Below are 144,179 nucleotides of genomic sequence, written 5' to 3'. Positions count from 1 at the left end.
CATTGCTTACAAACTAATAAGAAAGCAACCTCTCAGATGGCAATAAGAGCTTGAATGATATCCCACAGAAACTGCTTAGGCATTAAATACAAAAATGTTCTACAAAATTCTAAAAATGCAGAACCATTCCTCTAAACCATTAAAGGCATCTGTTCAAATTGTAGCATTTTCCCTTTAATATAAGGTTGATTGGTATGTGTCCATCCTAGTCTATAAGTCAGCAGTATCTTGGAGCTTCAAACAGACATTGAACGATTGGCCAGTTTCCATTCAGGTTGGGTGACCTGAAGTCTGCTGGTGAACCCAGTTAGTATTATCAATAAGAGATGAATCACCTCACTGACATAAAGGTTCTTTCTGTGCTCTGGGCTCTCAGAGTAAAATGAAATGGATGGTTCCATAATGCATAATGCATGCTGCTGTCATCACACCTGGTGTGGTGCAGAAGTAGTAGCTGTGAGTCAGGTTTAATATGGATTGTTTTCTCCTAATTGATGAGTATAAAATGGGAGCATAGCTGCCAAATCTGAATAGAAAACAAATTAAATCACATTCTGAAATATGCATTCATATGCCTAATGCTCCTCACAGGGTATATAAGTTCAGATATTATAAAAAGGTTTATTTGAATGGAATTTTATCTCCATTTATACATTTATATTTGTATTTAATGTAGAAGAAACTGTGAAGTAGTGGTTAGGACTGTTGAATTTTAACTGGCTTAAATACCAGCTGGTACACTGCAGTTGTACCCTTGAGTAAGGTAATTGACTAATTATTTCAGGGAAACTGTTAAGATATGTAACCATAGCATAAGATTTTTTCCCGAAAGTTGTGCACCACGTTTAAATATGTTGATGTATGCCTTGGAAAACATTCAGTTGGCCAATTTAAAGCTTCTGAGCTTTTACTAATAGGTGTTATGGAAGGTTTCTTTATTGTTTATCTAAAGGCACAGGTCATTTCTCAACTTTAATGATTAAATGTTGCAGCTTCTCTGCATCATCCACCTGCTTAGCTAAATTCTTTGATGATAATTGCTAAACGCTCATTATACTGCTAAAGGAAACATCAAATAGTTCATTATTAAAAGCATCTGATGATTAAGAAAATCAAGAGACCTCATCACAGCATTGAAATCTACAGCTAGAATCTATTTTTTTAAATTGCAGATAGAACTGAAATCATTCTTTCACTTACTATTGGAGAAAAGAAGCAGTGACAACAGATACCCAATCAAGTGTTTATTATAAAGTGAGCCTGTGTTCATTAAAGTAAAATCCTTAACACAATACTATTTGTTGCCTACCAAACCTACCAAAGTAGAGTTTTATAATGCACAGATCTTTATGACCTATTCAGAGTTTTGAAACTAAAGTTGACATTGGTGAATTTTATATAGAATTAATGCATACATACCACTTCATGATGTTTTCAATGCCTCAACATAAGTTATGTGAAATGTTTAAAAAAATTAAATCCCCCTCATTGTTCAAGCTGGATAGTATCAGAGTAAATTTTAATGTATATACAGTACAGTATACAGTTTTGTCTTTTGTTACCATACATTATACTTTATTGAAAGTTAGATTTTTTTCCAGATACAACTTACTGAAAGGAATGAAAACTGTGAATTCCAAAAGGTACTCTAATTTGTACTCTCATTTCTCCTTATTCAGCTGTAATATAAGCAAGAGAAAATCTTTGCAATGGACAAGCCATTTATAAAGTCGCCCAACTGGAGTCATGCAAGCAGTACAGACAACAATGATAGGTGTCTAAGGTGTTATATTCTCTCCCCCCTGGGGCAACATGGGCTGTGCCTGAAGATAGATGCTAAACAAGAAGGTCATTGGGTGACTTTGTAGTAATGATATGGTGAATTTAAATTCCAGCAGGAAGATATAATGACTCTCATTTAATCTCAGTCAGACTTTAGGGAACCTTTAATAAATACTTCCTTGAAACATGTGAGATGAAAGCTGTTTAATGAGTTCAAAGTCTTATAAGAAAAAGGACATTTTTTACATGCTCATCTTTATTTTTCTTTTTTTATAGTTTGTTTTTGCTCTTGTTCCTAACTGTGTGCTGATTGTTAATCTTTTGTTCTTGTATTGCTGTATCTGTGTTGATTATTTCTTTTGTATTACCTGTTGCTGATCCACAATGATTCTTGTTGCTGTGCTTGCTGTCTTCACTTCACTATTTTATGTCAGGTTACTGACCCTCGCTCACCTGTGGTAGAAATCGATTCTTACCTGTCCATTAAGCAAAGTTGGGGGGTGGAACTTAGAATACTTAGGAACTTAGGCACTCATTCTGTAGCAGTCAATCTTAATTTAGTTTTGCTTGTAAGGATACCCTATCATTGTCTGTGTACTGTGGTTTCCTAATACTTGTTTTAGAGCTGTTAGTGGTTAGCCTGAAAGTTCTGGGCTACTTTCTTTTGTTTCTCTTCTTTTGTATACAGTATATTTTACATATCGGAGTACTTTATAAATGGACATGTGTTTTGCATATGTTTTCTCTGCAGTTTTAGGACATTTGTTATGACCCTTTGATTTACTGTTTAGTTCTTTCTATAACATTGGAAAACTGACTCAATGTTAGTGAAAGTTTTGATTTGCCTTCACAAATTATCAGATTTGCAAATGACTAAAAATAACAATGTTACTGTACTTAAAGGTCATTCTTCTCAACAAAAAACATATTTTAAAAAAGGAGCATGACATACTATAGTATCAACACATTGTCTACAACAAATAGGATTTTTAATACAAGGATTTCCTCTCACTGACGTTACTGTACTTACAATATTACTGTGTAAAACATTTATTTCGCCAATCTAGAGTGCTGGCCACAAAACATCCATCTTCTCACTTACACAGCTGGTAAAATTAGCAAATTGAAACATGATATATTGATGGTTTATGAATAAGGATGTCTAATTTGGAATATTTAAGTACTATTAAAGACATGATGGAAAGCCCAATGTCAGGATTGCTCATTGAATACAAAAGTTGAAAAATACCTAATTCAAACATTAACACTCAAAAAGTAAATGATAAATTCATTAACATTTTGATTTTACAAGCTAGATACATTTACTACAATGCCAATATGAAATAAGTTTGCATCTCTATGTTTTAGAAGCTCAGTCAATGGCATACTCTTTTCTAAAGCATGAGCTGTAACATTGTAATGCTCCATATGTTTTTGGCATCAAGCCCTGGTATTATCTTGAAACATTCACCACTTGCTCTTAGCTGATTAAAGATTTCCTAATGGCATTATTCCATTCATAAAGGAAGTGTTTGTGGTTCTACTGAATACTGCAAGAGTGGAAATGTTTTCAGTTTGTTCATAATAATAAAAAACAGGTCACTTGAAACTATGCATGCCAGTATCATATACAGTTCACTGATACACATTATTTGTACCAGAACAAAATACCATTGAATTTATATTAATTGCACTACCATAAACAAACAACAAAACATAATTCTTTGTAAAGATGGCTTTTAGCCAATCGGTGGTCATCAAAAAACAAGTTGTTAATATTTGATGTATTAACTTGTGATAAATGACCACTGCAGGGCAAAATGTAAAATGCATAATTTATTACAAATTGATCCTCACAGTGTTCAAGCTGTAACAAGCATGTACAGTAATTATTTTGTGCATATCCTTTAGGTATGACATTTTTCTTTGGCATCAGCTTGTATTACAAATTTATAATCCTTGTTACTGAACAACAACACTTTAAATAATTAGTTTAATTTCCCTGGTGCAGAGGATATACTATTTATTTAGTTGCTACAGTATGTACAGTACATATACCTATTATCTATTTGATTTATTTGTGAACCTCATGCATAGGAAAGAGAACATGATATTCAGTCTTGATTGAATATTCAGTCTTGATTATCCCATTAACTCATTTTATAATAAATATCCCTGAAGCTAACTTTGTATGATTTTATTTAAGGATGTATGTTTTTGAGAAATTGTCTCACTGTAACTTGCTTCAGTGTACGGAATTGCATAAGGATAAGAACCGTTTATGTTGGTGTTCAAATGTTTTGTTTTAATTAAATTCAGAATATAAGGCAATGCAATTCTTGTGGGTTCTCTTTTTCCAATAAAATCATATCCGTCAATTATGGACACCTTTAGTCTAGTTCTTAAAATCCTTTACAGGCAACGTACTATAGCAATAAATGATCTAAACTGTTAAAATAATTTCTTTTGTAAAAAAGACCACTGAATAATGCAAAGGAACATTTTACATATAGCAGGATCTCTATTGATCCATCTCCATTTAAAGGGTTTCAGTAATTTTAAAATCCATTTCCCTGTCATCCATGTGCTCTCAAATGCATATCACTTTCTCTGTTAAAGTTTGGCAGGCATCAACACAAAAAAGCATTCTACCTGCTATAATGTCTATCTGCTTGGCTGATAATGTCAATCAATGGAGAAATTCATTTCCGTGCTACTATTTGTAAACAAGATGCCTGTTCTAGTTTCTAATAGAACTGCATTGTATATCATGCAACATTAAAAGTGTTTTAGTGCTGTTGAAAGGATGAATATTTTATCATGAATACATCATAATTTTCAATTAAATTTAACCATTTAGGTAAAGACATTTGAAGCGTGTCAGTTATAAAGCCTTCCCTGAGCTTTATATTTTTTTCAGCTTTCCTGGAACTCATTCCCTCAGTCGTTGCTGACGGTAATTGTTCAGCACTTCAAACTGAAGTAAATGCATAGGGCATCTGAACTGCAAAAGTGAATTACAGTCTGATTACAAACCTGACATGTCAAAATTAATGAAACCACAACAGGGCATAAAGGTTACAATATAGGGTTGTTCTTTTTGCCTCATATTTTAAAATAAACACATTAACACTGCAGCCATAAAAAATGAAATGACTGAGTTCCTGTGTTATAACATAAAAGAGATTAGAAGGCAAAACCTAATTTTAGAAAACTATTTCAAGTTTATCTGGTTTTGAAGAAAGCAGAGGAATATGTTAAGAAAATTATTTTAAAAAAATGGCTCTGAATGTGTACTGTAAAACTGAGCAAAATTTGTTAGTGGTGTGCAATTAACTATTAAGACATATCCCATAGTGACACTGCCTGTAGGAAATTAGGTTTACCATTTGTTTGAAATTATGCATAGAGGTTCATGTGGAGGTGTTTTATACATGTAAAAGTAAAAAATCCTGACACCCAATTAAAATACAAAATAAAATGCCACCTCTAATCAGGAAAGATCCCTTTCTCCTTACGGCCATACTATATAGTTTCTTTGTTTTTGCAGGGATTAATAAACTGTATTAATAACCTGAATAAAAACTGGAGAGAAACTTTCATTTGTGAAATATAAATTAATGTTTATTTATAAATGCACAATTATCTGTAGTAGTTTTACAAATAGTATGAATTTAAAGAGAGACAAGACAATATTAAAATAAAATAAATCTACCCTCAAATGTAAGAACACAACCTTTGGGTGTTCAAAAGTACCTGTTTTCTTTCATACTCTCCTGCTTTGTCTTGCTGCTTCTTTTTTTTTCTATCCCAGTACTAGTGATATTTTATGTCATCTCAGGTTCTAGTTATGCCTTCCTTATTTGATTTTGATTGGTGGGTAGTTGTACTGAGCTAAACTACACTACACTACCCCTGACATAACCAGTGGACTCTCTAACCTGCATAGCTCTCTATACTGTATGTACAGTACTGGAGCCCTCTGTGGCTTGGAGATGTTAATGTCTGACCTTCTCATTGTTTGTCCCTGGTTAGTAGCCTGTACTGGCTAAAAAGTGCAGAATGTTCAATGGCAATGGTGCACTCTAGATTGGTACTGTATATCTAGTATATTCCCCAGCTCCCATCAATAGGATTATATAAGATATAGTGTATACATGTACTACATATACTGTACTGTAGTAAATGTAAACTTTTTTCAGTCTCCTGGGGTTTTATGTTTTGTTACAAAATATCTTTACACTGCATGTCTTAAACATTTGTATGCAAAAACATTTACCCCATCTATACACAAATGCACACACATTTATTCACAGTGAAAATGAAGCTTAATATGAAATATTAAAAATGTTTTGTATAGAAACTGGAGCACCAAAGCACCAAAGCCTTTTTCTGTTTCATTCTGAGTGATCACAACTTATCTCAGCTAACAGGTTATAAACACAGATAATGGAGAAATGCCAGCTGAATTCCACTAATTATTTTAATTTGCATTGTATTGCCCATTGGACATTTTGTCAATCCAAGAAGTGTCTCTAAAGCAACCTTTTGAAGGGTCCGTTGGTGGGTTTCATAATGCTATATATTCCAATGCAATTAATGTCAAAATTGCACTTTCCAATGTTTTAATTGAATTGATAGTATCTATATAATAAATAAGTAGCTTTTCACAAGAACACTGACAGCAGTGGATAATCTTTGCCTGTCTTCTGTGAAGTACTGTAAAGCTGCAAGACATTGGGGGTTCACCACTTTAAAAAAACAATACTTTTTATGTCAGCAGGCTCAGGTGTTATTTCCTGCCTAAAGATGAGTGGCCTGTTGGAAAGCAATGGAAATGAGGTTAGAAATGGCTGCCTTTTTAAATCATTGGGTGTTAAAAGTTCTGTCAAATCATATAATCTTCAGCTGGCATAGTGGCACGTTGCCAAACTGAAGGCTGACACAAAGGGGAGTTGGCAGACTTTTTCCCTGAGGGATGACACACTTGCATTTGAGATAATTGGGAGGTTTTCCAAAAGATGGCAATATGGAATTTCACAGTCTCCTGTTGCTATTTGCATGTCATGTGAATGGATGAAAGACATTCTCTCTTTCTCTGTGATGATGAAATATTACACATACAGTATATATAGAATGAAAGGAAGAAAAGAAAGAAATGTGAAAAGGGATATAATTCATAAGACACATAAGCACTCCTGATATCCATGTTATTGTAACCAAATGATTCATATGCATAAGCATAGACAAACCCCAGAAAAAGACTTATTACTGTATCAAGTAAATAATTTTAAATGTGAGGTATTGTGAATGGCTTGTATCTAAGGCAACAAGAATATGGTCATTTTGCATTTTCTTTGCTGAGTGTCTATACAAAAGCTTTAGAGTATGGTTTGCTTTAAAAAATCATTGCTATTGTGCTTTATCCCACAGTTTTGTTGTACAGTCTATTCAATCAAAGAATACATTTATTTAGACCATACATTCCATATTAAGCCAATGTGGGCATTGCTATTACAAGCAAATTTGTCAAGAGTGAATTAAATCAGTGAGTCTAAAAATGATTTTTTATATATATATAGTACTGTATATAGTATGTTAAGGGCACTAGAAATGTATGAGAATGTTGTATTTTAAGTAACTACTAACTACCAACTGAGCCAAATAGCCGCCTCTCTCTTATCACCTCTTATGTACACAAAAATTTAGAATAAAAGATACTGATGAACCACTGCAACATGAGAATATAGAACAGCGTTCTCCTTCCATCTATTCCATTATTCATTTCACAAGACTGAAATTAATTTTGCCAAAGTTGATAACACTGACAAATCATCTAGTTTCTTACAAAATTATTCAGACCTTGTTTTCACATTATGGTGCTTTAAACCTTGCAATCATGGCTTTGAAGTAGCAATTAATATTTTTTACATACACAACTTACTCCTTCACATTCAAAGCAAAAAAATAAAAAGATAGATGTAAATAGGTAATTAACAGAAAAGAAAAAATGGGAAAGTCAAGATTGCATAAGAATTCCAAGCCTTTTGCTTGTCAAAACTAATTTAATTCAGGTGCCCAAAAATACTGATTAGTTTAGTAGCTTCTGTCTGTGTGTAACAATATTGGTTTACAACCAATTTCAGAATAAATGCACCCATCTCCGTAAGGTCCCTCAGTCAGGCAGTGAATTTCATTGAAAGTTGGAAACACAGCTTTTGTTTTTGTATTTCATCTGCTAATGAAGCTTGCTTTATGTTTAAACGTACGGTAATTAAAAACCATTAATACTTTTGTTGAAGTTTAAATAAAGCTGATGTTTTGTCTTTTGGCTAGACTTGACTATTTAGCCATGAGTATATACAATAGATTGTCATTAAACAACCTTATGTTTATTAATCTTCCTTGTTATGCACAGTGAGAATGATAATGTAATGAGAATTAATTTAATCACAGAGTGCTCATAAATTGTGCTAGGGAGAAAACAAACAAGTGTTCTGAAAGGTCACATATAAACAGGTTTTCGATGGACAGAATGATAGATTAACATACAGTACTGCAGAGGAAAACAGTATAGGCGTCGTTGATATGAGGACTTTTGAAACCAAATTTCCAAAATTGAATATGTTCTTTTCTATATTGGTATAGTAGGACTAATAGGTTCTAGTAAAAACTTACAGTATTCAGAATTGGTATTGGTTAGAAATCCCATTTTATGATAAGGGACACTGGTCGTTATCCTAAACGGAAAGCAACTCAGTATATTTCGCTTTGCTTGGTAAAATTTGCATGGTCACTTGTTCTCAATATTTACAGATATCCATCAATACCACATCAATCAACGCTATTATCAGGCCAGGGAAAGGTATTCTGCTTGCAATATGCATGAAGGTGTGGCTTTTAACAGAAAATTGTAACAGCTCTTATCTGTTACTAAAGGGTGGTAATATTCCATTGTAATAAGTAGATTACATAGGTTTTTATATAATACATGCACTTCATTTACTATCCTCAGATGGCTGTTTATTCTCATTATGAGAGCTCACTTTGTTGGAATTAGCTTGCTAATTCCAACTGAATAAATTATTTTTTCCTCAAATATAACAAAGAGAATTCCATATAGTACACATGCAAGCAGTTCTCATGGCCAGATTCAATTTTTTTTATCTTAATTTTTATGGGTATGTGGATACCTTTTCAAGGGCATTTTGTGAAAAGTGAAATTCACTAAAAAAATAAATTTGTAATCAGTGTTCAATAAATGTAATGTAAAGATTGAGAGTTTTTGTGAAATCCCTCTGGGACAGGACAGTGTCTTTCTGGGATATTGATTAGGCAGAGCTGCAGCAGGAGATGCTTGTCAGCTCTCCTTAACTCAGTAACGCTGCACCTCCATCTGTATTATTCTTTATCTTTTTCTACCAACCTCTTCAAGAACACACCGTCATGTTAAGTGAAAAAAAAAAACAATAGCAGAGAGAAACACACTGCCTTGAACCCTAGAAAATGACAAGTTTTAATTTTAGTGTTTAGTTTATAAGCTTGTTCTTTTAGTTGGATTTGTTACATTATTAATTTGGGTGTCTCCTCTTGCCAGAAAGCGCTAAAGGCACTCTTGCATTTTGAGTGCGGTTTTGGACTTTTTTTAAATCGCAACCCATAAATAAAGCCATATGGATGTTTTTAGGTCACATATCCACAGCTGGCAGCTTTTTCATGAATGTTCAAAAACATGATGACATGAGAAAGGGTTACCTGTAGGTTACCTGATAACTCTTGGGGTGCGACACTGGAATTGAATTGCAGAATGCTGGAAATACACAACTCAGAAGAAATGGCAAGCAGCTTGGGAGTGGGAGGAGAGCATAAACAGGGCTGATCATCTCCCAGTGGGTCTAGAAGACTTCCCTGAAGCATTTCTCTTGATCTATGAATCTCTTTGGGCAGGACCCCACCTCACAGGGGAATCTCAGGTGGTTGTCTCTACCTTAAGCCCGGATGACATTTCAAGAAGCCACTGTCCTCCAAAGTTCAAAAAGGACACTGAGTGTTTCCCGGAGTTCACTGGTTATTAAAGATTTATTAATTACATCACCACCACTGGGCCCCTGTCATTGAACTCGCTACAAAAGGTAACCCAGTCACAGATTAGAGGATGGATCAGTACCCTGCTGCTTTCCAGACTATTACAGATCAATTCTGCCAAGTCCCAGTGTTGCACTGCCCTGACCTTTCTCACCTCTTGAAGATGATGTATAGCTATAATGGTTATAGGCATAGAGTAATATCTGTATATATAGTACTGTAGCTGGCAAGCAATGTGGTGCAGTGCCTTTTTTTCATTTCCTTTTTTCCTTCAGTTGGTTTAATTCAGGTTCAGTATCTACAGTACACTGCACCACGCCTTTACAGACCTTATACTCCATACCTATTGCTACAATTAGCATCTCAGGAACAGCAACAGCATGTTGTAGATTCCATGTGAATATCGTTGTCAGATGTTATAGCAGTTAGTGTGGCCCAAACTTAAAAAGGAGGGAGATTTTTTTTGTTCAAGCCTAAGGAGTCTTGAGAGAGAGCACATTTCATGTCATCTGTTTTCACCTGTGACAAAAACTGCCAGCTGAGTAGCTTGGAAGTGGAAAACCAAGAAAATGTTTATCTTTTTAGTGACTGCTTTGGGTTGTGTGGGTAAACCTGGTTATTGTTTACTGCTAGAATGATCTGCAAAGCACTTTTATGTGAGCAATCCTGCTAACAGGACCTTTAGTTTTTAAACGTACAGTATTTAGATCTCAGTTTTCTGTTTGAATTAATTCTATTTAAATATAGTGAACACATTCTTAGAAGTTTAGCTTGCATTTTTCATTGGGTTGTTCTGAAACAGAAGTAATTTAAAAAATACTTAGTTTTATTTATCTTTGTGAAAATTGCCATCAATCACATGCAGGAAAAGGTTGGATAATTAGACAATAATAGATTGGTATGCTGGTGCAGTGGTTAGTAAGGCTACCTTGCTGCAATGGGGCCCTCAGTTCAATTCTGCACCTGGGGGTCTACCTGCATACAGTTTGGATGTTCTCCCCATGTTTGTGTAAGTTTCCTCCCACAGTCCAAATACATACTGGTATTGCCAAAAACACACTGGAAAATTGTCCAATATGAGTATGTGTGTGTCTGTGAGTGCCCTTGGATGGACTGGTGTCCTCTCCAGGTTAAACCCTGCCTTGTGTCTGTTGAATTGGGTTGATGCAGGGATAATATTGGATTATGTAGTCTTTACTTTAGTAGAGTGCAGAGATATTTACTTGCTCTTATTATGTACATTTCTCATTTTCTTCTATTGTGAAGTCTTTATCCTATGGTCTTTTCATTCACAAAAGGAAATGTACATTATCCCTTTTGTAGTGAATGCATTTTATTTTAGTTGAAATGCCAAGTGAAAGAGAAGACTACTGCATACTATATCCAAAATTTTCTCTGTATGTATATATCTGCTGTAGAAAACAAACACGGTGGGTTTGAATACTCTGTCCGTTCATTGTCATTGATACCATTGTTGTTCACCCAATTGAAGGGTCCTGTGTTTTTGGGAACCATTCTATTAAAAAGTAAGGTTGTAGTCCTCTATAACATTAGGTGTCGTAGAATAGTTAATTTTTGCCTTTTTTCTCTATCAAAAATTGTTGCACTTGGTACAGAACTAAAGCATAATTGCAAAGGAGTACCCCGACATTTAAATGTACCTGTATATGGGAGCACTCCACAATTACCTTCGGCTGATACTGGTGATGGACCATTTGTCACTGGGAGGGATTCATCAAGACTCCAACACCTTTAATGCTACATGCTGTTCTGAATTTTAGTGCTAGGTGGACCTATTCTAAAAGAATAGGTTTGTGACAGGATGGCATCTTTTCAGGGTGTTTAGTAGGCATAGCTGCAGTAGGAGATACTTATAAGCTGCACTTGTTGTGCCTATGCAATCACCTACAGTATGTAACTCTCTCCCTCTCTTTCCAGCAATAACCTACATGAGGTCCTCCCCCAACCTTACCCTCCTAGCCCTGTTGTTCTACTATTCATTTTTATTGTTTCCCACGACCATTAACACAGTGCTGGTTAATATACAGCATGTGTTATCACAATATACAGTTTGCTTCAGTACATTATGACGTATATCAAAAGATACATTTTTGCACTGATGTTGTTAAGCACTTTGCCTTTATACAGGTGTTTTGAAACAAACAGGAATTAAATGAGTGGGAATAGTCTTAATGAAGAGTTCAGTCTGTTTAAATTTTAATGTAGTCCTACTGTATATACCTTTTAGGCATATCCATAGTGAATTTGTTTTTAAGTGTTTTTTTATTTTTAATGAGGCATAAAGCTATGTTTTCTGCTTGAAAAAATAGCTCAGTTTATAAATGATATATATTTTTAATTTTGGTTCTGCAGTCTATGCCTTGAATACATATATGAATACATGTCCTGAGAGTCTCCTGTTAGCCTTCAGTTTTCACCATAACATCTTACACAATAAGTTCCCTGAACATTGACTTTTTTGGCTAAGATGACTCTCATTTAGTAGAAAAAGCTGAATGAATGTAACAGACATATAGAAACAGTGGAAGAAAAGCCTCTTCTGATCCATTATAGAACTGAAGAAAGTGTGAAAAGCAAAAGAAAGCAAAATGACATAAACCTCAACACTGAATATGAAGCGCATATAATGTTTCATGCCTCAGAAACACAACTACTGTAAATATTAAAATGCATTCTGTATAACAACAAATAAGATTAATTATGTGTATTCTTCATGTTAACATTTTTGTACATATATTGTAGTACACAGTGGCATTTTGTATTGGTAATTGGATAGGAAGACTGTCTCCTCAAGGGAAATGGGTTTATTGCTTCCCATGTAAATAGCAATTGAAAGTCTTTCCATATTTTCTGACTATACGTGAAACAAGTTTTCATTAGAATTCCTTGTGGACGAATGTTCATGTCATAAAATGAATGTCACAAATACTTTTTATAGGCATGAAGTTAAATGACATCATAACTCCCCTAGAATAAATTGCACAGATTTGGTGATATAGAGCATTTTCTGAATGCATCTTTATTATTTTTGTCATCTCACTTTATCGAAACCATTATATCCCACATATCATTGCAACCATTACAGCCATTATTACATACCAATCCCATTCTCAGCTTGATTCCATGTTTTTCTTGATCATTTTAGTAGATTCAAAACTTATTAAATGAATCTGTGTGTAAGCTTTGGACAGGTCATATAGGCACAAGTTCAAAGTCAGATGAAAGTTTCACCTTCATGTTACGGGTGATGTGAAAACATTCTTTAGAGACTCTTAACAGACTGGGTACAGATTCCAGGGAGACACAGTAGGGAAGGAAAAAGTAATGCAAACTGTGATTTTTGTTTCTGTCAATATCCACATTTGACAATCTACGTTGCATTTCCTTCCACAGTAATTTTCAGTTACTGTAGCTGTATTAATTATGATAAAAAATCAGCTGTGTAGTCTTGTGACCTTTAGTTCCAGCAGAAAAAATGCTTCCACTCTGATGATGTAAATGATAACAGTGCAAATGCTGACACTTACAGAATTGAAATTGAATTTTGTAAATTGATCTCATTGCCTGATGAAAACAAGGCTTCTCACTGCTTCACATTTGCATTATTGTACTAGAAATCAGTTATAAAGATGGTTTATATAATGACTTTAAGAAATCCATAGTTTAACAGCACAAAAACTAAATTCTGTTTGTTCCATGACAACAAAAGCAAAAAAAAATATCATAGAACATGAGAATGAAGAGGAAGGTCAATAAGATATTTAAAGAAAAAAAGTCCATATTGACAGGATCAATAGGTAATGAGAGATAAAACATTAGTAATATGGTCATAATATTAAAAGCATGGCATGAAAGTATCAGGAATATGAACTCGCAGCAATCTAGTATCAACATATTAGCACTATATATTTTCCAATAAACATGAAAATAGTACATTCTTTCTTTCAAATAATGATATTAAGGATGAGTTTGAGATTTGACTACATTCTTGATGATTCCACTCAATCAATGAAGTAAAAGAAATAGTGCATGAATCAAAAACATTTCATACAACTATCATTGTAACCAGTGTGTGAATTGATTGTGTCCTAATCCCTAGATTAAGAAAGTCTCCAGATTGCAATATTTTAAAAAGGATCCATCTTTCAGGTTTTATTTGGATAGTGCCCTGTACATTTCTGGAGAGCTCAGGCTTAAATATCAGATAATGGTTTCTCAGTTGCATTTCAGCAAAGACTGGAAGTAGAAAGCAGAAAATAAATCCCAAGTAACACAAATCTCAACAATGCTTGCATTAAAGTGTGAAAAAGATGTCTAGAGGGAGATGTGGTAGCTAATAATGGCATAATCCATATCACTAGGCTTGTCAGTAACTGTCAATCTCAGAAAGAAAGTTGAAAGTAAGATCCGGCTTGCAGCATCTAAGGTGCATTAGTAATGCACAGAGTCCCGGTGGGGATAATTAGGTCTGAAAGCGTAATCATCAGATGTAAAATACAACCTTTCTTCCTGTGATATGGCATTCATATTCTGTGCAACAGAAGAATAGCAATTTTTCGATGTCAATAATCAATTGCCCTGAGTCAGAAGGTTGTTAGTTGAGCAAAGACTTCAGAGGCTCTTTAGCTATGATTTGAGACTTTTACTGTTGAGAAAACACCTCTGAAGAAGCCAATATTTGTGTTTCATAAAGTGTCCATTTCTTTCTATATTTTCCAAGTTAAAACAGAACAGTATAGCTCCAAATTTAAATTTATGGATGCTGGTACACAATAATCATCAATCAATACACCTTAAAGATATAGATATTTATACAGAGTACCATTCAAATATATTTAATACACATTATCACTTTAGGATACATTACTTGGCATTGTCTAATTTGAAAGGTTTAGCTTTAGAGGTCTATGACAGTTTAGGTAACTTCAAATAAGGACATACAGTAGTATGTAGTGTAGTAAACACTCCTACAGTATATTTTTAGTACAGTAGAACAACCTGAAAAACCATAATTAGCCACTAGAATGAAAGAATGATTTCTCTTGTATTAATAAGCACAAACAGTAAATTGGAATAATCTTGTTGATTTTACATTTCCTAAGGCATGTTTCCTCTTATTTAATTAGGTTATATTTTTATATCACTACAATTCTGAGATGTGTGTATTATTTTACAAGTTCACTTTTCATGATTAAAGACTTCTCTGTTAATTAACAACATTTGCAAGTTTGTTTTGCATTAATTCTGACTTGCATCTGGAAGTGTTTTTGTCTCTTACAAAATAAAAATATAACTTCACTTGCAATAACAATCATAGTACAGCTGTAGTTGCCCTCTTAAATCAATTCCATAACTGTTCATAAATTTAATTATTTTGAATTTGTACTATTATTTAGTAAACTTTTATATCATTGTGAGTAACAAGTTAAGGTACTCAAAATAAGGAATCCATAAATTTTCTATTAATGACCAATTGCTATGAACTCAAATTCTATGAGATTAAATTACCGATTTTAAATTATGTATATATACACATATACTATAGTGTGCATATTAATCCAAACCTAACCCTACTCCTAATACTAATCTACTCCTATATTCTAATCTTAATATAAACTCTATTGAATATTATTAAATATTTATGGATGCTTTACTAACATTTTGTAGAACCTCAATTTATATTCAATTCAATTAACCTTTCCATAATTTATTATAAAACATGTCACACAACATACTGAAAAGAAATGTTAATCGATATATAAGAATATAAATTAACCTATGCTGATATCTCTTTTCTGAAAAAGAATAACCACTGCAGTCTTGGCACCATTTAAAAAAATTTGAACATTTTGCAATACCTGGATCTGAAACCATCCTAATGTAACTGTCACGCTAAAAATAATTAATTGGTGCTCTAGAATTCTCTTGAAGAACCTCAATAATGTTTGGCTGAACTGATTTCAATATATTTTTATTCTATCTGCATTAGGTTCATCCAATAGCCAAGTTACTGCCAGAAGCAAAATTTTTATATAAAACAATCACAGAAGAAAATTGAAAAGCGGCAAGATAATATAAAGTTGTATACAATAGTACTCAAGAGAGGGGCAATGTGCTGACACTGAAATTAGCTTCAAAGTCTTGTGAGTCCTGACACCAAATGAATAAGGCTTCAGAATCACAACAGTGGTGTTATTACAGAAAATGACACCCTGGAGCACAACAAAGACCAATTATAAATGAAACCAAACTAAATAGTAAAAGAATATAACAGATATTTGTCAGGAGTATTAGAATGGTAATCTACATAAGCATTCAAGGCTCAGCTAGAAATACTTTTCTTGATATACAGGTTTCATATTATTACTCATCTCTTTCAACATTATACTGTATGTCTTTAGGATTTCTTAGGGTATAATTTTCACTTAATACACAGTTCTAACACTTAAACAAAATATTAAAATAAACACATTCCAATTAAAGTTAGGTTTATGAGCGTCAGTTGTAAAAAAACATGGGTATGAATAATAAATAGCCCAGTCACAACAGAGAAAATCACAATTGAAACATACTGGAACTGTCTTATAACTTTCTAACCCAGCTTTTTAGGCATATAAAGTTTGTTAAACTACTGTATGTTATCATATTAGATAATGTAGGTAATCAGTGACTAGAATTGTCAACATAATCTTGTGCTGTGACTATATTTGGAAAAGAAAAATATACTGTACAGTGCAGATTAATAAAAAATTACGTTTGTACGTTCTGGGATGAATTATAACACTCTAAGGAGAAAAGGTCTGCATCATTGATGTTGTGAGATTCTTTGTTCGGCATTTCATTTCCCATGTACAGTACATAGAGGGGTTTTTCATATAATTTTTGCTCATTACCTATCAGAAACAAGCCTGAAGCTGTTTGCACACTGTAATTGTTCAAATTCACATAATATAGTGACATAAATACCTCATCCAGAAAATTATTCAGTGTCAAATACAGTACTTTGTCAGGTTCTTCATCTCTCTTTCGTTTAAGTTGTTATTCTTTGAATTTAGCTTCCAACTTTCATTTCAGAAGCTAATTCTATTTCTATTATTTTTGAAGTGGTAAAAAGAAGTGGTAAAACCAGTGAACCTGAATATTTGCCATGATTATTGCATGTTAAGGACTGCTAATGTTTAGCTTAAAGAGTTTCAGAAAACAGCATGGACATGTACTAGTGTGCTAGTTAACACATTTGACTTTCATCTTAGTCCCGTTCTTAAGTTGCTTTTGAGATTTTATACTATTGTGATGCCATCCTCGGGGCGATTATCATTCGGTACCTTTAGTAGGCAGGTATACCAATTTGCTTTGGGCATAATCTCATTACGAAGGCTAGCTTGACAGATTCTGATTCTGACAGAAACTGCACAAAACAAACTTATATAATTGATTTTATTTAAATGCTACATATTACAAATCTTTGTTTCTAAATTACTTGATTCTGAATGTCTTTGTCTGTAAGAAGCTTTGCACTAAAACTGTAACCCCTTCAAACAGCTTAATAATTGTTCCATAAGTTGTTAGCACCAATGATTAAAATGCCATTGTTTTGTAAATATTCTTCTAGTTTGCTTTAACTGTTAGTTTTATAACTTAACCAGAAACAAACGCAAGAAGAGGTCATTGGTACCTCTTAATAATTAATAATAATAATAATAATAATAATAATAATAATAATAATAATAATAATAATTGCTTACACTTATATAGCGCTTTTCTGGACACTCCACTCAAAGTGCTTTACAGGTAATGGGGACTCCCCTCCACCACCACCAATGTGGTAGGAGAGCAGACTAATGTAGCCAATTCATAGATGGGGATTATTAAGAGGCCAGTTTCCTAATATAAATACTTCTTCTTATTATTAGTAGTAGTAAGAAATATTATTATTTTAAAAAACTGTATGGCATGTGGAAGATGTTTGAATACATTTGTTAATGCTGTAAAATAAGAGGCCCTCTAATCTTAAGTACAAAATGAAAAACAGAAAACTGCAAAGCTGCATCACACCTTTAATAATAAATAATGACTTTTGACATGTTTTTCATGATATTGTTTTATTTATGATCATGGATGGGGTTGTCTATTTAAATGGAATAAATGGAATTCTTAACTGAAGATAAGGAAGGATGATGACAACCAAGTCATTTTTATCCCAGCTGTTCTAAATCATCATAATTTCCTATAGTCATTTTATAATTATTTTCCAGATTATATAAATATATACTGTACCATAACCGAACCTCTCCTTTCAGTTTTGTCTTGTGCATTCCTCCAATACCCCATCTCCATGTTTGCAGCTTCCTCATCCTGTCAGGGGGCTGGTCCTCAGCCAAGCAGTATGAGCCAAATTTAACTATACATAAGCACTCAATAAACATCCTTAAATGCATCTAATTCTTGGGTGTCAGTCTTTGTGCACTCCATTTTTTAATGCCCACAAGCCATTAACAGGTGCTGAATCTCTAAATAGATAAACTGTAAGTGCTGTGATAAAAGGTTCCTTCATTTGAATTATATAATGGACATATATATTACTGTATATATAATTATATAAAGTGGAAACAAGATATTTGATCATACTTTACCAATAGAATGTGTATTGTATTTATTTTAAAATTCATTAATCTCCTTATAGTTTATACATTCCGTAAAAATAAAGATTCTATGCATTCATGATTTGACTGCATCTACTGTAGTTAGGGGTGAAATATTATTTTCACTGTTTTGGGATAAAATCAGTTCACTTGAATACACACATGGGATCTGAATGCACAGCCTTCCAATTATGAGTTATGAGAACCTTAAACACTAGTCCACACTGCTGACTTGATATATTTGAAATATTATTTTTGAAATTTTCTTTGGTGTGCCGATTTTAGTTAGAACTAATGATTGCTCAATGTCACTTAATAGATAATTTTTGGCAGCAGTTACAGTTTATCAAAATGTGGCAAAAAGAAATGGATTGGGTACAATTATATAGCTATTTTGTGAGAATATTTCTATATTAGGCTCAGAACCTTTGAAGGTTAACTCTCTATCTCAAGTTTTTTTCAGACAGATTAAACTAGAATACAAGACTTAGAAGAAGTTTCAAAGCTAGCATTTTTACATAATTGTTCAGACGGACGTGAAAGGTATAAATTTATGTTATTAGAAACAACAAAAACTAGATAAGCTATGTCTAAGCAAGAAACTGCAATATGAAGAAAGCATTTATATTGACATAAATGTTAAAAAAAGTCAAATCAAACTGAAGCTTTAGAGGCATGCCCTGTAGCATAGTTTCAGAATTATAATTTGTATGGCATCAACATTAACTTGCATTTGAAGAATATCAAGCTGATATTACTTTTGGCTAAAAAAAAAGCATCATTCGTGCATCAAAACACAAATTACCATTGATGTTAAGCCTTTGTGAATAGGATCATCGCTGTCTTCAAGGCTAAAATAATATTTAAAATAATCTAAAATGAAATAACATATCTCTTAATCTCTTGAATCTGTCCACCTATGAAGAAAAACACTAAATAACATTAAAATAATAATGATAATAATAATTTATAAAAGATCCTATATACTGTATGTACATTTTTTTAAATTTACTTAGAAATGTTTAACAAGATCTTTTGACAAAACAAAGTTTTTAATGCATTGTTATATTTTTCAATAAGCTTCTCTACATTCTCTTACTTTTAAAATCATAGAATTTCAAAAGGCACAGAATTACATTGCATTTTGATTATCCAGAAGTGCTTACTTCATTTGGTGCCAAAAGGCACCAAAGGGTAAAATGTTGAACAATCTGTTTTTTGATGAAGAAGAGAAAGAAATAAAGTTTCCTAGCTATATCAGGTTCTTGGAACTTGAATAAAGAGACAGATGGTTCAAGCCAGAATCTTAAGAGAGCTGGCAACAAAAGCCAACAGACACAGTGTGAATAATTAGAACTAAGAACTTAATTGAGTTTTTCTGTATTTTATGAAGACATACCCATACATCTCTCTTTCTCCTTTACCATTTGTTTGATACTGTATATGCATTTTTTTATTATGAAAATTGACTGCTGGTTTGACACTGTTGAGCATAAAGTCCTTGTGTTTATTCAATAAGTTGCTTCAGCATTTTACAGCAGTTAGTAACTAGGAATTTCCTCAAATCTGCCCACATAAACATTGCCTTTGTGGGTGTTGTTAATAAAATTTAATTTCCAGAATTGTCTAGTTATTGGCCAGCAAATGTGCTAATTAACCCTTTCTACCACCATACAATTATATCCTCTACAAAACAAAGTGTTTTTTGTCACATTGGTAAAATAATGCAAATGTATTATGCATTTGATGAGGATTTACAGAAAGGTTGCTCCACTATGTAGGCCCCCCAAATCATTGGGGATTTGAAATGTGCACTTCAAAGATGTGCTAAGAAAGTAAGAAAGTCTTATACTGATGGGCCCATACTATGGAATGAGCATGAGGCACCTCCAGCATAGTTATTAGACCCAGAATTCAGCAAGATTATTAAGCAAGAACTCCTGTAAGCAGCAGAATAATGTAATGTCTTGCAGTAGCTCATCAGTCAAGTATGATCCCAGACTAGTAATGTTATGATTTTCTCAATCATGGACATCAAATCCCTCAACCAGGAACAGCTAAAGATCACTAGAGCTTTACATTAGAGCACTGCTTGACAGGTTGAAAAATGCAGCACAAATGTCCAAACAGCTGCAAAATATGAAGTTTGACCATATGAAGTTACATTGTACTGTAGATACAAACTGTGAAAAACTGACTACCCATACCGTAGCAAAACTGTGTCTAATGAGCATACTGAACAGTTCTTTCTGAACCCTATGCAGACGACACGATCCAGGGTAGAGTGAGGAAACACTGGGGAAAAAGGCACGCAGGATACGGGGATGAGAACAGGGGGGCAATTAAAAATCCAGAACCGGGTCGGAACCGGCAGGGGGAACGGGAACGAGAACAGAAGCTAAAACCATAACGGAGCCAGGCGCATCCAGGTCCCGGGCTCGCATGATGCAGAAACCAATGCAGAGCCTGGATTAGCGTCAGCATCTGGCTTTTAAGGGGAAACTGAAAAGGGGCTGGAACAGGGAACAGGTGCGGGAGATAAAACTAACATGGAAGGGCTGGAGTGCCCTTAAGAGGAGGGGATGCGAACATGACACATACATCTGCTGTATTTCATAACCCCTATTGTGCACCTGTATGCATTGCTTGAGCTGCAACATTGCATTGGGGTGGATAAAATATATTATTGAAAAATAGGGTACAGTTCTCTTAAAAAGTTTTAAAACTCTTTTCTGCTTTTGCAGTTCACATACATTAAAATTAACTAAGCCATACATCCAAAAGGAATCTGTATGTGCCTCTATCTGTCAGAAGTATTAACATGGATTTATTTCTGTATTCATACTCAATATTAACTTTTCTCTGTTGAACCCATGGAATCCATTTAGTAATCAAAGCAAAGGGCCTCTCAGAATACCAAAGCTAAGTGTTCCTTAGCTTCCTAAATTCATCTATACATTTTCTAAACCACTTTATCCAGTACATGGTTGCAGGGGTAGCTAGCAAGCAAAGGATGCAAGGTAGGATATACTCTTGATGGGATGCCAGTCCATCACAGGAAACATTCAGACACACATGCATGGAGCAGGGCCAATTCTACAGAAGCCAATTAACATGCCAGCATGTCTTTTGGCTGTGGGGAACCTGGAGCACCAGGAGGAAATCCATGCAAACAAGGGGAGAACATACAAACTCCATCCAAATAGCACCCCAGAAATTGAACCTCCACTGTAGGTCCCCAGCATTTCAAGACCGCAATATTAACCACTGCGCCACCATGCTGACAACTTCCCAAATTAATATTTTTTAAATGTGATAAACAGTGCTGGCTTTATTAGACATTTTTATATTTTTTCTTCTGAAACAAGATGACTTTCTGGATTTTCTGTTTTTATAAGAAAAGGTCTAGGCTAATGGATTCTTATTTATAGTTTAATAAAAAGCTTCAGTATTTACACACGATGTTAAACATTTTTTGCTGAGAGCCCTTCAGAAAGTGCATTGATCCCTTCAACTAAAGTGAAAGCTTGTCACTTATTTTCAAAACTGATCAGAATAATTAGGTTATAATAGAATAAGAGTCAAATTGACAGGCAAAGAATTGTAAGGTTTGTACAATATACTACAAATAGAATACAGGAGATTTTCAGCAAGTTCTACAAAATGCAATTCCAATGAACCCAATAAAACACAATTTAAGTTTATATTAAATTAATTTAAATTAAGTTCACATTGCATATGTTGTGCATTGTCTGATCCTTTTGACTGAACAGTTTTTTCCCCTTTATGAAAAAACAATTCTATTCTAACCATCTATTGCAAACATAACCATTTTGTTTTATTAAGTACCAACAGTCTGAATAAAAGTTCAATTTTAAGGTTTGGTTTCCCTTAACCTAATCTAAATTCTATTAAAAAGTCAAATTTGTTATTACAGTAGAAAAAAGAAAACAGGACAGGAGTCTTGAGTGAAATGTTGAAGCTCGTAACATATATACAGTATATAGTACTTTTTTGCAGTACTGTATTATTGGAAAACAATGAAACAATCCAATTATGGTTTTGTCAAGGACAACATGATGTGCTTTTTGTATTATTTTTTTTTACTTTTTATTTAATGATGAAAGAATTTTAAAATACAATATATACAGAAAAAGGCAAAATAAGTTACAGCTTTTAACTTTTCATTTCTGTATAATTATTTTAAAGGTTTTCTTAAGGTAGCATACAGTACATACATGCTGCAGTTGTACTTGCAAGTACACATGATCACATGCACATACAGTATGCTACTCTAGCCATTTCGAGATTGCCCAAAGGTCATAATGCTTATTCAGAAGTGTTATTTGATGTATTTTCTGCAACAAATACACTGCCTTTTATACTGGTGAAACAAGAACTGAAATAGAAATATTTCATAACATTGAGGACAGAAGAAATTTCCAAGCCATTGCTTCCTCATTGTACCTTTCCTAACCAAGATGACACTGATCATCAGTCTGTGTAGTTTCACAGGGAATCAAAGACTCCTGTACCAAAATCACAAATTGGTAATTATTTTTCTTTCAAATGAGCTTCTATCAAAAACAAAAATTAGTCTAATATTTCCATGGCACTCAACTAAAATAACAACTAATCTTTTTCTAACCTCTCCAAACATTTACAGATTACTGCCTTCCACACTTCCCATGTACTGTAATTTGTCACCCAGATTTCATCTCTTTAGCCCCCTTTCCAACCCTCTATATACAGTACTGCTTCACATTTCTGTTGTCTACCCCACACACCTACAGAAGCCTTCATAGCCACATTACATCTCTTGGATCACATGATATTTCTAGTTTATGGGTGTAACTGACCATTTTTCTATTTGAAGTTAAAAATATTCAAGCGTTTATCATGCTTCTTATTTTTCCCTTTTACAACAGGGAACAGAACATGCAGCTACTTGTTCACTATGACAGGCCTACTGCTCCACAGGCTGCTCATAAGGCACATGGAAAAAAAAATACTGCACAAGGCACTTTTTTTAAAACTCAGAAATCTACACGAAAAAACCTACTCTAACCAACTCAAGATGTTTTGGAAGCATGAATCTCTTTATATACCAAACTAAGTCTACATTAAACCCATGTGAGAATGTGGCTGTCAGTCCTTCACCAATTTTCTAATTAATCAGTTAATCCTTAGTTATGCCAGCAGCCATATCACCCTGCAACTCACAACTGGCAACCCACTGAAGCTAAGCAGGTGTGAGCCTGGTCAGTACCTGGATGGGAGACCTCCTGGGAAAAACTAAGGTTGCTGCTGGAAGAGGTGTTACTGGGGCCAGCAGGGGGCGCTCACCCTGTGGTCCATGTGGGTCCTAATGCCCCAGTATAGTGATGGGGACACTATACTGTAAACAGGCGCCGTCCTTCGGATGAGAAGTAAAACCGAGGTCCTGACTCTCTGTGGTCATTAAAAAATCCCAGGGCGCTTCTCGAAAAGAGTAGGGGTGTAACCCCGGTGTCCTGGCCAAATTTCCAATTGGCCCTTACCAATCATGGCCTCCTAATACTCCCCCTCTATGAATTGGCTACATTACTCTGCTCTCCTCCCCACTGATAGCTGATGTGTGGTGAGTGTTCTGGCGCACTATGGCTGCCGTCGCATCATCCAGGTGGATGCTACACATTGGTGGTGGTGGAGGGGAGTCCCCATTACCTGTAAAGCGCTTTGAGTGGAGTGTCCAGAAAAGCGCTATATAAGTGTAAGCAATTATTATTATTATTATTATTATCCATCATAAGTTCAACCTATTTTCACTCAATAGAGGCTTAAAAACCTTAAGACCTAAAGGCAGGTCAGCTGAAACTACTATTCAGACCTCTATTCAAATTGTGGCCTACCCCTTCACCTTGAGTTTACAAGTGTTAAAAAGTATTTAATATGCCATTTAAACATGGTACTAAACCCTATGGATTATTTTAAATCAAACAGAAATGCTACTTTTTTCATTATGCTTATTTCACTGTTAAGACAATTGACATATTTCCAAACAGTAAAGGTGAGTGTTGAATTGGAAGCATTATACAGTATATTTTTTATTAACTGCAGAAAATCCATGGGTAAAACACTTTCACTGTGTCAATGTGTTTGCTTAGTTATGCAAATGATTAAGATATATATATAAATAGATTTTTATGGTGTACTTGTATATGTATTTATAAACATTTAAACATTTAATGGACATTTATGTCCATTTTTAGATAAATGGCAAAACGGGTAACTAATTTATTTCTCTTCAAATAAAACACTTTCAAAGAACTGTGAGACTAAGAACTAGTTATCCCAATAAATAAAACTTGAACTAATGTCATTTTCCATTATCTTTACAGGAACAGACATCACATCTCCTTGTTGTATGCCACTTCTTCTGAATTCTTCATGGCAGAGTAGAATTCATTGATAGATGTGTATGCCTGACATCTCTACATATGTTTGTGACTCATTAGGGTGATCTTGGCAGGGGGTTCAAGAGGCTGAACATAGTCACGAAAATTAATATGTACAGCCAGGCTGTCATCTGGCGTTTCTGTCTTTATGTTGCTTCACTGATCAGTTGAGAAACGAAAGGACAGAGAACAGACCACTTGCGCTGAATCATTACAACTGTCATTAAATGATTGGAGTTCTCTGTTTTCAAATGCACAGTGCAATGAAGTGCTGGCACAAAGTGCCTGTTTTGTACCACCTTAGGAGGTGCTCAGAAGAACCAGAGATCTACAGTATGTTGTTTTTTTCAATCATAGCATTCCAATAAGATAAAAATAAACCTTATTTTGTACTGTAAGTCACACAAAAATAAAAGCTAACAGGATATGGGAAGCACATTTTATTGTTAATTTACTGTACATACTGTATACAGATCAGAATTTGAATGGGAAAATATTACTTCCCATTTTCCCTCCAAGTAATCTTCCATATCCAAAACTTGTACCTCCTATTTTTGTTGTCTATCACACACACCTGAGGAAGCTTTCACAGCCAAAACTTTTTTTTCAGTGTAGTATTAATCTTTCCTCATAACATCTCCTGGCATGAGAGCTTTGTAGTTGATGGGTGTTTCTAACATTTTTTTTTAATTTGCAGTTAAAAATATTCAAGAGCTTGTTACCTTTTAATGTACTGTATCTTTTAAGTTTGTTTTATCATAGAAAACACAACATACAGTAGTGCTCCTTGCTCACTGAGACAGGACTACCTCTCAGCAGATGGCTCATGAGGCACCATCATTTTGATAACACTCAGCGATATAAGAAAACCCTACTCTGAACAACCCAACACCTACTGTCACTGTGAATTGCTTCATATACCACATTTTACTCTAAAGTCTAAATTAAACCCATGTGAGAATGTGACTGTCAGCCCTTCTCCAATTTACTCAAAATCAATTAATATATCACTTTAATAAATGTGGAGGCTGAAAACAAAGAGTGCTTTAATTGTATGATGAAGACATTTTCAAATACTTATATTGCACTTATAGTGGAATGACTGAAGGAAGCATTTTTGAAAACTAATATTTCAGGTACTGTACAGTATGTAATACCTTTTGTTTTAGTCAATAACCCTACAACATTCAAAGCAGATATTCTTAATCTTCTGACCATATCCCCACTGGATGCCAAAATCAAAGGAGATAAATGCCCAATCTCTGGCATACAGCACTATAGCACTTGAAATTGTAAGTCTGATCTGGGTGTAGAAGACATACTGTATAGTTTGCATTTAAACCAAAAACATTTACATTTACATTTCGTAACATCTGACAGTCTCACCTTTTCTGATTATATTCTACTTTGAAAATGAACCACATTATTAAAAATTAAATCTGCTGCTCAATGTTTCCTTCATTAACCAGCATGATGTAGAATTGATTGTAGGTAAATCAGGGAAGCATTATTGCTGGTAGTCTACACAGCTACCATTTAGCTCTGAGATTTCACAAGAATGAACACTTTGCATACACCAGTATGGTAAATGTTATTATTATATTTTGCCTGTTTTATTTTTAATTTTATAGTTCTGGCTTGCAAGATGATATGAGGGATTTCTCCAATCTCTTCAATTACTTAATCTTTTCTGCAGAGGTAGCTGTATTGAAGCTGTATTGAAGAAGCAAATATCGCTGTCTGAGCTAAAGGAGTAGTTTAGGACATAATCCCCTGGTATCAATGGCAAACCTCTTTAATTTGATCTATTTTATTATTTATTGAGATGCTGCTTTTATCCAAAGAGCATTTCTACTGGAGATTAAGTACTAAGTACAATGTTCAAAGGCACAAATGTTGTGCCCCAACTATGATATACAGTCAATCCACGTCCTTCTAACTTTGTGTGAAACCAAGATGCTTAGGTTCTATCACACTGGAGGTTGCAGCTCAATGACCAAATTATTAGACAAGGATAAGATTGTTTTTATTTAATCCTTTTGCATCTGCTAAAGTTTGTTACCTATTTCTTGTAAGCAATACACATTGTTCCTTTCATGATTCATCTTTCACTTCCAAAGGGATTCCATCTGTCTACTCTGCTGTTTAACACGTTTTCAGAGCCACTCTTTGTCTATCTGTCTTTGTTACTTCTGTTACTTTTCTGTCCGTATATCATTATCGCATAGTTCTCAAAGCTGATAGTATAGTGTAATATTTAGACAACATATCCAAAATACTGCTTCATTTGTATTGTTTTTATTTCTGTACCTTATCGGGGAACATTATTAATTAATTCAGTATTGCTGCTTTTGAATTTTGCAATGGAGAAATACAGCTCTAATTGTGATGCAAAAAGTTGTGAAATATTTCTTAGATTGCAATCTTCAAACTGGTTTTCCATTGCAAAGGTCATGTACAGTAAAGTGACAAAGTGCAAAGTGACATCTGAAACATTATGTTAAAAACTAATCGGGGATTTAAATGGTAAAGTAAAGCTTGTGAAAGAATTCACAAACGAAAATGCAAACGGTTTGATATCTCAAAGTCATTTTGTTTAGATGCAATTGAAGTTCCAACAAATAAAAATCGGGTAAGTATCCAAACTTCAAACTAACGTTACCACAGTTTAGCTGTTGTGTTTTCGTCGGAGAAAACAGCAGTTGGTGGGAGGAGCAATGGAGACATGCTCAGTTTTGCTTGGTGTTGCAAATGTGTTGCAATTTTGAAACAACACTAATCTTAGCAAAGGTGTGCTTAACAAGTGTTTCATTTGGATGTTAACTGGTTTCAGTTTAAGTGCTTCTTCCATTCAAGACTGTTGGTCACGTGGTCCAGTGAGAGCTAAAACTGATTTTCTTTAGTCCCACTATGCCAGGAATCCCACATTTACTAGTAACTTTGCAAGCAATTGTGAGTTATTTCCCCACTACAGGCTGTTGCACTTGTGCTTGTGTTCTGTGTCACCAAATTAGAACAGGAGTTAAACAGAATATCTGTGTTATCTCATATCTCATGTTTTTTTTTTTCAATTTTGAAAAACCTTTAAAATCAGAGGTTCTGTGTGTGGGGACTAGATATCTCATTTATGGATGTTCCTCTAGTTTCATACAATAATTGTAATGTTTTTTTAATGTAATGTCTCCTAATAAGTGCTTTTTAAACTGAATATGGCGATTCCCCATCCCCATGGTACATTCCCTGATCCCCAATTTTCCAAGAAAAGTCACCAATTACTAAAACAAGCACTAAAAAAAACCAAGCAGAAATACAGTATGAAAAAAATGCTGAATCTCGAGCCTGGGCAGGCAGTACAAGTGCGTAGCCAATCTTGGGTCAGGCACTTTAAGCTTTTTGTGGCAACATTTTACATCTGTAAAGAGAGAAAATAAAAAAAAGAGTTAAAACATAAGGGCAGACACCCGCTCAAGATATACAATAGTTAATTTACCACCAGATCCAGCTGTGATCACCTCATGAGACGATGAGCATTCCTCTCAAAGGTGATCACCCTAAATTCAAAGTACAAATATGTTGCCAAACAAGAAAAAATGGTGTAGGGGCTCATTATTAGGAGTCTTCTATAAGCGTTTCTCAAAGGGGGAAGAGGAGGAGGGGGATTTTGAGGGAGATGTGAAAACATTTCGGTTTGGTTTCATAACATCAGTAATCTTACAGTAAATCATTGCTGTTTATTCCTACTGTATATAATTCCACTTTGAGTTGTAATACAAAACGAAACTAATTGTCAACAAAATGCCTATTAGGCTAGCTAGAGAGAAACAAACCAAAAGCTCTTTTCAAACATTGAAATTTTCTCAGCTGACTGTGTAGAGTAAACTCCTTACAAGCAATTACTCTTTTATTTGCTTTATTTTGGAATTATAAGGGGATTCACAATGATAAAAAACACATATTTTGAATGAGAATGGTCATTCTTTGTTTTATAATCTGCAATCCAAACACAAGCCCTGTCATTTTTTTTACTCAAATCAATGTTTTGTAATGCATGCTTATGGCTTTCCCTGGGAAGTGAGGATGTCTGAATCTCCAATGCATAATCACACTGGACATCTGGGGAAATATAAAAGGACCTGGTCAGTACTAGCTTTTTTGTGTTTATACAAATCATTAGCTGTTATTTCTCTTTGGTACAGGTAATTGAATGTTACAGATGAAGATATTCCCAGGTAACACCTATAGGTACAATATGCATTTGGCTTATAAAAATTATGAGCAACAGATTATTCACTAACATTTTCTTGATTATGTGTCAACTGTTACTACTGTCTGCTGCTCTAAATAAGTATATTTACTGATATACCCCAGGACTATTCCTAAATTATAACTCTGATCATGGCCTTCTTTGTGGCAAAAACTGAATTGGTTGGTCGGTATGACCTCAGCTTCTATGGATTCTGTTCTTCTAAATACTATGTTTTAATATAATTAACATGGAGCATGCTAGAGCTCTGGAGAGTCAGATATTGGAAACATAGTGTGCTGCCACTTACATGGTCAAATCTTTATTGCATAGTGCTCTTACCATAACTGTCGGATCCTTGTTTGTTGAGCCTTTGTTTGGAAGACTGGAGAAAGGTACAGTACTTACAGTGAGTCCAAACTGTTTACAAGTTGGGCTGGTGAATGTTGTTGTGTTGAATGTTGTGTTATACCATATTGTTCTGTTCCTGAACATGTAAAAATAATAAAAACTGTCTCGTAATAAACAATGAAGCATTATAAGAAATTAAACAAGTCTAAAGACACAAAAACACGAAACAGCATATTAAAAGAAACAAACAATATTCACAAATTTTGACGTTGAGATTTCTTAGTAGTTAAAAGTGTACATTTTGAGACTTCCATTTCTGTTTTATTGATAGCACAATTTTATGTGATAGTAATTGTGCTTTTTTTCTTGGTAAGTAAATGAGCAGAAAATATGCATTTAGTCATCTGAGCTTTAGCTGTAAACTGGCATCAGCTTGTCACCTGAGGGGAATTTCTATTAGGTGACAAAAGCTGGTGGATAATTTGATTTGCTGTTCAGTTTAACAGCTTGTTTCAGACTTGCAGATAAATAGCACAGAAGTAAAGTATGACTGCTAATGAGGTGGTTGACCTTTGAGGTCATACAGGCTATATTCTGAATATTTGTAAAAGGAAAAGATTTTAATTTTCACTAATTATTAGGAGACACTTATGTCCAAATTAGTAATCATTTAGATGTTTACCTCTAACCCATATGTTGAGATTTTTCCGTATCTGTAAAAGTAATATTCAGCACCACCTGCATGAAAAACAGAAAGAGAAGTAGGAGTATAGAAATAAGCCATAAGTGAGGATTATAGTCTGTAACTATAATTTACTTTTTAAACTTCATCCTGATGTATTGACATACTGTTGACAATAAATGTAAATTAAATCAAACACTATATTTTCTGAGACATTGGCAGGCTATAATAACTACAGACAGTAGAGCTGACATGATTTACTGTTTAACTGCTTTGTAGGGTAAGGGATTTTTGCTGATTTATATACAGCATCATAGGTGCTACTTTACCTACAGGTCTTTGTAAATAGACAAATTACAAAATGTTTAAGACTTGACAGTAAGCAGTAGCCTAAGTGAATAAAGAGAGGATTTCATTGTTCAGTGAGACAGTTTTCTGGGACACTTTGGTTGATCAGACACTCAGCATAAAGGCTTTTTGTTGGGCGACACTGCCAGCAGCAAATGCAAATAAATAGGAATGACAGCTAGTCATGCTGACAGATAACAATTTCAGATTCTCATGCCTCACCTAAAAATTTCTTATGAGAATGGAAAGGGAAATAACCAACTTCAAGCTACAAGCCTTTTTAGCAACAGTTCGGAAGAAAGTAATTTTATAACAGATATACTGTAGAACAGATATGAAACCACACTTCACAAGCCAAGGAGCTAATTAATTTCAATATGTATTCAAAACTAATTAAAACTTGTTCAGTTTTAACCCTTCAGCTAATAATATTTAATTTATTAATTTCAAGTTTCAGAAAGATTTCTAAGGAACTAGTTTTTTCTGGCTTTTATGTGAATGTTTTAAGCTAGTGTTTATACAATATGACATTCATATTGCTATTTTGTTTTATGAATTTAAAACATTTTAAATGGCTAAATTATCATATTTCAATTTAAGATTCTGTGCCTGCCTATAAATAAGACACATTTGATTTACAGTACATTTGTAGAAGTTTCGGATAATACATTTTGATAATATTGGTTTCATCAACCTAAATCAAAAGCCTTTGGGTTCAAGAACAAATTGATTTAAAGAGGAATTTTAGGTTATAAATAAGAAGATTCAATACATGTATCTAAAACAAACTGATGGCCAGATATTTGATACAATATACAGTGCATACTGTATATACAGAGAGGCATTAAAAATGCAACAAATGCTATTGGTTGGAAAACTCATTCATTGTTAATGCTCCTTAGTTCATATATGATGCTTTGAAATTGTGGAGATCTAAGATGGATGAATCCACTCCTGAAAGTATGCAGTAAATGACAAAATCAAGGGCTGCTGCTGCTGAAAAGGCTATAATATCAGATAAGATTGAAGAAAAATTCTAATCTTTCATCAGGATTAACACAAAAAAGGCATGGGCTCAAGGAGATACAATCACTCATTTGAAAGATGTGCACAAAAAGAGGGGAGTGAAATGCCTGTAAGCATTTATTGTGTTGAGAAGTATGATGTGAGCTAGATAATTAAATCCAGATATACATTTATTATACAAAGGATTTGACTTTTTAGATAACATAATGCAACTCTTACTGTATATAAGATATACTGTATATTTTCCCATATGCTTCTTATAGTGCTCTTGAGAAACCGTATAGACCTTTTCCCATGTGTTCAAATTTTATTCTCACTAAAAAAATCAAAATTGTATTGTTTTAAATGAATGACTATGTGATGCAATGTTACGCTTCTGAATACCCCAAATTATATATGATTTACAGCTTTAGTTTATAAGATACAGGACTACAGTGAAAAATAAATAGCTATGTTGGAAATCAAACTGAAATGCTCAGTTTTGTGTCCTTAATGATCTTGAAGATTCTGTGATCAAAATTGTCAATATGAATTCAAAAATGACATTTGTACAATACAGGTAGAACTTATTAGAGACCCAAGCAAACACTTTTGTAATAGAAAAGAAATAAAGACTGCTTATTGTAAAACCCTAAAATCCCTTAAGTTAGAAAATTAGAATTAGAAAATGTCATCATACTATTATCATTGTATGTTAGAATTAATGATACTATTATTAATCCTAGCTACATACTGGAGTGGTGACAGAGATTGGTTGGAAGATTATCAGATTATATCAGACCTGCAATTCTAGCTCATTCTAGATTTGCAGAGTGAAATGAAGCAAATTCATGATAAAAGTTCCTTAGTTGAGGTGTGTATGCTATCTCTATATCTCTCAGGCTGATACGTGAGATGTAAGACTAACTGAGGCTGAATAATTATGGGTTATTACAAACTAATGGCTGTGAAAGTTCATTAAAAATTAAAAAAAGAAAAAAGTGCAAATCAGGAAAGTATATATTGTCTAATATAAAACCATCAAAATGTTCCATAAAAGGCCATACTGTAAGTAACAAAGGTTTGATACTTAGGATTACTTTTGATATGATTACTTTTGATAGCCGTTTAGACAGTAATGTTGATAAAAAGCAAATAACAAGTAAACCTTCTAATATTTATATGTACTGTATACTGTCCATGTGATCCAGAAAAAATGAGATGCAGTACAAGTGAGAAAATTGTTCTCATTGCTTGAATGCGTATTTGTTTTTGCTTCTTTGGCATGTATTTGTAATAGATGGAAATGAACCCTGAAGTCCTTTCTGTTCCAATCTGTGCCTTTGTATACTATTATTCAAAGCACAAGGGGTAAAAGGTTTAGTGTTGACCCATTTTTAAGGTAATTATATATTACAAAACTGTGGAATAATTGATGCATAAATTACATAAATCCTTGCCCTTTTAAATAGAAATGATTCTATATATGTTAATGTACTGGATGCTACATTTATCATGAAAGTATGTTAGGGTCAAATTGTTTACATCCAGCTTGTAGAACTAGCTGACAGTTCTGGTTGTCATCAAGTTAAAGAAAACAAGAATGTTTTTAGCACCCAGCAAAGCCTGAAGGCAATAACTGGACTTCTTTCAAATGCAATTTATGTTCATTACATATTATTTGATTTAATATATTCTCTACACATTTTAGAATATGGAAACATTCTTTATTTGGACTAAATAAATAATATGAAGACAAAACTGTGATACGTTTTGATATTGTACTTAACGACTCTAAGAAGTGTCTTAATGCATTTGTACTATTAAAACAAATCATATCAGTACAGTAAGACCATCAGCTTATTTCTTCAGAGAAATTCGTGCACCTAAATCCCATTTATTTAGTTTAAAAAAATCACTGGACTTCAGTAATAGTTTTTCTTTTCATTATGCCCTTTAACAAATAAAATACCAAATTAATTATCTGTAGATCTATTGATATGATAATGTATTTATATAACATTGGGTAAAGTGGATAACAGCAAATGAAATAACAACCAACAGTCAGATGTGCACATCAAGAAGCTTCCGCACACTCCCGTATTCAACGTCTTCTATAAAGGCCACTGTTACAAAACCAAAAAAGTTCAAGTGACAATAATTCATTATACAAAAGCAGAAGCTAATTCCTAAAATCCATAATGTTGTTTATCCAAGTGTAAGTATATTCCTTGGCAACCTCTGGTGCTAAATAAGACCACACCAAGCAGTATTTATAAAAATATATTTCACAAAGTAGGAAACAATACAGGGGTATCTCTGATTACAATACATGGAGTAGATAATTAAACATACAAGATTATAGCATTAAAGCACAGTAGAAAATATGATTTGCATGTAAGACTATTTAATATATACTGTAGAATCTACCAAGAACTGCCATATATTGTTACAAATTGAGTATGCACGCAGCTTTAGTGCTGTTTAAGAATCCTGTGTGCAAGAGCCAACGTGCATAAACAAATCTATCCCTTAAAAGAAAAGCTAAGAAAATTAGCAGTAAATCTATGTACAGGTATTTTTCTAATATTATACAGCGTAGCACAATAAACAAGTGTTTAATTTTTTTTAAGATGGGTATTTTTACCAGTTTTATAAGCTTATTTTTTAATTAACCAGATCCTTCCAGCTATTGTGCTTAAATTATGACTGGTAACTCCAAATATACACAGGACATTTTTAGACACTGTTTTTTTCTTTTTCTAAATGATTAAAATACCATCTGATTTCTTCACAGTTTAATATAGCTCTTACTCTCGGCATAATTCTGTATTAACTGCATTATCAGAGTTTCTAATTTCACTTCAATAAAACAGCTGGTCTAGTGACAAATTATGTTAAAAAAATGACACCGATTAATATTTGATGCACAGAAAACAGCCAGTAATGATATAAAATGATAAAGTGTCTTTTTATTATGATGAAAGAATGGAAAGTGCCTTTTCAAAAATGTCTCAGGATCCTCGTATCTGTCGTTTGCTTCTTTAAAAAGAAGGCCACGTTCATATCTGGAATTTCTTATTTAGTTTCTATGTAATGGTTAGGCTATTTATCTTTTAGTGCAGACACACAACATGTGAATATAAAGAGTTGAACCGTATAAAGCGAGTCAATAGGCTTATCCAGTTTATATAATGTGGCCACCAAGTATAGAATTTTATCCCAAGCAATGCTTACTGAAAGCCAATATGGTGCTCTTTTGTTATTCTTACATTCAACATTGTAATGAAGACCACGTATTGCTCTCTTGTTTTCTGTTTGTTTGTTTGTTTGTTTGTTTCATTTTGGCAGGATGATGGCTAGTGATTTGAAACCTGGACCATTCCCAATGGCAAGAACCTTGTGTGTCCACCACAGCCCAACACAGCTCCATGGCTCCGGTGAATGATACAGTGCCCTGTGTCCTCTGTCCTGGTTCTTAAAGCGACTACCAAGAATCCAGATCTTGATGTTTCTGGTGGTCACAGTGAACAACAAATACCCCAAATACTGCTAGACACTCGACAGGAATCTAAGTAACACTCCACAAGAATCATAAACCTCCTAATATAGACGCCGTTTAGATTGTTTCAACATTACAATGCATTTTGATGTGGTAAATGATGAACTCTATACTTTCCTCTAAGAAAAAAGAAGGTGGCCCTTTTTATAGCCGCTTCTAATATCTGTCAACCCTAGCATAATACACAATTATGTGGACAGAACTGAATCATATTTGTAAATCCATGGTCAAGTCTCTCTGTCACTCTCTCCCACAGAGTAAAGCTCCCCCAGTCTTTTAAAACGTGGACCCCATTCTCTGAGGTAGTCAAAGTTCTGGTCAGAGTCTGAAGAAGCTGTCTCCAGTGAACTTAGTGAACCAGCCACTGAGCCCCTCCCTTCATATCCATAGATTTGTATTGAGTCATATGGGGGTGCTGTGGGATCATTATCAGCTTCATGAAGTCGTACATTTATAAATTCATCAACATCAACACCATTAGGGGCAGAGTGTTGTCCTTGTCTAGGCATAAACTGGAGGTCTGGTTTGATATCTTTGCGAGGCAGAAACCCGTTAATCCCGTCAGGATTCTGCAAAGTGGCAATGTCAAAGGCTTCAGTGTCCTCCTCGCCTCCTCCTTCATCATCGTAGCGGATTATATTTTCTCTGACATCCTCATCATCTTTGATGATAAGAGGCTCATTTTTGTGTCTTCGCAGAGTCACAAACAGCACTACAATAACTGGGTAACAGAAATAAAAAAAAACATTTACAAATTTAGATTGTTGTCAAACATTGGGAGGATGCACTTTACACTTTGTACAAAAAGAAGTTTGTGTTATTGAACAGCTTTCATCTTTAATATCTTTAATATTTAGCTTTCATCTTTAATATCTGAACATAAAGTTGCAAAAGAGAAGTTCATTTTTTAGATTAAAGTAGCATAAACAATAATAGTCTGAAAGATTTCAGCGTATTTTAACAGTTCTTTGAAGTATGTTTACTTAATTTTTTCACTTACATTCCCTTTCTCCGTTTAGTACTACTATTACTGATTATTCGATATTTGGTAATTACTGCTTATATTACTATATATATTAGCCACCAGAACTACTATTACAAATACTGTTCTAGATATTCCATGACTGTAGCTGACTACGAGTGAACGCAACATGTTCAGACACTGAATACATACCTAACACAAGGATTTTAGATACATACCTAACAATAGGATTATACACGCAAGAATTGCTATTAAGGCTCCCATACTAAGTCCAATGGGCAGGACATAGGCTTCCACATTGCAAGACTGGACAATGCCATCACTACTGCAACCACACACTCTGATCGTCAATGTGTTGGTGCTGCTCATTGGGGGGTTTCCATTATCAGATACAATGATTGGCAAGAAATACATCTCCTGTTTCTGTCGCCGGAAAGCATTATGCTTGGCAAGAACACTGACAGAGTTATCTGTGGAGGAAAAAGAAACTGGTAAAATAGTGAGTCACTTAGGTCATTGTAAAAGTCAGTGTAAGCTTTATATGTAAGCATCCTAGAAATCTTTCTGTTTTGTGTTTTGAGTTTTTCATCTACAGTATATGCTTTCAGCATGTTTGTTTTACAGAAGTATTTTATGTTTTCCCCCAAATAACTTGTTTTTAACACTTCACTGTTGTTACATCCACATATTTTTATTTATTTTCCATCCAAGATAGAAGATAAACAAGATTGCTCAGAGTAAAAAAAAAAACAAGGGTAGGAAAAAGAGCACATCGAACACCCATAAGATAGTATACATGCATTTGTTTTTCTTATTGTATAATGCCCAACACACCTTGCAACTCATAATTTCAAAACCCTTTAATTCACAATCATGACACAAAAAGAGAGGAAAGGAAGTGTGCCTGACAATGTTTAAAAATCCTGCTTTAGGTTTAAAGGAACACAATAACTATATTTATTATTTTAATAATTAACATTAAGTGTACAGCATGTCCAAAACATTCACATGTAGAAAATAGATCCATAATTCATGGAATTTCACCTAACTAAAAACACATTTCGACTCAACAGCCAAAACACTAAATCACAATCAAAACTAAATATTAATGGCTACACTGCTTTCTTATTATTTTTAATTTTGAGATCACCAACTATTTTAATTTTACACCAACTACTGTATATACAGAATCACCAATTTTTAATAGACTTGGCAAAAATATTTGGACAAGGGGGAATCGGGACCATGCATGGTTTTCTCTGAAACATGTACTTTGCAAGATGCATCATGCCTACAGGACAGATGGCATTGATTTTAAAAAGTGACACAGCTCTTTGACAATACAGTAGGCTCAGAGGTATCTAGCAAGTAACAAGGATTGCTGTTGAGCAGCAAGTGAAAGACACCCTAGGCAACTCAAACCATCTGACCCCAGTAACACTGAGCCAACCATTGACTAGTGTTTGGGGAATACCCGTCACAGTCTTCCATTGATATATTGATATATATCAGATTGGAACTGGTGATTTCTGGACTATGGAGCTTGGAGCATAACCTATACTTCAAATGCATGCCTTGTATTGGTTGAGCTCATCTGTACATTTTTTTAAAGTCCATTATAAAGACCTCAGCTGCCTTAAAAAAGAAAAAAAACTTTTCCTCAAATTCATTTTTTCCAACAAAACAGCGCAGTATGTAATACATAAAAACATACTGAACAGATACTGTACACCAGAGGAACATTAAACTGGGGGAGGACAGGTGTGAAAGTTTGTGATTGCATGTTAGAGGTCCTTAAATTAGATATTAATATTACTGCAGTTTTGACTTCATTGCTTTTGTTTCAACAATGGGAGAGCTTTGTCTCCTTCCTGATACATTCTAATCTCATTATCTATTTTGTATAGTCTTTTATCCTTTACAAAGCGGGTAATGAAATAACAGTTAAGTCAAGCAGATCATCTCAATTATCTTTCACAGTTTTGATATAACTTAAACACTGCAGAAGAATCATCTGGTATTTCTTGGCTGAAGAAAAGAAAAAAGGATCTAAAATGTATATGTTATTTCAAAGCTGTATTAAAAAGACAGTCAAGTGATTTTAATTAGCATAACCAGAGGTAAGGTGGCCATATGACTCCATGTTCACTGAGGCACTTTGAAATAGGATGGGATTTTAAAACAGCCCTTAAAATAAGTCATTAATTTGTAAATTTGGCATTTTGCCTTTCCTGGGATGAAAATTGGTACTCCATTCTTATATGCAGTAAATGGGTAATACTGATCAGCTGTTCACTGTGAAACCTAACCCAAAATAATGCTTTTGAACAAAGCAGTTCATCTGTTTGCATGGTTTGATAGATGGCAGGAATAATGAAATGCTGATAAATACAGTATAGCATGTTTACTGCACGCAGGCATTACAGTACACACCATTTTCCATCTTGACAAAAATGTAATGTTGAATTTAGAAAATTGCAATTTTCATTTTAAAGTTTTAAAATTTCATACTTTCTTTAAGTGTTTTAGTGAACACAGAGTTAAAATAATCTTAAACAGAGAGGTGAAAGATAACTATAGGGCTATTAAAAGTGGCTATATACTGGCAACATACCTACAAAATATACAGAACGTCTTCAAGTCTGAACTTCAGCAATATTACTGTAGGTCTGGTTTAATAGCCCAGTATTATTGCTTCAAATATTAATTAAAAAGCACAAGAACCTTTATATTTGATTACATTTGATGAAATTGACCTGCATCTCTAGAGAGAAAGATGCAAACATACTTATAAACAAAGTAAAACTTGGAAATTTAATATACCTTATACAGTAGGTTTCACTACATTATATGAGGTATCTTAATAAAGCAGTTATTTAGCAAGCAAACTATGATGGAATTGCTTTTTTGTTTATTCATAAAGAGGCTAATGAAAAATGTTGAGGTTTTTTATTTTATTCCTTCCTGGAACACAAAGTAATTATTTGTAGATGCTCTGAGCAGATTTATAGTAACAATTAAAGTCCCATTTTCGTTATCACATACTTTTAGTAGGTGGTAAAGTATACTGCCAATATGTAAAATGTAAAATGTGGGTGTAAAGGGGATTTTGCAAGGACGAGAAAATATGCCCGGGCAAATATTTTCATTTTTAATAATGAACTGGTCAGGTGCAATTTAGAACTCTATACCCTAGGTAAACTGTTAAACCTTAATGTATTGCAAGCAGAATTGTCACAATAATTGCTCTCACTTTTTGCAGAGGTTAACCTACCAAATGAGCGTAAGACATTGGGGATTTGGGAGAGAAGACAATAACAGACTAATTCATTTCCTAATGCACTACCAGCTAAAAACATATTGAAATAAATTAGTCATAACATGAGCCAAAGATGAGCTTTTAGACTTGTTAATAGAGCTATGATTGAACAATGAAAATATGCAAAGTCTACATGTATTTATTGGTATGGTAATAATCTTCTAAGGACATTTTTTTCTAAATCAAAGGAATTATGGGATCTTGCATATTTAGGATTTTCTACCCTCTATTGTGCAAATGGGCTAAATCCCTGACCAAAAATAAAGTGCTTGATTTAGCTTCTGTGGGCTGAACTTGCTGATCAAAGAGTATTTAAAACTGTGTCTCTGTTAATTGAGATCTGAGGGTTTCTGCTTCTCGTGCTGATATTCATGGGTAATTGGAGGAGGTTGTAAAACTCAGAAACAATGATATTCTAATAGCACCAGAATACCAAATATGGTAGTAGTCGCAAATTAGGAACAGCAGCTCCAGCCAGAGTCATCATGGGAGTACTAGCCATTAATTTTTGCAATGGGTTTGGTATTCTTCTCTGTCACTTCATTTCCATAACTCATCGGCAATTAACATTCAAAGAAAGACTATTTTTGTTACCAAAACTTGTATTCTTTATACGTAGAACTGTGTTAATCTTTCAAAAGTGTGAGATTCACATGGATTATATTAAAATTCAAATTATAATAATGTACTACAGAATGGATACTAATGTACTCTTTAGAGAAGTTAGATCACTGAACCTCTGTCTTGAATACTTTGTTTCTGAAGGACGAATTATAGCTGTCACAGAGATCCACTATGTACAGAAAAGACTGAGCAGTACAGTATCAAAAATGCAACAACAAAAAAACATAGCAGCATGTTGTACGGGTATATGCGATTTTTGAAATACTAAAACACAAAAGTACATTAAAGGTGGCAGTATACAAGCATATTTAGCAGCAGATTTCAAGAAGCTGACTATGGCATAAAAAATACAATTTGGATCCCATACATAAATTTTATTTTTTCTGCAAAGTTTGTTAACAAAAGGAAATAGCCAGGCTTCACAGTACTGTGTAGAATAAAATGGTACCTAGTGGTTAGTGGGTTATATTGACATTTACTTTTAATAATGCAGAGCCATCTCACAAAGTACTGTTGTGAGTTCAAACAATGATTATAATTTTGGAATTTATCTTTAAATTGCAAGAACACTGATAAACTTGGTATACCATTTGTTTAAGGTAACCTTGGCAATTTTTTTCAAAAACCAGAAGTTGGTTTCTGTATAGTGTGTCAGTGAGAATAAACACTATCCTTCTTAAATATGACTGTTTTCTTTATGGTGTGTCTTTGAAATAAAACAAGAAGGTGACGCATTTAATTTTACAGTTCTTGCAAGAAAAGCAATTTCCAGCTAAACAAAGCAGATCTTCTAGCCTCTAGGCTTCATACAAGAACAGAAGGAGAAAACCAGATGAAGATTTTTGCCCCCAGCTCTTTGAAAACATTATGAAACATTAGGCTGAGCAAAGGCACTTCAGCAAGTGAAATGCAGAAAAAATAGCTGGCTCAACCAATCATGGTATTTAGCAAACAAATTTAGTGCCATCTGCTACTCTGAAACAATTAAAAAAATCACTAAATCCAATTACAAAAATAATATTTTCAAGACAGGATTTTGGAACCTCTTTGTTTGTTTTCTTACTAAATGCATTGTGCATTAAAGAAGAAAGGATGTTCATAAGCATGTTGCAAGAATCCCTGCTCTTTTATAAGTGTTTTTAATTTAAAACAATTAGAGTTTATTTAATCAACTTTTTATTGTCCATTAATTGAACAGTGTCCAATATAACTTCATATAATATATTATTTTGTAAACATTTCTAACACAAGTAAACCATTAATTGGATAACAGACATAGCTGTACTTCAAATTTAAACTAAGAAAATACACAGTTCAAATAGTATTTAAACATAAAAAATAAACAAATAAATTTACGTGTTAACAACTATTTTCAATGATTTTCTTACCTTCATTGTTCTTGATTGTAAAATTAGGGTTGTTGGACATTTCTGGAACTAAGCTATATGTGAAAAAATGTCCATCTTTTGGATCATCCTTGTCAATAGCACTGACTGTCTGAATTACCTGCAAAAGAGAAATAATTAATAGTTTAAAAGATGTATTTGGAGCTGCTGTTTTATTAAAAGCTATTTTGGTCATTGTAAATTCTGAAATCAGTTTTGTAAATTAAGCAAAATTCATTTAAAGTTACCTAGCTAGTTTATAACATCAGAATTGGGGTTTATCATGTCTATTTTTTGCTGTGAATACAGCATCTTTCATTGATATATCAGGATGGTGTGCTTTCAGAAAAAAAAAATTAAACATTTGTTCCTTTTTTAAGAAGAGTATATCAGAAAAGGACTGCCTCAATACTTCTCCCAGGAATAAATGGGCTAGAAAATGAAAAGTGTTCATTATTACCGAAGAGATGCAAGACAGTCATTGTTAGCGAAGATACATCTCTCACCTGTCCTGGTTTTCCATTCTCACATAGGAAAGCTTCATATTCTGATGCAAACTCAGGAGCATTGTCATTAACATCAAGAACTTTAATCGCAACAATAGCTTGGGATATTTGACTGTTATTTCCTGAAAGTAAAAGTAATTGAACTTAACAATGAAGAAGAAAGCAGCAAATGATACACAAAACAAAAACAAAAAACTTTTTGCACCAGATCTGTACATCTGGATGTAAAATTCACACTTATTCCATATCCACATTGTTAGGGATCACACAAAGATAGTCATCAAGACAGACTGACTCAAGAATTTATAACTATATGGAATAACCATATAATGGATAAGAGGAATAAAAAATATCCATGAAAAGGGGTACTAAAATTCCCTGCACAACATTCATGTTTTACACATGAAACTTTTTTATGCATATTAATGAAATAGTGGCAGTTGAAGTTTAAAAGACAATAAAGGGCAATTTAATTAGAATTTGGTTTATTGGAATTATTCATTGCTAATAATTCATAGTTCCTTATGAGAGTCCAGTACACGATTTCCTTTAATCAGTGCAGCAAATATTAAGTTTAAAGCTGTTATCTAATAATTAGGATGAAGTTGTGATAGAGTGAGCTTTTTTACATCACAGTATATTAAATGCCCAGCACAGTAAAATACAAGTCATATAGTTTCTTATCATTTTTATAATATAGTTTATAATATAACAAAGGTTTCATACAAGTAAAAAAACATACACCCCACAAAACACAGCATATAAACTGTAAGAGCACATAAAGAACTAGAAGGATCTTCAATGGGACGTAACATACAGTATACCATTCATGATATCACAAATTCAGATTTATAGTATTTTTGAACATTTACAAGTGAAGTTACTTCTACAACACAATTGTGTCTTACTTAAAATGTAAGTGTACTCCTTATTAGTAGTACATAATTTTGGATGTAAAGGGGCAATCTATTATACGTCAGAGACTGAAATAATATAACATTAAAAATAAGATTAAAAAAAAATTAAGTATTGTCACAACTGCAATTATTTATCACTGCAATATCTCATAAAGCAGCTTAAGTAATTAAAAGTATGGAAAAATGCAAAGTTTGAAGTATGTGCTCAAGAGGCCAATGGTGTGTCTGAAAATTTTTAAGTAGTAGCTCTGCCCCCATTCAATGGCTGGCTGTTAAAGTGACTTTCACTCCCCCGACAGCTGGGAATTCAATCTGATTAGTTAGATGTCATCTGGTGCAAACAGCAGAACACATAGTGGCCTGGGTGGTAAATCATGATAGAATGGGACAGGGAATGCAATTCTTCCTGTTCACGGCAGAGCAACTTTTTTGTTAAATTCTGATCTGAATCGCAGCAAATGCTGCAGTGTTTGTTTGCTAAATTTCTATTAGTATTTTGCATTTACACTACTATTGCTACATGCAGAAACCATGCCATAGGGCATCAAAACAAAGAAAAGCATATACACCTGTCTTGATGTGACAACTATGATTTAAAAAGGATGACAATGATTTTCTTAAATACATGTATTTTTTAAATAGGAGAAAATTGTAAGAAACTGCATGAAAATATAATATCTAATGACCTCGAGAACTTTGATGAGCTTTCTATGACTGTATTCAAGAAGAAGAAAACTTTTAGAAAATCATTAGTCCATAGAATTTATCAGCAGATTATTATTATTATTATTATTATTATTATTATTATTATTATTATTATTATTATTATTATTATTTTATAAAAAAGATATACGTTTCTCATACAGATCAGGTAAGGCAGGTTAAAATGTGAAATAATTCATATACATTGATCAATATAATAGCTTACATCTGTACTTGCCTGTCAGGAACCCCAAATGATTTAACATGATTTAATCATCCATCCATCCTTTTCTAACCTCTTTATCCAATACAAGGTCATAGGGCAGCTGGAGCCTATCCCAGCAAGCAATGGGTGCAAGGTAGGATACACCCTACGCTATTCCATAGACACATACATGCAGACACTCACACCACGGCCAATTTGCCCAATTAACTTACTAGTATGTATTTGGACTGTAAGAAGAAACTGGACCACCTGGAAGAAATCCAGATGAACACAGGGAGAATATACCTTACAAACTCCATTCAGATAGAACCCCAGGAATTGAACCCAAGGCCCCAGCTCTGCGAGGCAGCAAAGCGAACCAATGCTGAACTGTGTCGCCTATAATTTGATCATTTTTCAGAAAATAATATTGTGGAAGGTCATATTAAATGATTTAAGTAAAGGTAAAATGATTTACAGTTGGTGAATGCAAACCTGTACGTGGCAATATAAAAAAAAAACACTCTTTTTCTTTCCGAAATCTGACCTGTGCCATTGAAAGCAACTTTCACATGTTAGTCTGTGAAACAGGGTGAAAAAAATGTTATTTAAAAAAAAAAACAACTCCTTGTAAAATATAATCTAGCTAAGTTTACAGACAGGCTACAAATTTGATAACATGTTGCTGCCACTTGTTGTACTTATTGAATTATTTCCCATTTTTCTAAATGACTGTCTTGTTAGATTGCTTGTCTGAAATAATGATCACAAGGTTAAGCTGAGGTTTGACTGTCTTTGAGGACCATCCTTACAATTAGAAATAGTGCAGGAATTGTTCTAACAATTTGTGTTTCTAGGAATCAGGTCATGTTAATGCAGAGAAAAAACAAAGACAATCGATGATGATTATTATTACAGATAATTTTAATATAATAAATATATAATATATATTGATATTATATTGATATATGCATATGAACCTTTTAAGGGCAGTACATTTTATGTTTTAAGGGCAGTACTTTGCAGCCATGTGAATGACTAATTGATTTTCTCTTCTGTATGACTAATATCTTATCTAATAACTTATGTTTCCTTTCTGTTGAATGTTATAATAACCTTGTACAGTACATTTCTTTTGATAGCATGGATACACCTTTATCTTTTGAAAATGTTAGTTTTATATCAAAAGATGTGCAAAAGCCAGTTAATTAGAAAATACATTAATTCACCTAAGGTCGATGAATTAATTAACTATGCTACCTGTCTTAAAGTAAATTAAGTATTCTTTACCAGTGCCAAGTACAGTATGCAGTTCTTTTTTTTAATTCTGTCTACAGTACTTCCATCATGTATGAATGTCCTGCTAAACATATTCAGTATAATGGGAATATCAGACCTGATACTTCTACTACTACTACTACTACTACTACTACTACTACTACTACTACTACTACTACTACTACTAATAATAATAATAACAGTTTTTAAATAGACAATAAACCTAAATAAAAGTTATACTTACTGATTTCTGTGGCTGTCACAGTAATGTTGTGCCATGTATCTGTCTCTCTATCAAGTGGCTTTGCTAGGGTTATCTTCCCATCATCAACATTAATATTAAATTGTCTCTCCAGGTCTGTGTGCCGATCAATCAAATACCTAAAAAATAAATGTCATTGTAAGTACTGTGATAAGTTTATGTCACATGTAACTAGCACGTTTAGTTACCTGTAAAGTAGTGTAGCAAGGCCATGTTCAATAAGAAGCTCTTCCATTACAGTACAGTCATATACTGTGAGTTCAGAATGATACACATCTGCCCAACTAAGTGGGTATTGTCCCACATTTCAGAAAATAAAGGAAAAACTAAAGGACACCCTCTTCACAAAGGTTTCTATTAATGTACTTGAAGCCACATTCAACAATATAAGACAGCAGGAAACAACCTGAGAATAATTTCTAAGAAAATGAGCAGATTCAAGGCTGACAGAACAGTTGTGCATTTTGTAGTTGTGCAAAACATTTTGAAAAATTCTGCCACGTGTCACTTACTGTTTTTAAGGCATTCTTTCTCTTTGTGTAATGAAAATGAAGAAATAGAAGAAAGATTCAAGGAATTGGTGGTTTTGGGAGGTGGGGTTAGCTTAAAATGTTGATATTAAATTACAAGTATAACTTCCTGAGAAAATGGATATGAATTACAGTAAAAATATTTATAAGAAACATTACATCTATAAATATATTGATTAGCTGCAATATGCTAAAACGTGTTGTGTAGAGATGAAATTAGATTCAATGAAAATATTTTCAATTAATCCAACTGATAATACTATCACCACCAAAACTTGTGCATAGAGTCTTTTAGTCTAATGCACTCAAATTAAATTTAGTTTGATCTTTTTTGGTAGCAGCTAGTGTTGCAGGGCATGTGCCTCATGTTGATTATTGAGTTTTTCATAACAATTATGACGGGTTTTAACTCATTAACATGCTACTGTATGTTACATCAGTAACTTGTAACATGATCAGGTTGTAAACATTCCACATTTTCCAACAATTTCCTTTGCCTTCCATCAATTAAAGCAGTAATAAAATATAATGTATAGTAACCTTTGGTTTTACTAATTATGTTTTTTGTTGCTTTAATCTGTATTCAGGAATTCTAGATCTTGGTGCACTGAATGGAAGAATCCCTTGCAGGATTAAGTGCTTATAGAAATTTGCAGTTTTCTTTTAATCAATTCAATAATACTGTATATGTTCCTTGCATGTGACCGCATGCATCAATGAAAATATCTTACAAGCAAATGCATTTGGTCGAAGCAAACTGAGAAGAAAAGACATGATATGGGGCAAGTTTTTTAAGATACCTCTGTAAAATGTCTGATGCACATTCATTCATTTTTAAATTGCTGATTTTGTCGTGTCATCTCGACAATTGGTCAATGTCACAATTCCACAAACTTTCACTCATTTCAAACTTAATAAAATCAAAGAATTTTCATGTTATTCTTGTCAAATACCTGGCACAGGAAAGGGGCTGTAAATGTTTTAGCACAATAGCTGATGACAACCAATAGCTGATCACATGCATGATTGCATTTGTTGTGAGAGCTATACTGTGCAACTCTTGCTTTCATAATACATTTGTTTTCATTGCATACTAACTGACAGAGCAAATTATGATTTCCCCGTTTACATTTGCCATTATTTGCAGAATATGCACTTACACATATTCCATGTTCAGGGAGTATTTGCCTAAGCAATCCATAGTAGTAATTCAAAAAAGTCCAATGGAACTACCTGATGAACTAATAATTAACAGTGACTCCCAGGGTTCAAATGTGGAGGACAGTGGAGAGGTAGTGTGGTGGAGTCAAGAGGAAAACAGATGGAAAAATTAATCAAGGCAGAAGAGTAGGAAGAGAGGAAAAGGCAGGCAGACTTTGAGTGAATCCAGGAGGAGACAGGAGTAGAATGAGCTGAGCAAGAAGAATCAGTGAGAATCAGAGAGGAGAACAGTTTCTGTGGAGTGTGCCTAACTGAACAAGGTCAAGCACTGATGTTGGAACTGGAATTAGACAAAGTCTGTATTTCTTCATTTTATTGAAAAAAATAGAATTATCTGTTTATGGAGTGGATGAAAGTTTAATGAGGTTCAAAGTTTTTGGAGAGTATAATTTCCTTTACCTTGGAAATATGGACACTAAAATTTGATGTATTGTTTTGAAAACACAGTACCTGCCTTTGATGTGTATCCCAGGGATGTTCAATAATTCTTTACCTGCTTAGTCCTGTGAACGTAAAAGTTGTGTCCTAACATCAAAGGTTTCATAACTGATGTAATTTTTAGTCGACATTTCAGATCCTTTTACATTTTTCAATTCCTTTCAGAAGTAGATTTAGGATTTGTGAGAAACAGCAATTTCAAGGTAAGCTCTCCTTAGTACGATTTTTATTCAGTCACCCATACGAAAGCTTATATCTCTTCTGGATATAAAGCTGCTTGTGGAATTGAATAAATTTAGGTTTACTATAGGATTAATAATGTCTTTGCAATAAAAAAAGCTCTTCTATCATGACATTTATGCTTAATTTCCATCATACAAATCTCAAGGAAAATTTCAAGACTATTCTGCCTAATCATACGTCTTTGCTTTTATCAAAAAATGCTCAGATTATACAAGGTACTCCAATGGTGAATAAGGAACACCATAATCACATAGTTTTTGCCTAACATACATTCAAGGAGAAGAAACAGCTATTTAAGTTTAAAGCTCATGTCACCAAGAAAGAACTGTGCTGCAACTTATGAACCTGACAAAAACATGAACATTCCTTTAGCTGCTAAAGTAGAGTTGGAGATGGGAAAAAAAGCTAAAGGGAATTTCTCAAGGTCATACAGTGAATCAGTAGCTGTACTGAGAATTGAACCTACTGTATGGCTTAAAATTCTAGTTGTAATACCTTAGATCCCACCACAGCAAACACAAAGTAGCACCTTCAGGCACAGTGCAACATACTATTTCATCCTGGACTGTTTTGGCAGTGTAGATAGAATAAAAGTTACAAAGAAAACAAGTGACTCAGACTTGTTACGTGGTGACTTTAAAGAAGGCAAGAGTTGTATCTAGAAATGAAAATATGCATGTAAAATAATTAAGAACATTTTATTATCTTTTATTGCTACTAATAATGTTAATAATAAGCAAACAATTTATGAATACATGAGATGGCAGATGTACTTTCTAATGTTTGAAAGGGTACCTACAAATGAACAAATAGTGGCTAAAATTAATCATGGAATAATTACTATTTAAGTATTTACTATACTATTTACTAATACTGTCAAAAGCTAATAAAAAAAGCAAATAGTTAAACCTAATTACAAATTGGACTTATTACATTTCCTAAAAGAGAAAACTTTAATAGAAGCTTTGAATGCTACAGTTTTTAATTATAGTTGTTTTCCAAATGTTTTAATGTGTATAATACCATATTTGATATGGATGAATAAAAAGTGTTTTGTACTGTATCTGTTAATAGTGCATATGGAAATCGCCCTAGGGGGACTCTAATAAACTTCTACTAACTAAATGGAACAGAATCTTCTAAGCATACTTGGACAATTTATCTGTATTGGCAAACCACACAAAATAGCAAGAAAATGTCAAGTCACATCAGAGCCATTAGCTTCAAAGACATGGTGTTCCGTAACCTATTCAGCTATTTTGTTGGATGCTATCATTTCATTTGGCAGATATGGGAAGTAATGTGACATTAACCACTTTGCTTCAGAGAATCTGTTCTGAGTACACTTTTTCTTGTTTAAAATGTCATTCTGACAGAAAAATAAATCTTACAGCAGCCTTTAACTAAATTCTCTAAAGCTTTACCTAATGTGGCTTGGCTGTAAGTTTGGGCTTGGACTATTGACACTGACAGAGTTACTTCAAGCTTCAGCAATTGAAAATGAAAAATAAATTAATCATGCTTGAAAAAAAAACTAAAATGATTTAATTACAAAATTACTAAGAAAACAAATTCATATGAAGGAATATTGTCTACATACAAAATAAAATAATGTTTATTATGGAAAGCATGTTGAGACTACGAAGAATATGTACAGTATAGTACAGTCAGTATTATTGATAGACCACACAATTGTTTTCTGTTTTCTTCTTATATCCCTTTCTTGGAATATTTCTAAATTCTATATTTCTTTCCTTAGAGAATAACACCTTTTTTCCACAGAAGTCAGGTTTAATTAGATGCTTTTATGTGTGTTATATAATAAAAAATCCTTTGTACTTTAGCCTTTATTTTACTGTTTTTATACATCATGGCTGCGGTCTGTGTCTGAATTAGAATTCAGGACCACCCCCTCTAAAATCTCAGGTGAAAAGCACAATTTAAAATAAATAAAATAACCACCATGTGGTAACCCAATAATGGCTTCAAACAGTGTTTCCGAAAAAAAAAACAACCTCTTGAATAGAACATTCAATATAACTTTTTGTCAAGTTCACACTACAGTATGTCTATCTTCAGTGTATCAATGCATTGAATAATACCTGTCTTAACTGTCATAATTAAACTATTGTGAAAAGTGGAAAACAACTGCAAGTATCACTAATGAAAAGAATGTAATATGCAATTGTAGATATGTCATTTGTAAGCAGAGATGGTATTAAATCACAAGTAGGATAACCTCCTTTATCTGCAAGAGCTTTACTGTGCAGATTTTTGTCTTTTTTAAATTAGCCTGTACTTTGCAACGCAAATATTTGATGTCTCTTTGTTTCTTGTAATTCAATTACTTTTTAAAAGAGGGCTAAAAGGTTTTACAAAAACCTTGCTGCATTAGAATGGGAAGAATTACAATTGTTGCAAATATATATATTTGGAAAATATTTTAGGATACAGCTTGTTTACTTAAGAAATCTGGGAACAGAATTGTTATACAAGGTTTCTAACCTGTCACTTTTAGCACCATTGCAAAATTTGATATTTCTGAACCTGACTAGACAGTACATTCTTAGAATGTTCCATTTGCTTTGATTTCAGCTATAGTCATTAAAAAGAAGTACTAATTTTGCAATTCAAAATTTAAATTAGAAGGACCTGTATAAATAAATCATAACTCACTCAAAATCATTTTCTCACCTTTTATTTAACTTACACAACATTCAAGAAAAAATAATCAGTCTACATGCCCAGTTGGAACACCATTTCCATTTTCATTCAATATATAATTGCAGTACCTGTTGAATGTTGTCTCTTGAAACATTTTGAGTCACTAGAGAGTTAATGAAATGCAGAGGTGAAAATTGCATTTCTAACTCATACTCAAGGAGGCTTTGAGTGATGATTCTCAGAACAGGTCAGAAGAAGTATGTTATTCCATATCTGCAGGTCATATCAGTTGTTACTAATATTATTTAAATCTATTTTTTTTCAACCCTAAACAATAGAGATATGTTTTTATTTTAAAATAGACAAACAAAATAGCATCCAAATCTTGATTTTCAAGACCAAAAAATAGATATAAAAGCTAAGGTTTCTGACTCTTCATTGACCAGAGGTCTTAAGCTTGACATGTTGTGCTTTGAACACAACTGTGGTTTCACTAAACCCATGTGTCATGTCTTATAAGATAGATACCAGTGGTTCAGAAGTTAAATCTTTCAAATGCAGAACTCTACTATGTCTGTGTCTCACAAAAGTGAGAAAAGAAAAATCAATATGCACCTTTTGTATTTGTGCCAAACAGAATGCAGATCTGAATAGCACTCGTCTCATCTTACCTTACGTGGCTTTTAGTAGCATCTGGGTCAGTAGCAGACACATTGCCAATAACAGAGTTAATGGTTGCATTTTCATGTATGCTCAGAAAGTAAGTAGGTTTTGAAAAGACTGGGGGTTCATCCGAATCTTCAACCGCAATCTTCACTGTTGCCGTATCCTTGAAGGGAACACCGTTGCTGAACTGAGGATCAATACGAATGTTGGCTGCCTCCACCTTCAGCGTATAGGATTTTTTGTCCTCAAAGTCCAGAGGCTGTTAGAGATGACAGAGATGAATGCCTTTCACTAATGACCACAGCAGCAAGAACAAATGAATCTAATGCTGATGGATGAAACTTTGGAGGATTTCTCTGTATTTGCAATGTTTCATTCCAAGAATGCCATCTCTGTTTTCCTACACTTAAAACTCAAATAAAAAAAATAATTTTCAAGAGCAAAATAACACGAAACAATCATCTATCGGCAAAATGTCAAATTCCACATTAAGCAATCAATGTGTTATAAATGTGAGAGCACACAGAATACCTTTAATGGATCAAGACTGTAATTAAGGTTAATCTAATACCACTATAGGAAATTTGTTGTGAGCTTGAAAGTAATTGCATACAATGTCAATTACATACATATTGTATACACTGGTACTGGAAACAGAAATATTTCACAAGATATAAAATCCATAGATACAGTTCTTGTAAACAGTATGCTTTAGAGAAGCAAATATTATATTTGGAAAAAATGTATATCCTGCATGCAAAATTAGTAGTATTTTGATGGTTTAGAATAGCACTGCTTGTGATCTTTTGTTCCATTTCATTGAAATATTCTTCCATCCAATATTTTACTTCAACATTAGTGTTATCATATACAGTAGTATATTATGTCCCACACATTTATTTGATATGGCCCTGTATTTTCAATCACCCCTGGGATCTCTCATAATGCTGTCATAATGGGATAAAGTCACTTTACACTATATAAAACTGAATAATAAAGGGAATAAAAACTGGGTTGGATGGTGGGAGCTCCTTTGGGAATTAGAAATGCATCAGACTTTTTTTAAAAAGTAACAGTTCCAAACCATGGTCAGAGCCCGTCTTGGAAACCTGCCAAGAGCAGGCACAGCTGTGAACAGCACACAGCTGGGAATCAGTACCAACAGGGAGCTTTGAAGTCTACATGTCTGGCATTGGGGCCAAAGGAAGAAAAACCCTGCAATAGTGTCTGTATTAGCCCAGGAAGCAGTCCAGCATTCACATTGCTTTATAAACCTACTCACAACAGCAAGTGGACTAACAGCTGAACAGTGGCAAAAGAGCACTTGAAGTTTTAAAATTGACAAAACGCATCAGTAATAATCAGTACTAAAATAGACTTTAATGGACCTTAGTAAGTGGGTGTGCAATACCCATTGAAATGCCTTCCAGTATTTAATAAAATGAAATAATAGCCCTTGCTATTACAATATCTACTAACTGTAAGATTACTCACTTATAACTGCTGGAGAATGTCATTTAAAATAATTAAAAACATTATAGCTTAATAAGCAATGCACTATAAAAAAATAATGCATCCATATGAATGAAGAATTTGCAGTATTTTTTCAACTTTGGTACCTACTGTATACAGTACATAGTTCAAATTGCTTTCTCTCTAGTGTCAGAATGACATTAATGTTGTATACCAGATTTAATTGTCATTTTATCCATCCTTTGTAAATTGTACTAAAAAGTTTTAAAAAAATACAATTTGGGAAATAAATGATCATGTTGCCAATCTTCATACAGTATGTAAGACATTTCTCATTTTTCTTAGCCTCATTAGATATAGACTTCAAATCTGTGTACTATCCCATCACAGATTGTTTGAAAACTTGAAAATGAATGCTACTCCACCTGCTTGCATTGAAAGTGCAGGAGTTTAATTTTATATCTATTGTGTGCTGGGCTGTATGTGGTAAATTAAGTGCTGGTTCTCGTATACCATGTGCAAAACGATGCATTTCCTTCCATGTAATTCCCTTGACGCTGCAGCCACTTGCAGCCAGAAGCTCTATTATACATGCCATATTTCCTTGGGAGAAGCAACATAGTAAGTGTATGTAAACATAAAGCATATTTAGGAACATCAAAGATTGGAGTTGGCTAGTACAGGAAGCTGCACATCCCACTCACCAGCGAGAGATCAGCCCGAGGGTCTGAAGATAAAAAGCTTACACCCTGCAACAACAAAGGCTCTTCCGACTCCGTGTCTCTCCATGCCTCTGCAGTCCCATTTAAATCGATATTTTTGACCTTGTTTCTAAGGACTTCTAATAATTTGCTCTGTATATTAGAGAGCAGTGTATGAAGCTGTGTTTGGTAGGGCTCTTTTCAAATTGTTCCACTTAGTCTATGTTACACATTACACAAGAAACATCAATAGGCTTTTAAAGAACTCCAGGGTCACAGATACACTTCAAAACATTTACAAAAGATCATTTAAAATTCTAATTTCATAGTTTTTAAACTTTTTCACATCCTCATAATGCTCATAATATCTATACTTAAGACATGTATTAAAGAATGCCTTGCAAACTCTCTTTACAATACCCTTGCAGTAACTGATTCAAAACCAGGTGAAGATGGAATGATTAGCAAGTCATAATTCAGTGTAAAGATACAGTTTTCTTTGCATCTTTGCTTCAGCACAATCTAGTGATTTTCAGGAGTTGTTTTTTTCTAAATTTTCTAATTACATATTTATTTAATATTGTTTGTTTGATGATGAACTTATAATTGTGATTACAATATTAAGGAAAATGTGGAACTGTCAATCCATAGTACAACATTTCTACAAAATATCTTGACATTTACAGTCATCTGCAATGCTTGTTATCCATGAAAATAAGATTGTATTCACTGAAATTAATGCCAGTCGGAGAGCCATTCTGAAAAGAGTTGTCAAGCCAGGAGTTTCATTTCCAAGTAGAATTCCTTCCAACTATACAGCTGGAACAGGCAGCTGACTAAACAGATGAGATGCTGGATGACAAAGAATTGGGATAAAGCTGTAAGATTCTGAGCTAAAGCCCTCAATCCCCTTACCAAAGGATGTCCTTGAGGTAGGCAAAGGTTTACTTTGTTTTGTCAGATTTACAGACTATAAGTAAGGGCTGAAAATTTGCATAAAGATTTTGTTTTTTTTTCAGTTTAAACTGGTTCTTTGGTTTCTGCAGCCCTTTTTCATGAAGTAACTGAAATGGTATGTGTAGAAGAGGATGTGTCCACATAAACCCTCTTCAGCACTATAATAACAAGCTTACTTGAATGTAGCTTGTGACGCCTTCATTAAAAGATAGCATCTTTACAACACAATCCTATGTATCCTGTGTAGCCCTTTGTTTTAAAGTATTGTAAATTCTCACTGTGAATTCTTCTATACCAAGCCACTAAACTCTCAAATGGACTGGTACAGAAGGAAATGAAAGCTTAAACTTAAGATCAACATTTCTCTGTAACAGAAAATTAAAATAAGTTTGATAATTTTCTTCTAAATTCTCTCTATTCATTGTAGGTTTCATTTCACACCTCTCTTCACCTATCCTGACTTCACACTACCTGATTAACTACTCTGTCTGTCCCTTGCTCCCACCTCCTGCTCCTCCTCTCTCCCAGCTTTTGTTCTCCTGCTACATTACCTTTTCTTACTGCCCTGTCTTTCTCACACCTGAAGAAGGCTCCACAGCTGAAAACGTTGTGTTTTCTTTCTTCTCCTTTCAGCATGGAATAAACCTATTACTTGTAAGTTTGATAATGCCAACCACATTGCTCTACATAAAGAACCCCAAACAAAATCCCCAAACAAAAGTTCTTGAACATGACAAACCTTTTTCAAACGAAGAATTCCGTCCTGTGTTTGAGGATCTGTGGTTATCTCAAAAACATCTATTCCATCTCCTTCAATAATACTGTATGAAGACTTAGCATTTTCTCCTATATCTCGGTCATTTGCCTTCACTCGCCCCCCAGCATTACCAACAGCAAGGTTCTCTGGTATTGAGAAGTGATACAAACCTTAAAGAAAAAAGAATAAATCGGTCAAACAGCACTATTCAAAAAAAGTCTTACAATCCCATTTTCATTCCTTTTGGCTCTACATCATTTGGTATACAGTACAGAGTAGGTAGAACTAAACACTATTTTTGTACAGACACTAAACATCCTGCAATGTTCTTGTGTTTTGAATAATTTTTATGACAGATACAAGAGAAATCTAGAGTAGCATAACTAGTTGACTAAAGTAATACCGGGAAAACCAAACCGTTTAAATGTGTCCAAATATATCCTAGAAAGTTACAAAATTTAATTCAAGCAAAGCCATGAACCAAACATAAAACTGTGCAGCTCTGTACAATGATTGACATGTATTACTGTGAGTAAGGAATCGGACAAATCGCACGTACTTTGTGAAAATTTAGGTGGGTTGTCATTGACATCTGATAGAGTAATCGTGACTGTCGTAGTTCCTGACAGCCCTCCCATGTGACCACCCATGTCTTTTGCCTGAATGACAACATGGTACTGCTCCCTGGCTTCACGATCCATATCGGACAGGGCAGTTCTGATAACACCTATGATGGAAAAAATAGACAAAAGAAGAAAAGTCTTAAACGTTTGAAGTGACTTCAAAAAAAAAAATTAAACATGCAGCTTTAAAAATATATAAAAAATAAATATAATTGATCTTCAATTCTAAGTACCGATAATATTATGTATTGCTCACCAAAAAAACATGACATCATTTCAAATGGTTGTCTATGATGTGTGAAATACCAATGAAAACAGTGCATAATGATAAAGAATGACTGTAAAATTGAGTACTGCTTTTAAGCTAAATCATAATAAAAGGGTCAAATACAAAAAAAAAACTAATAATTTTTGCTACACTTCCTCTCAAGTCAAATGTGAAATCTGTAGGTCCTGTTGCAATCGGTTTTGTATGAGACTTAATTTAGATAATTGTGTAGATTAGACTAACTTTTCAAATCCTGGCAAATGACAGCTTTAAAACAGACTAGTCATTTCAAATTAAGTATTCAAAAATGATCACCTTTGTCAAATGCTGAATTTAGAGCACTTATGTGCTGTGAGTTTGTATCCTATGTAGCCCTTTGCTGAGACAACATCAGCCTGTTTGTTTCCTGGGTTGTTGTTATCAGTGAATAAAGTAATTTGCATTTAGATTCTCATTGGATGAGAATGATTTTGTTAGGCATAATCTTATGTATTGTATGCACACTGGAGCTTATTGACTACTGTACCACAGAAAAGAACATAAAGCACACTACCAGATGTGGATAATCCTCTGTGAATAAAGAACCTTGCAGATTCATTGAATAAATATAAAAACTGCTATATCAAGGCACATTTGGTATGGAGTAGATTACATGTAATGCATATTTCACTTTCTTTACACTTGGATACATTATTTATGTAAAATGAAGCCACATACAGTATAAGGGTGAACTAAAGACAGAAGAAAGCAGGTGAGCAAAGTACAGTAGATGAAATAAAAAGATCTTTAATTTTATTCATATTGCTTCTGCTTTAAAATGCACTTAGAGGTCTTACCTGTATTGAAAACGTGCTTTTGCTCTCATCGGTTTCATGTCATTCCCCTTTTTTTGATTAATTTGAAAGGTCATTATGATAAAACTCATATTGTCTTAGGTTCACCAGAATCTAAATGAGACAACCTAATGCACACAAAGCATCTACAGTACATGACTATACAGTACATGTGTTCTTCTCATGGAACTCTTAGGATATCTTCTCTACTGTATGTGCTAACACATTGGTGAAGTAAATGGTGCTGGAAGCAGCTAAAGAAATAGCAATGCAAGAGATAAGATATATAAGAGATATATTCTTGTCCTACCCACAGAGTAAAAACATTACTACTATGAACCATCCATAGCACTTCTTTACAAATTCAGTTTCATTGCTATGAAAGCAAAATGAGGATTTGGACCAAATTATTGAAGTAGTAAGTCGTGCGTTACAATGCCAAGGGAAATCTAATCCACCAGATTGAAGACCAAGAGGCTTCAATGCTTTTTAATATGCACAGAGGTGTCTTCCCCTTTGCAGGAGATTTCCATTAGCATGGTCTTATCCTAAAGGATAGCTATGTATTAGCACTGAATTAAAATAATAATAAAAATGTTCATAAACGTGTGGAAGAATTCCTCTATCCATCAACTGATGAATTAGAGCATGATGTTTATTATCAAATACGATTAATTTGCTGCATTGCATTGTAGATGTCATTCTGCATCTAACGGCTGTTTCCCCCACCTTTATTTTTTCATTAACACTCATTAAAACATCTGGCTCACTTGACTGATCCATCTGCATAAATTCAATAATTATGCTCAGATGTGTGCACACGATTTTGCAAATGATTGCTTGTTTTTCAAAAGTTGGCACTGCTTAATTAAAAAGAAGGGGTCAAAAATAAAACAAACAGTAAAGTGTCTGATATACGGTATGTAATCATGTTACACATAAAAAATGTACGCAATGTTCAATCTTTTTTTTTAAATGGAACTTCTAATGGAATGCTAATATTTAGTTTCTCATAAATATAATTTTACTTATATAAAAATAGCAATCATCAATCTAGAATTAATTTTTTTTTTAAGATTGGCTTAAGTTTCGATTCATTTACACCTGATGCATGAGAATATCCTGTTTAAACAATATAATTTACAGATTTACAGAACCTTAAATGATGCATTCAAACATATACACTGTATACTATTGTAGAAATTTAAAACTGCTGTGATAGTGGGTCTATTCCAGATCCTGATATAAAAGCCAAATACTCCAAACCTGTTTTTTTAGACTCCAGATAGATAATACATACAGTATTATTTTAAAATAATATCTGTTTAAATAATGGCTTCTCCACATCATTAGTGTACTTCCTTATGTTTATAAACTTTGGCCTTACTGGAACCCTTAACTTAAATTCAGTAAATTAAAATACCTTACTTATGAACTTAAGAATACTTTTGAGAAGCTACTGTATGAATGAATGAGGAAATGAATGGCAACCAGATAAATACTGTAGGCATGTCTACGTACAGTAAACAAGTAAAATGAGGAATGTTTGGAATTTGTTGGTGTACACACATTTTATTTTTATTTTGATTGTCAGTTACAAATGTGTAAGCCAACCTTGAAATGAAGAGGTTAAAATACTAATAAAAGGCATATAATAAATTACATTCTTAATGAAAAATGACATTTAACATAGAATCTGAATTCCTAGAGTCCCTTGTGAGTACTTCAAAATTGCATTCCATAAAATGCATTGGATTTATAACCAGGTGCACTGACTCACCAGTGTTTGCATCAATGGAGAAGTACGGCTGTCCTTCCACAATACTGTAAACTAGCCTGGCACTGTTTCCATAGACTGGGTCATCTGCATCTGTGGCTGTTACTTTAGTGACCGAAGTGCCTGAAGATAAAAGAGAGGAAAAAAAATAACAACAAATGCATCCCACAGGACTAAGATATTAACTACAAGCTTTGAACTGTAAAGACAGAAATGGAAAGTATTGTACTGTATATGTTGCATCTGAAACAGAGTCCTATCTTAACTATTTTACTGTACTTTAAAAGTAAAGAATCTTAATGATCTCAAAATCATAATGTTTCTTAACACATCTTACTTCTTACTTTTCAAATTTTACTTTATTAAACATTTAAGCTATTATGGTGTACTTTTGTTTCTGCAAAACATTACTGTTAAAGAATCCTTGTTATAAAGACATTTTACAAAGTATCTGACACCCCTATAGTTCTATGTACACATTAATTGCCCTGATATCCAATGTATAATAGGCATATGTCCAACATACAGTACAGTACTGTAATTATGCTTTGATATTTGAGTTCACATACCTTGATTTATAAATCAGCTTGAAAGTACCTTCTGATGACACTCCGTAAATGGCCCAGAATGTACTGTACATTGTAAAAATATGTTCTTCCTCTAATGATGAGGTACATTAGCTATGCTGTTTCTACTAAGGGTTTGCTGTTCCTAACCCGTTGACATGGGAATTTCAACTGGCACTGTGAACCATGCCCCTTCATTAGCTTTTGGCTGCTAGTGAAAGCAGTGGTGCACCTGGTGAAAACTTAAAATGCCCTTCTGTAGTTCACCTGCTTAGATCCTAAGATTATTTTTGGGTTACTACAACATACTGTAGCTTATGTACTCAGCCTTTCTTCACTGATTGCACTGGCTCAGAATATACTGTAGAATTGGTTTTAAAAGCAGAACTCTTCTTAGAATAGTCTTGGCCCATATTTCAGATGTTCTACTAAGTACTAAGTTGATAAAGTTCATATTAACCAAGTGCAAATAGGAAAATGTTTCACAAACAGAGCAAATGCACCCTGTCAAGAATGTTGCTGTGATGAAGACATTTAGCAAAAGAACAATTTTATGAAATATTTACGTATATAAATGCATATAAATGCATACATTTGATACATGATTATTTTGTATGCAAAACTATTTTTAATAATATCAACATATTTTATACTGTACATACTGTATGGTTTCTTCTCAACTACTGTAACTGTTTATACACCTGAAATTTCTTGAAAAACAGGAAAGCTTATGCTTTATGAGTATAACTTTTATTTTTGGTTTTAGATGGTGAACTACTGCTAGAAGAAAAAAAAATGACCCATATTCTTGGGGGTTAAGATATGCCTTGACCAATTACCCGTAAAGCACACTGTAGCAAATGTTATGCTCAGAAGTGGAAGCAGAACAAATGTAGGGATTTACCATCAAACAAAACCTAGAGGAGTATATGTAACTTCTATTAAAATTGAATAGTTAAAAGCACAAAGTTAACCCATGTACCTGAGCTATTGCATTTTAGCAATAAACAGTGTGAAAGTGATTAAGTCAGTTTCATACAGTAAGTAAAGAATTCCCTAACTACAAAATATGTATCAAAGAATAAAATTAAATTCCGCAATTGTCAAGACATTTACTTAATACATAACTTAATTTTTATTTTTTTAAGAAAGGAAAGCATGTAAGCGTTACACATTATCATCTTTCATGCCAAGAGTAATTTATTAATTACTATCTGTACATTTTGTATTTGGCTTCCAAATTAGCAGTTAATTTAACCTGTGTCAAGTGCATGTTGTACCTCAAGGCTGAAGCCTTACTACTGCTGAATGGATGATGATGTACAGTAAATGGTCAACTCACATTTTGCAATTTGTTTTAAATGTTTTTTTTACATGATTGCTTACCCACTGAGACATTTTTGTCTTTCCAATCAGAATTCATGCAATCTAATTCTGATTACTAATGTTACATAATGTATTGCTGTATTTCCAGTGTTGCAAAAGCCAAAAAAATAGCTTCTCAATTAAATATATTCATATATTGAATATAGAAATTAGTAAGACATTAAACTTTTGTAATAATGTATAATTTTAATATGTAAATATTAATAATAACCCAAAAACCATCTACAAAGTGGTCAGAGATTTTTACTTTTGTCGATCCTTTCACACCACAATCCAGTTCTATAGTATAAGTTCTTAATGTTTGAGAGGGTACCGCTGCTGACTTTAGCCACAGTAATATAACCAATGCTGACATAAACCTAGTGACCTTTTCTCTCACCCTACTTTTTCTACACTAAATCATTTACAATAGTGGCCACTACAAAGTAAAACTAAAAAACAGTTACAGGACTTGTTTTTTATAATTACACTGCACAAAGACAATAAATGTCTCAAAACACGACCAGATGAGAACTAAATTTTAAAAAAGGAATAAAAAGACAATGAAGACGCTGTATCAAAGGGGACTCATTACTGCAACACTGCTCCAGAGATCTGGTCTACTATTTTGGTGTAATACATGTATGAGTACTGTATTTCATTCATAATGTAAAAGAAAGTTGCATTGTAATTTATCTTAAAGATATTGCATACATTTGTGTACAACTCTCTACTGACAGTTTTTTTCCTGTTAAAACAAATTTAATGTATTTATCTGCTTCCTTTATTTAATATATATTCAAGTTATGTTTCTGTATTATTACGTTCACAGAAAGGGGAATATTAATATGTTTATGAGCTGACTGGCTTCAAACGAAGACATTTTGCAATAAACGTTTTTGATATCAAATATAAATGCAAAAAGCATTGTTGTTTCTTAAAATAAAAAGAACTTAATCAGACTGCAGATGGTATGGTAATTATTTTTAAATGACAGGCTTTGGTGCTTGACAGCTAATGCTAAGAATAGTTACGCACAACTTTGAGGCCAGCTGCAGGTATCTTCAAATGTTGATTAAGGAATGATGTTAAAACAAGGAACACCAATGATGACACAGGAAGGCAAGTGTTTCCCTGTTGATGGCCTGGTGGTAACACTGCATGTGATGCACAGCCTGTTGCTTGTAATTATTATTGAGTGACTTGGCATGACAGCTATTTTAATCTTCAGCCTGTTGGGCTGAAAATATTTCACATCTCCTGCACTGGGTTCTCTTTTTTGTTTTTGTTTTCTTATTTTTAATGTATTAAACCTTTGTCAAAGTAAGGTGCTGTGTCAGCATGGAAGCAGCAGGTCTCCTCCACCACTGTGGAGAAGAAAATAGATTGGCTCTTAATACATATTGCTTGTATTGTTCATTAAGTTTCAGTTGTTAGGGAAGCCACCAGGTAATGTAAAAAGGTGCTGTGTTTTTTATATTGCTAATTCTTATACATATATACAACCATATTTAATAACATCATTTCAAGGGTGGAGAACATGACTGCTTGCACTTCCATATTTGAAAGAATTTGGCATTTTCATGTTCATAGCCAATTGTTTTTCATTTTGTTTTGTATGGTTTTAATTATTTCTGATTGCTACTTAGCATCACTTTGAATACAGTATAAGAACAAATGAAGCATGCTTTCAGTGTTACCAAAATCAGCCAACCGTTTACGACATGTGTGTGCATGTGTGTGTTTTGTTACTAATATTTTAACAATCATTTATCTTAGATTATGTTAAAACCCTGCTTGTCTCACACTACAGAAAACCTACAGTATATGCAATACTGCTCAATATCCATGTGAGCAGGGTATGACATGACAGCAGTACTGTCAGTAAATAAAAATGGCTTAAGAGTTCATGGTTTAGTATCACAAACCAATTATTTCAGTTTGATAGACCTTTAAGTGCTCTTTGTTGCTTTTTGTTCAAGAATTTATAGTATACTGAAATGTAACACAATCTTCATCATTACTAGGCTTTAGTAATGTTAGCTGTAGTAGTTCAGGTAGGTAGCTGCATTAGCATGCATAGGCTGCAAAGGAACAAGTAATAGGTTTATTCCATGCTGAAAGAAAGAAGAAAGAAAACACAACGTTTCGGCCTTGGCGCTCACACCTGAAGAAGCCTCCACGGCCGAAACGTTGTGTTTTCTTTCTTCTTTTTTTCAGCATGAAATAAACCTATTGCTTGTTTATTAATGTTACTTTTATATAAAACTTTAGATACAGTACAAACTTGGATTTTCTTCAAAACGAACTCTATTCAAAATAAACATAAAAACGTATAGGGGTGCTGGAACTATATTTCAGCATGGCCTTCACCTTTCACTTTATGATTTAAAAAGAGCTATCAGGCTTTACACTTGTTTATTACACTAGAAAAATACACTTGCCATGTACTGTGGGCTGTATTACTGGCTTTCTGAGGACCAGTTGTGAGGCACAAAGGTTTAACTAAAACCCACAGTTGCTGATACTCTCTGTCTTACTGACAAGGTTACCAGCCCTGCTGAAGTGCACTTTAATGTATCTGTCAGTCAATCCACAGTTAACAAACCTTTACAATGTCTGTCAAATATGACTGAAGCTTGCAATCATGGGATTTATCAGAGTGCCTCTAACTGCAATGAAAGAATTCTAGTTTTATATTAATCTAAACAGGTACTACATCAATCTACTGTATTTGTACACACATACTGTATACTGCGTATACTGTATACACAGAAGATGAAAGAAAAAGTTTTGGAGGGCTTACTACAGTATTTATATTCAACAACATCAGAGAAAACAATGTTCCTCCTGTGTGTATAAATGTTTAATGAAACTTAAAAATATTGCCAATAGGTTTCATTTTCTGGATGTACAGAAGCTTTAAGGTTCCACATACTGACCTATTAGCAGATTAAGCCACATAAGCAGAGTTCTTCAATCGATATTAAACATCAAATGAATGTTTGAAATATTGATTGAGCAATCTTTTATAACATCAAAAATGTTTGTATAAATATTATAGTAAGTAGGCCATTTTTGGATTAACTAAACTAGATACTAGATTAAATACTATTAACTAGATTAAGATAATATTCCATCTAGTTAATAAATATAATTAATATAATAAAAATTCCTAATATACTGTACTTCTAATATTTTTGCATACACTTTCTAATTTAAGGCATTAATATTATCTGTACATAAATAGGCACGTTTATTGGTTTTCTTGTGTTTTATTGTTTTAGATAACCTAGGGTTTTGTGTTGTTTCCCTCTTGTTAGAAGAACTGTTTATAAAGATATAATAAAGGTACGGTACAAACATTTGCATTTATTCATTCACTATTGCTTAATACACCACAAAATATTTTAAGTATTTTTCCACGGCAGGACTGAAAGACTGTCACATTTGAATTATGTATGATAAAGCAGAAACCTATTACATTTAATACTTAACACCATGTACTTTCTAAGTACTTTGACAAAATGGAAAGTTAAGATTAAGATTTGGGAAATTTATATCACTGAAAATCTTGTCATGTTAAGTTTTACAATATCAAGACCTAAGACAATCACAAGTTATATTATTTCACTTTTCTTTTAATATTGATATTGATGACTGTAGTTTTTCAAATTCTGTTACAAGTCAACACAGTGGGGCACCTCATTTTTGAATGTCATTTTAAGAGATTTAAACTCGCAAGAATGAAATTACTACAGTGTGAAAAATTAAAAAAACACAGAGCAGAGGAAAATTAATCTATGCAATGAAAAACACAGGCCAGCAAAAATATATTCTGCTTCACCACAGTACATTAATTGTATGTACAGTACTATGTATAGTTACAGAATTTATCCTACTACTTTTAATAATGTAAAATCCACGCAAGCAGCTTGAGATTGTTTTATGTTTGATAATCGGTACTGAATGTTTTGGGCTTTACCCATTTAGCTATTCATTTACAGTCAGCTTTCTTGGTGTTATTGCCCTAATACATTTTTATAGTTTTCTTTGTTATATAGAAAATCTTAATGAAAAGAAAAAAACGACTATAAGTGCTAAAACATCTATCTGTAAACTTGAAAATGATCTAATGGTTTTGATAATTGTGTGAGATGATTTGTCTTCCAGGCTTCTGATTGCTTCAAAGGCATGCAATGAACAGGTAATGTAACAATGATGCTTATGAATTTGTGGGATAAAAAAAACTAAAGCAGTGGACCATGAAATGGTTCACACTTATTCATCTTGTACACTAGCAGAATTTTCAGCAGTTCCTCAGGTAATAAATGAGGGATTAGAAATCTTCCTCTGTGTGACGTTTAAAATCAGTATAGATTATCTTGTCTGTCCTCAAAATTGTACTGAGACTCTCTGACTCTTTATGCTTCAGAGAATCCTGATTTTTGCCCCTGATGGGCAGAACTCAATTGTAGATTATTGTGTTTCTTAGTTTATTTGATGCCTGTAGCACAGGTAAAATGACAGAATCAAAAACAGCTATAAACTTTAAAGAGTTAAGGGACTAAACAGGTTTTAAAACAAATAGGAAAAATAAATCTCTGCCTGTAGAGCTACACTACTCATCTTCTTCCTGTAAAATTAGATGATACAGAGTTTTACAAAGTGATATATAGTAGTTTTGTTGACATGTCATTTAAGCGATAGTTTCCAAAGATATTTGCAGTGACTGAATTAATTCAAGTGAAAAGAATTAAAAAGTGAAAGTTTAAAGGGGAAAATGGTGTTGATTAATTTAATAACCATTAGCACAAGCACTTAATAATGTGTTATATTACGTTTTGTGATGAAAACATTGGAAAACAAACATAAAATAAAGGAAGGCCAAAAAAAAAACTCATGAAAAAACAAAAATGTTTCAGTCTACATGAAATAAAAAAGAGAATAATCCAATAATGTGAAAAAAATAAAACGTGAGATAAAAGTGTTAATTTAATGAAGAAAAGAGTAAAGACTAGGGACTGGTGCTGAAATAGAAAATGTGCATTACCATTTAATTAAATGTTTGCAATGTTTTAACAAGCTGAAAAAAATTAGCTCAATTTTTAACTGTTTTAATATAATGGGTTTTACTTAATTTTACCATGCTTGTCTAGAGCTCAACATCGTATATAATGACCACCAAGCAAACAGAACTACTATTTCTTCGAAGACAGTGAGGTTTTGCCTGTCAGTCTGCAGGTCACATGTATATTCATATAAGCAGTGAAGCATGAGAAGACAACATTCAGAGCACCTATTATACAATTTGGGCTTCAGGCACTGTACATCAAACAGCACTCACAATGTGATTAAGATGTTTCTGTATACTAGTGGCTTGTGAAAGTAAGAGGTACAACATCTTATCTAGGTATTCCTATTCAGTAACAAAATAAAATGAAACTAAACAAGCTTTCAACAAACTTCAGCATTTTTTTACCTCTCTCAGTCTCTTTCGTTTTCTCAGTATAGCCAGGTGGACATGTTATACATTAATAAATTTGCACAGTGTGAGTGCTTCAGTAAAGAACAGCAGTATGCACCTTTCTCAAATCTGGGTCAATCAGATTCAACATACAGTAAGAAGGGGCAGATTGAAATGCATTTCCCAAACTTGTTTACAACTAGAATTTTTTTAAATGTTGATTCAGATGGAGAATTACTGGTTTAAAAATGTATACCTTAAATTGTTAACACATGACTCATAGTGGGATGAAGTGTGCCAAAAAATCATTGAATTAAGGGAATTCTTTTGTAAAGAAGCAAAATAGGGGGTGGTCATACAGTGTCTGAGGACTACTATTTTTAAAGAGAGAACTTGGATAAATGCATCTAGTATACTGATATTAATATGATAATGAGCATAATATTAAACTAAAGGGGTCATATATTGAAATGCCTTTGGATCTTTAATGGCCACTGAGAGTCAGGACCTCAGTTTAACGTCTCATCCGAAAGACGGCACCCACGACAGTATAGTGTCCCAGCCACTTTACCAGGGCATTAGGATCCACACAGACTGCAGGGTGGGTGCCCCCCAGTGGTCCCACTAACACCAGCAGCAACCATAGCTTCACAGGAGGTCACCGATTTAGGTACTGACTAGGCTCAACCCTGCTTAGCTTCAGTGGGTAGCCAGTTGAGAGCTGCAGGTTGATGTGGCTGCTGGCACCGTAAATGTATGTAATACTGCTAAAATATTTTGTAAATGTATTTAAATGGTGATTGCGTTTTTCCCTAAATAATTACCAGAGAATTCCATGGGAGCAGAACTGTATACATTACTTGTGTGAAATAATAAATGGTAAACTAGATATATAGAATTAGACATACTCACAAACAACCTTAATTTATAAGGAACACAGCTTAGTATGCTAGTACTGTAGATCATTTTGTGATCGATGCAAAATCCTGATATACAATACAGTATATTTTCTAAAATTAAGTATTACTGCAGATGTTTTTTGAAAGAATGTTTAATTTTGATTTAACCTAAAAAACAGCACATAAGATACAATATATTAAATAAAAATACTAATTAAGGTTTTCTTAAAAAATACAGACACTACCCTGATATTTGGGTGGAACACAAAATGAATTGATTACTTGATTACATATTATTTATGTTATGTTATTACACGTTACTGTTATTGCTATTGTGTTACTGTCTATTGTCTTATCTTCTGCCCTATTTATATACTGCACCTGAGTAACTAATGAGAAACACTTTTCATTATACTATGCACCTGTGTAAGTATAATGACAATAAAGTTGAATTGAATTGAACATTGCAATGTGTCATAATGAGAAAATAAGAGTATAACAAAGGTTACAGACAATACCACTCCCTCTATACTGCTTGTCTAGTAGATTGCAGTTAATTGATCCAAGTATGTCATCCATTCTAGTAACACACCAGGGTATCATGGTGTGTTATCACCATGGTGTGATAGTTTGTTCCATACTCCGGTAACCCTTTGTTACAGAAGAAGTGATTCCTGTCCTTGGTTTTAAATGTGATTCCACATACTTTTCACATGCAGAGTGTTATATTTAGGAAAGATTTTTAAAATTTCAAAACAGACAAGGAATAGTAGTGTTTTAAAAAGTGGTGTTTTGTAAGAAAGCACAAATAATATGCATAAAAATGTGTAAAAAGGCCTTGTTCAGATATGAGTCTTGCCTCCAGTGTAGAGAGCTTATAGCACAAGCCTTTAGCCAAGCTGCTCTCAAGTCAGAGACTGCAGAATACAGGTTAAATATATCCCTGGAGAAATAAATCAGAAGGGTCAGCATGATGGTCAAGAAATCCACTAAAGGAAAAGCCTAGCAGGTGTTTTGCTACATAAAAATGCAAGATGAAAAATGAAACTCTGGTTAAGAAGAAAATTAACATTAGAAGTTTGTCAGTATCATGTAAATTGCTCCCATGAGTCCATGACTGAGAAGGGACTTCAGGCTTATGATGTGTAAGAAAGCATCAAAAAATGCCTGCAGTGTCACTTCTGTGGTGCAATTAATGGTCTTTGATAAGACAGAGGAAACCCTAGCTTGAATGAACATTGAGGCTGACAAGCAACAAGCCTTACATAACAAAGAGGCATCTGAACGCAGCACTGACAACCCATTTACAAGAAACATTGAGCAAAACAATTAAAACTATCTTTTATTCATTGCAGACGAGTGCAAGAGATGCTGCCATGTAAAGCATAATGGCACTGATTTATTTTAATTAGTTCCATCGCAAAGCCATTTTGTTTGCGGAACTTTGAGAATTACACCGTCCACTTTTGAATCACTAGCACTTTATTAAAATCAGTGTTATACAGTAATACCTTTCTTTATGAATAGAGCATTATTAACATATTACTATGGATACATTGAGCTATCATAAATGTTGAAAAAAGTTCCAGTTACATAGGATGGTGTCAATTCAGTCTCAGGGGCTTCTGTACTTTACACTGGATAACTGATCTTTAAGACAGAATATGTGTATGTGTGCATAGGTTTCACAAACAATATTCCTAGCATCTATTTTTGAGATACGCAAACAGACACACATAAATATAAATACCTGGATATCCAAATACTGTATATATAGTAAATGTTTTATCAATTACCTAGCTGAAATGAAGAATGATGAAATAACTTTTCTTTTTCTGTTCTTTCACAGTGCTTTTTCTGCTGCTAACCAAAGACATTAAAGAGCAGATATGACAAAATGATTTGTGTGTGTATTCCACCTAAAATATCTTAGAATATTTAGCTTAAAGTAAAAGGAATTAGTCTGGAGATTATATGAAGTCATTAAGACTTTGAAAACAATAATAAAATAAAATCTTGATTGATGTTTCATCTTAAATTACTTGCATTCAATATGATTTTGATAAAAGACTAAAAACACAGTATGAGGCTGTACATCTTATAAAACTAGTTAATTTACAGTTCAGGCTTACCTTAAATGGATGTAACTATTCAATCAAATAGAGAAACTAATATTCAACTCCACGTTATGGGCAAAAAATTAAAAATACACAAAAAGGTTGGAACTTGATTAATGAATATTGTGAAATGTGAAAGTGAGGAATTTACCAGATGGAACAAGGACAGAGAATGTGGCTGAAGAGTCAGGTCAGCAATCATAAAGTGAACTGACAAAGATGCAGCTTGAAATAGAAGCCACAAAATCCAGTAAAGTGGTGCAAAGTGTCCACAGATAATGCGGCAATAAAATTTTGTGGCGCTGCCTGTCCTTGAGGAGCATAAATAAGAATACAATGTCATCATCTGAAGATTTTCACTCTAGCCTTTAAATATTAATCTTTGGGCACCATTTACAGAATCTTTCACAAAGCTTTTAAGCCAGTGTCTCCTCAAAACAATAAGTTTAATTTATAACTACACTTGGAGGGGACAGCTATGTAATACTGTACTGTTGTTAACATGTAAAGATCAGGAAAAATAGAACTAATCGAAAAGGATCTAAGGAAAAAGGGTTAAGATATTTTCAAAGAGCAGTAGAAAGGTAAACGCAAACATACAGTATTCTACGTGACTTGTGACTAAATCCATGGCTCAGCCCACAGAAGATTTCTAGCACTTTCTCACTAGTAATCCATCATTGAGAACACACACACAAGCTGTAGTGGATTCTATCTTATCACCTACAGTAAACCTGCTTTACATTTTGAACTTTACATTTGTGGCTTCCCACTCCTAACATTTCAAAGAGGTGTCCTCAGTAAAGGTATAAATAATTCAACCAATTACACAAAGCTCTCCTACGGGTCTGATACTCTTTGCTGTATTTTACAGCAGCTGGAGACTCCTTAGTACAAACTTTTGTGTTGAACCCACAGGGCTAATCTATATTTCACTGCTGGGATGGAGTCGTTTCACTCAATATTTCACTCACAGTGCAACACTTATGAAACACTCAGATACCAAGACGCAGTTGTCAAGAAGAAAAAATGTACAGATAAACAGTTGTCGTGTGTACAGCAAAGCATATTTAACATTATCATAACATTATCATTATAATTACAACACTAATGTTAATAATAAAAATGGGGCATAGTGTAATTATACACATACCCCTGGTGAAATAGGAAAAAAAAACATTAAATTTAAGGCTACCAATATAGCAGAAAGGTACAAAGTTTGAAAATCTAAAATTCGAAGTTGCCTATAGTATATGAATTTGGCGTTCACATCCGGGATGTAAGTAAGAAGCCTCTTCTGAGAGTGAACCACAAAAACAGGTTACTCACACTTGTCAAAAAGCATGTGAATGAGAACTGAAAAAATAAAAAATCTCCAGACTTTGTTCCAATTGGAAATGTGTAATTCTAACTCAAGACGGAAGTTCACTAATGGAAACCAAATGTAATTCTACATGGAGGAATGTTGATACATGCATCAAGTCAAAGCATTTCTGCCAGAGGAGAATTCACCAAATACTAACTATAGGGGTGTGAATTAATGGGACCATTGTGTTTTCTGTATATTTTTGACAAATATGGCTGCACTCTGTACAAAGCTCTTATCATTACTGTATAACGCTTTAAGATAAAAAAAACATAAATCTATGTGACAATCTTTTTATAATTTGATGTTTATTAATCTTGTTTCATTAGGATTTTTAATAGGTTTGGAGGACATTGTACAAGTAATACAGTATATTGTAAATTTATACTACATGCATGCCACAAATTACAGACTTTATACTGTAATGTATATGCCAACTTAAAATCTTTAGTTTAAAAACTCTTCTACAGATTTCAGGAGGAAGCAATTAAAGAAAGATTTGTTATTAGATCTGTATTGGACATTTTCCCTTCTTTCATCTAGGTGAATGGTACAAGTGCATAGATCTATACCTGGAATATAAATGCATTCTACTGATCTACATTTTTATGTGCACAACATACTCTTTGCACATGTTGTACATTAATAATTTGTTAAGAGCCTGCAGTACATAATATTTATATAAAAGTTTTCCGCTAAAACCCTCTCCAGGGACAATTAATTTTGTTAATTAATTACTTCATTTTTTCTATATTATATTTTCTGGGGATGGGGGAATAAATATTTAAGTGGTTTAGTTTTCCTCCTTTAACATTTTCTTCTGATGTTGAGGAACTCGGATTAAACATTTCCTTGGTTGTAAAGGAAAAAATTAATAAAATAAACACATAAACCACAGCAACTAATCCCTGCTTTTAATTTGGGACAGAAATTTGAAAGGCTTGGGGGAATACATGGATATAGTAAGTAACTCTGAGCATTAATAATGCAGGTACAAATATTCCAAAATAATTACAAACTTTGCTACAGAACTGAAAATGCTGCCACCAAGAGCCAGAATCAGTAGATTCCCTGAAAATATTAAAAAAGAACATTAAAAAAGCAAGTTACACTCTAAAAGTAAAGGAAAAGGTTACCTAGAATTCTACACCCTCTATATACTGTACAGTAAGACAGTAAAACAAATCGTTGGACCTGAAGCACACCATTGTGAAAGGCTTAAGCATGTCTTATGTACAAAATAGATCAACATTTTATCCACTAAAGACTTTAGTGTAATTTATGGTCTGCAAACCACTTTGCAAAGAATACAGCGTTTGACTTACAAAATATGCATCCTTTAAACATATTGCTTATCACTCTCTGTTATCACATCCATTCAAAGTATTTGAAACTGTAAAACATTCATTATGCTAAAAATCATGAGAAAATGAGTGAATTAACATAAAAAAATATTGTCAGTGAGATGCAGTTTGATAGAGTGAGGTGGTCAATTGCTTCTGTTAGGGTTAGGGCTATATGTCTTTTTATTTAGGGCCTTTTTTAGTTTATATTTAGAACAAAGTAATGCAATGCCACCCCTCAAATGATGGGGCTGCTGAAACTGTCATAAACAGATTATCGACATCAGCTTTTTTATAGACTTACAGTATACTGTAGATCTCCATTCAGATAGGCTTTCTTCCTGCAAGTGGAAGACTTGATGTACAGAAAGCATGACTCATGCAAGAAGAAAGCATGATTCATGTGCAAAAAGAATAATTTGATTTTGATGTCTCATTTGTATTTTTAATTTGTTACTTTTTTAAGGTGCTTAACCTATATGCAAATTCCCATGATGAGCCCTCTCATACTATTAATACTCATGCACAACACACAATTGTATATTTCTTCAGTACAATATATTGCAGCAGGGTGGAGATTTGTACGGTAGGATACAGGGTTTGATTTTAGAGTGGGGTTTCTTCTATGCAAGTTTTTATGTACTCCTATGTTCACTTTTTTTTGGGTGCTCAGGGTTCAGGGTCACGTTTGATAAGTTGCTTTAATGCATCCCCTTGAGATGTCATCCTTGGTCTCCATAAACCTGCTGAATACGGTTTAAAATGGTTTATTCTGGTCACATTTGATAGATGAGATACTGTAGATCAGAGTTTGCTAGCTCCGCTACTCAAAGTCTGGAATTTAGCAAGATTTCTAGGTCTACTTAAATTATAAACAGATCTTCACCTGGTAGAAGTGCTAAATTGATCTGTTTAAGGTTTAACTGGACCAATTTATTGCTTATCCACAGCCTTAAGCTGTTAGCGATTGAAGAGACATTGAATTCCTGCTGGATTCTGACCCTGTAGACCAGAATTGTAAGCCAGTACAATAAGTAATACAACACACTACTAAATGAGACAGTCTCACAAAAACAAACCTAAAATCCAGATATTGGCAGTGGAGACCTATCTTAGTGCACTTTACCTTATTAACTTTAAGATTATAAGTAAGCTTGTGTATGAGAGGAGGTCATTCAGCCCATCTAGTTCATTTGGTTGTTAGCAGCTCATTGATCTAAGAAATTCATCCTGCCATTTCTTGAAAGAAGCCTTGAATACCAACTTAATCAACATGACTGGAGAACCTGTTCTAGAATCCAACAGTCTCTTTTGTAAATAAAGTTCCATCTGTTCTTAATCTTAAGTGCATTTTCCTTTAGTTTCTATTTGATTGAAAATACTCCAGTCAGGTTTCCTTGTGGTTATTGCTGATCAAGACTAAAAATATGTAATTCTCCTAGCTCCTAATAGTAAGACACTCCTTAGAGCCCATGGATGTCCTTGTTTGCTCTTTGAACACATCATTTTAAGATAACAGTTGCAACTACAGTTAAGATCACTAACGAATAAAGTGTAAATACCTGCATTGTCCAAACAGTACCTCACATGTTAGACATCCTTGCATTAGTTCCTTTCAGTCACACTTGATCTACATTTTCCTGTTTAGGATGGCGATCCTGTCTTGAAGGAACTACAACAATAACCCTCATTAAAAATTGTATGACATCTCAGATCAACCAAAATATTTTATGCAAGTTAAATAAATAAAATGTCTTCTTAAAGTAGAAGTTTTCCTTTTTAATGTTTCTGAACATTTCTGGTTCCTGCAACAAATCCTTGACTGGTTTGACTACCTCAGGAACAGTTAAATTAAACAGCATTGCATTTGATGCTTTGACAGAAAGAGTTGGGCACACTCATTTTTTTACACTTAACACAGCCTCATCTGCTTGCCAGACAATTCATGTTGCCTCTTGAATGCCACAGAAAGTTTGAATGACCTAAATTTGCATGAATCCCCATGGTCATGAAAGACCTTAAGAGGCTTTTGCACTGTTTGGCACAGTGTTTTAAACTACTGAATTTATAGTATACTGAATAAACTACAGGAGTATGCATCTGGAATAAAATAAACAGGACAGATTAAGCCACTGTCAATTGCTGCACTGTTTAAATAACTTATTTTATGTGTATCATAAAACCTACATTTGTGACAGTAGAAAAAAAATACCAATACAAATAATGTGTTCTTGTTGTTTTGCACAAGGTACCAGCAATTTCCTTGTTCTTCCAAACAGTGATGATGTTAAAAATGCAAAATGTAACCACTGCAAATAAAGATCTGCATTCAAATAGTGCTTTTCTAGACAATTATTCAATAGTTGTGTTACTTCTGCATTCTGGCAATTAATTTAAAAAATCTTTCTTTAAGATTGTTATGAAATATCACTTTTGAAGTTATAAAATAGTGATAATAAACTGTGGGCATTCATTTTTATTCCAGCTGATATATATTAATATTTGCTTATTACATATGACTAGTGATCATACTCGGTGATTACCTTATATGTTTAACATAACTTCGTACTCTCTATAGCGTCATCAAATACTTTAGGTGTGTGGCGTATCAATCATATAAAACTGGAGGAATGTGCAAAGGAGCAATGCAAGTGTTCTGACAACCATTGGAAATTAATGACAAGAAATACACAACTACTTTGATTCTCCTTGAAGAGTGTGGTTGCAGACTGTACATTTTAGAATTCTTGGAAATCATTCTTTGATCTTCAGACACAAAAAACTGTGCAGTATTTAAATAACACAAAGCTCACTCCAAAAAGGCAGTCTTGATTTCCTTCAAGCAGATTAGACGTAGAGTAATACAAAGCACAAGCTAATGATATACTGTACCTGTAATACCCATGCAATTGTTTGCTTGCACCCTCATGTCTCCATTTGGGCTGATACAGCCATTGGGGCTGTCTGTACAGTACGTCAGTACTCCCTGCCTCCATTAATGGGCGATTACCCCATTAACACCCGTGGTATTTAAGTCCTGACTGAACCCCTGCTCAAGGCCCTGTGATTTGGTTTTCCTCTGCGAGTCTCTGTTCACACTGCTGTACTCAGCTATGCTTTACTTTTGCCTTGCTTTGCTTGTGCCTTGTCTAACTTGCTGTGTACTGATTTCTTGCTTCCACTCCTGACTGAGTTCCAGGATCCTCCCTGGTTTGTTTGCTTCATGTCTACCTGGCTACATACCCCACCTGTCTGACTCAGTGTTTTGGAAACTCCATAGGATTCTGTCACGTAATCTCCCTTCTCTAGTTCCCTGTTTTTCCTAGGCTCACTGTGCACAAGACTGTGCCTGGATTTAAGTGCCTGCCTTGGAATCATTGCACTATCCCCGAGAGCTGATTCATTACAATGCTATATATAAATCTGTATTGAAACACACTTTCTTAATAAAAAAGAAAGAAAAATTGCCAATAATAATGTATAATAAATTTCTACTTGGAATATAGGCATTTAATTAGTAAATTAAGAAAACACACAGGAGAGTATTGTTGTATTGTTAAGCAGGAGTGGGAAGTTATTACACACTTCAAAGCAAGCAGTGAAGTCACCAAGAAGTTTTATTGGCACTGCAGTAGTTTTAACAGGGAAAAAAAAAGCTTGGTTATTTAAATCGGAATTCATCTTGCTACAGGCCTTCCAGACCCAGAATTCTAGTCACATCCAAGGTTAGGGGACTGAATTGACTGGCTGTGCTACAATGAGTTCTTAGCCCTGACCTGTGCTTCAGCTTGGGATGTGCACAAGGTGCCTGGCAGGCAGATATGGGTCTTTTTCATACAACTGCACAAAACATTAAAGATACAGTGCCTACATTTGCTTTTAATGTATCCAGTTACAAACCATGACATTTTCTTTTTCTAAAATATGACACATTACTATAGTAAATAGTGTGAAGGACCTGCAGCTTCCATGAACAGTCATATAAATAATGTGTTTCAATAGTGACATATTACAAATTATTTACTATAAACGTATCCAGAAAAAATGTTCTTCCAGTGTTGAGGAAATAGAAATATTTGTGGACAGCCCAAATCCCAGAAACCGGTGGACTGGTCAAGTTAAACAAAACAAGAAAATAGGCAAATACAATGTTTAAGAGGTATTTCAAGTGCAATATCTAAACTTGTTACAAGCCCATCATGGTAAAACATTAAATTGAAATTTAGAAGAGCAGCTTTTATTTATCTAGACAATTCATTCATCCATGATTCATAATATAATCAAATCATAATCGTGAATCATGGTTAGAATACAATCACGGATATGTTGTTTATTAAGAGTAAATTTGACAGATTTTGTTTCATACTGTATATACAGATATACACAAAATGTGATAGAAATGTGGTACACATTTTATCAGCACTGACATTTTACATTTAATATGAAAGATAATGAGATTACACAGCTAGTCCCTTCCATTTCCAAATATATGTATATGAGACTTCAGAAATATTCATAGGATATCATTGCTGAAAAAATATAATTTAATAAAGTGCCACTTCCTCTGAGTCATGTAATTTTGGTGCCATTAGATTTATTCAAGGGATGAATGTGAGTGACAACTGAAACAATGCATCAGGAAAAATAAAAATATTTTCATATAAAAAGAAACCTTTAAGCATAGAAATATGAAGCTACTGTGACAGGCAAGCAGGCAGACAGCTATACAGACACAGACAGATGACCGATAAATATTGTGTCTGCAAGAAACATAGTACATCTGCTGTTTGCATTTTAATCTAATAACAAGTAAGTGAACAGCTGGGCTACCCAGTGCAGTTTCAAATTAAGAATCAATTCAAATTGAGCTTGTTAGCTACTAATCATACTATAGGCAATAAGTAGCCAGAATAAGGTAAGCTAGCATCAAGAAATAATGCTGACAGATCTTTTTAAACAATTTTCTGACAGTGCACAGCTAAATACTGTTATACGAAGACCTAAAATACAGAAATACACAGTTAGATTTTATACATAATAGAATTTATAGGAATTAACTTTTTCTCATGTTTGTAAAAACAAAAACAAACACTGCTCTGCTGTATATTTGACTACTTTACTTCTTTGACTACTGAGTATTTTAATACTCAATATTAAATACATACATACATTTACCTTGAAAATGATTTGTAAAACGTTTTTGTAGGAAGATTTTTCTGCCTGCTCCAAAGAAAGGAGTAATGCTTTGCCATCTGTTTCTCCACCAGTTTATTGCCATGCTTGATTATGAACTGAACATACTGCAAGATTCCCATAGGCATTTCAGTGTAAGTCTAGATGGCAAACTTTTTCTGAATTCTTCTGTGTAGCAATTATTGTCATTCACACCTCTGTTATATGGAAGGTGGGATAGCTTGATTCCAGTTTTGTGAATTATCATTTCCAATAGAATCTATAATTTAATTTAAACAATTTTGTGATCTATCTGGTTATATTCAGAAGATGTACTATATAAAGTCATCTAATCTCAACACACATAACCCTGTTTTAGAATTTTCCTGATAGTCTTAAATTCAAATACTTCTATTCAAAATACAAGAGTATTATATATTAATAGTTTACAGTTTAGTAGATTTTGTAGATTTTTTTTTCTGCATGGTGTCCTTATTTTTTGCTGTATCTTACAGTATGTTTATTGAACAACAACTCATTCTGGAGTTTAAACAATTCTGGAGAAAAAGTGAGTATTGGAGTTAGATACCATGATAAACCATGCTGAGTTTAAAACAATAACAAATATAAATCTCATTGTAGTGATATGTATTATTTTTTAGATTGTCCTAGGTCCTTTATACTGCACATTATTTTCAAACTGAAGTAAATGTTTGATAAACCTTACACCATCATGGAGAGATTTTAACATATACAGTATACTCTACATACAGTACATTATATACTGATGGCCTTATTTAACTAAAGCTTCAATTTATCCTTTTGTTTGAAACAGAATATATTGCCTTACATTGCTACTAGCAACCAAATGTGCTAGATTGGCTGAATGCACTCCTGTTGATTGTAACTCTTCTCATGTTATGTCATTTTCGTCATTCGTGAACTCATTATTACTTTACTTGTGAAGCATTTTTACTTTAACTGCATTATTATGTATGCTGCAAAACACTGTATATAACATGCATAGTATCAAAATGTAAATTATAAAATAAAGAGTCTGACAGATTGAGAGTATTTATCCCCCAAATCATGAAAGGGCATATTAACAGTACTCACATAAAAGTGTTCCAACCTGCTAATCCCCTTCTGGACTCGTAGTTTAAACTGTGAGCCTATGAATACCTCAGGGAGCACTGGGTTCTGCCAAAAGAGTGTTAAAGGAGATAATGGTTTAGCTCCTCCTAAATAAACATGAGCATCCCCTCCAGACGGCAAAGTATGTCTTAGAATTGGATTTTTTTTATTGACCTTATTGTCCTTCTTTAGTGCAAATACATTAAAAACCTTAGGTTTTTCCTCAGAACATCCTGTGTAATTTGGAATCTAGCCTATCATCAATGTGAATAATACACCAAGAAGTTGCTTTTTAAGAAAACTGCATGGTTAGGCAGGCATAAATACAATGACATGTGTCGGGACCTGCTCTGGTTTTTTAATACCTAATTACAATAATGGCAATTGTTCTGAAAATAATTAAGACAATGAGGCCTTAAACTGCAGCACTAAATCTACAAAGGGCATTTAAATATAGCAAGTCTTATAGGTGCTTACAGAATAACTTTTCAGTTATAGCAGGTGGGAAGACCTTTGTCAAACCTCAATCAGAAAGTCAATTGCACTCCACATCCTCAGCAATGACCATGTAAGAGAAATCCTTTGAAACGGCCCCTGCAAAATATTACTGTGTAGAAAATTATTTGTATTGGTATTTTGTGACTGTGCTCAGATTATTTTTTTTCACAGAGATTAAAAGAGCACATACATACAGTTTATTTAGAAAACATGTTTTTTTAAACAAAAAAATAGATCACCTCAAAGATTTATCTGTAAAATCCTGTGCAGAATGACAACGTTTAAGCATCACAAGACTTTATGTCATTAGTTGCCTTTGTATGTAATAAAATGTTTAATTATACAAAATTAACAGAAATGATTATTCAAAACTTAACATACTTGTTTAAAGTTGGTTAAACAAATATGAGTGCCCAGTAAGTATCACATATCCTATCTTCAAGTATGCCCATGCCTTAAGTCTAAATGATCAACAAACAAAACGAAATGCATGTGCTTAAAAACTCTTTCATTACAAATGACTAAGGAACAACATCTCCAGAAGAAATGGAATATGACAATGAGACCATAATGTTAAACTTTAAAGAATGGAACCCAACGTCTAGAGCTCTTGTTGTCATTCTCTTAATTTTGCTTTTTCACCCACAGTTGTTTAAATTGTTTTGCCTTGTAATGGGAAATTGCTCTCTTCTTCTTCCTTTCCAAGTGCATAAAAAACTGTTTATTTCTGCTCTTTCTAGGGATGCTTGTCAGGAATGTCCACTTTTCTTTGTATTATTTATCTTGTCTTTAGAACCTCTAGCTCAGAAAGTTCTTCAATTTACTACTGCTACTTCTATTACTTCCACATCAGGTAGTGCTCTATACAGATGATATGCAGGATTGTTATATTGAGACAGTGTTTTCCTATCTTATTTGCTACAGTAGGTTTGATGATTTTGATATTGGTACTCTGTCAGGGTTTAAAATTAGCTGGTCCAAGTCCACATTAAGACCATTAAATGCTGATGAGAAGAAAGCCTGTCTACCTCCAGCTGTACCACTGATTAAACATCTCTGAGACTTTGGTTTTAAAATTTACATATCTCATGCAATCACAGTAAACACATTTAACAACATATTTAAACAGGAAGATACTGACTTGAACAGATGGACTCATTTCCTCAATTCTTTTTAAACTCACATCTTCATAAAAAAAATTGCTTCCTCACTTGGATATTTAAGTACAATGATTCTGCTCTCTCCTTGCTTAGCCTATCGGAACAGACTGCATTCTAGATTTTTCAAAATTCATATGAAAAGGGAAGAGACCGTATATATCACATATGGGCACATCCCCTGTGTATACTGCATTCTACAGCCTAAAAGTTTTTTTCAATTTTCAATTTAATTTCTATGCCTTTTTTCATTGTCTGTTTGGTTTATCTTGACACTCCTTTATCTTGGCATCTACTTGAAGAAAGTGTGATATCTTGCTGTACAGACTTTAAAATCTGATATCTGCAGGGGTACATCTGAGATATTTTAGATTGCATTTTGGACTCATAAATACACAATTTATATTTGGCATTTCATGGAAAGACACAAAATCACAGAAGACATGCCTTGTCCATTCTCCTATTTTTTGTAATCATAAACTCCTTACAAGCCTTTCACTTCTCCACATTGGAGTGACAAAACAATTCACACTCTAACAGATATTTTAATGAGGTCTTTGCTCATTCCAGGACTTACAATCACAGTATAAGCAAATGTACAGCTGAGGGGCTGTGGGATGGAGGAATATGAAATTGTTTTTTTATTTTGTTTGAAAAATCAATAACATAAAAATGTGACTACAAATAATATAATAGACTTAGATGAGTTTATAAACAAAGCTACAGCCATAATATAATATTTGCATTTATGTCTCAAAACATCACTTAATGAACATCTTTTCTGCTGTAGTTATGTAATTGTAGTTGCCCCAAAAGAGCTTAGAGTCAGAGATACAAAAGCAAAGGTTTCTCCACCTACTGTATATTAGAAATAAAAAAACAAGATTACAGTACATGTAATAAATTTTAATGCGTCAAAATTCTGAAATTGATCTTACATACTTGTTGTGATTGCTAAACTGCACAGGTAAAGATCTAGGACTAACATGGATTGCAATTTTGTTTGTTGCAATTTCAAAGAAATGCCATAGATAGGAAAACTTAGCAGAAACAAAGGACACAAAGCTGATGTTAAAGTACCAATGATTCTTTAATTCCTAATAATCATCACAAAACACCATGTCAGCTAACTTCGGTATATTCTCGATCAAATGCCTCATACATATTTATTAAGAACTAGTAATATTTCTAATGTTCTAATCCAAAATTGAATACGAAAATGTATTTTCCCGTCAAAATACTTTTCAACTTCATTTTATAGAGATCTTCCATTTCTTCAACCAGTAGAGTTTTCAGTCATAGATTCAGCTTTTGAAATATAGCATTGAATACATTTGGGGTAGTCACTGGAAATTGCCAATGGTCTATTTATCTGTTCCTTTAGACATCTACTCATCTTTTCATAAAACAATCAAATAAACTTTTTTTCACTACGTAAAACCAATGTTGATTTTGAAAGCTTCAGCCTACTAGCATCAAGTATTTGATTTTATATTGAACCTGTCAGGAGCTGTGGTGACCTCAAAATGGTATAATTGAAATTATAGATAGATCATTATAGAAATTATGCCATAGGAATTAGTACATTGTTTAATATTGTTAAAACTGGAGTTTACTTCTGATTGTAAAGAAGAGGAATAGAACAATCTGTCTCTGGGTATACTGTATACAGTAACTTATTTTAACTTTTCACATCACATGTGTCATTTAAAAGAAATGGTTCACAAATTCTACATTCTTAGTTCTAATTCTTGAGAAAATACACAGTGTTATTGCATATCCACCCATGTACAGTACTAATCATTACGAATGCAAAAGCTGACCTGAGCACACATAAAACAACACACTGCATTTACTGAATACTGAAAAACTCTACTGACAGAAACCCAGAATACAAAAGACTACAGTAACAATTTCGTAGACTATGCTTAATAGCCCATCAAAGTTTCTTATTCCCAGGTATTTTACTTCCATTTTTTTATATTTAAAGAATTATAATACATTTCCCATTGAGAACAGTTACTATCGTACAGCCCTCCTGGTGTTAATAACATTTAATTTCAATCTCTTTTGTGACAGCACTATTGGAATTTCTAGGGAGTAGCATATAGATTTTTTAGTGTACTGTAATATACTGCATATTGAAATTTGTTGTGAAAAGCATTTTATTGTGCTATTTTTACATTTTTCTTCCATCTGATAGAATTTAACCTTCAATGCAAGACTTCCACGCATCTTAAAGTATATTATAAACACAAGATGAAAAAAATATTATTATAAATGTAAGTTTGTTTATTCTTTTCAAAGAGCGCTCAGTTTCTTTCAAGGCTCTCTCCCACAACTCATAAATACTTTAGAAGATCAGCACAAGCCATATAGTAAGTGTTTCAAACAAATGCGCAAACATCAACTAATGTTTAATTAATTGACAGTGACAAAAGAAAATATCCACTGCAAAATATGCTTCCTACAGTGAAAGAGAAATGTTATATTTCTATTGTCAAATCCCATTTTGAGCTCAATTACACGACTTTCAGGTTACTGCAAGTAATTACATTGAATGGATAGCATAGTATTCTCTCTTTGTATTTTAAATGAAGGCAACTGATAATAACAGAACGATATTCATAAGGATATATAGAGGATAAATATTTGTATCTTCTGACAAAAGAATTATAAATACAGTATAAATACAGTACATGCTTTAGATACTGTATATGTATTCTCTCACTGGTGCGGGTTTTTCGCTTGATCCTGTTTTAAAGTTGATCATTTACAATACACACAGAAAACACACAAAATATCCAAACTGAATAAAATAAATATGCCTCTCACCCCTACTCCTTGCCCCTTACCCCAGCAAAATATCTCCACACGCAGGCACACAGAATTCTGTCACATAACAAAAAGAAACAACACAAAACCAACCCCAGTCATGTCATGCTTTACAACATGTTGTGGAATTGCTATGCTGTCAGAGCAGTGTAGCGATACAGGTCTTTTATCTATGAAACCATTGCAGTAACCAGCATCATCTGTCTTATTCTGTCTTCGTTTTCTATAACGTTAAGACAGAATGCCAAAAGTTTTTTTTTGTGATAGCACTGTGAGAGGTGGAGCAGCTAATGTATTAGCATAAATTTCAAATGCCAGCAATGTAATTTCTAAGGAATATGTATACTAATTCATTTTTGTGAACAGCTTAAACTGTGTTTTAAAACACCACATTCTTATCATTTAGTATCCTTATAATTCATTGATTAAAACATTTTCTTAAAACTAATGAATTTTCCCTCATTCATCAAAAAATATAACTATTATTAATCTAATGCAGAATCTTTTGCCTTGTATGGGGTATGAAAAAATATACAGTATATTGAAGCCCGAGAGAATAACATTAGATGGACATGAACCATGGGATCCATTTCACAATGAGTCCCAAATGCTGTCAAGAGTCTCTCCTCTTAAAATGGGAAATTGTTTATTGATTAGGATATAAAACAGTAATCAATTATTTAAATAAGCATAAGAATGTAAAAGCCCTGACAATAGTGGCTGTTCTATAAGATCTTCAAAGGCAATGTGTACTGTGGAATACATGAAACCCAATATTGTTATCAAATCCATTGGAACTTAAAAAAAAAAATCATGCCCATGAAAAACTATAAATGTCATTTGAATTTATGTCATGGATATTCCAGTTTAGTCATGTCCTTAACTTGTGCATGAGGTTAGAAAAGTTCAGCAATGTGTAAAATGCACAAAGAAATTAATCTCCTATGTACATGAAGTGGAATATTGAAATTCAGGAAAAAAAAAAACACAAAGCAAGCACTGTGCATATTAAATGTATTGTCTTACCCACAAGAGACATCTCTGGGACTGTGGCATGATATGGCCCATTGTTAAATTCTGGCGCGTTGTCATTGATGTCCTGAACTTTGATAATGAATTCTGAAGGAGGCTCTAGAGCTTCATCGGTGTCCCTATTGATCACCTGCGCAGTGAGTGTGTACTCAGCCTTTTCCTCCCGGTCAAGTCTCTTCATGGCGTGAATATCTCCTGTCAGTTCATTGATTACAAAGATGGTCCCTGCTCCTTCACCTGACAGAATGTACTTGATATTTCTGCTTCCTGAATCCAAATCAGTGTGGAGCTAAGAATAAAAAAAAAACACAGATAATGTTAGATCTTTTAAATAACATTCCTACCAATAATATTTTGTTTTTCAAAGTCCAAGGAATAACAATATTATATAAGTATTGCATTTAAAAATAGATAAAATGCAATCACAATGAGGGTTCCAGCATTTATTTTTATAGTACAGGTGCTAAGAGGAATAAAACAGTACATCATACACTTAAACATAATGATTTACCAAATTTGATCAATTGTTTCTTAATGTTTTATCCAATGAAACACTCAACTATCTGTATATCAACAATTATGCTTGATCTTATTTAATCAGAAATGGGCAAGAACAAGGAAAAACCTCTAATATTCCTTAAAGACAGCTTCAGACTGGATGAATTTCCTGTGAATGTAATTCATATATTATGGGACAAGGTATTCCAGTACCCCAACAACATGCACAGAAAAGGAAAATATTGTATGTAATACATATTGTACACACAGAATTAATCCACAGCCTGAAAAAAACAATATTAGTTTTATTAAGAGTTCTAAAGTTTGAATTATAAAAGACAACATATTGTATTTTATAATAAGTGATTAATTTAGTCAAGTTTAATTCTTGGATTTATTTTTTTGTACTGCTGACATCTCAACAACTCCAACTCGCTAAATGCATCCGTCAGTTGCGTGTCTGGGTCAAAACCTTAGCTACCTCTTAAGTTAGCCTTTTTGATTGTGCCAAGATACATGTCATTTCATTCTATATATAGAGATGACAATACTGCATTTGTGAAATGGACAGCTGCCATAAAAAAGTGGGTCAAGACTGGAGATTTCCATATTGTGTGTCTCCTAAGTATTAACATGCAACCTCTTTCATCGACATTTCCAAGAAAGAAAATGAAAGGGAGATTTAAATGCTACTGCCAAAGCACTGAAGAGATACCCTTTTCTCAGGTTCTGAAAATAAATAAATAAAAATGTCATGAAAATGATATATAAAGACAACACCTTAACCTGAAATGGCTTCTTTCAACACTGTGTCTGCCAGAACTTACTGCCATTGAATGGCATGAGCCCTGAGTGCATAAAAAAATAAAAGTAAACTTTGTCAACTGTCAGCTGTCACTGCCTTTCAAGGTAACAGAATTTTCAGTACAGTGGGATGGTTCTAAAAGCTTACAACTGAAGCAAATGAAAAAAGATATTTCTGGGCTAAAGATTTTACTTTTACAAAAAGCTGACTAAATGTGTGACATTTGTCAAAAAAGATAAGCCTTCAAATTAAAGACAGGGGTCTCTAAGATAGATGTATTTAGGAAAAATCTTTCTTACAAAAAAGGAAGAAGGAACAGCAAAACATTTACTTCTGCCATCCCTAAATTTGGCATTCATTTGTAAAGGCAACATGGAAGACAAAATAAAGCACTAAGTAATCTGACAGTGTTTGAAGGTTGGTTTACAGCTTGGCTGTCCAATTCTTGTATTGGAGAGCCAGTGAGTCTTCACATTTTCATTTAATTTCTGGTCTATCCATACATTTTTGCAACTGCTTTATCCAAAACAGGGTCTTGGGGAAGCTGGAGTTTATCCCATTAAGCACTGAGTGCAAGGCAGAATCCTCCCAGGATGGGATACCAGTCCAATGCACACACTCACACTAGTGACTATTTTCCCGGAATCCAGTAAACCCTACCGGCGTGTCTTTGGTCTGTAGGAAGAAACTGGAGCATCTGGAGGAAATCCACAATAAAAAGGGAAGAACGTAGAAACTCCACAGAATATAGCACCCAAGGAATTTTACCCATGGCTGGAACAATGTATGGCAATGTAATAAATGGTAGCAAATGTACACTACTACTATGTCCTGCACGTTTTACATCTACAAGACACTGAATTAAATAGTTACTTGTTTAATTGGATCAATTTAACAGCTTCTCCCAGATCTTCAGGTGTGATTGCTTTGAATTGTCTTAGGAAACCTGTGACAAACTAATGTTACTGTCATATCTGTTATAGAAATGTTGATTTCTCTTTTACAAAAATCAACAGTAACTACAGTATTAATAAAACCATTCATGATGCTTAGATGACTCTGGTAAAACACCATTTGAGCAATGGCATGATAGATGAATAATTAAGTAAAAATGGCGAAAAATAAAATGAAATGATTTATGGGCTGCCATAGAGATGTTTAAAACATTCTAAAAACTACTTTAGTAAGTCATAAAAAGCACAGCAGATAGAATTAACATAACAATTGTGCCTTGACTAATTAATCATCCACATGATCACTTATATAATGCTTGAATATGTACAGATATATTTTTACATTTTAATTGTAGGCACTTCACGCTGAGTAGCATTTTGTTCATTTCTACTTATATGACTGACTGATGCATTATAGGGCCCTTTTAGATGACATATGCTGTACTCTTACATTTTATTTTTCTAGGCAGACTTTTTTTTTCTTTTTTCTTTATTTTCTCAACTTGTGAATGAATGTCAAAAGCAAACAATAATGAGGAAAAGATACTGGCTGAAATGCCTTCCATCACTAATGTTACTAAGGCAACCTGCCTCAGTTAAGTACCTATGACATCACTACCTGAAAGGTAAAAGATATCTGTTTCACAATGGCTCATTACCGGAAAAAAAAGTTAAGAGAAATACCTAAAATCCTGAAACATAATTCAGTAATTTGAATATCTAATGAGTGAACAAGCTCCTTCTACACATTTCCAGCCAAGATAAACTGTGTCAAGAAATGCACTACAGCTGCATTAATTACCATGGATAGGTGAACAGGTGAAAAAAAGCTATTGTCTTAAGTAAATTATAATCATTAACATATAACTACAATAGCTAAAATATGTTTATGTGTGAGGCGTATAAACTTAATGTACTGTATATTAAAATAAAAAAACAAATTGATTTTTAATTTTTATTTAATATACTTAAATTAATTAAAGTGAATGTGGCACAATGAAAACAGGACGTAATAAAGGTAAATATCCTTTTTCAAAGTTCTGTACTAAAAGTAGTCAATTCTGCCTCTGACTTCATATCTTCATATCTGTTTTCAACCACTTTATCCGATACAGGGTCTTGGGAGAGCCAAAGCCTATCCCAGCAAGCAACAGGTTTCCCTGAAGCTAATTAACCTACCAATATGTCTTTGGACTGTGAGAGGAAACTGGGGCACCCATGTGAACATGAGGAGAACAAACTCCACGCAAATAGCACCACAGGAATTCAACCCAGGGCCCCAGCTCTGCATTACTAAATATTCTAAAAACAACATGCCAACATTTACCATTTTAAATGAAGAAGATCAAGTACAGTAGGTAGCTGTATCAGCATGAGTCGACTATAAAGGAACGGGTTACTCCATGCTGAAAGGAAAAAAAAGACACAGCATTTCAGCTGTGGAGCCTTCTTCAGATGAAGATGTTGTGTCTCCTTTCTTTTCCTTTCTTGAAGGAATAAACCTTCACCTGTTCATTTTAAACAAAGACACTTTTCATTCAGTACTAATCAATGGCACACAATCTTATGAGATATACTTTTCATCAGTAACATATTAAAATATTCTCTTATTATGATCAGGTTTACACAAAGTTGCATGTTCAAAGCACGGAGAGATACAAGAATTTAGACAATTCTGTTACTGTATGGCTTGTTCTTATATATAAAGAAGCATACAAAATAGCTACTAACTCTTCCACTGTTAAATGCATCACTTTTTCTTTAGGCTTCTTTAGTCTATAAACCAACAGAAAATGATATACAGTAGGACTTGGATCACCATATCAACAGTACACCTGTTAATGAAAACAGTTCTGTTTCTGAAAGGCTTATTTACCACTTGGGACCAGACTATCTATAAAAAGAACCACTTACCAACAGCATCGGTTCATTAGTAGTGCTCTAAAACTGAAGAAGTCCTAAATCAGATTTAATATTGCAGAGGATTATAATTCGTTGCTTCATGAATCTTACCACTGAGGGAAAGAGACAATTTTATATATGTTCCCCATGCAAGGAATTACAGAAGTGTGCTGGGGTTTTATTGGCAGCACTAGAACAATATGTCATTCCCTACACAAGGCAGACTTTTGTGGCAGGCAAAGGAACAATCATTGTAAGTTTAATGAGGCTCACTCCTTACCAAGCAGCAGGCTATTTAGCTAAGCCTATACATTAAAATACTGTAATAAGCTGTACATGGCAAATTACTGATTTCTCTTCTTGTCAAGACTAATAGGTAAAGGTTGTGGTGTTCTTTTTCATATTAAAGTCTTTCTGTCAGAGTAATTGGATTTCAATTCTGTCCAAAATAGATCAGAAAAAACTCTCCAGCTACATAAATACATGTACTTATGACAAAAATAAAAAGTCTACACAGTAACTTTGACTTTAAGTAATTCATTATATATTTCTAATGCCTATTACTGAGGTTAGAGTATGACATTAGTAGGATTTTACTCCTAAAAATAGTAACACCTGCCCACACAAACAGAAGTTGATTAGCAAATAATGAGTTTGAGGTACAGTATATATCTGATATATCTGATCTTGGGTCCAGAAGAGTAATAAAAATTCCCAATGTACTTAATAAAATACATTGGTTAAGCAAAAATACTATCACCTTATATCTCCTTTTGCTTGTAGTACGTTTTTACTAGGGAAGTTGCCAGAAAGAAAAGGATGTGATGTTTATGCTGTTTTCACTCACTTCAAAAAACAAATGATTGAAATGATTGCAAATGTACTAAAATACAAAAAAGAAGATCAGCATTAATGACTGGGAGAAATTAAATAATGCATAGATATGCATATGATCCTCTAAGTATCTTAAGACAAATTCCACATTCAGTTACCCTGCCAGTAATAATGCAATGATCATAAGATTCACCTACCGAGATACGGTAATGTCTGAAGGTGAATAGACTGACATATGCAAAGATTCAACTAGTATGTCTTATGCATAAAAGTGATTTCAATTATTCCAGTGATTACAAGGTTTTATATTATATTCTGCTCTTCAGAATTTTCAGGATCAGAAATGTTGGCACCCAAATTATTTCACTCTAAAGTTTAATTAAAAAAAAATATTTCCTGAAATTTTAAATGACTGAGAAGTCAGTAACAGTGCAGACAAATATTAACATGGTTAATTATTCTTCTTTGAATAATTCTGTTATTTTATTGTGTGCAATAATAGTTGAAATGTAGAAATGGAAACACTTCACATGATGTATCATTTCATCTTCTATTCTTGGAAATGATGTCCTTCCAGTGCAGCTTTTCAGAACATTTTTTCACTAGGCAATGTAAAGTCCAAGTTTCAGATCCAAGCAGTTTATGTTTGATTTACGGTACAAATGTGTGAACATTCTGGAGAAAGAAAAAGACCAATGTTAAAATATGAAAAATAGCTCTAACGATATCCCAGTACTAGGTCAAATATTATGTATGTGCATTGAATTCTAAGATCATAAGGATTACAATAGATTCTGTACCCTCGAGCTGACAGTAGAAAATAACAGCCAACATTAAATGTAACAAGCCATGCAGGACATGTATCCTATTTATGTGGATAGAGCTTGCACTTCAGGAAGGAGGATATGAGTGGGAGCCCATGTATGTTTCTCACAAATATGAACTCACAAACAGACCTTTCTCAAGCCAGATGAGGTGATTCCTTTTCTCTAAGGATAGTACAGTAAGGTGAAACTTGGATGAAAATAATGCATTAAATGTTATATCATACGGAACAAAAAATGGGAAATAATATCCAAATGGTTCCTTTTCTATTTTAATAGTGTATCACAATTTAGCATCAGCTAAAACAGTATCAATACATTTCAGATTTAAAACTAAAATGTTTCAGTCTAGGAATTATATAATGGAAAAAAAAACATAATTGGGGAACATAACTGTCTCCACACCAGTGACCTATTAAGTTAAAAATTTGATTTGACAATGCAGATGGAATTTGTAGCAGTTCTGATGGTTATGATGCAGTGTTAAACTAGGCCAGATGGTAAGGCTTGTACAATGATTCATACTTAAGTTTATTTTTTGAATGAGGGACAGCTAACTTGATATTATCAGGGAAAGAAACTTCACAGCCTTCCATAACCTATTCATAAACCTAAATGGCAGAAAGCCTTCCTCTCAAACACTTATCAGTGAAATTCTGGACTGAGGTTTGCATTTCAAAACCAAAAGGAATCCATAACGGAAATCAATAAATTGCTTTGTTCAGCACCATTGTAATAAATATAACAATTTAAGTGGATTTCAATGGTCTTTAGTGTACAGTATACAGTATGTACATGTGTACTGTATATAAAGCAACTCTCTCAGGTCTGATAAAAAGGAGGAGCACTGGGCAACTGCAATGAAAGTGTGTGCCAAACACCAACAGTCAATATGAAGCACTGGAATAAATACCCTGTTGAGAGTTATTCAATAACATGCACCATTCAGCATAAACAAATGCAAGCTTGCTGAAACTGTGTACAATTTTAGTCACTACAATACAAAAATATATACAGTAGCTGTTCTGGAATCAGTCCAGAGAAGAGCATGTATATTCCCCGGCTCACAGAAATGTCCTACTCTGAAAAGTGAAAAAGGACTGAATCTTGCCTTGCACAGACAAGTGGACTAGAGCCAAGTCTTAAGAACCACCAAGGGTATTAACAAATTTAATCCTATGGAGCTCTTTTGAATTAAAAGTGTTAACTGAACCACAGGACCCAACTTAGTTACTAACTGGTAACTAAGAGGTAATGCATTTGGAACACAGAAATGAGGCATTTCTTTGCACAAAGAGATGTGGGAGTCAAGTTACCCAGGAACTGAAAACCAAATATGCTAGATGGGCTTCCTATTATTTTCAGACTTTTTTATGTTTTTATCTCAAATGCAATGAAAAGATTACATACAAATTCCAAAGGTTTCATTAACCCAAACATGTAATATAGTATCTAAAGCAATAGTTAGGTGTTAATTCCATGCTTTAAAGCAAACAGTAAGAAAAATACATTTCAGCTATAAAGAATTGTTTATGTTTCATGCATCTAAGTAGATAATGTCTTCTTAATAAATTTGAAAAATTAATGTACAGTATGTACTGTATTTTAATAAGTTAATTCTTAAATAGCTTAATGATAAATACATCATTAGCTATGCAAATAAAGAATGCATTGTATGTGTACATGTGGACTGTTTTGAGGCTGGGAAGTAGTATAAATCAAGATAATAATAATAATTATTATAATAATTGCTTACACTTATATAGCACTTTTCTGGACACTCCACTCAAAGCGCTTTACAGGTAATGGGGACTCCACTCCACCACCACCAATGTGCAGCAACCACCTGGATGGATTAAGCGATTTCCTTGCAGTTGATGTGATCTGTGCTGTGATGTTGGTCTGAGAACTTCATGAAATGGCTACAGTCATTGCTGGTCAACAGTTCTCAAATACAGTATCTTTGTCTTGTAGAACTTGCACACTTAAACTTATACTCATCCAGGTGGATGCTGCACATTGGTGGTGGTGGAGGGGAGTCCCCATTACCTGTAAAGCGCTTTGAGTGGAGTGTCCAGAAAAGTGCTATATAAGTGTAAGCAATTATTATTATTATTATTATTATTATTATTATTATTATTATTATTATTATTATTATTATATTGTTTTCAAACTGTTATTGTTTGGGCAAGTGGACTATAATTGTAATCTGTAAATTTAATCACAAGGAAGGTTTTTGCTGAAGATTGACAGTTCTGTAATACAGTTCTCTGTCATGCACAATATGTAGAGCTGTTATATGTGAGACACAAGCTCTGCTGATTTTGATTTTATTTTCAGATTGTTAGATATACTTTGAAACAATACACAATTCACCACAGAAGAAGAAATAAAAAGTTTGTTAAAGGTTTAAATATTAATACAGTTAACATTAAATTTAAAAATAAAACTTAATTTATATAAGTTTTCAGACATGTTTTATAATTCTTAAATGTCAAGAATGAGTATTACTAAATAACCTATGGACTTCTGTGTATTACACTGAAACTGTATATCATATATGTAAACAGAGATCACAAAACACAAAAGAGAAAATCCATAGTTTTTTTTTTTTAAATAACAATGTTCATGTTATATTCCACAGCACATTAATATGGATTAAGGCAACTGATATTTATGTTGTTGAGGGTAACTCTCACAACTTCACTAACATTATGGAGTAAACAAATTATTAGTAGTACATCACATCAATATGTGGCCTTTGAATCACATATTGTAACTTGTACAAAGTTTATATGTACTGTAAAGACATAGTTTATTTAAATCCTATGTCTGAAAAGGAATTCACTAAAGTGTTACCAGCCTAATGCATCATTAAATGTCTTGAGGTGTCTTGTTACACTTGGAGAAGGAAAACAGAATTTTATTTATTTAGATAATTCTAAAATATGTTTTCAGATTTACTGTACATAGTGCAATGCAATGCATTGCTTTTGCTAATCCTCTGTATACTGTAGCAACATACAGTAGTTTTCAAAAAAGAGAATAAGTGCCCAATACAATTTTCCAGCATACTTTCTAGGTCCTGTGCCCTTCTATGTGTGTACCTCATGCTTGCTACCTCTGACTCTGAGATGGATGCTGCCTGTCACAACTGCCTGCCTCTGTTCTAGCCAGACTCAAGGAGGGCAATGGGAAAGCATCCAAACAATCATCAATCTCACAATTGTCCAACAGTACTCTAACTGTGGCAGATTCTAATATTCATTTAGACACTCAAGAAAGACTGCACATAAACTGAATTGAGGACTTAACTCATTTAGCCTGAGTACATCCTAGCTGTACACTTTACACATAGAATAAAAGCATAATAGAGATATACACAAATAATGAATATCTAGACTGAAAACTAGGGATTACTAGTATTCAAATGATCATCTATAATGATCATAGTAAGACAAGATATCTAAATTTAAAAAAAACTTCAGTCACACATAGTGGTTGCTCAGGCAATGAAAATTATAGCCAGCATTTAAATGAAATTGCAGCAATTTCATTTGGAAACATTAGACTGTTTTCATGTGCAATGATTTGTCACATGATATCCTCATTTTTGCCATTAAAAGCAAAGCTGTTCTAGATACACATAAGAACATAAGAGAGATTTCAAATAAGATGAGGTCATTCAGTAGAACTAGCTCATTAGGTAGTTAGTAGCTAATTGATTCAAGAAACCAGGGTATTGGCTTCAACAACATTGCTGGGTAGTGTGTTTTCCAGTCCCATAACACTTTGGATACAGCAGTACCTTATACTCTCAGTTTTAAATCCATTTCCACCTTATTTCTATTTGTTTCTGCTGGTTCATGCTTCACTGTTCATTCTGAAGAAATCTGGTGGGTTGACTTTGTCAGTGCTTTTGAGAATTTGGAATACTCGTATCAGATCACCTTGGAATCTTCTCTGTATACATAAGCAACATAAGCAGCTGTCCATCAGAAGCTCGTTTCATTGACTTTAATACCAATACTTATTTTAATTACACGGACAATATGGAATGATACTAATTATGTTTTCACATTTCAGTTCAGAAACAGTTCGACCAGCTATGATAACACATAATTATTTAAAACACATTTAGGAAATAAAAAGTAAAAAATTGGCATGAATAAATTTAAAAAATACAGCAGAGAAATGCAGTCACCAGAAAGCTGAAACTTGAAATCTGGCTCTGCCAACAGCTACAGTATGCTTTCAATTCATTATTTGTACAGTTGTATTACTTGAAGAATCACTGCATCTGTTCTAGAGGCTAGACCCTCATTCCAAACTTTATTCTAAAATGGAACAGCTGATCCACTCTCTTTATTTAGATAATCCAGAATTTCAATCAGATAACATCTGAAGCAAGGAGCAAATTTCACAAAACACATCTAAAAATCATTCACATCTCTAAAACTACCACAAGGTATTTGAAATATCTGCAAAAAAACAAATAACCTAATAGTGCCAGACCTTACTTTCAATGTAAAATGGGTTTCAGACTCTATCACAACAATCATGATCAACATGTTGTGTACAGATCTCTAAATACAACACTGTGAACTGTGTCCTTTTAATTAAGAAGATGTATATTTAATTGAAATTTATCACCCATTTTGATACAGACCCATGATTGGATTGCTAAAAAAAAACTTCTCACCACAACACAAAGCTTAAATTAACTACAGAGACAATGTTTATCTGCTTTATGATTTTCTTTGTAAAAGAAGAGTATTTTTACTGAAAATATCTGTTGCTGAAAGGCAGCTCTAACACCAGTCATACACAAAAAAGTACAAAGTGTATAATGAAAAAAATATAAAAATATATTTCTATGTCATATTAATGTTTCTACATCTTTTATTAAAACTATTTCACAAAGATGTCAAAAACAATGAACCCTGATCTTGGTTCCAATGCACACTACAAGGTGCGCACAATAGAGAAATAACAGTAGCTAAAGATAAAGATTTTTTGTTTAGTATTTCTTTTTCCTTCTGTCATTGCATTTTTTTCCTTTTTGCAAGCAATGTTTAATAATGACCTTTACCATATGAGTCTAATCTACTACAGTTAGTCATTTATCCAACAAGACAGCGTGCATACACTGTAAATGTAATGCTTGTTAGTGTAAATCACAGTGCTTAAGAAGTATACACTATGAAGGACTTAGTAGGATCCAATAGTCTGCTTCTACTGTCTGAAAGGATTTTGAGTAACAGAAGAGCAAGTCATCTGTCTGGTTTGACACTGACATTCTAAACTAGTCCTGAGGCAATGACTCAAGCTTGGATTGTACAAGTCTCTACAATTATTCTACCACATACTACAGTGACTATGACAATTTCAAAGAAGTGCAGGTTCTTAAATTCCCTGTATGAATGACGTCAAAAATAAGACAGATAATAATTTCTATGACTGACTTTATATAATGTGCACCGTTGTTTTGTAACTCAACCCTGAAATTATATCGGTGGCATTAAGCATGCATACATACTGTACTGTACATGTGCATGCATACAGAATACAACTTACTTTATGCTATTTTTCTAAGCCAGATAAATAACAGTGCCGTCTGATGTGTCAGATTATTTGCAAAGAGATTAAACATGCTGCACAAGTATACTATATACAGTAATAGGTTTATTCCATTCTGAAAAGAGAAGAAAGTAAACACAACGTTTTGGCCATGGAGCCTTCTTCAGGTTCACACCTGAAGAAGGCTCCATGGCCGAAACGTTGTGTTTTCTTTCTTCTCTTTTCAGCATGGAATAAACCTATTACTTGTTCCTTTCAGCCCTTGCATGCTGACACAGCTACACACCTGAAATACTATATACAGTAGTTACTCTTTACAAAATGTGCACTGTATAGTACAAGATGTGTTCTTACAGAAACATTGAATGATTTTTCACTTTTTTGCAGAGCCGTCAGAAGGCAAAAGCATGAACTGATGAAACCATTTGGTATTGTCTGAAACAGTGCTTGATAATCAATTAATGGGTGTACATTAATTTCTCATGCTTCAATTTTGAAGTGTTCTTCAAAGCACTCCACTAATTTCAATATATTTAAGTAATGACTCAGAACATACACTCCCCATGTGCTAATTTAATAAAGATTTGGTTTGTAATATGTACACTTAAGTATGTAGTGTATACTGATAGTGATCTAATATTATTTTCCTCAACAATTAGAAAAGCAAAATGTTTCATCTTAATTTCTTATTTTTCATCCTTTCAAACGAGCAAATAAAAAGAGAAAAAAATATATGTTCTTTTTAAGATGTTAACCAGGTTATATACTGAAATGAGCACATTGTGAAGTTAAATCAGCTTTGGACTATTGTTAAAATATAATTCACCTGGAATTTATAATTAGCATTAAACAGGAAAAGTGGATGGTACAATCACAATCACAAAGTAATCATAACAGCAAAGGAAAACATTTTATATATTTTTCTTTCCATCAATACATTTGATTGTTTAAATAAAGTGATATACTAAGAGGCATTATAACCACAACAGATGAGTATTGGAACCAGTTCGGTACTAGAGTTTTGATCATCATATGCATGGTTTGAGTTTATATTGATTATAATAATAATAATAATAATAATAATAATAATAATAATAATAATAATAATAATAAAATTATTATTATTATTATATTGATTTTACTTGCATTTTTGTAAATATGTAACCACTAACTGAGTGTCCCTACAATATTTCCAGAATGTTTATTTATCATATAAATGGACATCTAATCTCCATCTATGACTGAGTCTCACTATACAGGATCTAGATCTACAATAAGGTAACTAAAAGAAGACTGACCTGTCTATTGATCTATTTTGTACATAGCACATATTATTCCTATTCTAATTCTCCTGTTTAGTATGCAATCAAGCCATACCCCCATGTCTGCTTCCCAATTAAGCCATTTAAAACAGCATCCGACTTAAATAGTTAATAGAAGTTCTATTGTTAATAGAAGTGTAAAAAGAAAATATATTCATACAGTATATCCTACTTTGAATGTGCTATAACTGATACATACAGTATAAGGAAGCATGACATTCATGCCTTTTCAGCACTCTAAACACCATAACACTGTTTCACACTACTGTATTTTGTGAAGAAAAGTGATGGTAATGGAGATGATGATTCAATAATCAAAGCATGGTGATAATTTTCATTTCCTTATACAGTAAGTGCAGGAACATGGTTTTCAGACACGTCTTTCTATATGGGTAAAAAGAAACTAAAAATTAATGTTAAAAGTGTCGACAAAACAAGTCAAGAATCAAACAAATCAGCAAACAACAAAAACAACTACCTGTATAACAAAATGTATTCCATTATGCCTATGCAACTTTATTATTGTCATTTGGGAAAACAGGAGGCCAGCTATACGGAAAGATATCTGTTTACATTTTTCCTACAAGCTTATTGGAATTATAATTGTGTTCCATGGTGCTTTCCTTTGGTGCAGAGGTCTGTTTAAAGGTTTTGTGGTCCCAGAGAGATGAAGAAAAATGAAGCTCTGTTTGAGAGATTCGATTACTTGTGCAAAAATGCAGTCACACTGTTTTTCTTGGGGATCGACACTCCTGGGCAGAGCTATATTAAAGAGGGAATAGAAATGGTGCATGCACAAAGGAAATATTTTCCAATTATGGTCTGCATGACATAGAAAATATTACTTGTGATAGAGGATTATGAATGAGATAATTACAAGAAGCCTAATGTTCGTGAAGCTACATTAAAGGAAAAAATATGAACTATATTAATTGCTTATTGACTTGCACTGCATCTTAAACTAAGGACCATAATGTTTTCAAGGGCAAAGCAGAAATAAAGGTTGTTCTGCATTTCCTCACAAACAGCGTATCCTGGTCTTGCTGTAGTGGCTTGAAACACTAACCCTTGTCTATCCTGTTTTATTGAAAGACCTGTCAGTTTTTATTCTACATTTTTTTTTAAAAACAAAGGAAAGAAAGGTTGGATTTTCCAATCTAAAATACTTAAAACATGAAAAGAGCTATTTTATACAGTATATTGATTTAAAATGTGGGCTAAAGTGACTACAATAGCATATATACCGTTTACAGTGACCTGATTTTACGTGCTGTAGAAACACTTTATTGCCAGTTTAACATTCAGTGTTTTCTGTGATTAATGGTGAAAAATAATAATATATATATTTGGTATTTAATACTGAAATAGCCATACTGTTGAGCAAGGAATATCAAAAACCATATTGCACAATTTAAGGTTTTATGAACTACCTAATATATCAGACAGATATAGTATGATACTCATGCGACGGTACATAATGAGAACATGATCCAATTTTGATGTGTAACCTTTCAATATATGTTAATGGATACATCTGAGAAGGGCTATACACAATATTTAGAATATGATAATACTGTATGTTCAATTGCAGCATTCAGCACCATATTCATAAATGTTTTCTTCCAAATCTAAAGAGAAAAGTTTAAGCTAACCATAAGGAAGTGGAAATTAGTCCTCATGAAGATGCAACTTGCACTTTCCAACACCGTTGGTTAATTAAGTCGTGAATGTTTGTAGGTGGGAAATGATGGTAAATGTTTTATGAATGTGGTTGTACAACATCACCACAGATCACAACCTAATTGTAATTACGTCTGGAAAATACAGAAAACAAATGAAAAAGAATAACTATGTTAGAGTCATGTAAATATTTCAAATAAATCAAGTGTGACTATCTTTCATTTAAATAAACAGTCCTTGTTTTCTACTTACATTTTCCCCATACTGTTCTTCCAACTACTGCACAGTATGTATATCATTGGAAAAAGTGCTCGGTCTGTTGGGGGTTGTGACAGTTTGAAGTCTATGCCTTAATCACAAGGAGAAAAACAGGACGGAGAGCACATGAGAACTCGTAACCTGGACAAGAGGCCATGGAGACAGGAACAATTCAGTACAGCCAATCACCTCTAGCCAGTATGTCCTTCAGAGATGGAAGGCCACCAGACAAACCCATGTGAACATTGGGGAGACCATGCAAAGTCCTCTGTTCATAGAGGCATAGATGGTGCCTCTGTTCAGAATCTAATCACAAACCACAAGAGGAGAAGCAAAAGTGGTCTGGCTTTAGTCCAAATAAATCATTACCAACTTAACTGTGTGTTAAATTAATGAATGTTACATTTTTGAAAATAAAATATGATAATTACTGTAAATCTACCAGCTTTGCTTGTGCACCAGTAATTTAACTGTAATACATACTAGTAAGCATATGCATAAGCATAAGCATACATTAAATATAAACATAAGAAGATACTGTACATAGGCAGTTAAGGTGGAAAAATACATACATTAATATGTTTGTGAACTTGATAAGAGTTAATGGCTCCTATGTTTTTTAACGCTCTTTTTTCTTAAACTTCTGCCTCCATTTATTCTCTGATTGGTTTACTTTTTTAGTATCTCCCTTGGATTTTCTATGCTAGCCATAAAGGTACAGAATGGCCAAGAGAGGGTAAACCAATTTGTTGCAGACTTGTTGTGTTTGAAAAAAACATTGTGGGGCATCAGTTTTGTCAAAGTTCAAAGAGACCCTAGTTGCACAGAGAAATGATTCAGCACATAATGCCTCAATTTAAACATTAAAAGCATCCCTCAGTTTTAAAGGTGCTGCTTCTCCACCATAAGTGTATAAACTTATAAAAGGCAAGCCCCTTAATTTGCTATTTGTTTTCTTTAAAGTCAACTCAAACAGATTATTTTTGGCTTATAAATTCTGTTGATATTAGCTGTGTGCACCCTCTCTGCATAATCTATTACCCAAAGTACTATAGCAAAATTAATGAATATGATTTGTGGTTCTATTCATTAAGTCTTAACAGGCGGGTAGGTAGAAAATGCAGTACAGGAAAAGCTTCTCAACAAAAGGGATAAATCTAGCAAATAAGCAACATAGAAGTACAGTATAAACACAAAAATACTCTTTGACCACATTCGATCACTGCTATAATGAAATCCCCATCAGATTGTATGTTCATTTATAGAAAGAAAGAAAGTTTTCATCTCACTTTTATGCATTATAAATGATAATTCCCTCATTATTATTCAGTCAATATTTCATTATTTGCATGGTAGTTCACAAATGTTTGCTAGCCAGTGGATACATATCAATGGTTACTTTAAGTATGCAAATACAACTTGAAAGTGCAAATTTAAAATTGCAGGACCATTTATTTATTTGTAAGTAACAACCAGTGGCACATAGAGTTACCAACAAGCCCTTAACTTGAAGGAAGATTTTGATTGCTGTTTAGTGACAATAAACAGTTATAGCAAAGGAAAATATTAATTTTGTTATACTACTTTGGATAATAGACTTGCATTAAACAGAGAGGGAGTGTACACAACTGGCATCAGCAGAAAGACATGCCTTTCATTGCTCCATTAAAGAACCTACTTTTTAGATGATCAGCCAGATTTTCTAATTGGTTTAGTTAGTATACTGCCTTCAACTCACTATTTATTTTAATAGGTTGTAAAACAAATGATTTCAGTAATTCCCAACAGATAAAAAAATATACTCCTAATGGTCATTAGCTGTAATTACATTTCCTAACTTAATTTAGCTCTTCTTCAGTGTGTTCAGCCTTAAAACTCAAAGGATTAAATAACCATGTAGTCAACAGAAAAACCAGCTTTTATCAGTTGACCGGTTTTGGAATGTGAGAACGATCTAAAAGATAATAGTGTGAACTGAATTTCACCAGACCCGATTGTCCACATTGTTATTTGTGGTTCATTAAAAGGACTTCTTCTACACATTTTTTTTAGTAATTACTGCAAGTTATACTGCATACTGAAACTTGTTGACAAGAACTCAAGCATATAAGCTGTGTATGAAAAGGCATTTGATCACACCTTCACTAAGATTCCAAAGGCTTATACGGGATTTTCCACTGAATTTTCTAAGCTGCTCAGTTATGCAAACTGTTTTTATACAGATCAGACAATTCCTGCATCTTCCCAGGAGGAACGTCTGCAGTATGAAATGCATGTCTATAAACCAAGGCAAGAAAAAAAAAACATTGGTTGGTATTGTTTCAATTACAAGTGCATGGCTATCCTTTTTGCTTGACTATGCTCCATGCCTCATGGAATGCAATGAAAATCAACATGTCCTTGCATCACACCAAATGTTAAGGAACAACATCTTGCATATTAATAGTTACTACCCATTGTTTTAATTGGTGAAAGTGCATTATTCATTCATACGTTCTTTTCATATAACATAATGAAATGTTTTAGACAGAATGTTTTTAAATGCTATTTATGATAACCATATTTAAAATATGTATGAGGCAAAGTATTTTTAAAAGGTTGCAAAAAAGTTAAATGGAGAATAATGAATTAGTATTTACCTGAGATACAGTATATAGTATATATATATAAGCAACTCAAGTCTGAGAGTTGGGAATACACCATATTTTGAATGAGGGAGGCATGGTGGCACAGTCATTAGCTGCCTAACAGCACTGGAGACCTGGGTTCAATTCAGGATCTGGGGTTCTATCTGTGTGGAGCTTGTATGCTCTCCCTGTGTTTACATGGGATTTCGCTGGTAGCTCCTGCTTCTTCACATACTCCAAAGACATATTGGTGGGTTAGTTGGCTTCTGGAACAATAGGCCCTGGCTTATGTGTGTGTCTATGTCTCTGTGTGCCCTGCAATGGACTGCAGTCCTGTCCAGCGTGTATCCTGCCTTGTGCTCACTGCTTTCTAGGATAGGCTCAGAATACCTCACAACATTGAGCTACATGAAGTGGTTAGAAAATAGATGGATGGATATTTTGAATGAGGAGATATATCAGTGCAATATTTACAAAACTGTTGTGTATTAACAAAACGAAAAGGTCATTCAGATAAGCACTGCATTGTGAGTACCGAAATTCTGAATGCTCCTGAATGCCACATACAGCATGCAAACACAACATTCTTGTTAAGTGAGACATGATTTAGAAAGATGGCACATTCTCCTCGGGAATTTAGGAGAAGTTGTCTTAATATAGTAAATGACTGTGAAACTGAAATATGCTGACAAGATAATAATTTTTATTTATGAGCCTTTTTCGAGACAAAGCTGATAAAATATCCATAGAAACAAGCAACATAAGTCACCTGTTTCTCTCCAAACAATAGAGTTAGTTCTTCTTTACTTTGTGCTTTAACCTCACCCCACATATATCTTATATTTATGAAACCATTATATGTTTCTAATCTAAACTCTTTTAAAACAGACTCTTTTTTGGAGATAAATGTAGTCCTGTCATGACTGTCCTCTAACAGAAGGCAGCAGCACTCTACTCTTCTGAACTCATGTACTTATATTGTGGCACTCCACATTCTCATTCCACTGGCATTCATTGTTTTTGAAGGTGGGAAAACTGTAGCAAGGTATGGTACATGACTTCATTTGCTTGTAATTAACTCAAGCCCATTTGGAATATTACAGGCACAATAAATGTTTAACAACATTAATTAATGACTATGTGCAAGAAAAACCTTGGTAATTTTCAATATACTGTTAATAATTTAATAATATAAATGTTATATTTCCACTTTATGAGCTTTGTATTATATAAGCAGACAAATGAATAATTATAATATTGCTAAAAAAACTCAGCTAAAGAATTCTACTAAGAATTTCCCTACCTCTGTCCATTGAGCCTCAGACTCTTATTCAACACACAGAACATTTAAAACAATATCTTTCTGATAACACACAAAAGCATTTTAACAAAACCAGGAGAAACAAAGAAATTATTTGCACTGCTGAGTACAATTTCCATGCTAGCACATTCAATACAGATCTTCATTAAGCATTCATGATTCATCCGGATTTCATATTATAGAGTTCTGAATTTTTCATGTACCTGTGCTAGCAATGAACTGCTATTCACAATATATATCCAAAAGCTTTTGCAACATTCTCTGACCTGTTTTATGTATCCCCCTTTCTGCTGGGCAGTTGGCTCTATGCTAGTGAATCTTAAACTCTACTGTGAGGAGGATATACTGTACCCTTCAACATTTTCAGTGTGAGAGTGTATGTGGAACTATGAAGAACTGTATAATGGTTCTTCAACCTAAGTTTTATTTTTATTAGTCTGTCTTTGTTTTGAATTAATGCATTGCTGGATTAAATTACTTTGAAGATGTCTATTAAATTTAGCTTGACTTTTCCTAATTTATTTAAGTGTTCAGTGTTGTTGGTGCAGATTCATTCTCTTACCACTGTGGTGTTGAATATTGAAATGTACAGTATGCAGTTTTGAAATCTCTCTTGCCTGACACTAGTCTTTCGGTACAGTCTATGTTTAGAGTAGTTATCCTTGCTAAACACTCTATTTAACAAACATGTGGCTTTGCTATGAGGTGAGTTAAATACTGTTTGTGATCTTAATTTCTTATGTCTGAATGCAATGTAGAATTAATCAAATGCCTATTTGCTGTTAACTGGGATGCTCACCTTCATGTGACCTTCTTCATAAAATTCATGTTGAGCTACCAGGTTGATAATTTGAATTTTAATATGAGACAATTGCCCGTGCATTACGCTTTTTGAGTTTTAGAGTCAGGACTGCTATGCCATTGGTTTATATTTTGGTACAGTATACTGCCCTGTTAAAGTATGTTAAACTAATTTGAATTTTTAGACTTATTAATGCTGTTGTGCTCGAACACTGCAGTACCTGTCAGTTTGCAATACTGATGCATATATTTAAGATGTTCAGGCCTTCTGACTGGTATAATCTACAGTAGCTCATATGCCCTTACCTCCACAAAGTACCCCTTTATGTTTTACAGTGTGAAGCTCCTGATAGATTCACTGAGGCAATCTCTAATCACACCTGTTTGATGGTTGAGTTTTTCAAAAGTATTCTGCCTAATAATTTTAATTGTGCAGCCATCATGAAAGCTTGTTACACAAAGCAGTATACAGTACACATGTGTATAGTTTTCATGGCATAACAGTTACTGTATATCACAAGTTAAGGGACTTTGGCCTCAATCTTCACCAACGGACAGACACAACAACAAAATACATACATACAGTATGCTGTAGGATAGTCCTTACCTCTGCATGATCTTTGTTTTACTCTAACTTTATAGTAAATGGTTATGGCAATTCTAGAACACCTGTCAAGCACTAATGCAGTTAGTGTTGAATTATGTGCCTACAATTAATTAAACTCACTGTGCTATCATCACTGATATTTGTTGCTGCTACTTCTATGTTAAAAATAAACAAACATCTGAATCCTAAAGTACTATCTATAGGTCAATTTAGACCTTTTGTTTTTTTAGCCAAAGTTCTATAGAAAGCTCTCTACAGCAAGATCATTTAAGGAGACATGTTTTGGGCAAGGATGTTACTTCTGGTAACATTTGTCACTGATCTAGTTGTCTTTGTTTTTACAAGCTGTTAATCAAATATCAAAATATACTGTAGATATGCTGTAGACGTAACATTTCTAGAGCTTAATAGTGATATAGCCCAGGATTATTCCTGTTTTCCATCTATTGAAATTTTTGTGTCTCATATTTAGCTCACTGTAATGGAACATCCACAAAATCTTGGCGAAAAAGAGACTAGCACTATAGTACAGTATGTTAGCTTGTTCTTATTCTAGTTATTTAGGTGATGTATACCCATGTAAAAGCCTAGATTTATTTTTCACAGAACAAAAATAGATATTACTTCCAAAAGCTTATATTTTGTTCACATTTAGCATGTGAACATTTAGCTTTTTGGGTTAAAGCAAGCATTTAATCCTAAACAAATTAAGTTAATGATGAGCATCACCTCACAACAGACCAATTAGATTTGATTGGCAAAGGAAATAGATTACCTACTGTACAGTACCACAATACTTCATATTAGGTCAAATGGTCAAATAGGTCAAACGTCTTGCAAAAGCATTTAGACCTTTCCTACATTGCCCCTTTATGTGAAATTATGAAATGATGTATAAACTATTTTTCTAAACTTAATGTTTCATTCACAGCATGAATACTAAGACTAAAGACTCCTAATTGTAAGATAAACTACAGTAAATGTCTGAAAAATCCAAAGACAAAAAAAGTATGTTGATTACATACATATTCAGACATGTGAACTTAAAATTTGGTGGAAGTACCTTTGATAACAATTACAGCTGCAAGACATTTTGGATAATTCTCTAAATTTATACAATGCCTTGGTGCAATTTCTCCTTGGCAGAATTGCTTAGGTCCTCTGCTTATGTAGTGTTTGTGCTCAGCATTTTTCAGATCTTTGCACATATTTTCAATAGGATTCAAGTTAGGACTGACTGAGCCACTCAAAAACATTCACATTCTTATTCTTAAGCTATACCACCGTAGCTTTGGCTAAAATGTGATTTTTCTGTCCCATTTTAGGTCTGAAGCAGTGTTTCCCTAAGATCTTCCTATACTTTGTTCCAGCTATGTTCCCATTCTTCTTGACAAGCTTCTTAATCCCTGCTGATGAGTAACCGAACTTTAACATAATGTTGCCACCACCATGCTTGATAGTGGTGATGTTGTTGATTGGGTGATGAACTATGTTAGATCTGCATGAGATGTAAAGCTTTGCATTAGACCTCAGAGCTCCGAGCTCCAATTTTGTCTTGTCTAATCACAATACAATATCTTTTCTCACATGCTTGCATCATCATTTAGGTGCTCTGTTGCAAAACCATTAAGTGCCTTTAAAATATGTATACCCTTCTCCAGATCTGTGCCTTTATAAAACTTTATCCTTGAGTTGTATCAAAAAGCTCTTTAATGCTTGAATATTTGCTTGCAATTTGTTACCTGACTGAAGGACCTTACAGAGAAAGATACATTTATTCAGAAATCATGTGAACCATTGTTATTGACCACACAGCCCACTCATTTAATTTTGTGGCTTCTTAATGCACATTCAAAAATATTAATCACTACTTAAAGGGTCATGACTACAATTTTTAAAGCAGAAAAATGTGGAATTGTGTAAGGGTCTGAATACATTTGCAATGCACTCTATAATATACGTTGTGTTCAAGTTTTAAATGTTAAAGTTTTAAATAATTATGTAAATAAATTTAAATAAATCAATGTACATGAAAGATTCCTAAAAGAGAAGTTTCTTCTCATCCATACTAAGTTATATTAATAATAGACAGAGCAGATGTAATGGTAGAAAACATTAGATACTTTATATGTATGATTGAACTATTTATGCTTATAATATACATTTATGTAACTCCTGATTTTGTCAGAGACTGTTGCACAGTAGTATGTATGCATAAAAAGAACATAATATAATGCCTACTGTGCTTCAAAGTGACATACCTGTCAAGAGATGATGGACTGTGCCTCTCCAAACATCTATAAGTCTCTTTCACTGAATTGTAATATTTATGTTGCCAATTAGAGCACATAATGACCAAAAGTTATTTTATTGGTCTTTTAAGATGTCCTCTTTGTAAATTGCTTGTTGTGACTCTTGATATCAAACTCATGTTTAGGTGACTAAAGGATTCAGTGATATAATTTTTTTTCTTAAACCTCTGGGGTTCTTTTTTAAATGAAAGCAGTAGTGATATGTATAAAGACATTATTGTATTTATTTAAATTTCAATATGGATGTGGTAACAAACAGTGCTAAAATCACAAAGTTCTTTGAACTTGGTTATAAACTTAATGGATATAGTTTAATGATTAAAAAAGAATGAAAAGATAATAAGTTACTTAAAACTTGTTTTTGAAAATTCATTACAGGGCTTTTTTATTTATTCAGCAAGTTAATGGAACCCTCATTTTAACTTCCAGTACAGCCTAGTGATAATTGCCAGTATCAATGCAATGAACATAATTATAATAATGTCATCCAATTGTTGTCTGATTATAAATAAGGTTCTGCAAAAAGTAAAGTTTTCTTATTTAAACTGGTATGCATAAATTGTTCCATATAAACAATCACCTGATAGAAATTGTATAATTGGAGCACATATCGATGAGCTGTCATTCTTTCATTACCATCACTGTCATCAAGTAATTACTTACATGGGGGGAAGTTCTAGTGGACCACTAGTCAGACAATTTGGGTGCTCAATTTCTTCAAAGAAAGTTCAAAATGTTTTGGGACCTGACCTACAAACGTGTGTCCACCAGAATTTTTCAAAAGGATTCCTACTCAAAATACTCTCCTGATTGGCATTTTGATTCCAATCTTAATCAAAAGAGAAAAGGCTAGAACTGAATACAATACAGAAACTGCAATCCTAACAAAAAAAAACTACAGTAAAAAATCAAATCGTTCTTTCAAAACTCTGTTGAAGACAGAGACACATGAAATTCATGGAACGTTGATCACAATCATCAGAACTGAAATGTGAATAACTACCCACTGTAACTGAGTTTTACTGGCTGACAATAAATGATAAATTAGTCTGGTCATTTATAGTTACAGTTAAATTAGATCTGTAAATCTGCAGAATTACATTTCCCCATTAAGCAAATTTTGTTATTAAACTGGCCTAGTGGTAGCAAAGTAGCATTTGGGCAAAGGTTTGTAAAGCTCAAAAACAATAAATGATAATTGATAGTTAATCAAAGCCTGTATTTTTAGTCATTATTATTTTATACATTATTCTGTTAGTCTTTCATAATTCTATTTCTCATTTTGCAGTTTGTTTGCATTTATTATTTTAGACTATCGCCATCTACTGATAAAAAACCCTTTATTTGCTTTTGTGGTTAAAAACAAAAATGAATACTGTAAAAAATGTGAAGTACTGTAAAACGTTGTCAGAGTGTACCTGCCATTACATTTTTGTGATCTTTTCAGGACCCTACTTGCAGCAAACTTGTAACACCCATAGCAATCTTTTCACAGAACAATATTGCTGTATTGCGATTGAGTGTTTTTACAAGTAAGGTCAGCAACTTAAAGCATGTCCTTTCTTCATCATTTTTCTCACAAGGTCCTATTGCTTATTAATTTTCAGAAAATGTATTTTCTTTTTGATGAAGCACTTTTCTGACCTTCAATTAATATGTTGCATTAATATTACATACTCTGTCAAACATGGATATTTCATCAGTTGTTAGCAGACTACATACAATATTTACAAATACTGTATAACAGTTTTGTGACTAAGGTGAGAATGTGTAATTAATACACCTGGTGTTTTGTTCAGCACTGAAGTATTTTTAGTTTATGCACTGTGGTGAAACTGTGTTTTATTTTGATGATTTACATTTTACTGCCCTGCGGGCTTACTTTTCTTCCACTTCCTGTGTTACAAAAATGATTCTTTTTATGAAAGCTTTTACACAATCTGTTTTGTGAATATCAAAAAAACAGGGGGGAAAAACAGCATAATAGAAAGCAATTGATGCTCTGCATGTTTTTTTTTGCACATCAGCAAATACAGCCTTGGCCGCTTGCAGGGTAGGATGTAAAATGTATCTAAGTAATCATCTCCACAGGGAGAACAACATTCAGAGGTACTGCAGCCAAATGGCATGGGTGCCATGAGTCAATATAAAGTAACTTTGTTACTCATCGACTGCACTAAGATACTTTTAAATAGTACACAGAAAAATACAGTATATAGGTCTTACATTTGCATGAAGTATTATATTATTGCATGTACTCTATAATGACATGAGAACACCTGCTTAACAGAACAAGGGGAACTATTAAATTATATGAGAACAGTCTTTAAGGCCCCTTTTATTTTTATCCTCAACCCTTTTGACCTGTTTTCTCTGATAGTAGGTTAAAAGAGAGACAGCTTGTCAACTTTCAAGAAGATCTTGGAAGAAGCTTAGTGTACATCAAATCTTACTTCCACTCAGTAGTAGTGATACAGTAGGTATATTTTACAAGCACTGAATGTACAAATGATAAAAGGGTTTCAGGACAATATCTGCCCAGTCAAATGCACTCTGCTGTCTTGCAAATGTGATATAAGAAAGGTGAAAGTAACACTAACTCAACTGGCAAGTACATCACTTATACATGCACTTCCTTAAATAAAGTGATATCTCCATACCTATTCCATTTAATTGGATGTCATAAGATATTGATCATGTGATGTAATAGAACGACAGCATTCTGAGTAATTTCTGTGAAACATTCATTTACAACATTCTACAAATTTGACCTATATCATACATTTAGGCCAATGAGTTGTTACTGTACATCATAGAAACAGAATCAGAAATTTTAAAAGATAAACATTTTTTACGTAATTGACTATGTAATTAATAATTACACCAATAATTCACACCATTAAATTTAACAACCCTGCACCCACTGCAAAAATCTATATTTATTAGAACTCTTCTGACTTAATTCTAACCTGTCTGAATGCAGATTAGTTTGAGATCTTATGAAATTGGAGTGCAAGTTGGCACAGCTGAAAAGAGAGGGATCAGAAGACAGACCTTTGATCCAGTTAATCCTCATCAAGCAGCTCCAACCAGTCAAACACAGGATGAAGCTGTCTGGAACACCATCATGATCTGTATTTTTCTTCTTAATTGAACTGGACGCAGAGAACCTTAACACTGACACCCTGAGGGCACACTTTCCACAGCTGAGATTGTCCTCTTTCTAATTACTATTATAGCCGGCAAATCCTTTAACATGGGTCATTAATGATAACGACAGGTGATCACACATACTTCTTACTTAAAGTGGCAAATAATATGAAAAAGCTCATTTAAAAATTCTATAAATACACTAACAGCATAACATTCTGTGGCAGACCAGATGCTGACATGTCCTCATTAGCAGGTGTGGGACTGGAACATGAGGTTCTCAGTGATGTTGACTGACTGACTGGCAAGAGAATACAGACACATTCCTCTGCTCTCCATGCACAGTCAATCAATCAAACTATCCTGTAGATCCACTGCCAGCTAGAATACTCTGGTCTTTATTTAGAGGAATAGGGCAACAGATGAAGTTTAAGTTTATTCTGTGTTTCTGTTATTTGTTTCTTTGTTTTTGCTGGTCTTTTTTTTTCATTGCATTCTGATCTCTCTCATCTGGCATGTTATTTTGTACTTTTTTAATAAAACCATGACTAACACTGTATCATCTTACCTGAGCCAATGCAGTTGAACCTGTCACATATTTCTGTTTGTACCTGCACAGCACAACAGGCCTTAACCAATGTATATGTAGACATACGTAGATATTTAACATATACGTACTGTACCATCACGTATAGTATTACTCATTTACAGTATATGTTTACGGTCAATATTCATAAAACGGAGGTACATTAAGGATGTTATAGATAATATCCTCTGCAAAGAAGAAATACATTATTCCATTACATTCACAAGAAGCCTTATAAAGGAGCAGAAAAATCTTGTTGCACTCTGGTTTATAAAAATGGAATTGCTACAGTAGTTGCAATTCATACAACCTCCATGTTGCATACAACCTCCAGTTTTCTTTTCAACAAATCAGAGAATATAAGTCTCTTCTCATAAATACAAAACCATCTATTAATAGCAGTGAAGGTCTGATGTTGTACAGGCATGTGTTTTGTACTAAATTACATTCATACATACAGTAAATGCAGATGCAGATGGTTTCCCTTTCTTATTAGACAACAATGTGATAAGAATTAGCCTGAACGAATCCTTGATTTCTTTCCAATTTGTTTTTTTTTTACTTTTAACTATCAACATACAGTATTAATTAAGATTGCTTACACATCACCTTTTTTACAGCACATACTGTACAGTAAGTATTGGCTGCAATTGTTTTGGGATCCATAATACAGTACAGCCAACACTTCCATTTAAACATGTAATACCTGAAATAGTAATGTACAAGACATTTAGAGCACTAACAAAAGCAGTGTTTCTTTTATTATCAGGCTAAACAGCAGTTTTAAATTAGAATTTAGTTATCTCTTCCAAAAACCCTTTGAAAAAAACTAAAGTTTAAATAGTTCATATATTCAGATAGACATAACATTAACAGCATAGAAAAAACAAATATACTATACCGGAAAATAAAAGTTAAAGACTAGTGTATTTTCTTTCATAATATTCTATAAGTTTCTTCTTATAGAAAACTTGGCTATAACAAATAGCTACATTGGTAAATCATGTCATTTAAAAAAAGAGTGTTATGCTGAAGAGTAGATCCTATTCTGATCCTCTTATCAAAATCACAACGTTTTAGAAACATTATAGCTAAATCATGTCTCAAACTAAAGCTAAAAAAGGCATTATTTGCTTTTGAATGTTAAAGTTCCAGCTCAATTTGATGCTGCATGGATGGGGTGATATTTGTAGAATTATTTTTACAATGGCTAATGTGCTAAAAGTGCCAGCTTTCTGGGCTGTACAATTTGCAGAATTGACATGAATCGTATTGAATGGCTGGCTATGGATTACATTTAAAATTATTTTTGAAATGTCCCTTTGTGTATGTGTTTTTTGTGGGACACATAAATGCTGTTTTTCTTCATAAACCTATTCTAAAACATATATTCTTATTTCTGTGCTGAAGTAATAATCAAAGCATTGTATCCCTCTCTATATGACAATCTCTCCATTTTCTTAGTCTAATATGTGCCATTGAATATTAATACATCGTTATCATTTTCCTTTGTGGAAACATATTATGATTGCTGAGATAAAGGTGTTGGACAATGAAAAAACATCAATCATGCACTCTTTTTCTTTTCTATACATTTGTATTACAATACTAAGAGTAGGGCCCTTCATTACTCATTCTGATAAATTATCATACACACTGACAGACAAAACAGATGTAAAATGAAAGTAACATCACAGATGCAAAATACAGCCATGCTGACAAGCAGTGCAGTCACACATGGCAAAATACAAAGCAAGTTATTATTGTTTTTTTCATGTAATAAAAGTATTTTTATATATTTTTAATCGATTCATTACTGCTTGTTTCATTCTATTAAACGCATAGCTAGAACTTTGAGTTGAGCATTGTGGCTCCTCAAATAACCAGCCTACTGTAGTACAGTATATTCATCTATCAATCCATCCATCCATTGATTTTCTGACCCCTTTATCCAACACAGGATCACGGAGGAACTGGAGGCTCTCCTGGCAACCAACAGATGCAAAGCAAGAAAGCCTAGTATATTTTAGTAATAAAAGATGTTCAAAGACCCCTAAGCCCAAATATAATCCATACAGTACCTTTATACAAAGAAGTTGTAGAACACAAAGTAGTAGAACAAGATTGTGCATCACAACACATTGAGTTAAAAGAGTCAGTTCTGTAATCCAAATAAAATCAATGCTTCCAAGTAGAACAATTCAAAAGTAACTACTTTCTGAAGGTGCTTTATTTTCTTGGTGTTTGCAAGCCTTTGAAAGTATAGTCCTAAATTTGTAATTGGAAATATTTTAGTGTTTTATGGTTAATCATTATATGGGCAACTTGACAATGCTAAACCCAGCTTTTCACCGTAACCAGCAAATGACATTCATAAAACTAAGACAAATATGTTAAAAAATATACAAATCAGATAAAGTCATTTTTTAACATTTAAACTTAATAGATACAAACATTTTGTAATGCTTTACAGTTTGTAAATGTACAGATTTTAAAATATTTTGCAAAACTGTTTATCAACAATTGCTTTTTAAAAACATTGCTTGGTTCCTATTTCTATGTTATTATTGCATCTTAAACTGGAAACATCACTTTGTTTCATTCACAACTGTACCGGATATAAGACAATAGTGGGCGGTGAAAATATGACAAAAAAACATACCTGGTACACTATCATTTAAATACTGTGAAACATCTTTAACCCATGTTCTGTTCTTTAACCTGAAACATAATTCCCGCTGATCCTAAATATTCTTGAGAATTGAATGACAACCTGAATTAGTCTCTTCTCTTTGATTTATAATGCCCATCTCAAGCTGATCATGTGAAAGAAAATACTGTCACATAACTACTGTTACTGTCTATTTCTTGTGTATTTTTCTCGAATGCATCTGTTAATCTTTGCTAACTGACAACTGCAATTCAGGAATGCACAGTAACAGACAAGACAGGAGGTATATGTATAATTAAACATCAGAGGGTGAAGCAATAAAATGTACTAGATGGAATGAGTCTAATCTTAGCCTGAGGTGCCTCGATAATCAACCCTGAACCACAAGCCCACAAACACAGAGATCTGAAATGTATGACCCATTTTAATCACACAACCTCTATCCACTTGATTCATTTTTTAATTAAGTGCAAGAGGAAATTGCTGCTTGGGAACTTGTGATGGGGGTTCCTCAATCTAAAACAGCTCTGTTGGCTCCTATCTCACTGAAACACAGAACTTATCTGTGCTCTGCAAGCAATGTTTCTAAATACTTAACCTTTAAAACACACAACAGCTCAATCAAAGCAATCAACAGGTCACAATGATGTCTTGATCAACTTGTCACTCATTTGTACAGTAGTTTAAAAACTTTGCAGTCATTCAAACTCATTTTGAATTGGTTATCTGAAGTCTGCTTAAAGTCTTTTGTTCAGAGGCAGTCTGTAAAGCATGAAAATTAAGTGTGAGATGAAACATGAACTGCATTTTTTATAACAATAAGAAAATACAATATAAATGAGTTGAAATTTTAAAGTATGTTTAAACAATTCTGAAATTACTAATTTATGCACAATAATTTATGTTATACTATTAGCATTAAACTCAAAACAGCTTCACATGTATTAACCAAACAAATGGTCAATCAATAACTTAGTCATGCCAACCTGAAACTACTAATTTGGCCACATACCCATAAGGCATTTGCCAGTGTAATAAGCATAACAATTTATTTAAACAAATGTAAGAATATTTTCTGGTCATCAAAAGAAACAATTAAAATGTTCTACAGGGACTCTTAAACTACCATCCTTGCAGATATATGAAACACTCTGCAACTGCAATGGATTGCTTCCTTATTAGACAAATACCGATTACTACTTTATGGCATGGCACCTGAATAAACAGCAGTGGGTTGGGACTATAATAAAACAATTTGAGTTATAATTATAGGGGTTAATTGAAAGTGTAACGAGATTTTTAAAAGCACACATCTTGATTCTAGAAATGAAAAAACGCCTTTGTGCACACACTACAAAAATGTATAAAATGTCTAAAATATAAGCAGTATGCATACTGTACAGTAGGTCTCAGAATGGTTACAGATTCCTTGAATGCTTGCAGTTAAAAAATAGGAATCTAGATTTTTTTTAAGGAATAGGTGTACACAGATTTAAAAAAAAACACACCCAGTAAACATAGACTGGTCAGAGAAGGTTTATGGCAGGTTGAAGCTAACACATGTGCATCAACAAAATAAACAAGCAACAGACATACCATCCTGCCCAATTCCCTGAAATCCTTACCTGTTCCCCCATCACCATTGCACTGAAAATAATCATGTGTGCTCCTTTTGGGATTTGTTAGACCATTTTCAAGGTTTTTGGCACAGTACATTTAGGGAAAACAACATCAAACACTGAAGTCTGTGATTCACCTGGGTCATTCTGTAACAACCAGTTCACATTTCCTGACTACAAGAAAAGTCAGCATTGTTTAATTAAGAAGTCAGGGAATTGTATTGGATTGAAAATGGATTGTTTCTACAGGTTATTTGTAAAGATAGGAAAAATAAAACATGATATTCAATAACTATAAAAAGTTAGCCTTTTTATAATCCCACCCCCTGGTTTCACAGCATATACCCAGCACATGAAGGATTTGATGTCTTTTTGCATTGCTGTTAAAAGTTTTCAAAATGTTATGAAAAAGTATTTAAATCACTAAATTAATGTTTCCACATGATAAGCTAGCTTAATATTCAACTGACAATTTGTATGCCAGAAGACTTACCCTGCCAACAAGAATTGAGTCAGGTCCAGAAAACTCCTCCAGCACAAACATTTGATTCCAAACCCATCCTCTCTTGGCACGACTTAGTATTTTTTGTCCCTCGCCAGTCCCACGTAGACCCATAATGGATCCAGTTTGTAAACTCTTTGACTGGTTGATGGGAGCCATGGAAATGTACGGAAACAACGTAATCCATATAAACAGGAAGGAAGTCCATATATCTGTCAGCATTTCCTCCCAGCGTTTTGGCATTATTCTCCAAGATAAACAGCACTCCCAAAAAAAGATTACTTCTCTCTACTTCGGATTTTAGCTTTCACATTCATTGTGCAATAAAGGTCATGGATTCTTCCAAAATGAAGTCACAGAATGGGGATATATACTTTTTACAGGAGCATCCATTTGTAGTTTTATCAGATGGAAAGATCTAAAGAGACAGAAAAGAAAAAATAATATGAATGCAAAGTCATGTTGCAATACTGGTTGTCTATAAAACTCCAAAACTGAGAAAAAGAAAATTACAAAAACTCAATACTATTTTTAAGAAGCCACGTCTTTCTTTCCATGGAAAATAGTCATTGAGATACAACAGACCTTAGATACAACAGACTGTATATGGGCGAAGATGTACGACCAGAGATTTTATGAAAAATACTTATTTACCACATATGTTCCTCATCAATAAGTGGGCATCATGCTATAAAGCTTTGGTCCACTGAATAAAGTCATTTCATACAGTGAGAGCTGATCTGTCTTATCACGGGATCACACAAGATAGTCTTAAAGTCTGTTGCATATCATAACATTAAAAGCCTATTAGTGTGTTTTAGAAGCAATTTTACAAAATAAGCATTTAATAAGACAAAAACAAACACAAGACAGACACGTGTATGCACTCAGCTCTTTATATTCTTCTAGCACTAACTCTTCTGTATCCAGGGATTGTGAAGCACTAATCCGATGTACTGGAGATTAGCATACAATACCTTTGAGCAAACAACATCTGAAATTGATTTTTTTTTATTCGTGGATGTTCATCTCATTTTTTCAAGTACAATGTTTTTCACATAAGACTTCTCTGATTAAAGATTTAAGTGTTATTACAGAGCATATATTTTCAGAATTATTCAAAAGTGTTAGATTCGAGTTTGACCAGAATATAAATCCACTTGCATTCATTCTTGAGGTTTCAGTGAGGTTTGTGTATTTGACTGTTAGTTTAACTAGTGACTGACAATTCCTGGACTAAGTTCAAGACCGACAAATCTTCTCCTGACCTGTACGTACAAAATGAACACCAAATGACAGGTTTCATTGATCCAGATCTGACACTACCATACTGCACAAAAAGAATCTGAAAAATGCAATCATAATGTTTTCAGTTTATATAATTCAGTTAGTTAAGGTGCATGCATTCCTTTGAGGTATTCTGTGATGACACAGGGAAGGTGAGCCAGGATATTGTCATTGTGGAAATTGATCTGTCTCCATGAAGGTAAGGAAAGGACATCTACTACATGATGCACATTATATTGTCTCACAAGTATATATCCATGAAAATGCCAACAAATGTGGAGATTGTTCTAGCTGTCACAGGGATGTCACCCCATATCAATCATGAGAAACCATTACAAAGAGATGATAAAGTTCTCTCTTCACATGTAACCCTTGGATTCATGATCCATCACCATCATTGTATATACCAAATCTAAGCATGCAAGACAGTTTCTGGTAGTCATTGATAGCATACTGTATGATCAACATCACGTCAGATTTGATCCATATAGACAATATATTAAGGTACTGTACTGTACGTGCTTGTATGTGAGCATCTATATCCTGGTGTCGCTGTTGTATTGCATTTTACAATCTGACGCTAAGTTAATTTGTGATGAGTGGTCCTGGTAGAGCCTGGTAAGCCTTGAGCATCCCTAAATCCTGCAAAACTCACCAGCTCTGACTATAAAAGCCAACTTTTACAAATTTAGGAATACTCTTGCTTTGGAGCATTCTCTAACTTTTGTCCTAGTAAAGATGTTGACTTGTTTGGTGTAATGACTGAAGGCATATTCTGTACTCAGTGTTTTGATCCAGCATGAACAGTTTTTACGAGCACTCAAAGACTTGTCATCATAAAGCACATCCCTTTTAAAATATACAATTAGTAAAGCAGAACTACAGTATGTTTTCTTTACTGTCAGTTGTGCATTAACAGTTTAATCACAAGTACTGTAACTACCTTGTGCAGAAAACAAAAACTTTTCTTGTGCCCTAGCTACCAATCTAACTACCATTCTTTGCTGACAAAAAAACAGTATACTAATTATATTAAATAACTAATTATGTTAAATTACTTATTCACTACAAGCTTTATGTAAGCATTTTAAAAATGAAATTGAACTCCAAGTTTAAAATAAAAGAATGTTTTAGCAGTTGATTTAAATCAAAGTGCATAGAAATCAAGAGTATGTATCCCTTACATTTTATATACACTGTGTTGTCTTTTTAATTTGTAATATAATCAAGTCATGTATGCCCTCAATATGTTCTAAACAAACATATGATACACACTCTGACAGTTTCTATGATCTATAGTAGGTGATTATTTGTTTATGATAGATTGTAGAATTCAGTTGTCATAAATTTGTAATTATTGAATAAATCAATACACTTTCATTAAGTAATAATATACTGTCTTGATTCTTAGGATGTTGTAGGCTGTCTTAATCTCAGTGCAATTCCCTCAACTTTATTGTGCAACTGGACTGAAAAGAACATTAACAGAAGCACCCATTTAAGGTGTACTGTACTGTGTAATAGATATGGTGCCACTGCATTCTGAGGCTAATACAAGATTCATTAGCACACTCTGACTAATACCCAAATACCAAACAAGCAAGCAATACAAACGTTCTGCTTAGAAACAACATAGAATACAAAACCTACTGGATTTTATACTATATCTACTGTTTATGTATACATGTTACTGCCCTGTCTTTCTCACAGCTGAAGAAGGCTCCATGGCTGAAACATAGTGTTTTCTTTCTTCTCTTTTCAGCATGGAATAAACCTATTACTTGTTCCTACTGTAGGTATACATGATCTGATGATACACTACAGGTGGTCAAAAAGAAATGAGTGATCTATTAAGTGATCTGTTATGTGATGAGCATTACGTAACTAAAGTTCCTACAGACAAGTACAGTATTTGCCTAAAACACAAAGCAATCAGAAAAGTTATTATTTGCTCACTTGTACCTTTTGCTTCACATAATTTCATAATTACATCCATGTAAAATTCCTACACCTACAGTATGATGAAGAGAAAAAAATAACAATAGGAAAATGATGAGTTTTCTATTTTCAATCACATGCTAAGTTTAAAGCGTTGTAGCTTTTACAGTCGCTAAATGGTAGAAGGTTATATTTGCTTTCCAGCAAGACCTCTAGAAATCTTGATGGACATTTAAAAGACTATACCATTACAAGAATAAGGCTGATCAGCAAGTGTTTTACAATATACAATTTACAATATACTGTATATGAAAATCCAATAATAACAACAAACTGCAATATAAAAATAAAAGTTGTCCAAACAGGGACAGAAAAATTTGTATGTTAAAATAATTATTTGGTTTTCTTACACACTTTTGTAATCTAAGCCTATTCTTGTGTTATTCTTTTGTTTCACTCCTCTTCTTGTTACTATGATGACGATAATAAAGACAAGCATGGACAAAATTACCTCTGGGCAATAGCTTGGGGCTATCTTTCTCAGCGTCCACTATGGATCATAACAGCTTAAATGTATTGCCTGCAAGACGACCAGTAAAAGAAACTAGGTACAGTGTATAACACAGGATTCACCAATAGGATGAACTGCACATTTTATTAGTCTGCATAAGGTACAATGTTGCTGCCCTGCATTGCATGCAGATGCTTGACTAATCAAAAGCTATACACACAGTTAAAAATGAAGCTCTATACTCTTTTTTGCCAATTATTTTATTAAATCACAGGCATACATTCAATACATCCCTTGTGCAACCAACTGTCTGTAAACAGAATAATTCTAGTCAGGCTCTTTTGCAACCTAGAGTACTGTACTGTACATACCCGTCAAGTTATTTACCGAATATACGACTGTGTACAGTATGTCAATTATGTTATTCTTATTTTTCTACCAAAGTCACTCCTTACAAATAATAGCAATCTATACAGAGACATTAAGAAAACCTCCAAATTACAAAATATAATACAAATATTTAACTGCATTATACCAATAAAAACCATTTATTAAAAAATAAGATAGATCTCCAAGTTCCATGTAAATAAATTGTGCTAAGCTTCAGCTCGAATAGCAGTAGTTAACGGTATTATACTGTAACTCTGCAAGATACTTAAGTGCTGTACGGTGGCCAACAGCATTTTGCATCGTTTCAGCACCACCAGAGTTGCTCACACAGACGGAATCCTGATTTATTTCCAAGAGAGATTCATACGACAGAGATGCAACGAACGTTTCAGCGGTGATACTGTAAGTAGCAAGTGAACTTACTGTATCGGAAAGCATGCGTTAAGACGAATTGCAATTATTGTAGATAAATCTACGTTTATAACAAAGGAGAGTCGCCAAATAAGTATGCGGTATGCATATCCTCTTGAAAAGAGAAAGCAAGTGAATATCCAGAGGCTGCGCTCAGGATGTTACCTGCGAAGCAAGTATCATCGTTTCTATACCCGAAGTTAACAAAGGAGGTACTGTAAATAAGTGACACATTTTAGATAACTTTGACCAAAACAAAAGTATAAACAGGATTGAAACGGAAATGTTAGCAACCTGCTTCGTTCCACCGTAACTTTCGATACGCTATTTGTCTACCAAAATCCAGTAATACCGTCTGGTCACAAATAAACAAAACGCAAAACTAGACCTGACTGACTGAGGTCTATTCACGGCACTGGATACAACCGCATGAAGTATGGCCGAGAGCTATTTGCTACAAGCAGCCGTACACCTGTTAGTGTTTTGGTAAGTACAGTACTGTATACTTACTCTGTTATATTCTAACATCTGCAGCATTGTAAAGACGAAAAAGAAATATCCTTTGAATGGATCAGTGCTCAGTACATCTTCTGTTAGGAAAAATAAAAAAAGGCCAGGAAAAAATGAAATACAGAAAAGAATCCTTACAGTTCACCAACCTACCACAGTGTATTAGATCTCCAGCGTGCCCGACTGCTGTGTGTAACTGTGAAGAGATGTGTAGAAGTGTTTGGAGCGGGGAGCCTCCCCTTGCCTCTCTCATTGGGTTGATCTAGAGGCAGGTCCGCCGCTTAGAAATTAATGCACGTTTTTATACCATGGGAATACACAACTTTTATGACCATGCGGCGACGGTGTTGTCAAAGACAGAATTGCAGTCTGTTTTAAAACAACTGAAAATATAAGCAGAGGACTGACTTTCATTTTTCGAGCTACTGTATGCAACCGGTACATCGGTTTTCACCATTAAATAGACCGAAGACGGCTAACTAAGGTCAACGTGCTTATTCAGTGTGAAACTGCAGATACGCTTAGTCATAATGTACAGTAGGTAAGCATTAAAATACGCACTGTCTTTATTTCTTCGCGAATGTTATTTCATAGATTTCCGTATACTAAAGCAGCTTGCTTCAGTCAATCATACCTGCAACGGAGAAAATGCTTCCCGCACTCATTTCAATACAATTCCATTGCTTTCTGAAACGGAGAATCGTTTCTGTCCTCATAAAACATTTTCATCATACCTGTATGTGTAACAACGGTAGTGTATCTGAATAATAATTACAATAATAAGAAGAAGACGACCCTATTTGTAAGAAATGCAAAATATAGCAAACACAAGACAAAAAGTTCATTCAAACTTCAAGCATCAGAAACCTATTTTCCCAAAGTAAAATAGGTCAATATGTGAAATCTGAAGCCAAGTATCATCACCTGTGTTTTGTGGCATATACAGTAGAGTCAAACACATACTGTAGTGTACAACAACAATAATACATTATACTGTAGTATTAAACATCTATAAAAGTGACTGGCTAATTGTAAAATGTAGTGATTGGACTATTATATATTTTCATGTGTTATAACAGAGTCACTTCAAATGGCTAGTGACACTGCTGGATCTATACGGTAAAAATAATTGTTTTAAACGTTTTTTTCCTTAATACATCTAACCTTTTTTATTGTTTCCTAACATATCTCAAAATATAAATCTAGAAAAGGGTCATCAGTAAAACATCCATCTCATTATACCAGCTTTGGTTCTGTTACCATAAGTGGTGACAATGAATATAGATTTATGAAGAATAAGAGAAAATGCAACACATTTTCATTGTATATTACACTATATATACTGTACATATATTTTACATACATGTAACATATATAATGAACAAATAATAAATAGAACAAATGGTGCATACTGTATGTGGATTGATATTTTGAAGAACACTGCATAACTATCAACTTACTTTAAGATAACACTAGGCAAAAGAAAACATATAAGATACAGTATGGTTTTAAAAATATTTTTTAATTCTGTCTTGTATAAGCATAATTGCAGTTTTTACTAAAGCACCAACTGAGCAACCAAATTCACAGCGACTGTTTTGTTGTTGTTTTTTTCCACAACTAATATTCACTATCAAATACATGTGAAAAAAAAGAAGTACTAGAAATATGTGCACAATTTACACATCAAAGCATGAAGGACTAATGGGTAAACATGAAATATTTTAAGAGGAAACAAGCATTCTGTTAATACTATTACATATATTTGAGAAATAGTATAATAATGATAAATAATGGCATGGCACATCTGATCTATGTAGGAAAAATTAAATTGGGGCAGAAGCTATCATCAATAAAGCATCTGTAATACTTGTGCTTAGTAGGTTTCCTTGGTAGATGCCAGTAAAGGATGATTAAATGTGAAGCTTAGCAGAGCTAAGTGCCCTCTAGTGTGCGATAATGTAACAGACTTCATGCTTTACAGAGAGACTATACTAATGGTCACCTAAACCTCAAGGGGCTTAACTTTATTAGTTTGAAGATCTTCAAGCTAAAAAAGTACACTGGTCATAATACATTTTCCAGTCATATGTTTTTTTTATGAATATTCTGCATTTAAAAAACAGTGTCTATTTTTTAAATTTGTTTCTTCAATCTTGATGTACAGTACAAATATACTGTAACTATTTTCTCTGCTTCCCAGAAAACGTCTTTTAATTAAGTTACACATACTTGGGAGGTCAAAGTGGTTTCACAAAGCCACAGTAATAAAAATGTGATAATCAAGGCATTTCCTTAGTTTTTGCAGATCAACACACTGATCAAAAACTAGAAAGAATTACGCAGTTATAGTGCAGCTTCTTATTGTGTTAAAACAATTTTAATTTTAATTAGTCAATAGTTTGGCTTGTTTCAGATGCTGTTTATATACTAATTTTATTTCACTTAAATTTCTTAGTGGCAGCTACTGTATCACCATTGCTCTTTCATGTTATCAAATAGTTGGGGTCACAGAAGAGTCAGAAGCCTTCAAAAAGTTCATAATATGCAGACAAGAGTCAAATAAAATTAATTTTCCAACCAACTTTGTTGCTTGGGCCTGTGGTACCTGATAGTACATGCTTACCTTGATCATTATTGCTTATTTTGAACATTGAACCTTGTAAAAGCAGATGAGAAGATAGACTGATTAGCAAGCCTTATTTTTTAAAATTTTTGTTGGACACTTTCCGGTGGTATTAGCTTCAATAATCCTTTTTATATTTTGCGTGCTTCTACACAGGTGTCCATGCACATTGAATTTAAAAGTAGTAAAGAATGAATTGGTTGCACTGTATATCCTCATGTACAGTACTTGTTGCATACTTTTTGAGTTCTAGTTTAGTAACCTTCACTACTCAGATACAAAAGTAGTAAAAACTATATAAATGAAAAATAAATGAATTACATATTATTAAGAAGTATATGAATTAAAAAAATGTATATTATTTCCTAAAATATGCCTTCTTTTAAAATACCTCCTTTAGGATTCTTTATCAAGCATTGCTTTAATTCTGTCAATGCTATCTTATAACCATCTGTTTCACTTCCTTACCTGTACAACTGCAAAATGTTATCTTTAGGTTTACTTTCAGGCAATTTACATAGATTATAGAGATTTCTGTTAAGGCAGATAATAGCTCCAACATGCATTCAGAAGAGGCAATATATCTCTCCTCCTACATTTGTTGTTAAAATCTCAAATCCTCTTGTAAGCTTTATTTTGGAAGCAAGCATGAAAAGCTTGATTATTTTAGCCTAAATAACTACCACCCCAGGCCTTATAAAATAAGCATGTGTTATTTGCTTTTGGTCACACATAGATTGTAGATTCTTTAAACATTAAATAAATCTACATGTAAGTGTAGTTTGTTTAAACAAACAAAATTAAACCTCAAAGAAAGCATATAACTTTACAACGATGACAGCTGACACCCATGTTAATGTGACCAGTGGAAGAAGGGGGTGTATCGAATACATTGGATTTTTCAAATAGTATGAACAACTGAAAAGATAACACTTCAAAATAGAAATGTGGCAAGTAAAAACTTTGTGTGACATCACAACGACATTTAAGTTTCTACAAGTCACAATGAATACAGAGACAGGTTAAATTCGGCTTCTCATTCTTCTTATTGCCATAGGCATAAATAACTGTAAACGTTTAAATACAACCCACGTTCACCATCTTCTACAATCTAATCTTATTTTCCCACTTCATAGCCTATGAGACAAGCTTTCAGCTGAAAAGCCCCACATGAAAGAAACAACCAAAGCAGCACAGCTTCTTACTTACAACAGTGATTATGAACAACAAAGCAAAGATTTCTGACCAGAATCTGAAACACTGACTTCATGATCAAAAGACTTCTCAACATAGTTAGTAATATCTAGATAAATTGCTTTACTAATTCTTAGCTTGCACTTTGTATGTGTTCAGTGGCCGTTTCACGTTGTGTTTCTTGACAACAATTTCTTTCCTCAAAGCACTGCACAAGTAGCTCATTTTTGTTTTGTAAAAATAAAACCAGTGAACCCTAGCTTTAAGATCATTTTGGTAAGATTGAAGCTAAAATTAAACATACAGGAAAGCATTACTCAATCTTAATTGCATAACCCCGATGCTATGACTATCTTTCTTATAGTTATATATAGTATCTTTCTATATTATATATAGTTAATATTGTACTGTACTGTATGTCTTATAACCAAGGTATTAGCTCTGTGAGAATAACTGTTTTTCCATAGATATTGGGAAAATGAGGTTTCTTCTTAGTTTTGGTAACCTTATCTTACCTTCATATCTTGGAACAGGACATGTTAGTTCTTCTTGCAGTATATTTTTTGTTGTAACTGATTATAAGTGCATTAATACCACGATGAATTTGATATTCAAATCCTCAATTTGTATGTGCACAAACAAAACTATTACTATAGGTTTTCTTCCAGTTGTAAGGGTTCATGATTGAAAATCATTTTTATAGCTAAAACTCATAAGACATTGATATTCTGTTAAATATCAGTAAATGTAGGATGAAGACCATGCCTTGGACTTTTGCACATGATCTGTAAACATTTTATAACTAAGTGTTATATGTCTACAATATAGTGTTTTCTTATATGCATCATAAAAAATAGCTGTTTTTCAGATGCCTGCAAAAATATGTGAAAGATTCAATTGAGATGGCACCATTTGAGGACCATACTGTACGTATAGTAATTCAGTGATTTAAAAAGCTTTTTGTCTAGCACAGCACATATTTCAGTGGTTTATTTAACTGAATACCTACACATATTTATATAAGAAATACCTCTTATACATCTTTATACATCTACATGGTCTTCATGCCCCTTGAAAACTGTCTTAAGTTTAAAGAAAACATTTTGACTGACTGTCAGTTCTGTTTTTATACTTTCTAAATGTTCTAATATAGTCAAAACAGCTCTTGCAATTGGTACAACCTTCAGGCCTAAATAATTTGGATGCCCTTCTCTGAGGTCTGCCTAATGTTGGTATTTTTGTTCTTTTTTGTTTGTTTTATTTGATGGCTAAAGTATTGTTGATATTGTAGATTTTCTGGGTGATCTCCACTGATTATTTCTAATAATGTGCAAATTCAAAGCTTTCAGGATATTTTCAGGAAAATTAATATTTATATAGTTCTAGCAGCCTTGCAAGCACATCCTATAGTTACGAGACCATCACTCATTTTCACTCACATTCATTTTCACTGTACAGACAAATAAATAATTCAAATGTAGTTGAAATATACATGAATGGTTCTTTTATCATTATATTATTTTACATTTCCACATTTGCACGTTTATAACTTACAAGGTACTATGCACACATGATTTACAATCCTAATTTTAAATATTGATGAATGCAATATGAACTTTAATTCTTTGGGACAAAAAAGAAAATGAATTACTCATGATTTTTCCTTTAAGATACTGTTAAAATTATTCAGATGAAAATCCCAACAGGGTTTCTTTTAATCTAAACAAAGCTAATTTAAATCATGACAGAGTAGAAGTATGTAATACTTTTTTGCCTTTGTCCTTGAGTAAAAAAAAGGCAGCTGTGTGTACTGTACAGTTCATTTACATTACATAGTGTCATCTAGAAATCTAACATTTATAACTGCAACAAATTCATAACTTAACACTGAGAAAATGACTACATTTTAACAGGTATTCTGATATTTTACTGAATAGACTTGATAAAGGTAAAATTATTGTGTTGATAAAGATTTGACATCAATTGGTTTGAGCATCACGGGGTCTTCTGTGAAAATCACAAGCTAAGAATAGTTGCCATTCCCTGCAGCATGATCTTTTTGTATGTGACAGATGCTTTGCATCAGGTTACATACTGTACAGTATGCTGTAACTTGTAAAATGAAAGTGTTGTGGAATTCTGTCCCAACCAGACCGCGTACGCTATCTGGGTGTACATGTGGCATTTAGTGTTATCACATTAGATTCCACATCTGCACCCATGTTGTCCCACAAATGTTCAGTGTGACTCAGGTCTGGAGAACGGGACATCCACAGCGTAACTGTAAAGTTCACATCTTGCAAGAAAGCAGCTGTTAAACAAGTAGGGTGTGGACAAGTACTGCCTGGCTGGCTGTTGTGATGTCAGGATGAGCTTGTATGAAGTGCACCAAGTGAGGCAACAGGACTGGATCAATGACCATGCAGTCAGGATGCCACCAATCACGACAATAGCGTTACCACCTAGCCCCTGAATCCTGCAAACTTTGAGACAAGACATGATTTTAAACGTGCCCTGGAAATGAAATAAATGTGTACACTATGTACACAAAGTGCTAAAGTGCTAGATATTGGTGCTTAATTACTGTGGGGGCCTAAGTTACTGTGCAATCATCCTCTGCCCTCTTTCAAGCTTATTTTTTAAAGGCCCGCTTAATTATCTGCTTTTAACAAAATATTTTTCTGGGTTATATCAGGCCTAGAAAACTAACTGCAGTCTTATAGAAAGTGGATTGTAAACTGTTTAAATGGAAGAAAAATCACATAACTGAGATTCAATTCAGAAGTACTGCACAACTGTTTAGCTGATGCCTTAATCCAAGGAGATATGTTTAAACAATTTCTGAACAATATAAAATGATCATATTGAAAAAATGACATAGAATTGTAAAACAAAATTAATTTAGCATTATACAATACACTTCTACAGTCACTGAAATTATATGTTGAAAGATTACAATATACTGTATCTACTGTTATATTTCATTTAAAGTGGAAAATGTGCATAAACTAGTAGTACTGTATATAATTTCTGTACAATTTACAAGAACTACAATAATTTTGACTGCCACTTTATTCTAAAATGCATGTACAGAATGTACAGTATGTGGTAGGTTGTTCATCTTGAAGTCATGCTGTTGATACTCAAAGACCTAACTGGAGAAAGGAATTACTAATTTTTCTTGTATTCTCTGGGGTTATCACATTATTTTGCTTCGTCTGACATTTCAACTAGCAATCTGTGTTCATCTTTTGGAAAGGGGCCCACATGTTTTTGTGACCAGAATGTACAAAAGATTGCACTTGTAGCTTCATTCCTTCTAGCTTCTGTAATAGTGAAATTTTCCTTTTTAAATTATTAATAGAACACAATGATGCTATATTACCTTACCTTGGCTCATGCACTGTCATGTTACTCAGCAGATTAAGTGGCTCATTTAAAAAGAAAAGTTGCGGATATTCAGGTTTTGAAATTGAGAATGGGAATATGTGCTTGTTATATTCAGGCAGTTCAGATTTCAACAGGAAAAAAAAGCTGAAATAAATGCTTTTCTAAAAAAAATTAACAAAACATGGCTTCACATTGTTATTCAATGTAAACTATTTACTTTCATTATCTGGAAAAAAATGTCAAAATGTGTCAGTTTCCGGTCAATGTCCTCTTAGATTCATGTAGAATTTCTGTCACTGTTTGAGTGATTTTTACTGTATCAGAACAGACGTAAACCCTGCAGCTTTAGAGCAGTGCACTTGCTGAAGGCTATACAGATACCGTCTGGCGCACCCAGCCTCAACCCCATCATATTTTGTGACATGTCAGCAACCCCTGGGTAGGTTTCATGTTCAAGCTGCTCTCTGCTTTTTATAATCTTACAGCCAGGCTCCCGAGAAATACTATTTCTGTAATAGGCTTATTACCTGGTGACAGGCAGCTTTCATCAGATGCATTACCCATGTATTGGCTTCAGCCATGTGTCAGCCTCATCATGCACATAGCTGCTACACTGTTGAACATTCTTCTAAAAGAGCGCCTCATACAGTCACTGACACCAGGTTTGTTGGAGGACTTAGAACAATGAGTTAACACACTCGGAGGGGGTTAAAACGTTATATACAGTAGCACAATAAGGAAAATTTAAGTTAACAATGAATGTGACTTGTCAGAAGTGTACTAAAATAACTGAGGTCTGTTTCCTAACATAATCATGAACTATTTGAAAGCACAAGAGCAGTTTTGGGTAACATGAACATATTTTTCAGATTAAGTTACATTTAAGCTTTGTTTATATTTTTTTAGTAATTATTCCTTTCACCTACAAAATGGACACCTATATGAGCTAAATCATGGATTTTTGTGATTCAAATCCTTAATGAACAATTAATCCTTTTTAACTCTTATAATGTCAAAAACTCATTAGCAATAAGAGGTGTAAGCAAAATACTTTTTCAGACTCATCAGGGTGTATCACCCTGATTTCTTTTAAAAGAAAACTACATTTTACATTTTCTACTTACAATAATGTACAGGTGTACAGTACATTCTTGAAGTTCCTGTTGTAGGAAAAATTGGCTTCAGAAAGTGCTAATCTTGATTAGGGCAGGAAAATGGAACTTTTTAAAATAAATACATTAAGTATTATATTTTCTTTTTTAATATCTTTTTTAATATAATGTTTTTGCTCAGTAACATTAATTTCTGCTAAAGAAAACTAATGGACTTTTATTTCAAAATGAGAGAGAAAAAACTAAATCCCAATAAATGCCTATAAAATTAATTCTAAAATGTAATAAATGTGTGTTCTATTTGCATGTGCTCAAGATGTACCACTATTTGTTTATAACCAATATGTTGTTATTAAAGTAAACATATATGAGCTACTGACTCACAAGAAAGTACTGTATTTCACCTCAGGTTTCTGGGCTATTTAGTGATCTACTTAACATATTCTCTTACAGTTTATCATCACCCACCACTTCTTTAATTAAATGTTTTCCTGTAATGCACTTCATCACATAGTATAAGGCTTTGCATTGGGTGTTTTGTCATTAAAACATGACAGTCATTACAGGCAGAGAGCCAAAACTACATAGTTCAATACAGTTAACTCCTAATAGAATATATTTATTGATTTACTCTTGAAGCAATACCGAGATAGCGTTCTTTAACTTGTTTTTTTCTGCTGTGTTAAAATGGTTGCAGATGAATTAGTCCACATTTCATTACACTGTATGTACAGTATGTAATGTCCCAATAATGGAATTTCTTTAACTTAAAGAACAGTTTTCATAACAAATATGTTTCCCTTGAGTATAGAAATAGAAAAAAGAGATGTGAAATTAAGAAAGCAGATTCTATTTTTTCATCACTACTTTTTAATTCAAATTAATAATTTTCATCTAGGATGACTGTAAGGCTTAAAACATATTTTAGAAAGTCAACTTAACAGAAAAAAATCCAATACTATGTGGCAGACTCTCTTATTTTTGGCATTTAAGCACAGCCATGTTGAGCAGTGAAGTCAAAGTTTAATGGTTATTTTAACCTTTTAACCCTAGCCTGAGAAGCACACTCATTTAGAAAATAATTTGAACAGCATGTTTCACATAATTGAGAGCTTCTTTAAAACAGGAACATTGTAACATCAGGTACATTTATTATAACACAAATTATTATGTACTGTAATTATACTATTATTATCTAATAATTATGTAATAACAAAATGTATGCTGAAATTGTGGTTACATGATTTTTGAAGTATATTTTCAACTCCAATGAATATCAAGATTGAGATTACTAAATTACTAAAGTGTGAGAAAAAGCCCTAATTAAGAATTAAGTTTAGTGTTTTCTTTAAATGCACTCAGGTGCTGATGACATGGCCTTGTTTTAGGACATACTGTAATTCACATTTCAAAAGCAATATTTCCCTGTTGTTATTATTTTTTACACGTAAATGGCTATTTAAAATATATTCCCATCTTCATAAGGTTACAATTTTGCATTTGAAGTACAAAAATAATGATAAGTGAATTCATATTTTATCATTTTAATACTAACCCTAGCTTATCCTGAAACATGCACATTTTAACAATTTTTCAATAGATCAAATATTGTTTAAAATGGGGAAAAATACCTCTGCAGATAAATGTACAGTACATGTGTACTGGAATTCTGGTTGTTTTTAATAATATTTTATTTTAAGCATATCTTAAAATCAAATGAAAGGTAGGATTCACATCAATTTTACTTAAAGGGCTGGAATACGCCTGTGGTAGGTTTAAGGTTAGCTTTCAACGACAGGCCATATTCCAACATACCGTCACCACTAAAGTGGTCTTCAAACTTTGGATCTGACTTCTCTTAAAATTGCACCTAATACTATACAGTAAAAACAAAAAACTTTAGAAAAGATCAACAAACCTATCTATACCACCAAACAAAAGGTTCTGACTTGCTTTCTCCATGTATTGCACCATCTGTGCACCCACAGAGTAATATAAGACACAAGGGTTAATTCATTTCTTTAGAATTATCACAATCTCTTGAGCAAAATTGCTGGTCAAGTAAAGAACTCGAACACCTTAACAATAGGTTTACTGTGCCTAAAGGCAAAGGCTCTCCAGAGATAGGGAGAGACCAATTATTGCTTGATAATGTTAACTGTTAATCTGGATTGCTTTAAAATGTTTAAAATGTGATATAGATGCCCACAATGTTGCATTGATTGTAATACGTATATATTACTATACACTATTATAATATGGTCATTTTTATACATATATATTAATTATAGATGATAAAGGTAATGGTAATATTTTGAGTAATTGAAGCAGATTTCCAACTGAAAAGGTAGAATTCAGATATAAATTCCTAAATAATTGGAAAAAGCTCTAGATTGAGTTAGGGTCACACAAAATGTTGACACACATTCATGGTACTATTATGTTTTAATTGATGTAGAAAAACTTTTTGATGTTGTTACTGTATAATTTTTGCATAGTATCATTCCTAAAATTAGGTGCAATTTTAAGAGAAGTCAGATCCAAAGTTTGAATAAATAACATTTTATTTGTCAAACTTGTATTTTTGGCATTTAAAACTATATATTATAATTATAAATGAAGTCAAAGTTTATCAATTATTCTACCCTATCTCTAGGTCAATCTCAGCAGCATGCTCATTCAGAAGACCACTTTAGCTGAATAAACTTTAAAATAAGAATAAAAAGGAATAAACTCATACCCTGGTATCCAAACCTAATTTGTTTCTGAAATTTGTTTGGAATGTGGGAATCGAAAATAAAAATTCAGTTATGTCTTACGGGGGAAATTTCACCCCGTTCTGAAACGAAGACAAGTTCATTCAAAAACCACTCTAAACATATAATAACATACAGAGCATTATAGTTATCTTAGTGAACAATGCAGTTCCACTCAAATAAGCCAACTATAGATGTAAAATAATTAATGATATCATATTTACATTTTTCATTCTTTCATAATAAATCATTATCCAAGCAATCGGCTAGAATGACGTGCATTATGTTGTCAACTATCACGCTAAATAATCTTTTTTTCTCTTCCTTAGGGCCCATAATGAACAGCAACTACAAATCGAACACAAAAAACACTTTGAAAATGAGCTATCACTGTAATCATAAACAAAGGACTGCTGCCACACTGCGTACTAAACCACAATGCCTTGCGCTCACGCAGAAACAAACAGCTGTTCAGTGGCGCTGAATTCAAATGTTCGCAGAAGGTTCTTGGCCAAAGTCGATCACTTACAGTACGAACTTCAAATTAGCGAAATTTTGTTCTTACAACGAATTACAAGGTACACATTCTTAATGTTCGGATTAGCGAAAATTTGTATACCAAACATTCTTATATCAGAGTATGAGTATATTATCAATCCATATTATAACTAATACAGGGCCAGGGGGACCCAGAGCCTATCCCAGCAAGCAGTTCAGACACAGACAGAAAACATGCACACACTCACACAAGTGGGTGGAAAACAGAAAACCAATGAAAATAGACACAAACATGGCAGAGCATAAAAACTCAACCCAGATTGCACCCCAGGTCTGGAATTGAACACAGGGTCCCAATGGTGCAAGGTACCACCAAAGGAAAAAAGATGTTGCACAGGTCAGTTGCAACAGAACATTCGTCAAAAATTAATTTTACCATTCTTGATAATATTCTCCTTGTTTTGGCAAGGTAGCTTAGTCTTTTCAGATGAATATATTGATTCAGTGAAGTATATTTACCAATCATACTGTATGAATGGAAAATTGTGGAAATTCGTAGAAGAACGTCTAAACCCTAACCTAAGGCAAACCCATAGCTAGGGTTAGGGTTAGGATTCCCACAAAACGTAGACAATTTTTGATGGCATGGCTGTGTTTTAGGACAGAAATGATAGTTAGGAAAATAGTTATTTCAATGTTTTCTAAACATTTTCTTTCTGACATATATGCCTATATACAGTGCAGTGCCCCAAAATGGAATGTTGTCTAAATTGCCCTCCAAGCAAAAGTTGGAAGAAACTGATGAATCTTTTCAAGCTCTTGCAGTAAGCATTGTTTGAACTGGAACATTATCAGAAAAGGCCAAAAGTTATTACTTGTTTTTGGGAAAATGGCAAAACCTTGCACATAGCAAGAACTCATCAAAGCAATACTGGGAGGAAGATCTGATAGGACAAGGTCGCAAAAGTTTTATTAATGTGTACTTCGTGTTCTTCCTAAGATTGTCGAGCACAGTTGGGGACATTCATGAATGTGATTTCACAGCTGCTTTTGTTCTGTCTTGCTTTGTCAGATTGTGAATCAATAAAAGCATTTAATTAAACACCCTTTTGTTATTTTCATAAAAAATAAATGAAAATAGTATGAAAATGTCTTCTCACCTCCTGGCCCGCGGGGGGTAATGGGGACTCTCCATTATAAATGTTAATGTAAAGCCCCAAAATAAACACACAGTAATAAATAACTTGTTCTACTTTGACCTTTTTATTAAGTGATAGACAAAAAGCAGGGCAATGACTTTCTCTGCAAGCTAGTCGAAGACGTAAGTAGGTGACTCAAAGCTCGAAGCCCAGCAACAACAATAATTAATACAGTGTGTATTCTCTTGTCACGGTACAAAGTAGAACAACTTACGTGGTTATGTAGTGAAAATGTTTGCAAATGTTGCAATAATTGTACAGTATATGCTTTTGGGAACACATTAGTTTTCGAGCAGGTAATTGCTCACTTATGCTGCCGTAGGGTGTTTTGGAATCGACATGCTCTCCCCGCATAGTTATCAACAATGAAAATTTCTCTGGAATAGGCATACTGTATAAATGATAAAGGGGAGGATATGCAGAAAAAAAATCCCAACAGAAGCACATCTGGTTTGACATGTGCTGTAAATGTGACACCTGTGGTGTGTCGAGTGCAGATCCTACAGTGTGAGTGCATTTGCAAGGCTATTCAAAAAGGTCGATCAAGTTAACAGTCTGGGTGTAGCGAGTTTTGATTGTTTCCTGCCAGTCTTGGGTGAAAGGAACCTGTCTTTCATTGTAAGGTTCACCTATTCTACTCGTACATTAAAATATTTTCATGGGATTTGAGTTCCTATTACCAAATAAATCCACGAGCCTGAACTACAACAGCCATAGTATGGAGACAAAGACTTTTTACGGGAAGAGACGTAGTGCTTCAGCTGCTTCGACTTGCAAAGTGTGAAGGGTAAGCAAATACAGTGGACTTCATCTGAAATCCCTGATTATAGTGCATAATACAAGGTATTATTGCTGTATTGAATTATACATTCTATTATAAATATTTCTTCACAGCCTGTTCTTCAGGAAAACACTGCACACGTGAAATGGTCTTCGAAGACAACCAGGACAGTTAAAAAGCGGTAAGATGGATGAAAAGAAAAGTTTATTTTGACGTCTGTTCCGCAACTGCTGAATACTACTGTGTAACGTTCTTTCTTACATGTACAGTATTATGTTATCTTCCACAGGCTGTGGTCTCTGCTCTCGGCCATTTGCCTGGGTGCCAGCCGGTAAAAGCAGCACCTGTGTGAAGACTTTTCGGCAGCAGCGGGACCACTACGACTCATTGCTGGGAAGGGATGGGAGGTTGGAGACACTCCTAAAGATGCAAAATCCGGAGACAGTATGTTCCGGTAGTCAAACGCTAGGGCAGCTGTCTCCGAACAGACCTTCATCTCCTGAAAAGTGCCTCTCACCGCCGCGCAGGTTGCTATACCTGGCGGAATGCATATCTCCACACAGCGCTCTGCCTCCAGCAGAGCACACACCGCCTCCTTGCACACCGGCTCAGGACACTCCATCCGGCCTCTCTGCTCACCTCTGTCTGTCTCCCCTCAGGAAGCACCATCTACACAGCAGAATTCACAGATGCTAATGCAACATACGGTTCTCCCAGATATCCAACTTTTGCCCATCAGTCAAGAGAAGGAGGAGAGATTATACGTGCAGTGCATTGGCATAGATGGTTATTTTGGAAACATTTTTAACTTCATTGCTGTTGATATCGATATAGCAATAGACAAAATTAAATGCTTGGAGTTTGTAATGTAATAATGAAATTATTCGTTGAAATTATTCGCTGTTATTAATAAATCACTTAGCTTTGAACATGTTGTAATATTTAGAAATATCAAAAATGTCCATATAGTGTCCATAATATTTGCTATTTTAGTTTTTCAAAGAAATGTTTATTTGTTAAAAGAAAACTCATGGCGACAGCTAGGTTCAGACCCCCAACCTCAAGCATGCAAGACACACGCTTAAGCCATTACACCAACACGCCGCTTAACAGCTTAAGCTGTATCTGAAAGGGGAGGCAAAAAATTTTCAGGTAATCATGGGTGAATGAGTTAAACTGATGCAAAGTGTACTGCTGTGATAATTTGAGCTATATGAATATAATTATGTAATAATTAATTTCTTTAGATACGTAATTCCATATTATATTCCCTATTAATTATAAAAAGTATGCATATTTTTACTGTGATAACAAGTGCAAATATTCATAGAAAAGGTAAAAACATTATAACTTTTTATAAAGTATATAAACTTAATATAGTCAGAAAGAGCACATAAAAACATTTCCAAAATAACCACAGTACAGGTTCTTAACTGAATGAAAGACTTTGATGCTTAAAATGTTTAGGAAGAAAGTGAAATACTGCTGTGTATTTTTTATTGAAACTACCAATACCAGCCATATACAAATTACATAATATGTTTATGTTCCTAAATTAATATAATTTATGACCTTCAAACGTGTTATGCTCTTCTTTTTATGCTCAGATACTAAAATTTCCCTTTAGTTGTACAATTCCATATTAATATTCAATATTAAGCAGATTAAAACATGCAAAGTAAAGAGATTAAATTATTAAATAGTTTCACTGACAACCAATGCACCATGAGTGCCCCTGTCGGTCATTTTGGCCAGCCAATCACGTACTGCAGTCCAACATGGTGAACTGTAGATAATTTCGCGTGGTACGGGGTTGTACCATGCATTTTGAATGGCTGCATCTCTATGTTGTTTACTACAAAATAGAATAAGTTATTTATTTATACAGAACACCCAAAATGTAATCAATTGGTATTGTAAGAACAGATTGAGCATAATTAGTCATGTAAGAAGTGTTTGTACTGTGAAGTACAGATCCAGCCATTCAAAATTAGTGAGGTACGCTGCGTTGAAACGCGGTGGGAGTGCCGCAATATACCGAATCATACCGCATGTTAATTGAAATATGATAATAGTATCTGGAAGCACCTTGTAAAAGCTTAACGTCACATGTACAGTATTTGTGCTGTCTCCAGAAAATGCTAAGTTTTGAATCCCGGTCACTAAAGAATTTAAGTTGTAACTGTACATGTCAGCCTCAACTAGTATGGAAGAAGCTATTGAATATAGATAAAGATTTTTTTTTTTAAACAGAGGTAAAGAATGCACTAAAATTAGTTCATAATATCTGCAAGGAATAAAGAGACTATATAATATTGTTATGCCTATTACATTTAAAATGGGTGTAGCGGCGAGGCTTATTAATAAGGCAGAATTAAGTGTTTCTGAGCTTTCCCAAATTAGGCCCCATTTCTCTGTTCATCTCTGTGGTGCAGCCACAGAGAGACTATTCATGTAAGGTTCCTTTGATTTAAGGTCCTAGGACAGCTCCCAAAGGGGGATGCACTTAGCTAAGCCTGGCTATCATGATCAATGGTCATCCATTGGCGCCTATCTGTCTAGGGAGTGCCAGTTGGACATCTGGACTGCATTACTAAGTGTCAGGAGTAAGTGACTCATATCTCACCTTGATCAACCAATCAGGGACTGGTAGGGCCGAGTAACCCACGTGGGACTCTGATGCCCATGGAACTTTCAGCCAATCAACGAGCTGAAGTTCCTCTAGGTAAAAACAGGCAACACAGAGAGCCTGAGAGATTGAGATTCAACGAGATTCAGTAAGATTCTGGAGAGGATTCTGTGGACTGTTCTAAAGGGAATTCAAAGGAGAATTCCAGGGCAGGACGGCCCAGGAGCAGAAGGCTCCCAAGGGCAGGACATTCTCTCAGCGCGCCTCCTGACCATCCTGAGACTCAGCCCGGACAACCACGGAACGGCCAGTGTGTCCGAGTGCCAGAACTTTCCTTTGTTCTAAGAGTCTAGAGCAGAGGTTGCCAGAGAATAACCAGAGGATCCACCCGAGGTTAGCACCAGCAGCAGGCCTCGTGAACAGGTCGGAACTGTGGACAGCTGAATCACTATTCAGAACTAGCTCTTCATCAGGAACGAACCGGTCCTCTTCCTGACTTGCTGGGATCCACAGTCATCTTTTCTCCTGTGCACAAACTTTGCTAGTTAAAGCCGGTCAGTGAGCATCAGCAGCGCACCGTCGCAAGCTGCACAGTACAGCCTGGCTCCGAGCCAGAGAGCGCGGATTGGACAGCAACAAGCCTGCAACTGTTTCTTTGTGCCCGCAGGAGATCTGAATCCCCAGAGATTGGATGAGTATTCAACTTCAATGCATTACAGCTCGAGAATTCAATTGTTATCCCAACCAGTTGATATCAATTTAATTCCTAAGAGTTATGTACTTGTTTTGAGTATCTAATGTAGAAGTTATAACCAAGTTCATTTATGAAACGGTCTTAATGAATGATATACTGAACGTATGTCCTCTTGATATGTGTAACACTTTGTAACTGACTGAATATATACCTTTTGTATTCCGATAACCCTCTCGATAAGATCTGTTAGGTTTATATGCATATTCTATGTATTAATAAATGTATCCTCGTGTATTAGTACCTGTGTGTGTGCGTTGTTTGAGTTATGTCGCATGGTTGGATTCTAAAGCCATCAAAAGAATCAACTTTTTGATTTACTGCTACAATTAATAATTGTCTCAGTAAATGCCCAAACCCTACAGAACTGGTGCCTTCAGAGAGCCACTACATTACATTTTGGCTATGGCAACGTTACATATTTGGCGTCCCTGAACCGTTTTTTCCCTACATGGGTATTTTAGGAATGGTATTGAATTCAGGGGAAGGGAACTGCAGAAAGTAACATTATAATTAATCTTCTTATAAAAGAATTTTCATTGTTGAAATACAGAAAAAGGCAAAAATACAGAGAGAAAAAAGAAACACTAAACAGAAACTGAATTACATAGCAGCATTATAAAAAAATCACAAAGCATTGTAATGCAAACCTGTGTATAATTTGGCAGGTTTCACGGAGCGATTACTTTCTTTAGAAAATGTCTTCAATATAAAACACTCTTCTTTTATAAAAACAGGAAGGAAAAAACAAACCTTTCAAGATAAAATCACTTTCTTAGATTAAGTAGTGGTTTATGAGATGGTAATAGCACTAGCCTCTTTGAGTGTTATGCTTGTAAAAAAACTTTTTGCAAATATGTAGGAGTTTGTTTTTAGCTCTTAGTAAATCATGTGTATGATTGTATTGTTAAAAAATACATCTTAATACATTAAATAACTCACTGCATTTAAACTGAAACAAAGAAAATCTTCTAATTCAAATATAAGCAGATTTAAATAATTAAAAATAGACATGAAGTTCACAAAAGAGAATACAACTAATTGCTTGGTAATGAAACATCTTCTGTCTTGCTTTAGTTTTGCATAGGGAGTAGTACCTCCACATCCTATGGTGTATATAATAAAAGGCCCTTATTATCATTTTTTTTTGTATCAGGAACATCACATTTACTTGTAATGCAATTTGCACTGACAGTGAACCTTCCTAATTTACTCTCTAACAATGCACCTTCTACCATTTGGGTCAGAAACCCAGCTATTATTTTTAAAAAAATGTAATATTCATGAGCTATTTAATATAGTTATGCAGAAGTAAAAGCAGTTTAAAATTTCACTTTTTGTCCATGAAAATTGCTCGTTTCCATTTCAGTCCTACCATTTCACATTAATGCAAAGCACATACTTTTATACATAAAGAAATACTGTACAAGTTTATACTTTTTTTAATAGTTAACCCTTACTTCTCAGAAAATAGAGAATACTGTAGAAGAAATAAGGACGAGCATAATCAGAATGAAAAACTATTTTTATCATGTAGTGATGTGATGTGAGGGACAATTACAAGCATTTAGAAATACATTTAGAAGTACTTTGATGACTACAACATAATTTAGAGTTTCATAGAGGTTGTGAATATACAATATACCAATTGTATATCGATACAACACCAAAACATCCATAACAAACCAAAAGAAGTAATAGAATATGAATTGATCTTCTGTGATACAAAAGTTGATTGTTCACCCAGGGATTACAAAGACAAGAATTAATAACATCAGAAGTAAAATATGTGTTATTGTGTAACTCAAAAGTTCTGTTAGTCTCATACAGTTCATCACATCAATACTCTCAAAGACAAGCAAATATTAATTTACGATCATGAACTATATTATCAAACATAATTGGAATAGTTCGGGAGAACTGGAATGTGAATATAAAAGTTTTATACTGAAAGATCCGTTGGCCAAACATTTCTTGATGAGTTTTCACTTCCCACTGAAGACAGAGTGGGAATCCTCTCTATTTTTTTATCACCTGCTTGCTCTGTACTAAGACTGAAATACTGTACCTATAGTAACAATAACCTAAAAACACATACTGTACAGTATTCATACTATTTTTTTCTAATCATACCTGAAATGGAATGCACATTTCTATTTGTATTGTATATGTATTGAATATGATCTAATTCAGTTAGTTTTATACAGAAAGCCAGTTGACAAATGACATGGAATGTTAGAGTTGTTGCCTCCCTGAGTCACAGTCAAGCAGACCTCAGTGTCTGAAGTCACGAACCCATTGATAGCTTATCCCCTGACTGCATTTAACTTGTAATTAATTTTTAATAAAAGGAGATGATACCAGCAGACAAATATGCAGACTTGGCCTTTCCACATATTAAAAGGGATGACAAAGCTAATTGAAAATATTTTTTTCCAGGTCACTGCTCTATTTATATTTCACATACTGTAGGCACATGTCTGCACGTTTCTGTGCTTCCTAAACACATAAGTACAAAATAATTTTTTTACAGTTCCTTATGTTAACAACTATCAATCATGAATATTGAGTGTGTATTCACAAACCACAGGTAAATTATCAGTAGAAAATTCTCAGTTAGTAGGAACTGATGCACATCAAAAACAACTTTTTTTATAGTATTTCTGTACTAAAACAATGATTGGTGCTTAAACCATCTGATAGCACCAAATTAGATAAGCTATTCCTTTATACCCTGTTGAAAAATGTTTCCATTTGAGGTTCCAAGAGAATAAAAAAGGACTGACAATCAAAGTAAAAAAAAAAATTCTAAGTTGATCTATTGTATTATGCCAGTTTTGTCAGTTCTCTGTTTTGACGAGCCCCTTTAAAATACAGTATATTTTTGGAATATCTCACAAGAGAAAAAACAAAGATTGATCTGGAAAATGTAACACTTGAAAGAAAGAGTGCAAATAAAGCATAAAACTTAAGTTATATCAAATCACTAGTTTGCAACTTCTTCCAACACTCAGTTGGTCTTGCATTAATTCCCCCAAATTTTCTCACGATATTTAAATTTCATACGAAAACATATTCTGTACTTAAAAATCAGTTTAACAACCATTTCCCTGGTTGCCCAGACAGGGGATTTTAATGGCTTGCATTATCACTAAGAAAGGCCTCTGTGGGGGTTCTTCTCCTCTAATTAATAATTGGTGTCTACAGCTGACACCCCACAAGATTATTAGAGAAGTCATTAGAAAATATGTTTTTCCCCTCATCTGGAGCAAGCGTGAAGAGAGCCGACAGGTCCTGGGGGAATCCTTCATCGAGCCAAGAGTGTTTTGTTCTGGAAATTTAATTGCACCGTCTACAAACTTGTTCCTGTGAGTATTACAATAATAATGACTCTGTTCTAACATGAAATTAAAACGAAAAGGCTTTTCTTTCAGCTGAGATAATCTTAATGGAACAATATTATAGCTAAGCTGTAAGTCTTATATTACTTTAAGCTTCATATTATCAATTTAATGATAAAATCCTCTGGTTTTGACTGCCATTCAAAGACACATGACACTATAATTTTCTTATCTGTGAGCTTTCACTTTCACAATGATTTATCTTCTCTCTTTCTGTCTAAGCTGCTGTCCACCATGCTTGACTTTGAAGACAAGCACCAATTCCATTCTAGTTCATCTACCACAAACTTGTATTCATTCTTTAGAAATTGACACAAATAAATGGATACATCTTGAAAACTTCACAATAGACTTTGAGCATAGAATCTGTTAAGGCGGATGCATGCAATTATTTCTTAACTGAAGACTAATTAACTAAAACAGAGCTGGTCTCCACAATGTATTTGTTCTGCATCATAGGGCTCAACCACAAAGGGGTATGAATTTCCTTATCTGGCTGAAGAGAAACAGTAATACCAGTAACAAAAAATAATTTCAGTCATTAAAGTCATTCCATCAGAAATCCTGAAAATCATCTGTAACAAAATTAGACTGGAAATTTAAGTTATATATTGTATATAGATATAGCCAAAATATATTTTGAAATACTTTTTTTTTCTTTTAAGACAGTATTCTACTGTATATACAGTAGATGAATGAAATGTTGACTGACAAATCAGCTAGCTAAAAACAGGAAGACAGCCATAGAGAGATAGACAAAATAGGATGAGCTAAGACAAACAAATCCAAGGTATTGATTTATTGGAGAAAAGAACCTTTGTGGCAAGTAAAAGATGGATAGAATGAAGGTTGTACTTTATTCACATTGGTAACATGTTTGCCAATAACCATCACTAGGAACTCTAAATGCTTGGAATAATGTTTGACATTCCATGCAAGTGAGCAGTTTCTATAAGCAATTGTATAATGAATCAAAGACCAAGGCCATAATTTATTTAGCATAAGGTGTTTTTGCACAATTATTCACAATTTATATGGCTTAATATACTATTCTGTGACTAATACAACTTAATACACTAAAACTGTTTGATATGTTGTTTTGTTTTCTACTATAAAAGATTTTGAAAAGCATATATTTCTTAAAGAAAAGTGAAATCTGTAGGCATGTTTTCTGAAAGTGTCATCAGGAGCAAAAAAAAAGCAGGAAGGTAAATGAATGTGCCTCAGCTAAAATAGCCTAGCTTTAGTCATCTCCCTTCTTGATGTTCATATCGTAGAGATTCTCAGAGGAGTCTGCCTGTTGAAAGTCTATTAATTTTCCATGTACTTGTTGACAAAATAGCCATCAGGATTATAGTTTGAATATTTCTACTGTTGGAAGGTAAGGGGATGCAATTAATCTCAGTGAACTAAAATATACTTCTTTTCATTAATCTTTTATTGTAAATGAGCAAAGTAATTGAACCAGCACTAGACTGTCAGAATGAGTGTGATGCCGGTGGGATATGCATGAGAGGGCACATACTGATTGAGCATTAAATATCTAACAGCAATAATTTATGGTTCATTACTTTTCTGGAGATTGTAACTTACATGGTGCTTGAATTCTAAATACATAAGAGTTCAAGAAGAACTTGTGTCAGATCTGGCAGATCATATAATCTGCATTACACTTTCAATACAGGGCATTGCATTAGCATGGCATGGCTAAAACATATACAATTATTAAAATTATTTTTGCAATTTTATTCATTGTTGAGTTAATATTGGACCAAAAGACACATTGATTTACATCTTCATTTTATCTGTTTTGATATCAACAGTGGATTTTATTTTCCAATGCTAAATACAATTGAAATCTGCAACACTCTGGAAAAAAAGCTCACCATTTTTTTAAATATTTCAGATGCCAGGCTGAAAAGTCACATTATCCATGACATGGCACCTGAAGATAAACTTTTTGTGATGAAAATGTATTTTCAATAAGCAACCCTTAGGATATTATTTAATATAATGCAGACATAAATCATTTTTGAAATGCTGTACAAAAGCGACATCTCCAATCTTGTATGCCACGGTGCGTGTAGGACAAAATAAATCCTGGTATTCAAAAAGCCCATTTTAACCCTTAATTTAACGAGGTAAGTCAATTGAAAACAATTTCTTATTTGTACTGACAACATACTCTACATAGAGAGTACACATTTATACTGTATATCAGGGTATTTTCCTGGAGCAAGCTGAATGAATTTGCTGCTATTGTACTCATACACATCCAACTGCACACTACAGTTGTGTTCTTGTGCATGGAATAGATTATTCATTTGCCCAAACCACCATGGTTTTTGTACACTAGATGTTTGTAAAACACATGGTACAATGACTTTAAGGAAAAAACGTTTTCTTTAATCTACCATTACCATCTAACAAACCTAATCAAATGTATTAAATATTGTCAGTCACACTAAAAAAAATAAAAATAAAACTGCCAACAACTAGTAATATTGTAGATACTGTTCTGCTACCTTTCATTTATCATTTAATATATTTATATTGCATGTGTTTTAAAATATATAATTCCATATTCTCATATCAGATCTGTGTTACAAAATACAGCCTTGAAAAATGAATTGAAAGAAGTTTATAGTTTTCCTTTTTTAATAATGTGCGCATATTTATTAATCATCAATGGCTGAATTTAAAAACAATGAATGGCATATGCAAGATATGTTCTACTGTATGTATATAACCACAAGGGAAATAATTTCTACTGAACACTGGCTGTTTCAAATATGGACATGAAGATGTAGGAGGAAAACATTTTACTGGGTTGAATGATACCATTGATTCATTCTGAATACTATGTTGCGCCAGATTTATTGGTCTGTCATGCGATTTAGCTTGCAATGCTGTCATAGTGATCATATCTGACAAGTGTAAAAAGCTGTTAAAGTGGTCATTTGGGAGTAAATGCTAAAATAATTATTGATGGCAAAGAAAACGGCTACTGGTGCCCACACAGTCTATTCTAGTACACTGAAGTGTGTCTGTTAGAACATGTTGGACTGCCTAGGATTCTGTACTTACAACAGCATGACATGAAATAAAGTACAGTACAAAATAAATTTGGGGGTTATTAAGCAGGCTCTACAAAAAAAAATTGGTTGCTTCACTTTATAAATATGACCGTTTCAGATATATTTTGCTACCAAAGCCTGGTGGGCCAGGTGGACTCCCTGTATTTGCATATTTTCTGAAAGTGCTTTTGTAAAAACATTCCTACTGTTTGTTTTTCTTTTTTGTAAGTGCATTGAACATAACCCATTCTTACCCCGAAGGTATTTTAACAACCAGTTAATTGTTCTACTTGCTTTTATTGTGTTTAAATGGTATTAAAATACACCAAATAAACTATTGTATATCTTAATAGAAACCTTTCATCACATTGATTTAATTGTATTTGAATCATTTCAAACATTTCTATAGTTAGTTTTGTAAATGTGGTCTCATGTTTATACCCTCTAAATAATTCCAAATGAACTTCTTAAAAAAATAAGGTTATACATATAATTAAATTCTACATCGTAAAAAGTGGATGTATTACCTTTTAACTACTGTACTGTGTTACAAAACTGATCAAGGACTAATATGACATTTCAGTACTACAACAATATATTGAGTATTTTACTGTAGTATTATCCTGGCATGCTCTGTCTATTGTTCACGGGGACATAACCTTTGATCCTTTCATTTACATGATTGAGATATCTGGTATTAAAATGAATTGTATAATGCAAAACAAGGGACGGAAGTTAAGCTTAATGTTTAACACAAAATACATTTGGATACATTTGCTATGCATTAAGCATGTGCATTAAATTAATAATTCAGGAATTCATGATATGCACCAAATTCTACATGAAAGAATGGTACATTATACTAGGCATCAGTTCCAGCAGAACGAAGAGAATTAACTGAGATGTGTGCGGTATGTGACTCCTGAAGGTACACAGCACAGGAGACAGGCCATGCAGTGCCTAGGTCAATAAAATAATTTTAAAGTCAATCCTGTGAACGAATGGCAGCCAGTTCAGGTTTTTCAGCATATAAGAAATAACTTTGGATTTTTAAGCTTGGTTAGCACTCAATTGCACAGTTCTGAACATACTGCCTCAGATCTTTGATGGTCTTGCTAGCAAAGCATTGCAGTAGTCTAGTCCTGAGCAGATGTAAACATGAACTAATTTCACAGCATCTATAAGAGAAAGAATCCCATCTTAAATGGGATAGTTTCATAAATAGAAACAGAATATGCTGCAGACTTTGTGGACATGTAGTTCTAAAAGTAGACAAGAGTGAGAAACCCCTACGTTTCTTACAGTTTGACACATTTGAAATCTGTGAGGATAATGCTGATGTCCTGATTTGATCTGTGACTTTTGTCTTTTAATCACTGCTATCAAAAACTGAAAAAGTGCTACTGTTTTTATAATATTTGTATTA

At 33.6% G+C, this 144,179-nt stretch overlaps 1 protein-coding gene across 3 annotated transcripts; it reads right to left on the bottom strand.

Moving 5' to 3' along the window:
* Positions 1-33,863: 33,863 nt before the first annotated feature.
* cdh8 (cadherin 8) lies at positions 33,864-119,640 on the bottom strand. Of its 3 annotated transcripts, none has more exons than XM_088613713.1 (12): positions 119,493-119,640; positions 114,284-114,710; positions 83,435-83,729; positions 58,493-58,612; positions 55,548-55,715; positions 54,971-55,158; positions 51,106-51,359; positions 45,321-45,457; positions 41,975-42,096; positions 41,472-41,589; positions 36,359-36,610; positions 33,864-35,879 (listed from the first exon to the last, which is right to left on the bottom strand). In XM_088613713.1, the coding sequence occupies exons 2-12, from the start codon at positions 114,533-114,535 to the stop codon at positions 35,386-35,388; spliced, it is 2,400 nt and encodes a 799-aa protein (XP_088469839.1). In that variant the 5' UTR covers positions 114,536-114,710; positions 119,493-119,640; the 3' UTR covers positions 33,864-35,385. The 3 variants fall into 3 exon arrangements, with proteins under 3 accessions (XP_088469839.1, XP_088469838.1, XP_088469840.1); XM_088613712.1 differs by having other exon boundaries at positions 119,340-119,575; XM_088613714.1 differs by having other exon boundaries at positions 119,478-119,557.
* Positions 119,641-144,179: the final 24,539 nt, after the last annotated feature.

The sequence above is a fragment of the Lepisosteus platostomus genome, chromosome 20, assembly GCF_059453375.1.
Source record: "Lepisosteus platostomus isolate fLepPlt1 chromosome 20, fLepPlt1.hap1, whole genome shotgun sequence".
Taxonomy (NCBI): domain Eukaryota; kingdom Metazoa; phylum Chordata; class Actinopteri; order Semionotiformes; family Lepisosteidae; genus Lepisosteus; species Lepisosteus platostomus.
The sequence above is the reverse complement of the archived record's forward strand: the minus strand, read 5'-3'. Positions and strand labels throughout refer to the sequence as shown.

What these genes read in the sequence shown, in the direction of transcription:
- cdh8 (XM_088613713.1), bottom strand. Translation starts at nt 114,535, where the DNA reads ATGCCAAAACGCTGGGAGGAAATGCTGACAGATATATGGACTTCCTTC. An exon ending in ACTCAATTCTTGTTGGCAGG is followed by an intron (nt 83,730 to 114,283) that starts GTAAGTCTTCTG and finishes TTTTATTCTTAG; the next exon opens with CTCCACACTGATTTGGATTC. An exon ending in TACAATCAAGAACAATGAAG is followed by an intron (nt 36,611 to 41,471) that starts GTAAGAAAATCA and finishes TTTCCTCCACAG; the next exon opens with ATAACTCTGTCAGTGTTCTT.